General features: G+C 40.4%; 1 protein-coding gene and 1 long non-coding RNA gene across 3 annotated transcripts; one reads left to right on the top strand and one right to left on the bottom strand.

The window, feature by feature from the left end:
* Positions 1-41,649: 41,649 nt before the first annotated feature.
* On the top strand, positions 41,650-48,473 carry LOC123371462. Its single transcript, XR_006579802.1, has 3 exons — positions 41,650-41,749; positions 42,935-43,079; positions 48,424-48,473. It is a non-coding gene; the product is annotated as an uncharacterized LOC123371462 (long non-coding RNA).
* MSR1 (macrophage scavenger receptor 1) lies at positions 45,854-83,090 on the bottom strand. Of its 2 annotated transcripts, XM_045019121.1 has the most exons (9): positions 83,037-83,090; positions 80,413-80,535; positions 78,298-78,408; positions 71,941-72,365; positions 69,520-69,613; positions 64,096-64,176; positions 58,377-58,430; positions 48,410-48,598; positions 45,854-47,180 (listed from the first exon to the last, which is right to left on the bottom strand). In XM_045019121.1, the coding sequence occupies exons 2-9, from the start codon at positions 80,516-80,518 to the stop codon at positions 47,047-47,049; spliced, it is 1,194 nt and encodes a 397-aa protein (XP_044875056.1). In that variant the 5' UTR covers positions 80,519-80,535; positions 83,037-83,090; the 3' UTR covers positions 45,854-47,046. The 2 variants fall into 2 exon arrangements, with proteins under 2 accessions (XP_044875056.1, XP_044875057.1); XM_045019122.1 differs by lacking the exon at positions 58,377-58,430.
* Positions 83,091-112,530: the final 29,440 nt, after the last annotated feature.

Below are 112,530 nucleotides of genomic sequence, written 5' to 3'. Positions count from 1 at the left end.
TGATTACTTTAATGGGCTAATAATGCAGTAATGAATACTCCGTAATGGTATTCTCTAATGTTGTGGGATATGATTTGTAGAGCTGTAAAGCTGTGCAAGCAGCACAGTGCATTAATATATCTTTTACAATCTTTTGTTTTAGTTTTCCCTGAGTTTTTTGTGTAGGCTTGATCTCTCGCTGCCTAGCTAAGATTGCCTTAAAGCAGTATTTTGAATGGAGGTGCAGACCTCTTTGGAAATCTTCAACTTAGTCTGAGGCCCCCAGGGCTCTGCGGACTACAGGTTGAAAACCACTGCCTTAGAGTGTTGTACTTCTGGATAATATGGCAATTTGCATATTTTGCTGGCTATTTGCACTATGAACATTTTGGACATGAGCAATAACTTTGTTTTACTGTTTGTTTTAGGTAATGATCCTGAGACAAATAAATGTGAGAGGAGGTAGGGGCGGCATATGACTTAAGTGAAAACAGTGTTAAATTTAGCAAGTTTATAATAAAGGACACTCCCTACACTAACACAGGAACAAATCAACATACCCTTAGAGCCCCGACTGGGGTTATTCTATCTACTACGCAAGGTCCACAAACCTGGAAATCCTGGACCCCTCCAGATCTCTGGAATTGGTACCCTCACTGAAGGACTGTCCAGATATGTGAACTCTCTACGCAGACCCTATGCCACCAGCACTCCCAGCTATCTCCGTGACACCACTGATTTCTTGAGAAAAATACAATGCATTGGTGATCTTCCAGAAAACACCATCCTAGTCACCGGGGATGTGGAGGCTCTCTACACAAACATCCCACACACAGATGGAATACAAGCTGTCAGGAACAGTATCCCTGATGATGCCACAGCACAACTGGTTGCTGAGCTCTGTGACTTTATCCTCACGCACAATTATTTCAAATTTGGTGACTATACCACCAGACCAGTGGCACCGCTATGGGCACCAGCATGGCTCCGCCAACATTTTTATGGCTGACCTGGAACAATGCTTCCTCAGCTCTCGTCCACTCACGCCCCTTCTCTACCTATGCTACATTGACGACCTCTTCATAATTTGGACCCACGGGAAGGAGACTCTGTAAGAATTCCGCCATGATTTCAACAGCTTCCACCCCACCATCAACCTCAGCCTGGACCAAGCCACCCGGGAGGTCCACTTCCTAGACACCACGGTACAAATAAGTGATGGTCACGTTAACACCACCCTATACCGAAAACCTACCGACTGCTATGCCTACCATCATGCCTCCAGCTTCCATCCTGGAAACACCACACGATCCATCGTCTACAGCCAAGCGCTGAGGTACAACCACATTTGCCCCAACCCCTCAAACAGAGACCAACACCTACAAGATCTTCACCAAGCATTCGCAAAACTACAATACCCGCACGAGGAAATAAGGAAACAAATCAACAGAGACAGACGTGTACCCAGAAGCCTCCTGCTGCAAGACAAGCCCAAGAAAGAAACCAACAGAACTCCACTGGCCATCACCTACAGTCCTCAGCTAAAACCTCTCCAATGCATCATCAGTGATCTACAACCCATCCTGGACAACCATCCCACACTTTCACAGGCCTTGGGAGACAGGTCAGTCCTCACCCACAGACAACCCGCCAACCTTAAGCATATTCTCACCAGCAACCACACCATAGTAACTCTAACTTAGGAATCAATCCATGCAACAAACCTCGATGCCAACTCTGCCCACATATTTACACCAGTGACAACATCACAGGACCTAACCAGATCAGCCACAACATCACCGGTTCATTCACCTGCACATCCACCAATATAATATATGCCATCATGTGCCAGCAATGCCTCTCTGCTATGTACATTGGCCAAACTGGACAATCCCTACGTAAAAGGATAAATGGGCACAAATCAGATATTAGGAATGGCAATATACAAAAACCTGTAGGAGAACATTTCAGCCTCCCTGGACACACAATAGTAGACTTAAAGGTAGCCATCCTACCGCAAAAAAACTCCAGGACCAGACTCCAAAGAGAAACTGCTGAACTTCAGTTCATTTGCAAATTTGACACCATCAGCTCAGGATTAATCAAAGACTGTGAATGGCTAGCCAACTATAAAAGCAGTTTCTCCTCCCTTGGTGTTCACACCTCAACTGCTAGAAGAGGGCCTCATCCACCTTGATTGAACTAACCTCGTTATCGCTAGAATGATTCTTGCCTGCATATTTATACCTGCCTCTGGAAATTTCCACCACATGCGTCTGACAAAGTGGGTATTCACCCACAAAAGCTTATGCTCCAATACGTCTGTTAGTCTATAAGGTGCCACAGGACTCTTTATCACTTTTTACAGATCCAGACTAACACGGCTACCCCTCTGATAAATAAACAAAGTTTGATGTTCCTGGTATCTACATGAAAATATTAAATACAATTGAGTTTAACTTTTCCTTGTCTTGAACCTGGGGCAAAGGGAGGGATGTTATATGAGCATGAAGCTTGTAATGACACATTACTTTATCAATCTGGGGGAACCACCTTTAGAAAAGTAAGTAAATATTCCTGTCTCCACAACCATCCAGTGCTGGGAGTCTTCTGAGTCTTCCACCAGAGGAGTCTGGAGTTGTCTAATTTTTAATAAATAGGTGTTCACATAACAAAAAATCCAGGACTACAAACTCACTAAACACAGGCCACTGGAAGTTGATGAATTTGATCAATTTGCATCCTTGAAGGTACTAGAACCAGCAACCGAAAAGTGAAAATGCTTCAAATCTCAGGGTTTCTCTCAGGGTTTCCTAATCTCTTTTCATTGGAGCCCAACTGGGGATTAATTAGTGTCTAGGTGTGACTTACTTGCCAAATACTCCAGCATATCTCTCCCTTTTCCCTTTTTCTCAATTTTTTTGCTACTTCCTCTCCATTTCAGTCCCTCACTTCCACTTTATTTAATCTGGCTTTTAACTTTAAATTGTATTTTATCTTTGTAAAGTTTATTTTTATTCTCAGTTCTGGTTTCTTTGTGTTTTTGTTCCCCTTCTCCCCATTATCTTTCTACACTCTCCCCTCATTCTGTAGCTCTCCTCCCTATTCTGCACTTCATAAGAAAGTACATGGTTTTTGGGGTGTTCTGTGATACCAAACAATGAGTGCTGCAGGAGCAGAGGAGAAATTTGGACTAGTATGCTGCTTCTGAAGACTGAGTAGGCATGCATACAGAGAGATGTTTTTCCACTGGCTATGTTAGAGACCACCACAAGAAAGCATCTTGTCTTCCCTCTCTTCTCAACGTGTCATCAACTGCTTTTATATGCAGCAGCAGGCTAGAACATAAAAACGGCCACATTAGTCAGACCAATGGTCCATCTAGCCCCGTATTCTGTCTCCAACGGTGGCCAGCACCAGAATTTCAAGGGAAGCATACAGAATGGAAATTTTAGAGAGATCCACCCCATGTTCCCCTCCTGGTTTCTGACAGTAAAAAGTTTTCGTTTGCAACCCTTACCATCTTGGCTAATAGCCATTGATGGATTTCTCCTCCATGAACTTCTCTAATTCTTTTTTGAACCCAGTTATACTTTTGGCCATCATAAGATTCAATGACAATGAGTTTCACAGGAGAATTGTGTTGTGTGGAAAAAGTACTTCCTCTTGTTTTATTAAACCTGCTGCTTATTAATTTCATCGGGTGACCTCTGCCTTTTGCAGTGTGAGAGAGGCTGGTGAGATGTGGAAAAAGTGTTATTTACCCTATTTGTAATGGGAGACAGGTTGACATAGACATGTAGATTTTTCTCACCTCTCTTGCTCCTCTTCTCTTCCTCTGAATGATTTTACTTGTGATTCTACTCCCCAGAGGGTCCTATTCCCCCAACTAAAGGCACAGAGCAATATCCAATTATCTTATTCTGACTGTACTATTAGGTTACCTTGTTACTTTTAGAAATGTCCACTGATAGAAAACTGGAGACCTTCTAATGCCTAAATATAAACCTAAGCTAATTAAAGAGTTACCATTTTATACTCAAACTTTCATTACCCAGCAGATGAGTTTAATCTTGTGCTTTTGTGCCATTAGGCATTGCAAATTTGATACATCTCCTCTTGTGTATATAAGAACTCAGTCATTGTTATTAGGCAGCATGTGGCTCAGGTTTCATTTGCTGCAGTGGACACAATTTCAAAACCTTAATTTAACACTTTCAGGAGTCTAAGATATTGCCTGTATATATGGCCGTCATGATGTTGCCTTAGATAAGCATATTAAAGTCATTTCAGAACCAAACTGACAACTTATGAAACAATTTCAGATTATAAAATACCAGATTGGCAACACTGTGGGAGTAGAGCTGGAGGAATGCTGCAAAAATATTCATGGAAATATTAGTTTGAATAAAAGCTGCACATTTGCCTTGACAGTATTCATGGCCCCTTCCATTTTCATTCCGTGGACATTCATAAAAGCAAAATACAAAAAAGAAGGAGGGACCAGAGAACACCAAAAGCCGATCATCTGTATAGTTATTTTAGGGTTCTCTGGATACTTTTTTGATGTGGCTTTTCTTTTTGTGCCTTACATACAACCTGCCATTGTGTCAGTCATCTACAGTCATATTAGCAAACTGCCTGTGGTCCGTGACAAAACACAGTCTTATTTGCAATGTCTATTTATAAATTGTTTAATGAAAATGCTATGATCTGCTGGCAAAGGATGATTATATTAATCAAATTTACTCATCAGATTATTAGATTTAGAGTTGTGAATATGGATGTGGAAATTGGTGTTTCCTTTAAGTGTCTCTCAATTCCCAGAATCATCATGACCCTACTTATGCAAATCATGGCAAATCAAGAACTGACTGCTAATTAAATGGCTACAAAACTGGAAGGAGAACATATGTAGCTATCTACTAAGCAGGCCATATGTCTATCTTTAAGCTGCATAGTCCTGGTTTTTAAATGGTTTGTCCCCCTGTCTGGTACTGAGACAGAAACAACACATGGTTTTTCTCTGGTGTCACGGATGAAGGATGACATTTTAAAGTGCATTCTGCTCTACCCTTCACATGAACAGAGGACACCTTTTAAAGAGCATTCTGTCTTGCTTCTGCCAGCATGCCCTCCCTCACATATGTGTGCAAGGTCACACTAATGTGGGTGGGGAGAGGTGAGCTTCAAAAGGACATACTGCATGTGAGGTCACAGAATTGGGAGTGGAGTAACACTTTAAGGGGAGGTCTAATACTGATCCCAGAAGTACTGAAATTTCCAGTATATGAGTGGCCACCCTGTGTGTACAGGCTTACTTTTGATGAGTTGGAATTGACCGGAAGGGAATCCAGATTAGATAGCATTTACTGGTACTATGGAGGTAAAGGCTTCTGGCATTGTAACTGCACAACCAATGAGAAGGGATTAAGCTCATCAAGGAATCTAGAGGTGCTGATATGATGGAGTCACTATCACCAACTATCATTAAGATGAATAATGTACACAATTAAACCTGATGAACTTCATTCTTGCTAATTCAAAAAAAACTTGATACTGCATAGTACACTGAGAACTGGGGCAGAGGGTAACTGAAAGATGAGGCAAAGTGATGAGGTCACTGTAAGCAACTTTTATCAATGTAGACGAATGTTTAGGAACAGTTTGTCAAGTTCCTTTCCATGTGACTGAGTGCTTTCTTCTGGAAGAGAAAGTACAAGGGGTTGCCAAGGATCCTAGTGGATTCTAGTCCCTGTGAGAGATTCAACTCTACATTGTCAGTCTGTTTTAGAGAATTTTAAGCCTGTTCCATCTGATTTAGCTCCCACTACAAGACATGTCTCCTTGCCTGCATATAAGACACAATCAGACCATCTGGAAACCTATATAGCATCAGACTGTATGAGTACCTAGAATATGTGAACTTGGATATAGTTATAGAACTAATAAAACAAGAGGAGAAACTGGCTGTAATGATTACAGTAGGGAGAGGTGTACTTTGAAGCATTCCTCTGAGCATATGTTGTTACTTCCTGTAAACCAGCAGTTACAAGGGATTTTTTCCTCTTCTACCTGTGTTTATTTGTACTCTATCAATATTTGTTAACAAAATAAGCAAACATTAAAGAAGGAGTGTTGAATAATTGCTGTGCAGAAACAAACATCCACTGAATAACCAAGCATTTCCTCAGTAAATAGGGAGAGTACAATGGTGCTGCTATTTGATTCATCAGTAATTCCCTTTGAAGTGTCATACAAGACCACACTAACTTGACCTTATGGACCCATAAGGAAATTAATTTATACAAGTCATTTAAGATACCAGTGACTAATCTCCATCACTTCCCTTCTGATGCACAGGAGACATCTTAAAATTGTACTGTATACAATATACATCTAAAAATCAAAGAAAACAGATGCTTTCAAAATGGAGTAGGTGGATGCACAAAATAATTGAATTGACCAATCATTTTCTATATATTTGACATATTTGTGTTCAAGTGAGGTTTTTCTTTGACAACTCAGCTTCTCATTATGCCCGACCTTACAGTGAGGTGATGCTGAAGGATAGTGTTGTAGTGAAGCCACTAGATTGGTACTCAGCTCATTCAATTTCTAGATCTGCCACTATCTTCTTTTATGACCTTGGACAAGCCGCTTAGTCTCCTTGTGCCTCCATTTTGCCATCTGTAAAATTAAGAAAATGTGTTTTGGTTTTTTTTATTTTTTTGGGGGGAGTGTCTCTTGTTTTAAGTTGGAAGCTCCTTGAGGAGGGAGGCCTCTCACAACATGACTTGTCCTGTGCCTAGGGTACAGTTTGAATTTGGGCTCTTAGGGACTACAATAATACAAACAAAATCTTTGATAGTGTTATTTGTTGCTAAGGAAACAAATGTGATACACAAATTCAGTATTATGGGTGACTTTAGGCAGAAAGGAAAAAATGGGCTGGGAAGTTGCCAGTGCTTCTCTACATGCCTTCCTCCCACCCCCAGGTAATAAGCGTGGCAAAATAAAAAATATTAGATGCGATTACTGTATGTATGTAGTCAAATTTATTCTATGGTCTTATCCACTGTGAGTGCTGCACTTTAACGATGAAGAGGCTTTTCTCCCCTCAAGTAGCTTTTGTTTTCCTTTACTTTACTACTCAAACAGGACTGCAGTTATTTTTTTTTTAAATGGATTGTGATCAAAATACTGCTTTTACGCTTTCAGAGACATATTTGATCTTTGTGACTACCCAACAACCTCAGTGAACCAATTGGCACAGTGTGTAGTATAACATACTGGCGATGCTTACTAATACCAGCCTTTATTTAAAAAAAAACAAACTTGCCAATTAATTTAACTCCAAAGCTGCTGTATAAAGGCCTCCATTTACTAAAGTAGATAAGCAACTTTTCCGTGCTTAAGCTGAACATAAATTGTGCTTCTGCTCAGTTGTGCTCCATATTGAACGAAAGTTTTGAATATTATGCAAAGTACACAAACATCATTTGCAGTACCATTACTGAAGGAGGTAAATCCTTGGAAGGCGTGATCTCACTTACGTGCAGCTCGTGCTGATTTGTGCATGCATACATCTAAGTCTTTTACAGCTTCCTTTGATAGCATAGTTTGTTTTTTCTCCTGCTCTTAACAGGAGTGATTGCTGTGTGCAGAATAAAATTGACAGTTTAAAAAGTTTAATTCATCTTTCCTGGTCTATAACAGTGGTTTTCAAAGTATTGGGTCATGAAATGCAAGGCACTGGGTCGCCTTGCTCAGCACCCAGGGACACTGGCAGCTGGCCAGTAAAAACTAGTAGTCCCTACCTGTTCTGACACTGCACTGCACCCCAGAAGTGGCCAGCAGCAGGTCCAGCTCATAGGCAGAGGGGCTATAGTAGCTGGGGAGGGGGTGCTGCCCCAACCCTGCGCCCTGATTCCCCCCACCCAAACCTGGAGCCCCTTCCTGCACCCCAGCCCCCTCATCCCTGGCCCCACTCCAGAGCCTGCACCCGCAGCCCAGAGACCTGACCCCTTCCTGCACCCCAGCCCTGTGCCCCCTCCCACACCACAACCTCCTCATCCCCAGCTCTGTTGAGTCATGGGCATCAGCAATTTTCTTCAACTGGATCGCCAGAAAAAAAAAGTTTGAAAACCAGTTGTCTATAATATCTCCTTTTCCCTTCTCCCCTCTCCCTTGGTCATCTTTTTTTTCCAAGCTGAATAGACCCAGTCAATCTCTCCTCCTATGAGAGCTGTTTCATATCCCTATCCATTTTCATTGCGTTCTCTGTACCTTTACATTTCTCATATATATTTTTTTTTGAGATGAGGTGACCAGAATGGCACATGGTATTCAAGGTATGGTTGTATCCTGGATTTATGTAGGGGCATTATGATATTCTTATTATCTGTCCTTTTCCTAATGGTTCCTAACATTCTGTTAGCCTTTTTTCTCTGCTGCTGCACATTGAGCAGATGTTTTTAGAGAACTATCCATAATGACTCCAAGATCTTTCATGAGTGGTTACAGCTAATTTAGACCCCATCATTTTGCATGTATATTTGGGATTGTTTTCCAATGTGTGTTAATTTGTATTTATCAGTCTTTAATTTCATCTGCTATTTTGTTGCCCAGTCACCCAGTTTTGTGAGATTCCCTTTGTAACTCTTTGCAGTCCGCTTTGGACTTAAAAGAATTAGATAAATCAAGGATGATAAGTCTCTCACCGGCTATTAGTCAAGATGGTCAAGGATGCAACCACATGCTCCAGGTGTCCCTAAACCTTCAACTGCTAAGAGAGTCTGGCACTGGGCACGCTCAGACAGGATACGGGGCTAGACGGACCATTCGTCTGACCCAATGTGGCCATTCTTGTAAGTCTCTACATCAGCCAAAGTCACCTTTTCTTGCATTTCATAATAATTATCAGGCCTTATTCTGGGCCTGATGTCTGAAACTGTGTGTATGGCATAGCCAAACAATCATTAGCAATGATATACCAGTCGTCACCTAATTACTGTGAATGCATGTGCTAGTCCTATAATTATGCATACCTATGACAGGAAACTGGCCGTTTGCATAATAGATTAGCCAGTGTGTGGAGTAAGGGCCTGACTTTTCAGAAGTACTGAGCAACCACAGCTCCCACTTGATGCCAGGAGCCACAACACAAGATATGCAGCCCAGGGAGAGGGGGAACTCTAATGTATCACTGCTGCCTATAGTCTTGTAGATGTACCAGAATGGCATCAGCAAGGTGTTAGTGTGGCCTTCTTTGGCTCCTTCTGCAGCATCTGCAGGGAGGAGGGATAGTTCAGTGGTTTGAGCATTAGCCTGTTAAACCCAGGGTTGTGAGTTGAACCCTTGAGGGTGCCATTTAGGGATCTGGGGCAAAAATCTGTCTGGGGATTGGTCCTGCTTTGAGCAGGGAGGTGGACTAGATTAACTCCTGAGGTCCCTTCCAACCCTAAAAAAAAAAAATCCTAATACAGGGCTCACAGTGAGCCTTGGGACAGGGGATGAGTTAATGTAAGTAAGGGTCAATGCAGCTCCTCTGCTGGTGGAAGTCTCCTGTGCCCCTTGCAGGCTATTGCTGGTGGCGCAGAGGAAGTGGCATTGGGGCAGATTCCTTGTCCATGCTGTTGCACATTGAACACCACCAAGTGCCAGTATGTTGTTCCTCAAACACTGTCCCTGTGGGTCTTTTCTTCTTCCCTTTTTACTCTGAACTTGTCGCCTCTCTCCTTGATGAGTGGGATTTCCTTCCACATCAGTTATTTTTGCACTTCTCTGCTTATACTTGTACTGAGACATATACAGACACAAAAACAATCACCCCAAAAACATTGACTCTCAACACCTAGAGCAGCCTATTTTGGACCTACAAGATTTATGATTAAAATCTAGCAAAACCTAACGCAGTAAGTGGACACTTATTGTATTTGGCTGTTTTGAGTTTTGACAGTGGAGGGATCTGAGGGATCTGCTGAACTTTGGACCCAGCTATCTACACCCTCTCTGTATTTTCATTTTGGCAGGCTGGTAATCATGGTGAAGATGGGTTTTACAGGAGAGGAGGGGAGAGCTGAGCTGTCTGACTCAAGAGTACCAATGAGCCCCAGCATGACTGTCTCTTTTTGTCTGTTTTTACCAAAGTAATAATTAGCCTGTTCCCTCAAAATGGGAATAATGACTGACAGGAAAAGAGAAGTGTTGAAAACAAGTATAGAACTTACAAAAAAATAGCTATCAGAACAGCTTGAGAACAATGGCATTGTATAAAACCCTAGAGTGACATGGACAGGACAACAATGAGACATATACCATATATAATATAAAATATAATATTTTAAAGGAAGAGGCTCCAACTTTATTTAAGACAATTACATAACTGGAATAACCACCCCACCCCTACCACCCAGCTGTGTTACAGAGCAGAGTGTGAAGACCATGCCCCCACTTTACCCTCAGCCCTGCCAAAGGACTCTGATAGGAAGCCAGATCCCAACTTGTTCCCACTTCCATGCTAGGAAGTGTGCAGCGGCAGAAGCTGCACAAGACATAGAGGCAGTGTAAGCGAGTGGTCTCACCCCTGCGGTGCCTCCTGCTGGTCTCTCAGGGAATTAGCTTGATTTCCAGCCTGCAACGCCCTCTGCAGGCCAGTGATCCGCCACAGCTTAGCTCCTATGTCCCTCCCTGGACTCCAGTGCCCCTTTATCTGGGGTGCTGCCCCCTGGTAGTACTCCCCTCAGTCTCAGTATCTCCCCTCCCCAGTGAACCTCCACCCCCTATCCCCACCTCGCCTCAGTTGGAGGCTATTGCCAGTCACCAACTCACCCCCACACCCTGGGGCAGACTGCAGTGTCAGCCACTCATCATAGGCAAGGTTGGGTCTGGACCTGCTGCCTCTCTCTGCAACCCAGTGCCTCTGTGGGGGCTTGGACAAGTCCCTGCAGCCCGAGGAGTTGCCAGCCTGGAGCTCACCAGCCCCTCTGGCCTTTCCCCAGCCCAGCCTCACTCTAGGCACCCCGAGCTTCCCAGCAGCCAGGCCCCTCTCTCTTTCTGAAGGCCCCTCTCTCTCTCTGAAGGCAGAGAGAGAGAGAGAGACTGTTTGGGCTCCTGGCTTGCAGCCTCTTATAGGGACCAGCTGGGCTCTGTTTCGGGCATGGGGGAAGCAGGCAGAGCTGCAACCAATCAGCCCAGTGGCTGCTTTCTCCTGCCACTGCCCAATTTGCCAGTTTTTCCATGAGGGGAAAAACCCTTTCCTACCCCCAAACTGGCAGTGGGTCAAGTCTCCAGTATCAACAGAGATCCAGCAACTAGATGAAGGGGGGTGGAGAGGGCTCATACAGGGAGCCCACAATGTCTACCTTGCCCAGGCAGAAAAACTATATTAATCCCTTACACTCCACCACGAGCAAATGGGCCTCAATAGCCGAGCCCCAGCATAACCCCTAATGGTAACAGCAGTTGCTGGGACAGTCTCTGAAGCCCATGCCCCAGATGCAGCATGTGGTACACCCATCCCCATGCTCTGTCCCAAGGAAGGAAGAGGGAGAGCAGGGGGAAAGAGAAGGATCCCCAACACATTAAGGGAAGGGGGGGTAAGAAAAGGAGAAGGGGTACATGGAATACTGCCTCCGCTGTTCTCAGTTGGGATCTCCATTGCTCCTGGACCTATCACAGTTGTACCTGGCTAGTGGGGTAAGCATTCTACTCATAAGCATATATGATGGATATGTGGGGCACAGGAGGTACATAACACCAAAAACTCCATCCTAATATCACCCGTCTCCATGGAACTCTGCCAGTTCCCTTATTTGGTTGTAGATTCTTGTTATTTACATATGAAATCTGCAATGTCCGCACTTAAAATGTGTCTTCTCTTTTGAAAGATTCCACAGATCGGAGAGAGATTAAGTGGGAATAAACTTAGAACTGATAATGTCTCTCAAATATGTCAAAAAATATTCTAAGTGTGACACTGTTTGACCATTGTCTGACAAATATAATTTTAATTCCTTATTTCAAACTGTCGTCACAAATTCACTTGAAGTTCACAATATTTAGAATTGAAGTTGATTTGAGGCATCTCTGGGATTCACAAGTTTTAGCAAAATCCCATCCACACACAGGCATGATATTATAAACCTAAAATGCACTCAATGTTTTTGTAACTGTTGTGTGTGTCATTTTACAAGAGTCCAGTAGAAAGGCACAACTACTTTTTGTCTTTTTGCAGAAGTCATCAGTCCTCCAGGTTACGTAGAGTTCATTACTATGTTCTTTGGATGTACAAGAACACCACAGTATTTTATCTGATCTGTTTTTTTAACTGAGAATTTCTCTCACACATGTAAATCAGATCTTCATCTTTAGACAGCTTTCAACAAAATCGTCTTTTCCACTTTTGATAAGACATGCTGTGCTCAGTTTTCACACTGTTTTCGGGATTGATTTATTCTGCTTTGAATGATACTGCTGGAGCCCAGAGCCTCATCAAAAATCAATTGCTCTTTAGGCTAACAGAGGTCTAGGGTCCAGTTTCTTTATTAGAAAGTTCACTCCATGATTTAACTATTCTTTCTTCAATCTGGTGCTGCTTGAAATTGATTAAAAGTTTCTCTCTGCTGACAATATATAAAATGATTTGTAAGACATAAAATAAGCACTATTTACAGTATCTCCGAAACACTCCATCGTTCACTAATATAACACAGTATAGTTGATTTTTTTATATTTCTTATTAAGCAAACTTGTCAAAGTGCACAGAATTATTTTAATCCTCCTTATCTAGATTAATTATATTTTGTTGACACATTAGATTATATCGTTTATATGAAATGCAATACATTTATTTACACTTCTGCCCTTTCATTTTTAGTATGTTTGTATATAAACCTGCTTTATCATGTAACATATAAGCAAATATTCTATGAACATCTAAAGCAGTTACAACAATAGACTAATATCACTGGGTCAACATGCAGTGTCAATTGTCTTTGCAGGAATAAAATCTTAAATGGAAAGCTGACGATTAACCTTATTTGTAACTAAATATTGCGTTCATCACTGACAAAGTGCCCGAAGCATTTTTTATGGTTGGTAGGAAGCATAGGTTAGTCATTTATAGCCAGTTCTGAGAATCAGGACAACTGTGTTCCATTCCTAGTCCCTTAATCTCTGTGTCAAAACATTCTCCTTGTGCAAAATGGGTCTAACAATATAGTACCTCCTCAGGGGACTTTTAATACTCCGGGCTTTGAAATACTGATGGAAGATAGATTTCCAAAATATTATTATTACAACATACCCGGTTGACAATTTTTTTTCAATCTGCTGGCGCAGTAAACACAAAGCATACAGAACTTGCAATATATTTTACGGTTTGGAGTTTCATAATATGCTTCAGAAGTTAATGCCTTTCCAAAATTGTAGCTTATATTGGTATAAGGAGCTGGTGATTTAAGTAGCTTGAGAAACGAATCTATTATTCTAAACCCAGAGAATAGTTCCATTTTGAATTATTCTGGTTTTGTTGACCAGAATTTGGGGAGACTCTTGACACTGGGGTTTCTGTTCAGCTCCATGTGAAGTAGATCCAGATCCCTCTTGGTTAGTGAAAACCAGTGAAGAGTCTCTGCCAATTGTGCCTTAGAGGGCCTTAGAGGAAGTCTCCAGGTAGATCATGGTAGGATCCATAGATCCAGGCCCATGGGACCCACAAAACATGTATACAATAATCTATGGAAGGGTCTGTGAAGAGAGCATGGTGTTGTCCTCCACAGAGACTGGGAAGCACAAGGGGTCATTGGCAGGATAGGGGGAAGGAGTTTCATTGCACAGCTTCTTCTTTACTCTGTCCTAGTCTTGCAGCTTCATTCTGCACCTGGCTTGTGCTTCCTAGCAGACACTCTGCTATGACTGCAAGTGCTGCCTGCAAACTGCCAACATACAAAAGGGGAAGCAGCCAGAACCTGAACCAGGGATGTCATATTGGTGAGCACGTCTTTATTGCAAAGTCATTGTTTCAGTTGGTGAATTGGAAGTTGCTCTTCCCATTGAGGAGAGGCAAAATCTTTGGTCTAGAATCTCAGCTTGCCTTTGATGTTCTTCACTAAGCAGTGTGAAAGGAATAGCTTATACGGGAATACAGACTTTATATAAAATTGAAAAAAATATATTTCAAATAGGTTTCATCTTGATCATTTTCTCTAGCAAGATGAAGATTCCAGAAGATAAGTAGTTTGACCTATAAACCCAGTTCCAAGTAGAAAGATTACTGTAGTTGCCTTGTTTGAAGGAACTAAATTTGAATTTGTTAATTCTGCTGATGAATGTTGAGTGACTACTTTTGCGGCTATGGTATTTTTTTTCAACCATTTATTTTATACGTTTTTTATACTGAGCTTTCCATCCAGTAGTGATATAATCCTTTCACCCAGTTAAAGATAATCCCAGCTTCCCTTAATGTGATCTCATGTATCTGTTTTTTTTTAATATATATTTTATTTTTTGGCGGGGGGGTGTGTTCCAATTTGAACCTGAGATTGTACCAAGTTGCATAGCTCCAAGGTAGGCCTCACACCTGAACTTTCTATTGTCCTTGGGCAGAGGTACTGAAAAGATGATTGTGAAGTTTGCCAACCATAAGAATCAAGAGTAAGGTAAAGAATCCTCACCATATAGGTCCACAAGGGATGACTGGTGTTTTGGAATCTCCAAGGCTGTTCACCTTTGGGAGAGCAAGTCACTCACAACATCAAAAATAGGCTACTTCTGCTTTCGTCCAGTCTCTCCCAGTACTCGGAGAAGGCCTGCTAGCAGGAAATGCTGTGCCAGCAGAGCATCACCATGCTGTTTGTTTTCCTTAACTGGGAAATGTCCCAGCCCTTTTGGCCTTTCTGTTTTTAGGCTGTGTAACTGAATGTGTGGTTTGAGATTGTCATCTGTAACTTCTGTTAAATCAGAGTTGTCAAATTTCTATTTACCAAAAGTATGCTCAAAGTTTGTATTATGGTACCACTGTTTGGGAGGTGGGAGTAGAGAGGATAGCATTAGCTACCACATTAGTATGAATTCTAAAAATAAGTCTTTATAATTGGCTCAGAGGTTGTGATACATTTTAGAATTCTTTGCTTTCACTATTAGGGATACTTAATCATTCAGATTATAGATTTCATTCACTTTTATAAAATTCTTTAGCTGGGATTTACATCCAAACACATTGACTTCTGTGACTTTTGAGTCACACCATTGGTGCAGATACTTGGTTTAGAGTTGGGTAAATGATTGACAAACTTTAACTTGACGAGCTTAAGTTAAATCAGATTTAATGTTGCAGTGTTCTCATTTCCATAAACAACGTTGTTATAAAGAAAATGTCTAACTAAAAATTAAGCTTTTCACAGCTTCTAAAAGAAATAGAAACTATTCTCAAGTTGATTGTTGAATTCAGTCTTCATCAACGATGTGCTCTTAAAAAAATGGTTGAGAAGCCCTTATGCAGCTTTATTGTAATCAGATGAATAATCCAAATACTGTACCATTAAAATACAGGGATAATTCCCAGTCATCCTTAGTCACTGCATAAATAGAAAGGGAATACCAAATAGTGTAGGTGGCAGGACAAGGAAGAAGAGAAGAGCAGCTAGTTCTGCAAGAAGAGGGGAAGAGCCAGTGTAGATTCACAGAGTTCAGAGCCCCAGGAAGATACAGGATGACTGGCAGAAGATTGAAAGGCAGAATAAAAGACAAGTGGACTTGCAGCCAGAAAGAACAGGGAGAAGGCCAGAGAATCATACCATCACTAGGAAAAGGCAGGTTTATGAGTGGGGACTCCCTACTAAGAAGTACAAACTATCACCAAGGTTGATCCGGAGAATAGAAAGATGTGCTGTCTGCCAGGAGCGAAGATATGGGATATGGACCTGAGGCTGAAGAGGATCCTAAGGGTAGCAGGAAAGAATCCATTGATTATCCTTCATGTGGGAACAAATAAGACAGCTAGATTCTCACTGGAACATATCAAGGGATACTACACTAGGCTGGAGAAGATGCTTAAGGAAATGGAGGCTCAGGTGATCTTCAGTGGGATTCTTCCTGTCCCTAGAGGAGGAGAATGAAGGTGAGACAAGATTATGATGATCAACAGATGGCTCAGGCAGTGGTGCTATAAGAAGGGCTTTGTGGCATGTGACCACTGGGAGGCATTCATGGACAGAGGACAGTCCTTGTGGGATGGACTCCACCTGAGTAGGGAGGGAAATAGACCTCTAGGATGAAGATTGGCACAACTCATTAAAAGAGCTTTAAACTAGTAGTAGAGCTTAGACGGTTTAGATGAAGGTTACCCAATATCTTAACTAAGACATTTTTAATGCTCAAAAATGAGTGGTTAGTAGTTCTTCCCACACCATTTTTAATTTTCATGCAACCCTGCACTTCTGAGTTCTGGATGGAGTTGGTAGTGTTGAGATACTCTGAGAGGGTGTCTTCTCTTGTCTAACCAAGGTTTGAAATCTAGAAGCCTCTGTTCACCTGACCAGGACAGTGATAGTGATGATGAGATGCTAAGGAAGATAAGAGAGGCTATCAAAATCAAGAACTCGATAATAGTGGGGGATTTCAATTATCCCCATATTGACAGGGTACATGTCACCTCAGGATGAAATGCAGAGACAAAATTTCTCGATATTTTAAATGACTGCTTCTTGAAGCAGCTGGTACAGGAACCCACAAGGGGAGAAGCAATTCTTGATTTAGTCCTGAATGGAGCGCAGGATCTGGTCCAAGAGGTAACTATAACAGGACTGCTTGGAAATAGCGACCATAATATAATAACATTTAAAATTCCTGTGGTGGGAAGAACACCTCAACAGCCCAACACTGTGGCATTTAATTTCAGAAAGGGGAACTCTGCAAAAATGAGGAGGTTAGTTAAACAGAAATTAAAAGGTACAGTGACTAGAGTGAAATCCCTGCAAGCTGCATGGACACTTTTCAAAGACACCATAATAGAGGCCCAACTTAAATGTATACCTCAAATAAAAAAACACAGTAAAAGAGCCACCGTGGCTTAACAACCATGTAAAAGAAGCAGTGAGAGATAAAAAGGCATCTTTTAAAAAGTGAAAGTCAAATCCTAGTGAGGTACATAGAAAGGAGCATAAACACTGCAAAATTAAGTGTAAAAATGTAATAAGAAATACCAAAAAGGAGTTTGAAGAAAAGCTAGCCAAAAAATTAACAGGTAATAACAAAATGTTTTTTAAGTACATCAGAAGCAGGAAGCCTGGATGATCGAGATACAAAAGGAGCACTTAAAGACAATAAAGTAATTGTGGAGAAACTAAATGAATTTTTTTCTTCAGTCTTCATGGCTGAGGATGTTAGGGAGATTCCCAAACCTGAGCCATCCTTTGTAGGTGACAAATCTGAGGAATTGTCACAGATTGAAGTGTCATTAGAGGAGGTTTTGGAAGTAATTGATAAAATTAACAGTAACAAGTCTCCAGGGCCAGATGGCATTCAGCCTAGAGTTCAGAAAGAACTCAAATGTGAAATTGTGGAACTATTAACTATGGTTTGTAACCTGTCCTTTAAATCAGCTTCTGTACTCAATGACTGGAAGATAGCTAATGTAACATCAATATTTAAAAAGGGCTCTAGAGGTGATCCTGGCAGTTACAAACCGGTAAGTCTAACGTCAGTACCAGGCAAATTAGTTGAAACAATCATAAGAATAAAATTGTCAGACCCATAGAAGAACATAACTTGTTGGGCAAAAGTCAACATGGTTTCTGTAAAGGGAAATCATGTTTTACTAATATATTAGAGTTCTTTGAAGGGGTCAACAAACATGTGGACAAGGGGGATCCAGTGGACATAGTGTACTTAGATTTCCAGAAAGCCTTTGACAAGATCCCTCACCAAAGGCTCTTATGTAAATTAAGTTGTCACGGGATAAGAAGGAAGATCCTTCAATGGATTGAGAACTGGTTAAAAGACAGGGAACAAAGGGTAGGAATAAATGGTAAATTTTCTGAATGGAGAGGGCTAACTAGTGGTGTTCCCCAACGGTCAGTCCTAGGACCAATCCTATTCAACTTATTCATAAATGATCTGGAGAAAGGGGTAAACAGTGAGGTGGCAAAGTTTGCAGATGATACTAAACTGCTCAAGATACTTAAGACCAAAGCAGACTGTGAAGAACTTCAAAAAGATCTCACAAAACTAAGTGATTGGGCAACAAAATGCAAATGAAATTTAATGTGGATAAATGTAAAGTAATGCACATTGGAAAAAATAACCACAACTATACATACAATATGCTGGGGGCTAATTTAGCCACAATTAATCAGGAAAGAGATCTTGGAGTCATCATGGATAGTTCTCTGAAGACATCCATGCAGTGTGCAGCAGCAGTAAAAAAAAGTAAACAGGATGTTAGGAATAATTGAAAAAGGGAAAGAGAATAAGATGGAGAATATCTTATTGCCCTTATATAAATCCATTGTACACCCACATCTTGAATACTGTGAACAGATGTGGCATTAGAAAAGGTTCAGAGAAGGGCAACTAAAATGATTAGGGGTTTGGAACGGGTCCCATATGAGGAGAGATTAAAGAGGCTAGGACTTTTCAGCTTGGAAAAGAGGAGACTAAGGGGGGATATGATAGACGTATATAAAATCATGGGTGGTGTGGAGAAAGTGAATAAGGAAAAGTTATTTACTTGTTCCCATACTATAAGAACTAGGGGCCACCAAATGAAATTAATGGGCAGCAGGTTTAAAACAAATAAAAGGAAGTTCTTCTTCACACAACAGACAGTCAACCTGTGGAACTCCTTGCCTGAGGAGATTGTGGAGGCTAGAACTATAACAGGGTTTAAAAGAGAACCAGATAAATTCATGGAGGTTAAGTCCATTAATGGCTATTAGCCAGGATGGGTAAGGATTGGTGTCCCTCGCCTCTGTTTGTCAGAAGGTGGAGATAGATGGCAGGAGAGAGATCACTTGATCATTACCTGTTAGGTTCACTTCCTCTGGGGCACCTGGCATTGGCCACTGTCGGTAGACAGGATACTGGGCTGGATGGACCTTTGATCTGACCCAGCATGGCCGTTTTATGTTCTTATGTTGTAGTGCAGTCAAAAAAAAGAATGAGGATGACAGAGAATAGGTTTTGTGGACTTGTCACATAGGCCCTCAGATACTATGGTGATAAGCATGATATTAGAACCTGAATAGAATAGACTTTTGTACTAAGAAGGAGTAGAAATAAACTGAGTCAAGGGAGCTAGGAGAAGGAGCTGGTAGGGCTGGCTGATCTAAGGGATATGAAATGAGACAGTGTGTTGGGATATTTCGGTCCTTTTCCCAACTCTGTAACTAATTTGTGGCCTATGGTGGTCACTTCCTTTCCATCATTTATATTTCTTGTATATTTAGATGACACACTCTTTGAGAAAGGGACTGTCTCTCACTATGCCTTTGTATAGCAGCTAGCGTAATGGGGCCATAATCACTGTTGGAGCTTGAAAGTCCTATTGTAATGCAATTAGTAATAGGCCAATTTAAAGAGGGAAATAATAACTTAGAATGAAAACAAAATAAGAATGGGAGATTGGTGCTAATGTAGGAGGGAGATATTGAAAATACCTCAGAAGTTGACCCCAGAAGAGAGCAGTGGAGGTGAGGCTTCCAAGTGGCCTAGAGTGGCTGCGCAGGCTGCAACCAAAGTGGGCTGAATAGGGCTCATATAAAATGAACTGTGGGGCCACAGTCAAACAGTCACTGCCTGGGGCTTCAGGGATAAGGACTGGATTCCTAGCAAGTGAAAAAGGTAGCACCATGGACAGAGCAGTTGCTGGCAAGGAGTGAGGGAACCAGAGGGAGCTCCTAACTGTCTTGCTGGGACTGAGTAGCAGGGGCCCTGGAGTAATGGTTCTGGGGCAGCTGGGAAATGGCCCAGGAAAATGTATTGAACAGTTGGAGGGGATGCTGCATGTGGCTGCTAACTATGGGATCCCTGGGTTGGGACCCAGATTAGTGGGTGGGCCTGGGTCCCTCCATTCACTATTGAGGGAAGTGGCTGAACAAATGAACTGTAATGTACTGACCTCAGAAGGGGGAAAAAATGGATGGTGACATAGATGGAGGGCTGAGTCATGAAGATGATGTGGCAGTTCCTGGAGAGACTACCAGCAGAAGCAGAGACAGAGTGACGGGGTGCAAACCACGTATGGGAGGGCGTCATCCTTGAGCTAATGCCCAGAGCAGCGAGGAGGAGGCACCAATCCAGTGGTGAGTGCTGCGCCCTGTCAGAACCTGCCTTAGGGATCTATGTTGATGTTTTCGTTTGAAAGCAGCTCTGGTGTTTTTGAAAACTATTGTCCTTTACTAGCCTTTCTGTGAGGAGGAGTCACACTGTCATTCTTTTATGCATCATGAAAGTTTTCAACTTGCAAATACAGCCTCTCTCACTTACATATGAGCTGATTTATGTACTCTGAAAAATAATAAAAGGCAGTAACATTTCCTTTTTAATTATATACAGAACAAATACTTCAGACTCAATCATGCATGAAGGAAACATACAAGAATTGACTTCAAATACTAACTAGCGACAGATCATAAATGAAAAATGGCTTTTATGTATCTTGAAGAGAGAACTTTGTAATCACCTGTGGTATCAGTAGTGACAATCTATTCACTGAAATCAATATACCAAAGTGCTAGAAGATTTGGGATTATCTGGGGGTGGGGAATGTTAGTTTATTTATGCAGTAAAATGAAAAGGTTTACTGATAGCAATATCCTGGCCCTCGTTTAATTAGAGATGCAGCTAATGAAGCAGTTCGTTAACATTTTCCTGAATTCTAAGATAATAGTTTAAAATAGGATAGTTCATCTACAGGGATTAAAGTATCTTTCTAAGCAAAACAAAAAGGAATAAACAAACCAGATCGACCTAACTAGTTGTGAGATGTCATTGTGCTTAATTCAAATGCCACCAATTAGGCATTTATCTACCAGAGAAAATTTTGAATGATGTAAAGTTAACTACAGTTGTTAGAATATATTGAATCATAGACTCATTGAAACGTAGGGCTCAGAGGGACCTTAAGAAGTCATCAAGCCCCGCCTCCTGGACTATTGCAGGACCAAGTAAACCTAGACCATCCTTGACAAGTGTTTTTCCAACCTGCTTTTAAAAATCTTCAGTGATGGGAGATTTCACAACCTCCCTTGGAAGCCTATTGTAGAGCTTAACTTTTGTGTTAATCTCTTGTAAATAGAAAGTTTGTCCTAATATTTAACCTAAATCTCTGTTCCCACAGAGTAAGCCCATTACTTCTTTTTCTACCTTCGGTGGACATGAAGAATAATTCATCACAATACTCTTAACATAGCTGAAGACTGTTATCGGCTCCCACCACAGTCTTCTTTTTTCAAAACTAAACACACCCATTTTTTAACCTTTCCTTACAGGACAGGTTTTCTAACACTTTTATCATTTTTGTTGCTCTCCTCTGGACTCTAGGAAAGATGGGGAGAAATTTGATAAAGTATGGCAAACGGAATTGGACACAGTGCTCCAGGTGAAACAAAAGACTAATTGAATTTTGGGCTCTTGGAAGATATCAAATTGACAGTCATGGAAAATGAAGTCCTTTTATACAGAACAAATGAAATACAAGAAGTGGCAGCACAAGCTTCCCTATATTCCCTAGCTAATGAGTCTTCTGTGCATCCTGGCCTGGAAAGACTGACTCTAGAGGTGAGAGGGGTAGTTTGTCATTAATTCCTTGGCTTCTATACTGTATCTATTTTTAAGGCTGCTAGCTATGGTTTAAAAAACATGAAAAAATATCTGAAATTGGCATCTGTTCACTAAGAACAGGACTGAGACCTCCGATTCATTTCACACACACTACCAAACAGCCTTCAAATTGATATGACTTTTTGAATCACTGTTGACCAGAGCCAGGTTTAAACTGGTAACCTAGAACAAGGTTAAAAATTTTGTATCCAAATCCTGAGTCACTCAATAACTCCTAATCCATTTTAAAACACTTCTGATTTTAACACATTTTAAAAAATAAAATATTAAATAACAAAAATGGTTTTCTAATTATTTCAGGACAAAAATAAATATTTACCAGATTAATTGTCATAAAGGCTGGGATCCCAAAATGCAGTAAGAATAAAGAACAGACCTTCTGAGCAAAGTCTGCATCCCCATTGCTTCTGCACAGTCCTCACCATTACTGACTGTGTTTGCTTGGCTTTCTGTGCTAACATTTATTTATCAACTACTGATGCCTGGAAGACCCTGTGGCTGATGTTAATTTGTGATGGTTCTTTGAGTATAAAGTTTTAAGGATTACAGGGTGCAAATGTCAGTGTAGTGGTTTTTCTTACTTGTCCAATGACTAAGCCCCAATTTCCATGATTTTCCAGATGTTATGGCTAATCTATTTTACCAAAATTACCCAAGTTTGTGCATGCAAAAGTGGTTTCTTATGAGTGCTCTCTTCCCCCACCCCCATATCTTTGATTTGCTTTTTTACTCTGAAGTCACCACTCCCTGGAGCAAGATGGGATTTAAAAACTTTTGATGCAAGTAGGCTTTGTGCAGAGAAATTGTAAGTGACCTAAGAAAGATGTGTATTTCTGGAAATATGTGGACACCTCCAGGGTAGGTATTTTGTCCTTTCTCCAACCATGTTGCTCTGCAGTGGAATGCAAACATATTTTGATGCAACTCTAGGAGAAAAAAATACTTCTGGAAACTCTTACAACAGTTACAAAGTGGTGGTTCAGAGTAAACTTGGATGTTACTAAAATACTTGTATTTGTCATAAATGTGAGAAAAGAAATGAGGGGAAAACCCTTCAGTCAGAACATTGCTGATTTCTAACCAGCATGTTTATAAGAACACTCTCTCTGCTCGGCTCAGTTTAGTAACTTCACATTCAAGGTAGCACCCAGCTCATCTCAGCACAACAAAAATGTTGTAAAAACTTACCTTTTAGTTTTCCTGATCTTAGACAGTGGTTGCTTATTAACTCTCATGTATATTGTAATACAGTGAATGGGTATAGATATATCAAATTAGTTCAACTCTAAGTAAAGTAGTTTAGGTTACAGCTCTTTAAAAAGACCACTGACGGGGGTTTCAGAAGTCTGAGTATAATCTCCATCAGCATCCAGAATCTTATGAGGCACTCAATCCATATGGACTACAAGGGACTGAGACCATAATAAAGATAGGTGCTGATTGCTAATCAGGAAGTAGTTACCAAATCAGTGTTGAACTATTAACTGCCAATCACTCCAAATAGCTTTTGTGTTCTGGCTTCCACCTGTTTGGCTGTGTAAAGAAAAGAAAGAGACACTTTTGGGTATAATGTGGTGAAGGAATTTGTTGTCTTAAGAAAAACCCAATATGCTGTTACATTGGAAAAGCAAGATTTGATCTTAGAAACTAGGTGATGCTGATTAAAATTCCTCAAGAATCTTGAAGTGATTCTAAAATACTGTTGACAGTTAACTGTAGAGCTCATGTCAACATTTAATCCATATTGAGTGAACATCCAACGGAGCTGTCCAGAATGCTTTAGAATAACTTTGTCATTTAGATTACTGTTAGCATCCTTCACAAATAAAAGACATATCTGTAGGACACTTTTTAAAAAGGGAAATATTTAAGAAAAAAAACAACTTGTACAATTTCACACTCAAAACTCCTTTTTGGCTGTTGTAACAGGAGTTTTGACTTGGGGCCTGAACCTGCTCCCAGTGAAGGGCATAAAACCTCATTATTGTCTGTATTGCAGTATGCCCAGAGGCTCTAGTCAGGAGCAGGGCCTCATTCTGATGTGCATTGTATAAAAACGTAGGGCTACACTGTGATTTTAGGGTTAAATTTTCAAAAGCACCTAAGTGACTTAAGAGGCTACATCCCATTTTCAAAAGTGACTTTGGCACTTAGGAACCTTGGCCCAGATCCTCAAAAGAATTTAGATGCCTAGTTCCCATTGGGAGTTCCCTAGTTCCATTCAATGGGAGTTAGGACCCAGATCAGCAAAAGTATTTAGGCACCTAAGTCTCAATGGCAGTCACTGACACTTGGGTGCAAGAATGCCTTAGTCACGTTTTGAAAAGGGAACTTTGGCTAGTCCATTATTAAGGTGTTTTTGAAAATATTACCCTTAGCAAATACACATGCTCAGAGGGATAAGATGACCCCTCTCTCTCTCACACACACACACCCTTCCAGTTAGTTCCCTGGAGTCTGCACATGCAGAAGTAAGAGGGTGATGAGTGTCAGCTTACTCCCTCCCTTCAGTAGGTGGCCTTGTCTATACCCAGGTTCACTGGTGACCATAGCAAATGGTGGTGTGATTGGCTGCTTGGTATAATCTAACAGCAAATTAGAGAATTGCAACTCTCTGGTGTCATAGAATCATAGAATATCAGGGTTAGAAGGGACCTCAGGAGGCCATCTAGTCCAACCCCTGATCAAAGCAGGACCAATCCGCAACTAAATCACCCCAGCCAGGGCTTTGTCAAGCCTGACCTTAACAACGTCTAAGGTAGGAGATTCCACCACCTCCCTAGGTAACCCATTCCAGTGCTTCACCACCCTCCTAGTGAAAAGTTTTTCCTAATATGCAACCTAAACTTCCCCCACTGCAACTTGAGACCATTACTCCTAGTTCTGTCATCTGGTACCACTGAGAACAGTCTAAATCCATTCTCTTTGGAACCCTCTTTCAGGTAGTTGAAAGCAGCTACCAAATCCCTCCCTCGTTCCTCTCTTCTGCAGACTAAATAATCCCAGTGCCCTCTGCCTCTCCTCATAAGTCATGTGCTCCAGCCCCCTAATCATTTTTCTTGCCCTCCGCTGGACTCTTTCCAATTTTTCCACATCCTTCTTGTAGAGTGGGGCCCAAAACTGGACACAGTACTCCAAATGATGCCTCACCAGTGCCGAATAGAAGGGAATGATCACATCCCTCAATCTGCTGGCAATGCTCCTACTTATGCAGCCCAAAATGCTTTAGCCTTCTTGGTAACAAGGGCACACTGTTGGCTCATATCCAGCTTCTCGTTCACTGTAACCCCTAGGTCCTTTTCTGCAGAACTGCTTCCTAGCCATTCGGTCCCTAGTCTGTAACAGTGCATGGGATTCTTCCATTCTAAGTGCAGGACTCTGCACTTGTCCTTGTTGAACCTCATCAGATTTATTTTGGCCCAATACTCTAAGTCCCTCTGTATCCTATCCCTACCCTCCAGCATATCTACCACTCTTCCCAGTTTAGTGTCATCTGCAAACTTGCTGAGGGTACAATCCATGCCATCCTCCAGATCATTAATGAAGATATTGAACAAAACCCTGTCTTCAGGTCACAATACTTCCTATGGCTGCAAGTGGCTGACCTAAATCAAAATCTGCCATACTGGCAGACAGTCTGTGTCTAAGTTGTTTAGGATGACATAAGACACACAAGATGGATGTGGCAGACAATGGAGGGGGTGGTCAAAGAGATGACAGCAGCAATAGGGGGAACATAGATTATACTGGCCAGCTATGTGTGATTTGCAAGTTGTTGCTTTTTAAATAAACAAACACGCAAATATATATTAATAAATGGACTGAGCCCTGAATGAAGATTGAGTAAGAACTGCAGGATTTAACCCTCTATGCCTAAATGATACATCTCTAAAATGTGTGTGTTTGGTATTTAAAGCATATGCATTTATGGCAATTGATACATTCATTACTAACATGGCCTCCATCGTAAAGAAGATGCATATTCAAACCCAGACTTTGGAGCATTGTCAGAGAAACCTGTTCACCTCTTGGGGGAATGTAAGCCTTAAGGTCGTCAGTAGTGACTCTCAAGTGAGATTTTACAGGGAAACCCATTTAGGCTGTAGATATACTTCAGACAGAGAGAAACATTTGATAAACAAAAATATATTTGTCAGCACTGCTTCATTCTTGCCATAATATCTCTGTGGAATAAGATGTCATTACTGAGATGTGTATTGTTCTAATACGACCATCTATTACAGTAAGGCAGTAACAGACCACTCCATTAATCACAAACAGAAGGTTACATAAAACTGCAACCATATTGGGAAAGCAAGTCTTAAAGTGTACGTCGCCTTGATGTAGTGGGCAAATACCTGAAAAGGGGTTACAGACCTGAGAGATTAATAGAACCTTTATTAAGGAGAGCTGTATTATGTATACTAAACTCATGCTAATCCTGTACAGAAACTGATTAGTTGAATGATCTGCCTCAAATACAGAAAGCAACATATGGCACATAACATTTGAAATCAAAGGGAATTTAATAAAAAAGCTGGGGCCTCAAATTGGTTCAATCTGTTTTGACTAGATAAATATTTTTTCAAGTCTAATTCTCTTTTGCGCACATCACTAACTCCTTCCTTCTATTGCACAGCAATTAAGGCGCACCAGGTCATTAGTCAATCCATTCCCATGTCAATGGTTCCCATAGCACAGTATGCTGTGGGATGTAAATAGCCCCCAAATGGGCTGCAGAGATTTCTTGGGATGGCAACTATAGAAGCAGAGGTCATTTGGATGAAGGCACTTTTCTGCTCCTCCCCGTTTTTTCCACATTTGCTCTCTTTCCTTTCTCCCCTCTATTTTCCATCCATCTCTACCGTTCCTCCAGTCTTCACCTCATTTCTTTATCTCTGATACATGAATTACAAACTATTATTTTATAGCACAATAGATGTACACACTGCTACACCATAGATTAAAATATACCCAATAAATAACTAAATTCCTGCCAAAAAGATCTTGCAGGTCATTACAATCCAGGACAGGGGAAACACAATAGGGTGTATTGTCTTTGTAACTGGAAAGCTATGGAAAGTTGCATTTTTCAGAAATTTTCTGAAGAAGGGTGATTGATACAGAATAATTAGGAAACTGTTCCAAGTACTGGGACAAGTAGTGGAAGTCACCAATTTTAGGAATGGGGACAAAGGACACAGTCAGTAGAAAAGGTGATGGAAGAGGAGCATGTAGAATGTTATATAGGTGTTATCCAGTGCAGCAAGTTCTTTGTCTCTCTCCCTCACTGCACTCTGTTTCAGCCTTCATGTGAAAGAGAACATCTTCAGGCCATCGTACTCTTGTTAATTTTCTACCACAGGAGGAATCCTGTTTCACTAGTGGAGAGTCTTTGCATATGCTTTAGGGCTTCCCTAAAAACTTAATGTTTGGCTGCCATAAAATAATAATCAGCACTAACATAGCACATCACAAGTTTAAAGCACTGTGCTAACATTAAGGACTAGATTATGACTTGGAGTACATGCTCTTGCATCCACAGATGGGGGAGTAAAAGTCTCTATTATGCTCCTGCATGAGATGCACAGACTTTGAGTTCAGGTGCACAGGGATAAGCAGATGTAAGGCATATACTACCACTACCCATTTGACCAGGAAGAAAGGTGCACCAGCCAGCACAGATGGCACATGGGTGTGGAATAATTTGCTAGGAGTAAAGGCCAGCAGCAAATTATTCTAAACTACGGAGAAGCAGGAAAGGAACTGCCTCAGTGGACAGTGTCTGAAACACAAGCCCATTGTAAGGCACAAGTATTTTAGATTGCTAAATCCCATGCTCAAAAGAGACTTATGTTATGTACCCATTACAGCTTAAGTCAGTATAAGTTATGTTGCTCAGGGGTATGAACAAGCAACATAAGTTACGCTGACCTAAGCACTAATGTGGACAGTGCTATGTCAGCTGGAGACTTTCTCCTGCCGACATAGCTACTGCTGCTTGCGGGGGCTGGAGTAATTAAGTCAACAGGAGAACTCTCTCATGGTGGCTTACAGTGGCCACTCAAGCAGTGCTATAGCAGCCCAGCAGCATCTGTGCAGCTGCACCACTGTATGCTCTGTAGTGTAGCCATAGCCTTAGAAACTTTGGAGCCCAAGTCCCATTAATTTTCAATGACACTTCAGAGCTTAAGTATGTCAGTCAGTTTTGAAAATGAGCTGAAATAACTTAGGCCAGGCAATGTTGAGAACAGCAATACCTAACCATATTTTAAAAATCTGGGCCATTTTGCCTTCTGGGGCCACTCCTGCAGCTTGTAATCCTTGCTCAGCACTGTGCAAACTGGCCCAGTGAGAATACTCTTAGTGTAATAAAATACCATTCAAATAATTTAACTTTAAAAGCAACAGCAACAACAAGAAATAGAGAAGGGAAAACTTCAAAAATGAAAGTGTAAAACACGTAATTTAGAAAATGACCTGGATATCAGTCAGTGTTGCCAAAGGAGCAATGGCTGTTCTTAAAGCCAACATTTTATTTGAAAGAATTAAACCATAAACTTCAAAATAACACCACAAGCTTTGTTTAAAATGCTCTTGCCCAAAGCTTGGGTCAGTGGAAAATTCAAGTTGTATATTCATATCCAGGATAGTTCCCGCAAATGACAATAAAGCATATTCTTTCAAGCATTTTAGCCTATTAATGCTTTTAAAAACACATTAAATATAGATGCCTTCAGGAATGTACTAGTTGTTTCCAGTGTAACAATCCTAAATTCTCTAACAGAACTTCTAGCCATTCATGGGTCTGGAGTTCACTGCAGACATTACTTATCTAGTTAGAAGGGTGGGAAAAAACACTTAAGGCATGAAGATAAACAGCAATGTTTCTAATATTTACGGCTTCTCTGAAGACACATCACATATACTTTTTAAATACCTGTGACTTGTAAAATTATATAGTCACTCATCCCAGCTCAGAATTAGTAATGGTGTTGTGATGTAAAAAGAGACTGTCACTTGAGAGTTTAGTATAGTGTCTAGTGGCTGTTAGGGGATACATCTTTTTACCATAGTCAGATGAGGTTATTTTTTTCAAAATACAGATGCCTACAACTGCATTTGAAATTTACTCTGTTGTATTTGCAAATTGCATCAAGGCAGATCACATTGAGTAGATGGATCATTAGTTCACAATTTATACATGCACTTACTGTACCCTCTCTACTCTAACAATTGTGGGTACAATTTGGGTGCATTCCATCCTATAAAATTCAAATGCCCATTTTTTAAAATCACTCCTGAGGTGATAGATCCATCTAATTGATTGCTTCATCTGTGTGTCTGGAAACTGGATCAGGAAAATAATCAATTTTTCACTCTCTTGGCCAGAGACTTTCATACTTACTCATGTTAAGTAGTGGGACTGCTCAAGGAGTAAAGTACTACTCAGTTCACAGAATTGGGCCACTTGTAATTATAAATAAATAAACTTCAGTAGACATGGTAATAATATTCATCATAGAATGTATTCAGCAATTTTCACTTTTTTAAACATATTCAGTGTTTTTCCCCTTAGAAGCAGCAAAGAATCCCGTGGCACCTTATAGACTAACAGACGTTTTGCAGCATGAGCTTTCGTGGGTGAATACCCACTTCTTCGGATGCAAGTATTCACCCACGAAAGCTCATGCTGCAAAACGTCTGTTAGTCTATAAGGTGCCACAGGATTCTTTGCTGCTTCTACAGAACCAGACTAACACGGCTACCCCTCTGATACTTTCCCCTTAGAGTTGGTGTCAGGGTTCCCTCCACACTCTGAACTCTGGGTTATAGATGTGGGGACCTGCATGAAAGACACCCTAAGCTTATATCCTACTAGCTTAGGTTAAAACTTCCTCAAGGCACAAATTCCTTTCCCTTTCCTTGGATGGTATTGCTGCCACCACCAAGTGATTTAAACAAAAATTCAGGGAAGGTTCACTTGGAGCCCTATCCCTCCAAAATATCCCCCAAACCTCTTCACCCCCTTTCCTGGGGAGGCTTAAGAAAAATATACCACCAATTGGTTAGCAGTGTGAGCACAGCCCAAACCCTTTATAGGACACTAAGGTCAATCAGGTTCTTAAAAGAAGAATTTTATTATAAAGAAAAAAGTAAAAGAATCACACCTGCAAAATCAGGTAATAAAAAGATTTAAAACACAGAGGATTCCCCTCTGAACTCAGCTTCACAGTTACAAAAAAGGGAATAAAACTACCTCTTAGCATACGGAAAATTCACAAGCTAAAACAAAAGAATCTAATGCATTTCCTTGCCTTACTTAAAATTTTTGTAATCTGAGATGAATCATTTCAGGTATGTTTTCAGGAGATGTTGTCCCTGCCTGGTCTCTCTCTCCATCTGGAGAGGGAACAACAAAGAGAGCACAAACAACCCCCATCCCCCCAGATTTGAAAGTATCTTCTTTCCTCACTGGCCCTTCTGGTCAGGTGCCAACTAGGTTATTTGAGCTTCTTAACCCCTTACTGGTAAAGCGAATTAGTACAGCTTCCCAGGAGGGATTTTATGTTACCCTTATCTCTATGTTTATGACAGTTGGGTTTTTAATTTATGAACATTCAATAACAAATACAAATGCTGTGAATGTTCTCAAATAAAATCATCACACTGAATTGTTTCATTATTCACGTAGTTCTAGATATTAGGTAATTTCTTAGAACTTAGAAATGGAAAGTGTTTCTGGGAAGCACCATTATGCAGAGTCCAAAAAATCTAAAAAGGTGAGAATAATGTCATGACTTTTCTCCTACTGCTCCAGTCCTGCTGCTTAGTGCTGAGAGCTGGGAAAGAATGATAATTCCCATTGAATACAATGGGGCAAGGATTTCACTCTGGGTTTAGAATTGCCGTACCATATTCTTTTATTCCTGGGAAGCAACAGTAGGCTGGTCTGTTCATTGCCAGATCTGTCAAGGCCCCAAAAAGTGAATTGTCTTGCTTGTGATAAATGAGAGATTTAATTGCACAACTTTCAAATGCAGTCAGTATTGGCCTATCTCTGCTTCCATTGATATCAATGGGAGTTTTCCATTGACTTGAATGATAATACTTGCCAACTGTGATAAGTGTTTTTGAAATTCCCTTCCTAAAATGTTCCTAAATTCCCTTCCTAAAAAGCTGGCTTTAGAGCAATTATACTCTCTCTGAAGTCATTGGGAGTTTTGCCATGGATTTTAGTGGGGCAAGATTTTGTCCATATCCCCTATGCTTAAAACAGGGAATACCTTTAGAACAGGTAAAATGTCTAGAACTAGAATGAACTGTGTGTGTCCTGTATGTAAGACCAGCTCTGCTCATGGGCATCTGTTGTTCAATCCTCTATTCAAGGGCAGAAGTTTCTCCATCTTAGTTATGTTAAATCCACTCCTGTTTTGACTACATTTCATGGTACTTTCCTCTGTAATCTCTAGGATTGTTAGAAATGGGGGCTGGGAAACTGGGGAATGCAAGATTCACAAAATTTGAAGTAGAATTCAGTGGGATTTTTTTCTTTTCCCTCAAATAGTATTTACGCTAGCATGCTTTTGTTTTCTAATGGATTATATTTATTTGTTGTGATGCAGCTATGTATTATGATTCAAGTGTCCTGTATCCAGTCATCGGCTTTTAATAAGGGGCCTGAGAAAATGGTTCAATATACCCCCGCCTCTTACAGAAAATATATAAAATTATGGAAAATTGCAGAAAATGTACCAAAAAATGTTGCAGTTACAAACCTTTCTTCTAATCTAAGAACATCACTATATTGTTTCTAGACAGGCAGCCACACTGGACTTCTCTGCAATTTTTCTATAGTTCATTTAATAACTATAGATTAAAGTTCCTCTATTTTTTTCCTGAATTGATTTGACAGTTTTTTAGTATAGCCTCAGGTATTCTGATATAGCTTGATATCAGAAGCAGACAAATTCAGATATCAACATATAGTCCATTAGATGTATACCTATGGAATAATCTGCATTGTTTTTTTCAATTCATTCCATTCTTTTCTTTTATTATTCTCTGTCCTACTTCATCATCTGTACTCCCACCTCTCAACTTCCCTCTCTTCTTCTAGTTAACTCTGTCCCCAGTTCAGCAAAACATTTATGTGTGTGTTTGAGTCCATCTCTGCTTTGCAAAACATTTCTACAGAAGTAATTCGGACATAACATGTACTTTACATTAAGCGTGTGCTTAATTGCATTACTGAATATTGTGTCATTCCTTACTCTAACAGCTTTTTTTCCCCTTTATAAATGTAAGTTAGGTGTGATGTTCTATGTTCTCTCTTTGCTTCAGAGCCCATAAGGATAAGCTTTCTAAAGTACCAGGTCAATAATGGGGAAAAGGAAAATGCTTTGTCTAGCATCCATGAAACTCACTCAATTTAAACAGTGATATAAACATTTGTCTTCCACTCTAATGATTCTTCAATGCAATTTTTTTCTAAAACTCAATAATAGGAATGAATGAAAAAGAACAAGCTCAACATCGTCATAATTAACTACATAATTAAGTTGCACTAACATAGCATTAAACCACAGTGCTCATTCATTATCTCTTAGAGAGTTACACCTAAGCCCCAATGCTAAAAAAGCAAGCACAGTCCAAAGCTAGGAGATGCCATCATCTGAGGTCAATGCACAGTAAGGCCAAGATTGTATATGCAGTCAAACCATGTCCAGCCATTGCTTGGTAAAAGAGAGGACAAGCAGATGGGGTCCTCTGTTCCACTCCTAGAGTGGTTTTGGCCTGTGGGCTTGCAATGCATGAGCGTGGACCCATAGACTTTTTATAGGCTCACACACTTTAAGGTCAGAAGGAATATCATCTAGTCTGACCTCCTGCACATTGAAGGTACATTGAAGGCCACAGATCCTCACTGACCCCCTCTTGTAATAGACCCATAACCTCTGGCTGAGTGACCAAAGTCCTCAAATCATGATTTAAAGACTTGCAAGTTACAGAGAATCCACCATTTACACTAATTTAAACCTTCACGAGACCTGTGCCCCATGCCGCAGAGGAAGGTGAAAACTCTCCAGGCTCTTTGCCAATCTGATCTGGAGGAAAATTCCATCCAAACTCCAAATATGGTGATCAGTTAGCCCAGTAGTTATGTCTCCAATTTCTGTGAATTTATTGGAACACTTAATTATGTGGAAGGAACAGTGCACCATTAGAAAACCCAACCCTAAATAATAGTTTAGTTTCATGTTGGGTCATAACGTTAGTCCAAAACATGCAAAATCCCTTGCTCAGTTAATAGGGTACTGTTGCTACATTAATTCTATTTTTATTTAATATAATAATTTATAAATTTTATAACAGCTGCCATATGAAATATATAGAATTAAACATCATTGTATCATGAATACTTAAAATATATTTTGTTTAATAAGGTGCCACATTATGAATAAATGGGTCATTACTTGGATTGTGGGGGAAATTTTGAATTTGGTACACTCTTGTGTAAGAAAAGGTATTGGACTTCACACTTCCATAGAACCCCCAGAGCTGATTTAATTTAGGAATGTCTCCAGAAACCCAAACTCCAGACCTGTATTGAGCATGTACAGTGCTTTAGCTAGTGGGAAGACAGCAAAATTAAGATAAGGAGGATTCTGTTCAAAGTTTATCTCCAATACAAGATTAATGAAAAAGAGGAAGTGCCAGAATCAGATCTTATGTAAGTGGGTAACTCCAATAAAATAAATGGAGCAGTGTCTCCTTACACCAGATATGAACTAGATTAAAGAGTTTTATTACTGATAAACAAGTACATTATCATAGGTAGGGCCACCAGCCCCATCTATTATTAAGGAGGCTTGACACTCCTGTAAAACTCTTTTGATTCAGTTGTTTATAATTTTGCTAAACTTTAATTACTTAGGCTGAAATTTTCCATGCTGGGTGTCCGCCTCAGGCTGATTTTTGTGGAGAGTTTCACCCAAAATAGTTCAGCCATTTCTGAAAATGAAGCTAAAGAAAAATACATCGTTTTGCACTGTTAAAATAATTCTGGCAATCTTTGCATAGAGAAGCTCTTGGAGCAAGGATTTGAGATGTGGCAGGTGGTGGCCTTTGTGTCTGGGATGTGCCTTTTGCTATTCCTGTGAAAAACCAACAACATTTGGCCCAGCTTTTGAAAAATCTGTTTGCACATGCTCAGTAAAGACTTGATAGATTTTAGCAGCTAAAATCTTCAAAGGTTCCATCTCCACATACCTTACTCCATCCCCTGACAGTTCCTACATATGCCATCCCCACAGACTGAGTGTTATTCATGCCAGGGCTAGAGAGAGAAATGGTGTCCAGTTAGTGGTGGGTGAATAACACTGAGAACAGATGAGGGGATAAGGTAGTCTGGGATATGCTGAACAACAAAAATGATACTGGGAACTACTGGGGGAAATGGAGGAGAGAAGACATATCTGATGAGGAGCAGAGTATATGAGGAGAACTGCAACAAGAAAGTGGGAGAAAGGTGATGGGTTCATGGGTGGGATGGCTGGAGGAGAAAGAGAGAGTGGATGAGAAACTGGGAAATGGGACTGGCTGGGCAAGGAGACTAGGATTGGGAAGGAGAAGAGTAAGACTTGGAGTGGGGGGATGAGAGTGGGCCATGGATGGTGAGTCCAAAGGGAGACAGGATAGGCTGGGCAAGGAGATTGGGACTGAGATAAGCAGTCTGGGAAGTGGAGACTGGGACTGGGTATGAAAGGAGAATGGGCCTGGGATGAGGTGCCAGGGATGGGGCTGAGACAGGACTAGTACAGGTTGGAGGGGAGGGTGCAAAAAAGCTTGGCGGGGGACAGACATAAGAATCTGTGCACACTAGTGCACACTCCCAAGATTCCTGAGTCTCAGCCGTCCTCTACTGTCGTCAGCAAATATCTATAAAGTGTGTTTCTCAAATCCCCTCTAAAGCTGGTCCCCATAGAGGATGACGAGCTACTATTGCTATCAGTTACCCCATTAGCTAGACTTGCAGAGGTCTGTGTGGTGAATCTAAACATTCTAACCCTGTTGATTAAACCATGTGAATGTCAAAGAGATGGAATTTGTTTTTTTCAGTTTGCTTTTTTAAAAAGTTAGGAAATTACACACACACAAACTATATTAAAAGAATATTAAGGTTTCCAAAGTCAAGCTCAGAAGTTAGGAAATGTCAGAATTAAGCTTGTCGGTGTTTATGCATGTGCATAGTTATGCATTTATGATATAGTCTTTAAATACATGATCATATGTTTTTCCACCTGACCACTTCCTTATTTAGTGCACATGATGGATTTGCTATGGGGACGAATCACGGTAGTGTAGTAAAGGAGACTGTTAGCTGTAGGACTGCCTGCCTCGTTTGTTGCAGAAGCTGGAAGGTGTTGGATTGAGGCAGAAGATTACAGGAAAGGACAGTCTAATGTTTTAAGGCAGTTGAATGTTGCCCTGGAGAGCTGATTGCTATCCCTGCCTGTGCCATAGAATTCATATGTGATGCTAGGCAAGTTACTTAAACCAAACTCTTCACAGTCAGTCACAAATCATGTGTTCCTCATTTTCTGAATTCCCAACTAGAGACCCTTTGGCCTGATTTTCAGAGGGGCTGAGCACTCTCCGCTACAACTGAAGTCAACAGAATCTGTGCTCTGAACAAAGAAAATGCTATATAATGCTCAGTACATTGAAAATGTGGAATGAGCATTGTGCAGAAGGAATTATCACTGTAAACGGGAAAGAAATCAAGGAGGTCGACATATTTACCTGGGTCAGCAGCTGAGCAGAGACAACTCATTCAAAGGAGACTGCAGTGGGAGGCAAAAGGTGGGGTGGGCAAGTTTCAATAAAATAAAGCCATCTCTAATGGATGATGAACTGCCCATGAAGAAAAGGAAAGAATTGTTTAACAACACTGTTCTGCCAGCAATGATATATGGAGCAGAAAGCTGGTCAACAATGAAAGTTGAGGAAGAAAAACTCGCTGTCACCCAGAGAGCAATGGAAAGGCAAATGTGTAAGATATTGCTCTGTGCTCACATACCGAATGAGGAGATCAGCAGGCATACAGAGGTGACCAATGTAGTGCAGGCAATGTATGACACAAAGTGAAGATTGGTGGGTCATTTAGTCTGCAGGCAAGAGAATAGGTGGACAACTCACATCAGTGACTGGATCCCCAGAGACCACATATGACCGCTGGGCAGACCATAAACACGCTGGGCCGATCCCATGACAAAACTCTTTGGCCAGAAATGGAAAGAACGTGCTAGCAACAAAATAGAATGGTGTGACCTCAACTTGTGTTTGTGGAGGGATGGATGAGGACAAGCTGCACAAAGGTTACACTGAAAATATCAGGCCAAAACTATCTTACATTGAGCACCTAAAATTAGTGACTATTTGGACTTTAATCACTCAGTCCCTCGACTCCCAAGTTGTAAAATGGAGATGATGATAATACCCCCACCATGAGTTTTATAAAGATATATTAAAGTTTGTGAAGGACAGAGATAATATATTTATGAGCCCCACAGAAAAGCTTGTGAGGAAATAAATAATTCTGTGGTCAGATCAGGAATTGAACAGTATACAGTAAACAAGACCTGGAGTCACACATTAAAAAATGAGGAGAAAACAAAATATTGAATAGCTGGGCGGGGATCTTGTGGCAAAAAATAATATGGGATCATGTAACTAAAAGTTGTATCATAATTCATATGCATAAGAAGGGCAAATTAAATTTGCCCAGGAAAACTTAATTATGGAATTTTCTAACTTATAAGGGCTTGATTTTACAATCTTAAAGTTTTCTTAACTCTAGGTAGGATGGGATATGTGGGGGGTGAGGTTAGCCGGGGCACTCCTCTCCCAGTTCCAAAACCTGCAGCCACTCCTCCAACACTGAAGTCTCATCTCCTGCTGATTGCAATGGAAGACAACGTATGAAATAGGGTCCACTGTGCTTAGCATCTCCTAACCCCACTCTCCTAGCCACTAAAGAGGAAGATCACATTCTGATCCTGACAGAACAAGAATACATACTCCAAGGATTCCCTTCAGAAGTTGACTTACCTCCCCAGAGAGAAAACACAAATCTCAGGGATGGAGAAAAAGAAAAATCACATAATACAATTGTTTCTTTTCCACAATATTGTGCACAAAATAGTTTTAAATGGAAATCTTTCTTTGGCCTTTTGGCTGTTGTGTAATGACTCACACTGGGAACCTTTGGTATTTTATTTCACTCGTGAAATGTCTAGCAAATGTCTTCTCATATTGAGCCTCAGTTCCATCCTGAAGTGAATATTTTAGGCCCAGTTATAAACTGTGAAGAAGAGAGGCTATAAAAGAAACATAGAGACAAACTTAAAGGGCCAGATCCTCAATTTGTGTAAATTGGTGCAGCTGCATTGATTACAATGGAACTATGGCACTAAGCGGTTCAGGCAGTATGCTCCAGGAAACCAAACATTCACTGGGATTCAGGAGAGCTGCATTTTAGTCCATGCTTTCTCATCAGCCTTCTATGTGATTTTGGGCAAGTCACTTCACTTCCCGCAGCCTCTGTTTCCCTTTCCATCCTATGTCTGTTTATACTGCATTCCCTCTGGAGCAAGAACTTTCTCTTTACATGTGTTGTTTAAGTGTCTAGCACTGCTGGATAGTGGTTTCATTTGGGGCCTCAAAGATCTATTGAAATACAAACAACAATTTTGTGATTGATAGTTGCTGATGATACGGCCCAAAGAGCTCTCTTTGGGCTAGACAGGGCTAGGTACAGAGATATTTAAGTGTCTCAAAAAAAGACAGGTACATACCTAGTGAGATTTTTAAAAGTGCAGACACACCTCACTCTCTCCATTTTTCCTTTGGGCAGGGTACTTGAAGCTTAGGTTAGCATTCCTATGGGTATGACTCCTTGTCCAAGGCTTAAGGTTCCTAAGGAGAAGGGTACTTGCCACTAGAGTTAGAGTTCCTAGGGGTTGAAGTCACTGCCCTAGGGTTAGGGTACCTAAGGGTAAGGCAATGGAGCTATGGTTAGGGTACATAGATGTAGACTATTTGGAACTAGTGTTAGGGTTCCTATGGGTAGATTCTCCGCACAAGGTTTAGGGTTTGTATGTGTTGGGTACTTGAAGACAGGCTTAGAGTTCCAATGTGTAGGGTACTTAGAGCTAAGTTTAAGGTTCCTTTGGGTATGGCACTTGAAGAAAGAGTTAGGGATCCAATGAATAGGGCTCTCCCCCCGACCCAGGGGTTAGGGCTCTTATGGGTACAGTAATTAAAACCACGGATAGGTTCCCTTGGGTCAGCTACTTTGAGCTAAGGTTAGATTTCCTATGAGTAAGCCTCCCTGCCCTAATGTTAGGGTTCCTCTGGATATGGTACTAATGCTACTAGGATCACCTCTAGAGTATTAGCTGTCTTCCAGTCATTGGGTGCAGAAGCTGATTTAAATGATAGGTTACAAACTACACTTAGTAGTTTTGCAATTTCACATTTGAGTTCCTTCAGAACTCTTGGGTGAATGCCATCTGGTCCTGGTGATTCATACCTGTTTAGTTTATCAATTTGTTCCAAAACCTCCTCTAATGACATCTCATGGTTCTTGGTGCTAGGGTTAGGATTCCTAATGGTAAGGGTTCCCACCCTAGCATTAGGTTCCTTATGAGTAGGATACTTGGAGCTAGGTTTAATGTTCCTATTCTTAGGGTACTTGGAATTAGGGTAAGGGTTCCATTGATTTTGCTTGTGAAAAATCCCACTAGGTTTCTTTCTGCATCTTTAATACCTTTAAAACTCTGTCACTTAGTCTAATAAATTTGTATTCTTTTTCCATTTTATCCATTTGCCGCTAAAGAGTTAATAATATGCAAGTATTGTAGTCCCTAGGGACAAAAGCCACTGCAGATGGCCAGGTGATATTCTATGATCCTCCAGAGTTTGGCCATGAAGCCTATTTCAGAAGGGGCAAAATCTTCCTACCAACAGAACAATGTGGGCGGAATGTTCCCATTCTTCAGCTGTGGAGCCTATCACAGGAAAGATTGATTTGGCCCATTGCTAGACTACAAGGATGTGATTCTAAAATAGTTTTAAAAGGTATTATAAATGTAACCTAAAGAGTTCCCATTTTTGTCCATTATAAACTAAATAGATTCTGAATTATGTTTAATACAACATTGCTACATAAATAACTATAAAGAGGCTGTTATCGCTTAAGGAAAACTATCAGTTTCAGTAGGGAGATAGCACTGAGTTCCTTCCAATAATCAGAAACCCAAACCTTTTATTTATTTACTGTGAAAGATGCATAGCAGTAAAATGAATACTCATCCTTCATTTATGGTGCATAATGTTCGCAACTGGTATTAGAAGATGAAACCAATATTAGATTCAGAGGAACGATTTCCTTAACTGAATATCTTGAATGTATTCTGTGCCCTGCATCACTAAGAATGGTGGATAAAATTGGTATAGAGTTTCATACAAGTCAGATATGCTTTTTAAGATGATACCTTACTAATGTATTCTAACCTCTTTGTTTCATAACAAATTTCATATCCCATGAATTATTTGGCTCTGTCAATACGAAGAGAAGATATTTCATGCTTCTTCAGTAAAAGAAGCTTATGGGCACATCTGCACCATCAGTCTCTTTTCTAAGTTTATTGAACACACAAACATCAAAGTCATTAAAGGACAGAGTCTGGTTTTCATCCTGAAATGAATTCAGATAAGGAGTATCGTAACTTATAGACATCAATCTTGGAGATACAACAAATGTGGGAAGAGAACAGATAATCAGAAGATTTGTTTTGAAGGGTAAATATTCAGAAATCAATAGAAACTTTTATAGGCAAAGATAAATTGTATTCAGTTTGTATGTGTGAGGGAGAGCTCTAATATGACTCGCTTTGTTCTCTACATTCTTGTTCCCTAAATTCTTTTTTAGTGAAGTCTCTCATTTATATATTTTGTACCATACGTATTTGCAGCTCTCATGTTTTTCCCCCTATGATACTGTCTGTGCAAAACTTTTTTTTAAAGTATGGAATTTAATTTTTAGTGTTCTGTGTTTTCAAAAAAGAAATGGACTATCGTATTTTCTGCAACAATGTCCATAGAATCATAGAAGTGTAGGACTGGAAGGGACCTCAATAGGCCATATAGGTCAGCCCCCTGCACTAAAGGCAGGACTAACGAATAACTAGACCATTCCTGACAGGTGTTTGTCTAACCTGTTCTTTAAAACCTTCAATGATGGAGACTCCACAACCTCCTTAGGCAATTTGTTCCAGTGCTTAACTGCTCTGGAAGTTTTTCATAACTGTTAGGAAGTTTTTCATAACGTCCAGTCCTTTGCTGCTATTTAAGCCTATTGCTTCTTGTCCTCGCCTCAAAGATTAAGGTGAATAATTCTTCACTTTCTTTCTTGTAACATGAGATCATATAGTTTAAAAACATATTGAGAGCCTATTTTGACTTTGGAAGTGAGAAGTTCAAAGTGCTGATTTTGCATCTGGTATATTCCGGGAGGGATTCCTGTCAATATAACATTCATCCTGATTTACAACAACCACTCCTATTGCCATTCTGGATCTCTCAGAAACTGCGTTTGCCATCAGGCCAAATTGTGGAGTGATTCTTTGACATGCATAAATGGGGACAAGAATCACACTATTCACTTTATGATTACTTCTGACCTCAGCTAAGGAGTTTTAGGTGGTCTTACGAACCAAAGTTGTGCCAGTTTTATAGATCCTTGGGCTATGTCTACACTTACACTGCTACAATGGCACAGTTGCAGAATTGCAGCTGTGCTGCTGTAACATTTCAATATAAACACTCACTACAGTAATAGGGGGATGCACATATGGCTGACGGGTGACTTTGATCATATGAGTCCCCAATTTGAGATGTAGTCTTCAATGTGTTTTAGTGAGACTTTACGATCTGCTGAAGTTTAAGCCCATTGACAAGAGGAGAAAGGTGGAAAAAAATAAAGGACTCAGTGTGATGCATTGTACCTCAAAGTACCACCCTATAGCCCTCAGATTCATCATTGATATATTGTTGTGATATTTCAAAGCATTTCTTGCAAGGTATCATATGAAAGGTCATGATTTGCTGAAACTCATTGTTCTGTCAAAGCTCTCCTGGAGGTACTCTGAAAGCCTTTTCAGAAGGTTTCTGGGGAGGGCTGACTTATTTCATCCTCCACGGTAGGACACTTTACCATGCCAAGCCAGTAGCAAGTAGCACTTGCAGCACAAAGCATGACAGCACAAAGCATGGCAGCAAATGGTCCTGGGTTTTGGTCGCATTCATGCAACATTCAGTCTCTATCTTTCTGTGTCAGCCACCCCCATTAGCCTCAGCATTTCCTCATGAGTGTTCTGATCACGCTCACTGTGTGCTTTCCTGGCCTTTGCCACCAAATACCTGCATACATTCAGCTGTGCCCTATCAGTGCAGGAGGACTGCATGAGCTCTGAAAACATGTCATCGCAAGTGCAGTTTTTTTGCCTTCTAGTCTGCAATAACTTTGGGGACAGAGTTGATGCAGGGAGCACTTTTAAAGCTGTAACAGCATTCCTTCCCTCGCCCTGTAATGACAAAGCAGTGCATGCACCATTGCTTACCATGGGTGTTCTCCTGCCCCTTTGTAGTTTCCTCTGACTTTGTAATTGCGTAAAGAGAGACAACAGCTGGGCTAATAAATCTGAAATCAGCAGCACCTGCAGAAGCTGTATAAAATATCTTTGCATACTTAGTGTGATCAAGTTCTTCAAGAACTTGGAGTCTTCAGGGAGAAAAAAAACCCCATGCAGCAACAGCAGGGCTAATGCTCTTGGCAGTGAAGCAGATACACTGGATTGTGAGTTTGACATGGTATTTTACAACAGGATCAAAATGTCTCATTTATCAAATACAGACTATGCAAGACACCCACGTCACCCTGACCTGTACCAAATATGAATATGACAGTATGTCTGTACAGTAGCATACTCAGAACAGTGACAAACAATGGAAATATTATAGCTATATATGCTACAGCTAATAGACTATCAGTCTTATCAATACCATTTTTCCCCATTGATAACTGAGGGTGTAATTTTATTATTCTGTATTTTCTTTATTTAAATAATAATTAAAAGTAGAAGCAAAAAGCTGTCTCAAAGGTTTTAAGAAAAGGGTAATGAGTGTTCTGAGTTGTGGGTAATGGTGTATAAAGTATTTTAGGGACTGTGAACATCCTTTCTACTATCAGCAGCTTTGCTCCCAACAGCTGTAAATTAGGCTGGAATCCCCCACAGGAATATATGCTGTTCTCAAGGTAGTCAATGCAGTTGGACAGGGCAGATCATTTCATGAGAGCTTGAGTGATGTGTTGGGGGCATAAGTGAAATGTCCCTAGTGAAGTGGAAGGTAATGTAATTTAAAGCTGAATGAGTCTGGAAGAAGGTGTCAATTTCACCAGCGTATTCTCCCTTAGATTCATTTTAGTTTGGTTCTGAATTTGGCCCAGAAAGATGCTGTGATTATGGAGTATGCTCATTCTCTGAGAACCAATAGGTCTTGCTTCCTTACATGAACCAGTATTATTCTGAATAATAGATAATGATAGCTATGCTTTAGCCTTTGTTACCAAATCTTTTACTAATAGTGATTTTTGCACCCTCACAATAAAATGGGAATCAGTAATTTATCTGATTAAATTTAAATAGTTTTAAAACAGGATACTATTTAAATGTAAGCCACCAAAGATATCTCTTTTGAGGCAAAAAAAAGTGTTTCTGAAAAGGTTTGACTTAATTGATGTCAGGGAGGTTATTAATGGATGATTAAAAAATGGATTTGGAACAACTTTATACTAACAGCACAGAAAAGAGATTAAAAATGTATAATATGATGAAACCTTAGTGTTCCATTCAGGCTTGGTAGCTTGCAAAGTATAAGGAAAAGAGACAGATAAAAGATTGCTGAAGGGAATTTCCTCTTCCATCGAAATACAACCTGGTATGTCAATTTTCTCTCTATTTGTTGTTTTTCCTATACATAGAAAGTAAACCCAGGAGCCAAGAAGTTATACTGCGTATAGAGACCACATGTAATTGCTTTTTTGGACACCTAGAATATTCTTATTTATCCTGCTCTTTGTAATTGCCTCATCGCCCCCTTACCACTGCTAGTGGATGATTATTACAGTAAGCAGAAACATTTTCCTCCATCCCAGATTTTAATCCTGATCTTTATGTCATTGTCCTTGAAAGAGTTTTTATATTGTGCTGCCTTCTATGCTGCCCCTAATTGAAAAACCTACTTCTTTAAAGGTCCAATCCATTGTCCGCTACAGTCAATTGGTGTTGGATGAGGTTACTGCTGTCTACCATGCCTCTTCTTCTCTGCACATTTTCTAATTCACCAATCTCATTCTCCTTCAAATCCTTCCTTAAAATACATTTTTTTCTATAAAGCCTTTCAAGTTTAACCTCTGTAAAGATTCCAAGATTTTTTTCCCCTACATTGTACTGTCACTCAGTTTTTTTCTGTGTCTGAGCAGCTTTGCTTGTGTCTGACCTTGGGTAAGCTCCTTGGGTAAGCGCTGTATATAACACCAAGGACATATTCAGTGGTCAGTCAATGCTGTACATAATAAAACACTATGATCATACATCGCCATAGCTTTGGCTTTATGTTTCAGGCTATTTGGAGGGGGAATAAGAAGTCAGTTTAATGGCTGTGAAATTGCTTAACTGCCAGCCCAGGGGACTGAAATCCAGCATGGGTTATAATATAGTATCCTGCTTATTTTAACTACTTGCATTTCAAGCACACTATTTGTCTGTGTAACTCCTTTGGCCAAAGCCTCTAATTCCTGCAGCAGTTGAGGAAAATACTTTCCAAATTCTTTCAAATGAATTCCTATTTGCAACAGGAGAGTATTTGGCTCTGCGACTGGGCCCACTAATCTCTCATGAGTGCCCCTGCTGGCTGCGTGCATGCCTACACTCTTTGCTTTTGCTTGCAGTGGTCCCCGTTGACAGTTAATGTCTTGAACAGGTTTTCAGTGACTCCGCCCTCTGGCCAAGTCACACACAGTCTGTATGTGCGAAACAAAACAGACCCCTTCCGGGGTACAAGTCCAGTAGGGCCTATCTCAGTGCACTCAGTATTGCTTTTGTCTGAAGCCCTATCCCTGGGCTCAGTTCTAGTCCATAGGGCCTATCACAGTATGCTGGTTCAACCCACCTTCCAGCCCCTTCTCTCTCAAATGGTCCCTGCTCTGGAATGGAGCAGTGCCCCCAGGGCTTCCTTCCTGGAGACTCTTCGCTTGGTAGCAAGTTTTACTGGCCCCAGCTGTCGGGTTCATTCCCTTTCTGGGGAGGATATCAAAGTCTACAAATGCTGACCCTCTTTGGGGTCTTCAGCCCGCTCACTGGAGCCTGTGGAAACTCCCCTTCTTCGGGGCTTTGGCCACTTCCCTAATGGTTGGTGGGAGGGGGGACTCAGGCCTGCCCACCACTCTGAGTCCCAACCCAGGGACCCTATAAATAGCAGCCACATGCTGTGTCCCTTTTAACTCTATGCTACTGTTCCCTGGGCAACTTCCCTGCAGCTCCTTCACCTTTACCTTCACCCTTATCTCAAGGCTGACGTCTTTCTTGCATTCCGACAGCCCGCCAGGAGGAGCTTCCTTGCTCTCTCCTCCCACCCCATCCCTGCCAGGAACCGGTCTGTCCGGGTACTACAACCAGCCAGGAGCACTGTCCTTACTCATATGGCTACAGCCAGCAACTGCTCTGTCCAGCCTTGCCAGTAGATTGCTTGCTAGTCCAAGCAGGCGCTTTTATACAAGCCTTCTGGGCCCTGATTGGCTGTTTTCCTGCAGGCTCTTTCTGATCGGCTGTTTCCCATGCAGCTGCTCTAGGCAATTTGGAGGACCTAATATATCCCATCATAGGCACATTAGCATTAACGTTGTGCAAAAACTTTATAATTAATCTTGAAATGAGATGAATGGATTTTGTTTTATTATGAACTCTAAACTCAGGCCCTAGTCACTCACCTCTTATTTTGCCATCCTCAGTCCTTAGGAATCCAAAACCCTCCCCTACCCCACAACCCAAGATTCTTAGGAACAATCTTATGCTAAGTGGGGGACTTGTCCACCCCACTTTCAAAGTAAAATGACCCAGAACATGTCACTGGTTCCAACAGCTACTGACTTCTTCACTTTAACCTTATTCTGGGGTCTAGGTTTCACTCAGTGCATTGCTGTTAACTGAGAATCTCCACAATAGTTTACCTTCCCAACACTAAAATGATTCAACATGAAAATAGATCGTTATGTGAGCCCTGATTCTGATCTCACTTCAGTGTAAATCAGACATAATTCCACAGAAATCAGTGGAGATACTGCACTGTAAAAAGGCAGTGGAAATCTAGAATGTCAGAATGGAGATTTACTCTTACAGTAGGGTACAACGAGAGCATCCCAAGCTCCAGAATAACGTAAAGTGGCAGTTCAGCAGCAGCAGCAGATCAAAACTTTTGGGTCACTGGTGCAAAACTGGGAATAGGAAAGGAGATGATCATCTGAATATATGGGAAGGGTAAAGTCCCCTCAAGGCATAAATTACACCCTTTTAGACTTACTTATGCATCAGTAGAGCAGATAAGGAAATATAAGGGAGGCTAAATAAGTGAAAGGACATTCTAATGTACATCACCTTACTTCCCACTTCTGAATGTGGTCTGTTCACTACAAATGTCTGTACCCAGGTTGAATTAGCACCCATTAGTCTGGCCCCAGAGCATGCTTCCAATTGTTTAATTCATCCTGATTTCTTTCAGTTTAATTCTCCTTTGTGTCTTCCAGTTGTTTGCATCTCCTGCATTTATTTCTGTACCAGAGATTTCTCTTTAAATATATTAATTTCACTGAGGGGAAAAAACATGCATATTCCATAGTGTTGTAAAAAGACTTCAGGTTAATTTTATTAGTCAAATACATACAAATAGAATAATACGTAAGGCTTCAATTAAGGAAAGCATCTCTATTTAGGTCATTACATAAGCATGTTCTTATCTCATTAAAGACAGTGGAACTTATATGCTTAAAGTTAAGTATCTGTACTTCCGTGAATCAAGGCCTTAATTCAGTGACGTGTCCTTGTCATTTAGTTATGCTTTTATTTATATAAATATTAAATGCCTGCTTAACATCTCATCATGGTCCTGATCCACTAGTATGTATTCTTTGGGCCTATACTACTGTAAATTATGCCCTGATCCTGCAAACACACATATATGTGCTTAACTTTAAGCATGTGAGGAATCCTAAATACTTCAGCAGGATTACTTTCAAGCTTAACATTAAACCTCTGTGCCTACAAAATCAGAACCTTAGTTTCTTCAAAATCCTTTTAGATTCATACCTCTCTAACTCTGAGAGCTTGCGGTAGGTGACTATCGACATTTAAGATCTGTTATTATCCTTACATACCTGTTACATATGCATATTACTCTCATTAACTTCAGTGGGAGTATTGCATCTCTGAAGGTAAAATTTGATATTTACAGATTGGAATGAAACTATGGAGCCAGGTGGATCAGCTTTTTTCTCTTTTTTTCAATAGAGAAGGCATGAGTGAACTAGATTTTTTATTTAATTGTGTAAGGATCATATTTTTTGTATATACTTGAACTCTATCATCAAAACTCATCCCAGGTGAAAATCTCCAGAAATCAATGGAATTGCATTGAGAGCATATTTGCCCCAATCTGTTTTTGAGTGACACATTTCTGACTTTAGCCAGTCACCTCAATCAACTGAATTATAGAATTTTTAAGCCGAGACTGTCAACAAGGACATCAATTCTGATGGTGATTTTTGTAATATGGATGCTTCCATGTCTGGACAGTCAGAAATACACCGAGACCACCAGCTCACTACTCAATACTGAACAGCTGTTATATGATATTGGTTTACATTCATTGTACCAACTTGGTGTATTAAAGTGATTAGAATGCTGATTATTTCCCCCAAAATGCTCAGCTCTCCTGATAATATTCAATATATTTCTATCTGAAAATTTCTTGCCAAATAAAAAAATCAAAACTATTTATGAAACTGTTTACGAATAACTTTCAGTTTAAATCCAGACCGAATTAAACTTTACAAGTGACACCAGCATCTTCATTATGTTTACAATCTGTCACACCCCAGCCTTTAAACATACAATTTTCAACAGAGGTTTCATAGCCAAAACAAAGAACCTCATCCATCCATATTCGACCAGTACCTGCAATGTTAAGAATAATTTATCTCATATATATTTCAGAAGGATAATTCTCACATTAAAATAAATATTTGAACATCTTATATATAATAACCAGGACGGTGGGATATAACATAGTTTAATGTAACACTTGACTTAATTTAAAATGCCACAGATTAAATAAATATCCCAGTAAAATTGGTGAAATGTGGTGTGTTAAAGTATTTAAAGGCACCTATTGTTCCATATAACCAAACTAAGTTGACATCCAAAATCCAGAAACTTGAAAAATATTCTTTGATTGGGAGATAGTTCTAAAATTTTGGGTACCATTGCAATTAATTTAGGTTTCCTTATACAGAACACACTACCTTGGTTGTGAAATGACTGACCCATCTGGTACCCACTATGAAGCTTGACTTCACTATTGGAAATATACATTTTTCCTTTCACCAGTGATGTCAGGATTTGAGAGAATCTGTCATAGACCCTATACTATGGAAAATTTTCTTCATTTTAAGTGGTGGTGTGCTTGGGTTTTGGAGCTTGAGGATTTGAACTCTCTCTGTGGCTATCATGAGTGATGATCATGAAGAGCACAGAAAAAAAAACAGATTTCTAGGCATACAAGGATTTGTTACAAATTATATCTATCACATACATATATGTGTGTCAGTAGTGGGAGAGAGAAATAGTAGTAGTCCTGGGAAGTGGAGGGGACAGTAAAGAGGAAATGAATTTAATATCTGGTCCATTTTGGCTGTGATTTCTTTGGAAGGCTCTCAGAAACTGTGACAATAATTACATTATAACTTTATCTATATAACTGATCAAATCAATATACATAAATATAAATAGACTTTATAATTATAACTTATATTTAAAGTTTTTATTATAATTATATAGTCAAAATATTGAGTAAAATGCCATATTTTGGAGAATACTCCTTGTGGGTTGGACTGACTACTCAGCCTACAGTAGATAAAATCGATGGTTAATTTCTATTTGTCTGTCCTTTTTTCTTAGTAAAACAATTATTTTATAATTATTTTTTAAATATGCCCTTTAACTTACTTTGCTAAAAATCAGTAGCATGGCTTTGAAAATCCAATTAATTGTATGCATCTTATCTTGCTACTGTTCCATAAACAGTTATTTAGCCACCACTGTGATTCGGGGAGAGGGGGTGTGTTGGGGGGTTGGGAGATATGAAGGACACCTAAAAAATGAATTTTTAAATTCATATAGCATACCTTGTCCAAAATAGGCACCACTGTGAATTCCAGATGCTGCTGCATACCCCAGACTCTTACAGACCACTGCTCCATCATGAATATCCCAGTGGTCATCACAGATAGTACCCCATTCTCCAGCATGAAAAATCTCCACTCTACCCTCATTAGGAACCTGTCCTCCTACAAGTTGAATCCTGGAAGCTGGAGCTGAGAAAATAAAGGTAGGTCTGATTAGATACAAACGTGATACCGTGATTCATACAGGGAATAGTTCAGTGGGTTTCAATCATATGTAATAAAGAGTGATAGTTGTTAGAATGCAGGCATGGAAGTCAGGAGTTGGGGGTTCTGTCACTGCTTCTGAAATTCACTGTGTGACTCTGGGGAATCACTTAGCCACTCACCTCAGTCCCTGGAAAAATCATGGAACAGGTCCTCAAGGAATCAATTCTGAACCACTTAAAGGAGGGGAAAGTGATCAGGAACAGTCAGCATGGATTCACCAAGAGCAAGTCATGCCTGACTAACCTAATTGCCTTCTATGATGAGATAACCGGCTCTGTGGATGAGGGGAAAGCAGTGGATGTGCTATTTCTGGACTTTAGCAAAGCCTTTGATACAGTCTCCCACAGTATTCTTGCCAGCAAGTTAAAGAAGTATGGGCTGGATGAATGGACGGTAAGGTGGATAGAAAACTGGCTAGATGGTCGGGCTCAACGGGTAGTGATCAATGGTTCCATGTCTAGTTGGCAGCCAGTATCAAGTGGAGTGCCCCAAGGGTCGGTGCTGGGGCCAGTTTTGTTCAATATCTTCATTAACGATCTGGAGGATGGTGTGGACTGCACCCTTAGCAAGTTTGCAGATGACACTAAACTGGGAGGAGTGGTTGATACGCTGGAGGGTAGGGATAGGATACAGAGGGACCTAGACAAATTAGAGGATTGGGCCAAAAGAAATATGATGAGGTTCAACAAGGACAAGTGCAGAGTCCTGCACTTAGGACGGAAGAATCCCATGCACTGCTACAGACTAGAGACCGAATGGCTGGGCAGCAGTTCTGCAGAAAAGGACCTAGGGGTTACGGTGGACGAAAAGCTGAATATGAGTCAACAGTGTGCCCTTGTTGCCAAGAAGGCTAATGGCATTTTGGGTTGTATAAGTAGGGGCATTTCCAGCAGATCGAGGGATGTGATCATTCCCCTCTATTCAGCACTGGTGAGGTCTCATTTGGAGTACTGTGTCCAGTTTTGGGCCCCACACTACAAGAAGGATGTGGATAAATTGGAGAGAGTCCAGCGGAGGGCAACAAAAATGATTAAGGGGCTGGAGCACATGACTTACGAGGAGAGGCTGAGGGAACTGAGATTGTTTAGCCTGCAGAAGAGAAGACTGAGGGGGGATTTGATAGCTGCTTTCAACTACCTGAAAGGGGGTTCCAAAGAGGATGGATCTAGACTGTTCTCAGTGGTAGAAGATGACAGAACAAGGAGTAATGGTCTCAAGTTGCAGAGGGGGAGGTTTAGGTTGGACATTAAACTTTTTCATTAGTAGGGTGGTGAAGCACTGGAATGGGTTACCTAGGGAGGTGGTGGAATCTCCTTCCTTAGAGGTTTTTAAGGTCAGGCTTGACAAAGCCCTGGCTGGGATGATTTAGTTGGGTTTGGTCCTGCTTTGAGCAGCGGGTTGGACTAGATGACCTCCTGAGGTCCCTTCCAACCCTGAGATTCTATGATTCTATGATTCTATGTCTCAGTTTCCAAATCTGTAAAATGAAGGATAATATTTGCCAAATTCAATGAGTTGCTGGGTAATTTGAGTTACTGATGCCTTTGCAGTCCTTGGATGGAATCTTAGAAGTGTAAAGAATGACATGACCATTTGCTGATGAAAATGTAGAATTGCAAATGATTCTTGCTAATCTTCTTACCATGGATCTCCAGGATCGTTGTTAATTTGGGTACAGTACTACAATATATGTGTGGTTGAGCTACTTGCAATTGGTGTAGTTCAAGTATCCAGGCTATTAAATCTGTCAACTGCCTTTAATGCTGCTGACCTATGAGGCTTCGTCAATTCACCAGTAGACATTGTTGCTCTGTTCCTTCCTGTCTGAGTAGACCCACAGATCAGGCTTGTGCAATGACTTTTTTTCCTCTCAGGGTGCTCTCATGTGGGCTTTCCCCGGGTTCTAATTTGCCACTCATCTTGTGCAATAGGCTGTTAAAAGGGTGTGTGAGGAGAGAAGGACTATGGTATTTTCAGTATGCTGTTGGTACCCAGCTCCTGGTCTCCATTTCATCTATAGGTGCAGCCTAGCCTCTCATCCAGTGTCTTGTAGAGACTGAGGCACAGATGACAATGCTAACTGGTAAAGGCTTAATCCAGATAAGACAGACGTGAAACTGATAGGTCAGAGAAAACACCCAGAAGATTTGCTAAGGATTATTTCTGCCCCACTCATGAAGAGTATGTGTCTGTTGTTTGTGTTCACTATTTGGAGGTTTGATTAGATTCCCAACTGCTGTTAGATCAGGTAACAACAAAGAGTAACACATCTATTTTTTTCCAACATTATTGCAACTCTCTCTTTTGCATGTAGACCTTATTACCATTATCTATGCTTCTTTCTTACAAAGATAGGTTACTGCACTGTATTCTACCCAGACCGACACCTTCAATCCAGCTGGAAACTGAAGCAGGATGCAGCTGTGTTAAGCAGTGCTTCCCACATTTCATGTCACAGATCTGCATTGGCTTCCATCTGGCTTATAGGTGGAATTCACAATGAGCATTAATGCTAGGAGGTTTTTTTTATTGTTTATTTAACATGAAGTGCTTGTTCTTTAATGTTAGGTTTAATATTTTCAGGTAATAGTGAAGAGTACCAGGGACCTTCTATTTACTCTCTGTTCTGTATTTTTCTGAGCCACATTTTTTTTAGAAACACTATAGAAAAAAATGGTTTTGCCTGAGATGACTTCTTTGGAATCTCAACAGCCTCTTCAGGACAATTCATCTGTTTCATGAAACCACCTCATTAACTCAACCAAAATGAATTATTATTTTACTATGAAGCATTGTATGCCTATTCATCCATCTTTAGCATGCCATTAAGGAGGGGTATTTGCAGCATGGTTCATCTCATATTCCAATCTACTCATAAAAGATAGACGCATATGCTCCGTAAATCAGTTCAGCTCATAAAAAGTGAGACTGATAATACTGCTTAAAGGTAGACATACTGTAAACCAGAGGTCTCCAACCTTTTCAAGCCCAAGATCACTTTTTTAATTTAAGGGCAACTAAGGCTCTACCCTGCCCCTTCCTCAAGGCCCCTTCTCTTCCCCAAAGACCCACCCCACTCACTCCACACACATACCCTCCATCACACACTCTCCCCCACCCTCCCTCACTTTCACCAGGCTGGGGTAGGGGTTCAGGAGAGGGTGTGGGCTCTGGGTTGGAGCCGAGGGGTTCACAGTGTGGCAGGGGTCTCTGGGCTGAGCCTGGGGAAGGGAGTTGGGATGCAGGAGGGGGTGAGGGGTGCAAGCTCTGGGAGGGAGTTTGGGGGGTTGGGGTGCAGGAGGGGGCTCCAGGCTGGGGAAGAGTTTGGGGGTGTAGGAAGGGGTTCAGGGTGCTGGCTCCGGGAAGGGGGATCAGGGTGCTGGGATGCAGGAGGGGGTATAAGGTGCTGGCTCTGGGAGGGTGCTCAGGGCTGGGGTGCAGGCTCCCACCAGGTAGCACTTACCTCCTGCAGCTCCCAATAGGCAGTGCAGCGTGGCTTCCGTTAAGACAGGTTCCCTACGTACCCTTTCCCCACACTGCTCCTGGAAGGGGCCAACGTGCCCCTGCGGGGGGCAGGGGGAGAGGTGGCGGCACCTGGCTCTGTGGGCTGTCCCTCTCTGGAAGCACCACCACTGCAGCTCCCATTGGTGACAGCTCCCCTTTCCTGGTCACTGGGAGCTGCAGGGACGGTGCTTGCAGGCAGGAGCAGCATGCAGAGGGCAACCCCTGCCCCCTGGGACCACGCTGGCTATATCTGGGAACAGTGTGGGGCTGGGGCAGGCAGGGAGCCTGTCTTAGCAGCAGCCCTGCTATGTGTGGTATCCCATGTAAATGTTATAAAAGGAATCTCATGCAATGCTTCTCAAATACAACTGTTTTATTTAACCCCAAATGTGCAACCTATCAGCTCCCAGAGTTCAGTCACAGAGCCTGATTCTCCACTCACTTACACTGTTAAATCTCCAGTAACAGTTGTTCCCTTTGTACCCAATGCTTTATAAGACAGGAGAATCAGGCCCACTGAGTTGTTGCCTGTGATCAGTTCCTATGTCAATCTTAAAGTGACACAGTCTCTTTAAAATGCTGGCTGCTGAACTCAACCCTATGTCCCCATTCTTACAAACATGCTTAGCAAGCCATTGCATATCTAATTCTCTTACACTTGCTCCAGTTTCTCTTTTTAGATATTATCTAGTACAGTTGAATTGTAACTAACTGATGACTTGGCTCAAGGCTTTTGCTTGCATTCATGTAACTGGATCCTTCTTAGTAAGGCTTTTCCTGGCTATTGCATCACATTGGATTGTTTTGAACTTGAATATAAATGCCAACACAAGGTGCAAGGCAGTGGAGAATCTGTCTTGTGGCCACTATATTTGTATATAGCAGGCATCTTTTTTTTGATTGTAGTCTTCATGCAAGACTGCAAACCATCCAGAATGCTGTGAGACATCAAATGTATGTCCAGCTGAGCATGGGGGTCAGAGATAGTCCAGGTGAAACCCATGGTTTCCATGTGGTCAGAAGAGATTGGATACTGAGCAATTCCAGAATTATGCAGACCTGAAGGTCCATTAGAACTTCCAACAAATAAGCAAGTTATTTATTTGGACATCTGTAAATCACTAGAAGTCTTAGGTTTTATTTTTGGTTCCACAAATCATATGGATTTTTGTTTCTAGAGTGAGGCACATGAAGTTGGAGGGGAACAGGGCTGCTACTCCACTTCCTTTAGGCTCATTCTGGAATCTGTCCAGGATTATGTCGTACTAAGTGGACTAGATGAACTAGAATAAAGTTACAAGGAGTCCTGTGGCACCTTATAGACTAACAGACGTATTGGAGCATAAGCTTTTGTGGGTGAATACCCACTTCGGACATGCATCTGATGAAGTGGGTATTCACCCATGAAAGCTTATGCTCCAATACATCTGTTAGTCTATAAGGTGCCACAGGACTCCTTGTAATTTTTTACAGACCCAGACTAACATGGCTACCCCTCTGATGCTAGAAATAAGTTGAAGGTGACATTAAAACTGGTCTCAGAAAAATTGGGTGGCTCATCCAAAATTGGTTCCCCTCTGCAGGCAGGATCTACTCCTCTTACCCCATTAAAACTTAAAAGAAACTCTGGGATTTGGTATCTGTCACAGCACAGACCTTTCTGTTCACTTTTGTAAAAACATAAGCTTTAGTCATTCAGTCAGTCAACAACTTTTTCCAAGTATTTGAATCTCTCTCTACTAGTTCATGGCATCACTAAATATAGAATTAGCCCACACTGTATGCCAAGCTATTACTATGTGATGACTTAACTCCATAGATAAATGTCACAGCATGGAAGAAACGAAAGGATGCTGATTTAAGCTTTCCCTAAACCCTTTTTCTTTTGAAGATTTCTTTACGCAGCAAGTCGAGACATTTGTATATGGATCACAAAACACTGAACAAGGCAGGTGCTATAATTAGATACTTTGAGATTTTCTAATTGCATGTTCCAGAGAGGTGACACAAGTCAGACATTAAACTGCAGGATATGAATTAGTCACTTTTCCCACTATCATATTGTGAAAGAAAATCATCCAATTACTATACCCTTAAAGATTTTAATAAAAAGGTTACTAGTGACTTGTAAACAGAGTTGAAATTACATTTTTCATGATAACGTATTTCACATTGCAAACAAATTGATTTAAACTCTTTTAGACCATATTTTAATTACATACTTTCATTTATTTGATTATTAATATTTTAGTATTGAACTACAAATAAAAAATATAGGAAATACACACAGCCAAATCTGAAATCAGATTTTGCACAGAACTTCCAGAGCAGTCTATGGGAGGTTTGAATTTGGATCAATTCTAGGATCAGGTGCTTAAATAAGTTTAACAAAAATGCTGTGACTTGATGATCCACACCTTGTGCCTCCCCCAGTGTGTGTGTAAATCCAGAGATTAAAAAACAAACGTGGATTGTGTTTTTTGAAGTGTGAGCTGTTTGTTGCTAACTAAGGCCCCAGTCCTGCAATCAGTTTTGTGCAGCTAGCTAATAAAAAAAAACACTCTTGTAAACAAAGGATAAAACATGATACCCCAAAACTGCCAATGAGAAGTCTTATAGATCATGGGATCAGAATAAGCGCCTAAAGAGAATAGAAAAAGAAAACACATATTGAAGATGTCACACTACAAGGAGATTGGAGGTCCCTAAATCTCCTTGTAGTGTTTTTTTTTATTAGTCTGACATTTTTGTCCTGTTCTCTGTTGATGGTTTCCGCCCTCTGCTATGAAGTCTCTTTTGCTCACACAACATTCCCCCACCCCTTTATTTATAAGGTCTACTTTAATGCTCAACTCACATTGTGACACTGGATTTGTGATCTGGTAAGAGGTGTACTGTTAATGTCACCTCTCTCTTGGATTTTTTTTCTCAAATGACCTTGGTTAGACACCTACATATTCAGTGTTCTTGCTTCCCAGTTCTGGTTTATTGTTTAAAGGTCCATGTCATATTGAACAGTCACCTCTTAGCCTTATGACACATTAGCCTGGATTAAGGATGGGCAAACAAAACTGGCTAAAGGACTTTCCTGTCTCTTCCCCAGGAACCTTTCCTCCAAATCTGAATTAAACTTTTTTTGGAAGTTCCAGATATGTTGGTTAACTTTTTTATATTTATTTTAGCTTTGTACTTATGGGTTTTGGCTGAGATCAGAATGGAAGCAACAAAATACCATGGGCAAAGGCTGATCTCTCTCAGTCTCCAGATCAACTTTGGCTGGATTTGCATAAGAACAGGCTCCCTCCCCCCGAGATTTCCAGTCTTTATGGATTGTTTCTGATTGGTCTATGACAAAAGCTGCTCACATGAGATTGCCAGCCCAGTTTTGCAGATCCAAGAATCTCATATAGTTCTGAGTGCAGAACTTTATGCATGCCAAAACCAAACTGAGGACAAGATCATGCACCACATTATGTGAACTTTGTGAGATGGATTTAGAGCTGCTCTGTAATAATTTGAGTACTGTATATTGGCCTGGTTATTGGGTTAAGTATGAATATATTGGGGGGCTATCTGGAAAAAAAAACCAAGTAGGAGGGAACAGGAGAAACAAGATAAGCCACTTCACTGCAAACACTTGAGAGCTGTAAAGAGAAAGTGCCCAGATAGGAAATGGCCCAGGAATACCATGGGGGAGTTTAAAAAGGAACTCTGAAGAAAGAGCGGGGTAGTTGTTCAGGGGAGCCAGAGAGACACCAGAACCCACTGGGAGTGTCTGAAGAAGTTAGGCCTGCCTAGATTACCGAGAGAGGATGGTAAGCCATTGGGTAAGACTGTAGACTGTTTTTAAAACCCTCAATACTTTGTTCCTACTGTGAAAACAAACAATAGTTTGTTTTAAGAAGGCTGTTTTGTCACTGGATGCTACTGCTCACTGGTTCTTAAAGAAAGAACTGCAGGTGTCCGAACTCAGTTGGACCTGTAGGGTAAGAACTGTGGATACACAAGGAACTGTAGCCCAGGGCCTGATCTCAGAGTAGAATTGTGTGATTCCACCCTAGGACAGGTAAAGGCCTGAGGCCTGTCGCGTGAAGGATGTACTCAGAGAGACCAGGAAGGGGACAGGTTACTCTGTAACCATGACATTTTGTACCATCGGAGTGGCACAAACAGGATCCCAGCAGTAGAATCCCTGTCTACAATGGAGCTAGTGTAACTATTTGTTGCCCCCTGCTCCTGACCCCTGTCAGTATAGATGACATGTGGGGGGGAGGAGCTGGGTTCTGGTGATCCCTGGCTGACACAATCGCCCCTGCTGATGTTAGAGTAAGCAGTCAATTAAAACAGTATTAAGTACTAAGATTCCTCTAATTTTGCCAACAGACAATCTAACTTCCTGCAAACACAAGGATTCGAGGAGCACAAAACTGACATACTTTTGTCCTGCCCCCAACCTCATCCTGCACAGCTTGGCTGGACACATGGATTGGTTCAACTAGCTGTAAAGGGGTTCATTTCTAGTTGGGTAAGAGGTTCCAGACTTCTTGTGCAGAAGCGTACTTGTCACTCAGCCCAAGGAGAAACAAAGGCTATCGTTGCTGAATCTACATCATGAAAATACTGACCCTAAAAATAAATTGAGCAAGACCCATTACTGAGACAGTAGGTTAGAGGTTCCAGCTAGATGGCATATGGGAATTATCCTTTGTACAGTAAATCAGTCAAAGGAGCTAGTTGTGGAGGTTTGTTATTAACTGAGTGGGTATATTCTTTACAAAGGTAATCAATCTGAGTAAACAAAGCAAGGTTTAAAATTGCCTTTCTGCTTGAAATGAAATCCTTGTAGAAACAGTTGGGGGTGAGAGAGGTATTTTGCAATATTACAAGCTTATATCTGATGTTTGCACTACAGTGGAAGAGTGCAGTTATATTTCAAAACAGATTGTATTCCAACACTTGATTCTCAGTTGCTGAAATGGGAACAGAAGTACAGATTGCTCTTAATCACTTTAACTTTATGCTTATGAGTGGAATGTGTGGTCTTATTTGACTAACCACAATGTATATTCTGTATTTCTCTTATTCTCTTGTTATTTTAAACTGTTTTGCAGGTTTTTTTTAAAAAAAATATCCTACCACTGAATCTCCTTTTATCTTTGTTTAAAAAGGCAAGGAAAGTGCCTGTAGTTCTGCTTGCTTTCTACAAGGACACAGAAATTGGTGTTTGATTTTAAGGGTAAAACAAGCTTCTGCATTTAAATAAAATTCTATTTGAGTAATTTCATTTCAGTATTTCATAGTATCATTTCAATAACCCCTTATAACCATGTGCTCCTAATCTTCAGATTGCTCTAAAAGGCACTATGGGGCCAACATGGTACAGGGACAGATCACTTTATAAAGGTGATTTAAAAGCATTTCTGTCATGGCCTGGGATGTGGCATATTATTTGTACTTGATATTTGACCAGCTTTATTTAGAGCCAACAGAATACTAGTCTGAGCCTTTGTTCAAAGTAATGTAAGCCTGGTAATAAAATACAATGATTTCCCACACAGAGAAATAGGGTTTCACAAACATCAGGTGAAAAAAAATTGCAGGTTTTCAGTTTGGATAATGTGTGAATATTACAGAAATAGATCAATGATTTTAGTATGAAACAATATCATCAGTCCTCACTCTTACCTACTCTTTAGCAGCAGTTGCCAAACCAGCTAATGACTAAAATTCTATGCTTTTCTGTTACTGTAACTTAATAACATTTTATTTTTTTTGGTTATTTGTGTTTGACCTTTCTGTCAACACTCAAAGGTGTTTTTCATACAGAACACTAAATTACTAAACTATTCTGTTCGGCTTCATTGAGATCTGCCACGTTGGCTCCAACTGAATGGAGTTCAGTGTTCTGAGTGTGGATATTGGTGGATATCCACGTGACTAAATCCACAACACAGTTTGACACACTTCTTGATATTTTTTTGTTCCAGAAAGGGTCAGTACTGGGTTAATGGAGTCACTGTAGGTCACGACTAAGATACACAGCCATAGCTTTGCATGTAGAAGTCTGCATATTTCCTGCCACATTAAGCCCAGCTGCACATTTTTCTTACAAGAATGCTTACCAAGTTAAGTAAATAGAAAAACCAGAAAAAAAATCATGCTCTTTAAATCAAATAACTGTTTAATTGTTACTTACATATTGCAATAGTGCTGCTACTTCCTCCTTTATTTCCTTTCTCCCCTTTTGGCCCTAAATCAGTTGTGTGTGTGTGTAGAAGATAAAAAGACCTTTATTAGTAATAATATTTATGTGCAAAATCCATTGAGAAGGTCAAACAAGGGACGCTTCTGAAAGGAACATTTTTACTAGCTCTCAGGGCTTGAGTAAGGCAATCTAGTGCCCAAGGTACACCCCCACATAGCACTCACTGTCGTCCTGTCCCTATGGCCCTCATCCCACCAGGAAAAGCTGTCTGCACAGCTATCAGGATGGTACCACCAATCCTCTTAGAGGAGACTGGAGCTCCCTCCCTTCCCAGAACACCATTCCTTCTTTTTAGACAGGTTTCAGTCACTCCCAGAGAAGGACGACTTAGCTGTCACCCATCTATGCAAAAGACTCTGGGGGTGAGGACCAAGACAATACCACCACAACAGAGTCACACTGTTTGGTGGCATCAAAAGCTCTCCCACAGCTCCCCACAATTGATTCTTCTGCTCACATGGTGGAGGAGGAGCTTGGCATGGCAGTAAGGGTGTGAAAAAACACCCCCCTCAGCACAGCAAGTTGCAGCGCTGTAAAGCACCAGTGTAAACAGTGCCCTAGTGCTGGGAGCTATGCCCCCTTATGGAGGTGGTTTCTTTAGAGTGCTGAGAGACCACACAAGGCACATTAAAGCCTGCCACAGCAGCATTGACTAGCCCTTAGTTTCTATGCTAACACCTCATTAGGCTGAATGGATGGTTCATACCTCACAGATATTTTTTTCTGGGTGTTTGTAGACTCAGACTTTTCTAGACCAGTGAAAAAGTAGACACGATGTACTGATGTAAAATAGTGATTTACACTGATGGAGATAACTTTGGTTTGCAACCCAAGTAAAGTCACATTGGAGTAAATCTATATTAGTATGAACCATTGTAATAGTCTGTACCTCTAGGTTCACCTCCTTTCCAGGACTATGATAAATGTAGTACAAAGTATGCCTTGTGAGAAATCATTTGAAAATTCATAATTTGCTGATCATTATTGTCCTGCTAAAATATTTATGGTAACATTGACTGTAAAGTTATAAGATTCCTCTGCATGGTATTACTAAGACATGTTCCTCATCTGGGAAAGCAGCCACAAACCAGTTCCCCAAAGACAAAAGGCCAACCAATGCTTCAGCCAGGTGTCAACAAAATCAAATGGACCATCACCTGGCAAACTGGCCATTCTTTGGCAGGAAAGAGGAGGTGAGCAAAAATCTACATCTTGACAAAGAAACAGCTGGGAGTTCCCATCCACAAAGAGTTTCTGTCTCCTGAACTTCAGCTGGGATGATTCTCAAAGAAGACAAAGAACTATAAGAAGGGAGAAGAGACACACCAGATGATCTCTCCTTTTCTCTCTACCTTTGGCATCCACAATATCTAAAGGGGAAAAAGAACTGGGGGAGGGATCCTGTCTGAAAGAAATTCAGCTAGTAAAACTGCTGAAACATGTGGCGAGAGAGAGTCCTTTGCTTTGAATTCACTTAGCTTGTTAAGTTAGCCATTAGTTGTGTTTCACGTTTTTTGTAACTAAACTTTACCAGTAATGAGGCATAAAAGTCAATCACTTAAAACCTATCTTTCTGTAGTTAATACATTTGTTTTACTGATTTATTTAAATCGGTGTTTGGACTGAAATGTTTGAGAAACTCCATTTGGGATAATAGGATCTGTGCATATCATTTTCTATTAATAAAGTAACAGACTCTACATGAACATGTATTGTCCAGGAGTGAAAGGGCAGTACAAGACATACATTTCTGTGGAAAGTCTGACTGGAAATTTACTGGTATTGCTCTGAAGTGTAATTCAAGAGTGGCTGGCTATAGCATTCATAGGATACAACTAGGAGTAACTTACATGCTGCAGGTTGTGTGTGAGCAGATCAGAAGTGGTAGCTCTGTAAAAGCAGGGTAAATGTCCCCATGATGGAGAATTGAGGGGACACTGCTGTTCATCAGTCGAGATTACACCCTGGGTAATGTCACAACCATATTTTACACCAGTGCAGCATGTCTACATTAGGGGGTTGGACTACACAGCTGCAAGCCTTCCCTGACCCCCCTGGGGGTGCAATGCAGTGATGTCTCCCTGAAGGCTTGTCAGTACTGGGGTTGGGGAGTGTTTGCAGCAGTGGAGTTACACCACTAGATAAGGGTTAGAAGTATAACATTTTTAAAAGAAAGTTTAGATACTGATGTCATCACATGACTCCAGAAGCCCCAAGGACATGCTTGTAGTGCCTGTGCTGTAATCCAGCCCTCTCAGACCTTCTTAGGCCTTGGGTAATTTCTACATGGTGTTTAGAAGGGGGTTTTAAGAGGAAAGGAGATAGTTTTTGCATGCAAAAACTGCTTTTTTTTTGCTAGATTTGATTTTTTAGCAATTTGCAGCAACATGAAGACAAGGATTAGCAAAGCTTTATGAACCATTAGCATTTTCACATAAATTGCATAGGTGCCAGAAGATGTCTACTTGTACCACAGCTCTGTTCTGAAAAAACAACTTGCAGTGGTTTCAGGTAATGCCTTTGTTTCATCATTCAGTTAGAATACATACATATTAGAGCTCTCATTGAGCTGGTGCAAGCATAAATAGCAGTGTAGTCACAGTAACACAGGTAGCAGCAGGGGATGGTTAGGGTTAGCCATGCTGAGTACGTACCCACTGGTTTGTATTCAACATGGCTAAGCCGTGCCTCTGCTGCCCATGCTACTGTGGCTACGCTACTAATTATACTCAATGAGATGTGTACCCAAGCAGGGGAAATCACATCCCAACTCATTGTGTAGATGTAGCCTAAAATAAAAAAAATAAGCTGACCCCCAAAATTAGCTGAAATATGTCAGAAATCCAAGAATACAATCATGTAGCACATACTACACTACACTTGCTATCTATTTTCCTCTATTTGGAGGTAAAGGGCCATCATTAAAATATGATTACAAATTCTTCTTTCACTAAATGAAGCTAGACTCTGGCTGGTTCTAAGCAGGAGTGTAAGGGATTGGTAACAGAGTGCAAGAAGCCCTCTTCCTCTTGTGTCCACATACAGGAAATGCACAATCTCAACCCTTGTGTTCCCTGAGCCTCCAAAAGGGGGAAAAGCAAGTTGAAGGCAGAGCTGTGGTCCTGGTCCACATTAAGCACCGTCTAATGGAGATAGGCCCATGTAGAGGTGGGGAGTGCATGCCACCTATTTTCTAAGGATGTAGCAGACACTGCTCTGGTGCATTCTTTTGAGGACATTGGGCCTGCCTCAGGCGCAATACCTTTGGGAGCACCCACTGAGAGGTATGCCTTTTTAACCAGCCCCATCCATGTTGGCTTAACAGCAACAATCTACCTCCTAGACTTGTCCTGAGATTCAAGATATCACATTTGTGTTCCCTTCCCTACCAGGGACTAGTGTAGCTCATATTTCCAGGGAGGCTGCTCCTGTTTGCTATGTATCTTATTTTCATCCAACAAAAACATATTTCAGGTACAAGAAGAGTGCATTACTGTAAATATATTGGTACAATGCTGCTGTCAAGTAGTTGTATCATTAAACTGCATCAAATTGTTGGAATGACATCGTAAATAAAAATGAGGGAAAGTTACATATCTAGAAAATGCAACAACAGAGACTGACAGTGGCTATCTTGAAGAAAAAAATAGAGATATAGGGAACAAGAGCAACGAAACTCAAGTACATATTCAAAGCTCTCAGGCTGAGCACCCAAACCGTACCACAGATGTTAATTAAACCGTACCATATAATGTTAATTATATGTTTTAGTTAAAAAAGAAACATTTTCCCAGCTTTAAAATGTCATTTTAAGCCATGTTGTAGAATGGCAAATTTAGCTCAGAAACAAAACTATAGCTAAAATACATAATAGCAGAATGTATTGACAGTACTGCTGAGATGTGCTGAATTTGCTTTGTTCTTTCACTCAATGTTAGTATAAAGAAAGTCTCTGCTTTCTTCATTCCATATTTGGACTCTCTTTCCAAAATGACCTATGCAGTCACTTTTTAAAGCTGTGTTTCACAGCTCTCTAAAAGCCTTTTTATCAAGTTAAAGGCACCAGTCCAGATTTGGCTGTCAATTTTCAAATTTTAAAATGCTGCCTTTAAGCTGGGAGTGAGTTAAAAAAAGCTCAGAAATCCCCTAGAAATATTTTTTTTTAAAAACATATGGGACTAAATTCAGAAGTGCTGAATAAGATGGTGTAACAGAGACTTCTTGGCTCTCGCTCAGACTACCATGTACTGCTAGACTCCCTTAGCTCTAGCTACACACTCTTGTTTCACATGTCAGAGAGTTTATGTTGGTGAAATCGGCAGGAAGTCAAAAGAAAGTGTAAATTAAAGGAGAGTGTGGGCTCCTTTAACATATATATGCTTCGCCTAAGAAGAAGCTGAGGTATCAGGGGGTGTCTGTTAGGAGTCAAAAGTGATCAAATTAAGAGTCAGTAGAATGCATCACTAGAGAGAAATAATGCAGAATGCTTTGATTGGACAAAAGGGTAAAAGATGTTGAATGTGGAAAGAGAGAAAAATTAGACTTCAGAAACTTTGGGTAAGCATCTGAACTACTCAAAACAGAAAGGAAACAAGCAAGATCTTTGGAGGTCCACCTGTCATGTCTGCATTTTAGAAGGAGATAAAATGTAAATGTGTTCAAGGTCTGAAGCAATACCTATAACTCAAAATGTTGCATCTACAACAGTCTTCAGCTGCATCTGAGCGCTGTATGTGTGGAAAGGAGCAGAGTGGGGACATTAATGGATATATTCCACTCTATAACTACGGCTAGTTGAGAGCTGGTTCTGACCTTAGTACAATTTAGAGTGGTCTCAGGGATGCTCTAAGGGCTTGTCTACATGATGTGTTAATCTGCACCAGTGGGGTATAAATTCTAGTACACACCAATGTGTAGCATACTCACTGCCCTAGGTGGACCCTTCTGACACACACTAAAAGTTCCCTAGTGCAGGTTAACACAGTACTGTTTGTAAAAAACGGCTACTTTAATGTGTACATGGGAACTTTTAGTGCGTGCCAGCAGGGTCCACATGGGTCAAATAGTGCATGACATGATTGCATGGACTAGAATTTACACATCACTGGTGAGGACTAACACACTGTATTGACAAGCCCTAAGTGGCATCTAGCTCTAGTGCACTCCAAGGAATGTTCCAGCAGTTTGGAACGACTGAAACACACAGTAGTTATAGCCACAACTGTTTTCCATAGTCACATCGCTGATATGCCCCTTACACAAAAGTCAAGAAGGGGTCAGTTGTCGTACAGGGGTCCTACATTGAGGAAATCCCCAAATAGCTGTTTAAGTTAGCCTTCTACCCACTTTGTGCTTCCAGAGTGGTGTAAATCAGATGGCTCAGGGCTGGAGTATGCCCCCTGATCTTTCTTTTTATAGTACTTTATAGTTTATAGTTGACTAGAGGAGGGGAAAACATTGTGCAATTAAGGGCCTTAGTTATTTGAGCATTGCCATCCATCCTGAGAAGAGAAAGATTTTTGAGATTAATGATTAGGTCTGATCTTATCAAACAGTTCTGCTGGGATCATTTCAAAATCAGGCAGGACAAATTTCTCAACTTGAATGTCTTGTCTATAGTGTTATTAATTGCTTGCTATGGTCACTATACCTGGAATTCCCTTTGATCCTTTTTGTTCAGGATTTCCAGGCTGACCTTGTTGTCCAGCCTCCTCTTTGGCTCTAGGAAAACCTAGCAAAACCAGAGAAATGAATTAGTGCAAGTCTGAATATTACAGGCCAAATTCACTGTTGTGTACTCTCTATTATCTAAATCACTGATGAAGATATTGAGTGGAACCAGACCCAGAACTGATCCCTATGGGACCCCACTGGATATGCCCTTCCAACTCAACTGTGAATCACTGATAACTATTCTCTGGGAAAGGTTTTCCATCGAGTTATGCACCCACCTTATAGTAGCTCCATCTAGGTTGTATTTCCCTAGTTTGTTTATGAAAAGGTCATGCAAGACAGTATCAGAAGCCTTACTAAAGTCAAGATATACCACATCTACCGCTTCCTCCCCCCTCAATCCACAAGGCTTGTTACACTGTCAGAGAAAGCTATCAGGCTGGTTTGACATGATTTCTTTTTGACAAATCCATGCTGACTGTTACTTATCACCTTATAATCTTCTCGGTGTTTGTATCAGACTTGCCTGCTGTTTCAGACTGCAGTATAGCCATTTCTGGTCATTAGTTTACAACCATGCTTGTTTCTATAATTTCCTTCTTCTTTAATGTTTTTTACCTGTGCAAACCACCAGATAACTCTGCGCCTCCCTCCCCATTTAAGAGGCTTAAAAAGTTCATTTTCACTCTTCATTTACAAGAATCTCTTTTCTCTTGCCCCTCATCTTCCAAAAAAACAAACAAAAACAAGAGGTAAAATGTTGGTGCTTTTCATTTTGCAAATTTATAGTTTAGGAACAGCTGAAGAAGATGCTCCCAAGATAAAACCACTTGCAAGTTGTAACACACACTGAGCTTTTATGGTTGAGTTATAAAGCTTTGATGATAGTAGTTTATAATGGAAATGCTGATCCTTCATAATAGCAAAGGTTGTGGACTTTGATATAATACTGGTTACTTCCCTGGCTTATGACATTAATGCACTATAGTCAAGATCCACAGAGGTGCAGTCAAGTAGACTGACTCTTCAGGATAAAGCTCATCTGGCAGAATATTCAAGGACAAGGCATCCCCATAGATAGGCTTTCTAATTTAAAACTCAGCTGATGCATTGGTTTCTTAAGCAAAATGATCAGAAGGACAGTCAGGAACCAAACTCCTGCTTTTCATTGAAAACAAATTGTTTTTCTAATTAAACTTGTACTGGTCAATACATTGATCAAGGATGGATAGAGGTTTACGTAATCAAAGATGATGAAAATAATTTAGTGCTACATATTTGGGCTTTTTCTAGCTTCATGAGACAATATGCAAGGTAAAAATCACATCATCCTGTATACAGTCCTTGCTTTGAAACACTACCCAGGGTTTTTGTGATACTTATGCAGGGCCGCCCAGAGGGAGGGGCAAGAGGGGCAATTTGCCCCAGGCCCCGAGCCCCACAGGGGCCCCCACGAGAGTTTTTCGGGGCCCCTGGAGCGGGGTCCCTCACTCGCTCTGGGGGGCCCGGAAAATTCTTGCGGGGCCGGGCGCAGGAGCTTCTTCACTCCCGGTCTTCGCCGGCGGGAGGGTCCTTCCGCTCCAGGGCGGAAGGACCCCCCGATGGCGAATTACCACCGAAGACGGAGCGGGACCCGCCGTCGAAGTTCAGCTCGGTCTTTGACGGCGGGGGGCCCTTCCGTTCCGGGACCCACCGCCGAAGTGCCCCAAAGACCCGCGGCAGGGGGGCCCCCGCCGCCGAATTACCACCGAAGACCGGGCTGCACTGGGCAGAATCCTCTGGGCGGCCCTGTACTTATGAGGAATTAATAGTCAATTATTTTATTCACTGTCCTCTCTTATTCTTTTAGAAGGGAATAATCTTTCCCTTTATCTTCTTTAATTTCTAAAGTGTATTAATTATGCTATAGATTTTAGCAAATAAAGCATATAGAAAAATGGTAAAAACCAAGACAACATACAAATAAACTACATAGAGTTGCTGACAGCAAAGGTTAAAGTGAATTTGTATTCTACTCAGCATTTAAATTCACATTCAGTGAGCTGAAACAGATCTATTCCAGTACACCATATTACTAGAGAAATAGAATCCAACTAGAGTCTATCTGATATTTATTTAGTATATTTCTCAGAATCTGTTGGGTTTTCTTTTAAACACACACACACACACACACACACACACACACACACACCCCGTAGCCTATTGGCAATTTTTGGTTTTTTTTGTGTTTTTAAAATGAAATGATTTGTCTTCATCTAAAACAAAAAAATAAGCAAAGTCAAGTGTTCAGTATGCCATCGATACCACCAACATACAGTTATCAGCCTGGGTGCACCAGTTATTAGGCAGCTGGGAAGATTGTTCAGCAAGCTAATATGAACTAGATCCATATAGAATGGTTCATATTTTCTGAATTTAAAGCAAATCTTTTCTGTACAGTAGGGTTTAGATTCGATCAAATAACCTTTTACCTGGCTCTGCACATGATTGTAAACGTGACTTTCTGAGTATCCATTACGTGTACCTTGTTCCCAGTATTATTCATTATATGACAGCCAACGTACCTCTTAGCCCATGAGCTCCTTCTACACCAGGGGTTAGCAACTTTTCAGAAGTGGTGTGCCGAGTCTTCATTTATTCATTCTAATTTAAGGTTTCATGTGCCAGTAATACATTTTAATGTTTTCAGAAGGTCTCTTTCTATGTCTATAATATATAACTAAACTATTGTTGTATGTAAAGTAAATAAGGTTTTTAAAATGTTTAAGAAGCTTAATTTAAAATTAAATTAAAATGCAGAGCCCCCCAGACAAGTGGCCAGGACCCAGGCAGTGTGAGTGCCACTGAAAATCAGCTCGCATGCCACCTTTAAAAGAATTGGACATGATACACTGTTACTGTAAATCATGAATTTCTTACATATGTGAAAGGATAGGCTTATCATTTTTCATTAGCAGTATTCAGAAAAAGATCAATCTGTCATTGTGGTGGTTCAAACACCATAATATTGATAGGGATACTACTGCATGCAAGTGAACTAAGTATAGCCCCCATTTAGGACGCTTAACCAAAGACCTAGAGGTTGGAGTTTTTAAACCTTAATTCCTGAAACACAGGTGGTCATGTTTGGGTGGAATGCACAGGAAAGGAACTAAAGGTGAGGGAAGAGGATGAAAATGAAACAGCATAGCTACTTTATGCAATTGAGTGAAAAAGTGCACTTTCATAGCAATATTCAAAGCAACATATAAGAATGTATTTATTAGAATAATGCCTAAAGAATTCAACAGAAAGGATATAATAAAAAGGAGGAAAACAACTACACGATCTTTGAAACACATTTTACTCCACTGTAAATGGTCAGGTTTCTTTCTAAAAGTATAAACTGCTCAGCTGTCAAAGAATGGGGAAGATAATTATTTTTTTATCATATGTTTTCAGTGTAAAATCTGATACTTTGTGTAAATCAACTGCAATAATATATATATGTTGCTCCATAATATACACATACCTTTACTTCTGTTTAGGTTTATTTTCTCTGTTTTTGAAGACTAAATCAACCCTGCAGTTTGCTATTGTGAACCTGCAGCTTGCAATGTCAAACGCACATTCTCACACTGGTTCCAATAAGAACCAGTCTAATTTCTTTAATTCTCTAACAGTGTCAACATCATTGCAGGACCTTGTTATGTCATTTGACATAACCAACCAGAGCAATGCAAAACATCTGCAATTCTAAACATTACCATTAGATGGGTACATTGTATATTATTCATGTGAGTGTTACACCATAATAGGTGGTTTTGTTACAACAAGAAACATGAAATAGAGATTTGGATTTTTTTTTAAACTGAAAAATTTAAAGTATTTTCCTTTTGTTTCAGTGAGAATTTGAAAATAAAGTTTCATCTCATCAGGGGCAGCTCTAGGAATTCCGCTGCCCCAAGCAGGGCGGCGCGCCACGGGGTGAGTTCTGGCGGTCGCCGCTCCCGCGGCTCCGGGGGACCTCCTGCAGACGTGTCTGCGGAGGGTCCGCTGGTCCTGCGGCTCTGGTGGACCTCCTGCAGGCATGCCTGCGGATGCTCCACCAGAGCCGCGGGACCAGCGGACCCCCTGCAGGCATTTCTGCGGGAGGTCCGCTGGAGCCGCCTGCTGCCCTCCCGGCAAAATGCCGCCCCAAGCGCGCGCTTGGTGCGCTGGGGTCTGGAGCTGGCCCTGCATCTCATGAGAAAATAGTCTCGAAAAATGTTTATTTTTTCTGCTTGTTGTCTGATCATGCTTTCATTTACTTCTTGATAATTTTCTAGCTTTTTCACATTAATTGTCTCTCTCAAGAACAATCAGCCTATAGACCTGATGTGACAATTATCCTCACCATCTTCATTTGGAGTTATGGGAAGTAAAGTTAAAGGAATGTGCAGTCCAATGTGTGCCTATAATTGCATTTTTAATCTACCAATTTAATTGTATAACTTTCCATTTTTTTCAAGACTAATGCTCTCTGAAAGATAATTAAGTATAAAATTGAGAAAAAAATCCAGACAGTCCTGGACATTTAATTCCTTTGGCAAATAGTCAGAAAGAATGACATTTAGGTCATTATCCTGCATTGAAGATCATGTGGGTGGATCTCCATTGAAGTCAAAGGGTTTCTGCCAAGTTTCAGGAGTTAGTACATGAAGTTCTCAGTGCAGAATCTGTCCTTCAGCAATCTATGAGCCTAACTCATCAAAGTGATGTTCCAGCTTTTTCTTGTTGTAACACCATTGAAATCAAAGGACTTGCACATATGTAAAACTGGAGTAACACAATGGCAAATCAGTGAGCTTCTCAAAAAGAATAGACATTTATATAAATAATAGCATCTCATGAATCAGCTTAAGGCTTAGCAATGCTCATGCTTCAGGGTTCATCAGCAAGGGTGAGGAATGAATTTACCCCTATAAAGTAGTATTGCCTCATTCGGCAAATATGAAGCCACTGCTGGAATCAGGAGACTGGATTAGATGGACCATTGTTCTGTTTTGCTACAGTAATTCTAATCTTGCTAATAATTATTACCTACTTGAGCCTGTAAACACAAATGAGCATAACCCTAAATTCATGAATAAGTGTTTGCAGGATTGGAATCTATGGGAATTGACATTGCTTGAGAAATATGTCCTCTATTTACCACCACAGCACGTACAGGATCAGCAGTTACAGTGACAGCTTCCCTTATCTGTTTAAACCCTGTCCTTTCTTGCCGCTTATGATAACTTTTAAATATTTTTAACCTAGTCTCATTACAAGAACCACCAGAAATTACCTTGCACTAATGTAATATTCCTTAATGCTACTGAGTGCTCCCAGTCTTTTAATCTGTGGTCATTTGTGATATTATTCAAAAGTTTCACTTCACCTTTAATGTCCTGCTCCAGATTGCTTTGTTGTTGTTTTATGGTAACAATGGTTGCTGATGTGTTGTACCAATGATCCCACAGGTTTGTGATAGCCTGTAAAAATATATTAGCATCGTTAGGTATTTCATTCTAACACTGATGGTCCAAGACTTTACTCATTTGAGTAATCCCTTTTAATTTTTTTTATATTGTTTGGGATAGACTTGGCAAATAAAGAAAAGTGAGAAAAGAATCTGACTGGGAGTAAATCAATTATGCCAGTGAGAAAAGACCACTCCCCTGAGCAAGGTTTCACAAGTTTGTGCCCCTTATTGATATTAAGATATTAAAATGCATTAAAACTCAAATAATACTTTCTGGCAGTTCAGGATTTCTTGTGTGAATACAGTGTTGTTCAGTTACTAGAAATCAGGTTAGTCTTCCCTAGAACATTACCAAATTATTACAAACTCTTAGTAGACTATGTCAGATTCTTTCCAACTTGACGGAGGTGGCCAAGATACACAATGCAAGGTGGATGGGATTCAGAAGTGCTCAGTATTGGCCTTACTCTGCTCCCATTGAGGTCTGTCTAGCTCGCAAAATGCCATATAAAACTAGGGCTCAGTTCTTCCAGCCTCACTCATGTAGAGTAGTACTTTTTTTTTTTTAAGCAGAGCAGCTCTATGCCATCCCTACTCTTTTGGGGAAAAGGGAGTCTTTGAGTATGTCTACACTGCAATTAAACACTTGCGGCTGGCCTGAGCCAGCTGACTCAGGTTAAGGGGCTCAGGCTAAGGGACTATTTAATTGTGGTGTAGATGTTTGGGCTCCAAGCTTTGGGACCCTCCCACCTCATAAGGTCCTAGAGATTCATCTCAAGCGCGAATCTGAATGTCTACACCACAGTTAAACAGCCCCTTAGCCCAAGTCTCATGAACCTAAGTCAGCTGGCACAGGCCAGCTGTGTTTTTTAAAGGCAGCATAGACATACCCTCTATGTCCTTGTGATCCTCAGCTGCTTTAAGTTATGCTAGGGATCAGCTCATTCTCCTGGGAGGCTCTTGAACAGAAGGAATGAAAAGCTGCCTTAAAGCCCCACCCACTGTTTAGTTGCACTGAATGTATCTTGGCCAGCTGAGGTTTTTGCCCAGGAAGCGGAAAGTGATTGTGAAGTGTTACCATTATAATTTTGCATTCATTTTGCACATGTGTGAATGACTAGTTTAGAATGTGGTCCTTGGTTTTTAACATTTAGTTAAGTACAGTACGTGCATGGTTATGCTTGAAAACTTGCTGCAGAAAGAAGGGTACATTATATTTGTCTAAAAGAAATAGTCAATGTCTGATTGTTTATTATATTGACTAGTGTACAGGACTATAGTCACTAGTAAGAGTCTCTGGGTACATTTTTTCCAAACTGCCTAAGTAACTTGGAAGTAGAATTGGATGAAATTTTTTGGCCAATACTTTTTTTCCTCTGAAACATGCAGATTTGGATTGACTGAAACATTTAGTGAATTCAAGTCCATTTCACTGAATTATCTCAGCTGAAAAAACAAACAAAAGTTCTGAAAAAAAAATCTTGTTCTGACATTTTTTAAACAAAATGTTTATTTTTTTTATTTGAAATGACTTTTCACTTTGAAATTTAATTCACTTTTATTTTAAAAAACTTTTTAAAAGCTTGAAAATGAAGCAAGATTCTTCCTTTCAGGTCAAATAATATGTTTTGTTTGCCCCCAAATATATATTATTTCAAATTTTCAGTTTGCCAAAAATTTTAAAACAGTTTCATTTTGGTTGAACCTGAAATGTATTTTTTTTTAAATTTTCCATCAGTTATTTGCAAAGCTCTACTTCACAACCTACGTCTCATTTACAAAAGTGATTTAGGCATTTAGAAAGCTATGTCCCATTGACTTTCAATGAGACTTACTCTCCTAAGGGACAGATTTTCAAAGGTATTTATTTATGCACCTAAAGATGCAGATAGATGCCTAGCAGGATTTTTAAAGCCTAAATCCCATTGGGATGTAAGTAAATGAACAAAATGTTAACCCACCAACATGATCTTTTTGGGACAGGGCGATTTTTCAAAAGGGCATCCTTCCTTTTGTGGATGAAAATTAGGATAATTTCACTAATTATCTCATGGTCAGGTGCAAATCAGGTAAGTAGAAAGAGGTCTAGGTTGTCTGATTTGCATATGTAGTTCATTTTCCTGTTGCAAAAATATGAGAACGAATTTTGTAGGTATAAATTGCACTTGCAGAAAGAAAAGCTGTTCCCTCTGCCCTTCTGAAAATGTATTTCAAAATAAGTCATAAGAACAACAATCTGACCATCTACAAGGCAAAGCTAATACCTTTTCTTTGCCGGTGGATGGGGGATCCTATCAATGCCTTAAATCTTGTGACAAAATCAGTGTAGCTTCCTACCTCTTGCTGTTTAAGGAACACTCCTGTGTATTTATTGTTCCTGTCTTCTGCAGCAGACTGAACATCAGCTAATGTCAAATTCAGAAACCTAAATGAGTTCTGAATATCTTCTATCAGCCTCCGAAAAACTTGCATTGCTAAGGCTGAGGTGTTAATCTGAAGGCCAGCCTCCCAGAGCTTTTGTTCAGTTGCTGTGCTTAGATTTCGGAAATGCTCTGACTTTTGGTGAAGGTTAGTTTTCAGCTCTGAAATCTCTTTGGCAATTTGATGTAAAGCTTCAGTGTGAGCGATGATGATTTTTCTCTGCTCTTCTCTTCCTTCTCTTGCTTTGCCAGGAGAATCTCCATTGAAGCACCGTTGTATGTTATTCTCACTAACTAGGTTAGTGTCATTCTTCAGGTTCTTTTCCATCTCGGATACATGAACTGAATAAAGTTCCAAGTGAAAATACAACTGTTATTGCTAAGTTCTTCAATTATTTAATCACACAGGGTTCTGAGATAATGAAATCAATAGATTAAGTATCAAGACTGTATAATTTGTTCTTAAAGAAGTTATCCAGGACCTTAGCATTCCATGTATTATGGGTTAAAATTACTTTGTTCCCACAGAATTGGCATGGCATGTGAGATGATAAAAAATTTAAATAAACTGTATTGTAAGAAAACCACACGGACCTTTCTGAGTGTGATCTTATTGTTACCCTGGTCCTTTCCCTCTATCTATTTTTGCCCATCAGTGACCTAATTTATAGTTTTGTACTTGTTCTTAAACCTCTATCCTGCAAGGACCTCCACACAGGGCCATGGTAATAACCCACCAGGGAGCTCAGGCCACCCTGCCCTGGGTAGTGTGCCCTGGGGGCAGGGACATGGGCCAGGGGCTGCTCTCAGACCCACCGGCTGCTCTCAGGCCCACCAACCCCCCGCCCAGGAGAGGTGGAGGGTCCAGGGCTCCCCATAGAGGCCTAGGCTCCCTGTGCAGCTCTTATCATGGTCCAGCTCCAGCTTCCAGCCTGGCCAGGGGGCAGAGGATCGGGGCAAAGAGGAGGAGCAGGACCGGGGCCATTAAGAGGGACCATGCCTCATTATAAGGGGCGACTAAGACCCACCTCAGTTCCCCCACTGTGAAGAGGTTGGTACTGTGATCATCAGCTCCCCTGCTGTGAAGCGCAGTCTTTGGCTACACTACACTGCACTTGCCTCAGGCTTGCAGTTTTGAGGGGCAACATGGCCACCTGCCCCCCAAATTATGCCCATATTAAAAAATGAGCCGGCATGGACCCTTTAGTCCCCCTGGTTTTGACACCCCTGCCAGAGTGTTTCTCTCTTTCTCTGGTCCAATTAATATTTAATCATTATACAAAATGGAACAGCTTCAACAGGAGGGACTGAGAGAGAGAAAGATTTTACAGTCTGATAGGACACTCACTTGCGATGTCCAAATTCATAAGGCACAATATTTTTCAAAGTGATTAACCACTGAAAGAAACTACCAAGGAAAGTGGTGATTTGAACACATCAAACAATGGAGAAACCAAGACTGGATGCTTTTCTGGAAGATATGCTTTAGTCAAACACAACTTATTGGATTCAATACAAGAGTAACTGTATGAAATTCAATGACATGCACACAGGGGTCAGCCTTGATGATCTAACGATCCCTTCTGGTCTTAAAATCTATGAAATTATGAGAACTGCTCACTGGAAACAGGGCTGGTTCTAACTTTTTTGCCACCCCAAGCAAAAAAGAAGAGCGCCGCCCTGCCGTACCCCCTCCGCGAGCGTCAAGTCCCCACCCTCCCGCTGCGCCCCCCGTCCCGCCTCCGAGTGCCGCGCCAGCCCCCGCCCCCTGAGTGCCATGCCACCCTAAGTCCTGCCCCCCTCAGAGCCCCGTGCTGTGCCAAGCCCCCGCCCCCACTATGGAGCACCGTGCTGCCCCAAGCCCCCACCCCCCTCTGAGCGCCACACCAGTTCCCGCCCCCTCAAGTGCCACACCGCCAAACCAAAAAAAAAATCTGCAGCGCTGGCCTGACGAACCAAAAAAAACCAAAAAACTGAGCGCCGCCCTGCCCCAAGGTGCAGCCCCAAGCACGTGCTTGGTCGGCTGGTGCTTGGAGCTGGCCCTGACTGGAAAAAAAATCAGTGAAATTTATTTAAGTGGCTAACGTTAACCACCTACATTTTAAAAGTTTGTCCTTGAGCCTTGGGGTAGAGACCATGGATAAAAATATGACAAAACCCCCATTGATTTCAATGGGGCCGGGATTTCCTCCACATCTCTACTTGTTTCGGTGAAGTGGCTTGCATAATTTGGATGCTTGAAAAAAACAAGAATAGACGTAATTAACACATAGAGCTTGTCTTAGTCCTTAAATGGAGCTCTTCTCTTCTGAATATAGATTTTGCTTTTCAAATCTGACATATATTTTAAAGCAGCCACTGATAATGACTCTTTTGGTGAAGTTAGTGTTTTTGAAAGGTGCTGGATTAACCGCTAGCGATTTGAAGTCTTTTATTTATTCAAAGAATATATACAGCCTAGGCAGTTGCATACAAATTTGCCAGTACTGCACACCAGTTTTCTCTGTGATGGTCTAGAAAGACCACTTCTATCAAGGAAAGACTACGTTAATCTTTAAATTCATTCAGTCTCTCGATAGGATGGCCAACAGGGGAGCCAATTAATGTTTGTTGTGATGAGATGTTTCTGAGACATTCACAGCTGCTCAGTACTGCACACTTCTAGGATCTTTTTTATTTTTACCCCCACTGGTAAACTTGTGGGAGAGTAAATTAATGGCCACAAGTGTTAAGTGCCTTATGTGATACATGATGGGGCAGAGTTAAATCCTCTATGTATTGTGTCATCTCTCTACTTCTCAGAACAATTCTGAAGAGATATAAAGGGGCAGGCTGATTTTTCAGCATCTATTTCATTGGAGACAAGTTCCACAACTTAATTCTAGATGCAGATAAACTGACACATGCTTATTATTCATGCCATGCAGACACAGTGGGTTCTGTATTGTTGGTGAAATGGGTGCTAATGCAAACTGAAAAAAATACTCCCATTTTTAGAAATTTTGTCTGCATAATAATCAGTGATTGTAGTTTACATGAAATGAAACATTTTCCGATCAATCAATGTCAACATTAAAAGTAGCTTGTTTGTAACTATTTCCTTTGTGTTTCCTTTAAAAGCTTTTTACTGGAAATGTAGCTTTGATTTCGTTGAATAGGACTGCAGAGAGATTCCAGATTTTCAGTGGTTGGTTCAAGGCCCTGCATCCAAGCACTGTAAACATGTTCAGCCAAATGTATCCCTGATGTAACTTCATTGACCTTAGTGGAGTTACACCAGTGGTTAATCTAGTCTAATGGCTCTGTGTGACCATACATGAATCAGGAAATAACAGCCTCATTGGAGAGAAAGTAAATAGCGCCTACACTAACTGACTGTGGGGGGATTTAAATATTTTTTGTGAACTATATCTTCTCAGTTCCACTCTTGTGACTCTCTCCCCAGGCACATTTGCCCAACTGAGAAAGAAACTTGACTGTAAACATATGTATGAAAACTGTTATTGCAGGTTGTAGCAGTTGCTAAAGTGATTTCTCCCAAATCTGTATGGAAACATGTATTGTACATTTCCAAGCAATATGAGACAAGTGCCCCGGGTAAGTGGTTAGTGCCTGTGCTGCCATCCAGCAAACTGGGTTTGATTCTTTCTCTCTCATGCTTCAGGCTATTGGGGAGGGGAGGGCAGGTGTTGCAGTGAAGATATTCAGCTTGCAGTCCTAGACCAGCACTTATAATACCAAATGTGATACTTGTGGAGAGCAAGAGCCTGACCAGGGCTCCCCTCTCTCTTCATGGTCCCAGACAGAAAGGCTAAAGCTCTTCCCATGATACACGTGAGGTTTCAGAAGGATACTGAGTAACTGGTCTGATGTTAGTGGGATATTGCTGTATTTCTCTCAGTATCTGGGGTGATGGGAGAAGTGGGGGAGGGAGAAAAAAGAGAGGAGATATTGCATAAAATGGAGTTCCAGAGAGCCTCAAAGTAAACATAGTGCAGCATCCTGACCTGATTTGGCAATAGTTTCATTGTGGATTGCATTACTACATGACTACAGCTGTTTGACATTTTTCAAATTTTGATTTTTTAACAAGTTTTTCTGGAGAAAATTCAAGACACCAGTTCTTCCTTCTGGTCCCCTAATTTTTGGATTTTTAAATGATTTTTCAGTCATCTCTTGGTGACACTGAATCATAATGTTTCATCATGACAATTGGGGCTTGTTGAAAAATTTAGAACTAACTATTTTCCCATTGGAAAAAATAGATTTCGTCCACATTTAAATTTTCTGTGGGAAAAGACTGATTTTGGCAAAATATTCCACTGGGAAAATCATTTTTTCTTTTTTAGAGTCAGGTTGACATTTACTTCTGTATCCACCTGAGCCACTGTGGTGCCTCATGGTAGCTGTTGTTCTGGGTCCCTCCATCTCGCATGCTCCGCTTTGGGGCACACTTCCTGATGGGACTACATTACTCCTGATACAGGCCAGTCTATCTGTGGCTGATCTGCCAATATGCTTCTTTGGACTCCTCATGGGACAGGGAGAGCAAAGCACTTTGATATGAACGTTCCCACTGTCTCTGTGTTGCATCATGATATACTGTATATGGGGAACAAAATGCAATGCAGATCTGGATGCTAGATAATTTTTATTTTCTTGTCAGTTCTTAGAAAGTCCCATTTTAATTGGTAAAAAGAAAATTACAATAGTCATAATGGTAAAAATCTATTAAGTGTATCATAAAAAGAAATGAGTATAATAAAAGAGTATTTCTTGTAGCAAAGAACATTTGAATGCCTTTCTGTACTCAGGATTTAATTAAGATGTACTGTAGGCTATTTTATTTAATCTGTCAATATCGATTAAAGATTTGCACAGATTTTTTGCCACAAAACTCAATAAATGACAATTTTGGTGTTCCATTTATATTGTCTTGTGCTTTTCACAGTTCTGTCCAACCCACACACTTTTAATCTTTCAGTATCTTTATTTGTGATTCCTAAAGGATATATTTACTTTGACTGTTTCTTTTCAGGGCTTTATCCAAAGTCAATGGTTTATTTCCATTAACTTCAATGGTCTTCGGATCAGGCCCCAATCATTACACAAAGGAGTTCAGTTATTTACATATTAATGGAATGTTTTCAGGAAGATGTAGCTTTGCCTTATTAGCGATACAAAAAGCCAGTTACTTGAAACATATACAAGGGATATGTTTATTCAGCAGTAAAGAACCTTTCTGAAAGAGAGAGAGTAAAATATCACTGTAAAATTTGGGAAGCATGTACTACGAAACAGACATTATTTTAACATAAGACAGCTCCAGCAAGGAAAGAATTTTAATGATCTTTAACCTTACACGGGGGAGTGGTTTTTATGTACAGAAAAAATGCCCCAGTCCTGTAAGGAGCTCTATGTTGGTGGATTCTTCACTCATGTGGTGCCTCCATGGAAGTCAATGGCTCTGTGTCAGCACAAATGACCACCCGTAAGCAGCATGGAACTCCATGCAACAGCAGAGTGTTACTATTGTACTTTGAAACAATGTTCATGAACAATCAGAGGGCTCATAACTGACAGCTTTCTGTTAGATGTGATTAGTACATTTTAAGGCCTGAAGAGCCACATTGATCATCTAGTCAGACTTGCTACATAGGACAGATCATAGAATTTACTGCCCAACAATTTCTTCAGTGGAGGGAATTTATTTATTTATTTAGCTACATATGTGAAAACTATCAAGCCCAATAATTTGTGATGGAACTAGAGCATGTCTTTTAGACAGACATCCAGACTCCATTTCAAATCTCCAAGTTATGATGAATTTACAGCTTCCTTCATTAGGCAGTGTCAATGGTTAACTTTGTGTCTTATTTCCAGTTTGAATTAGCTTTGGATTTTCACCTGAAGGAATTACTCAATGGTGCTCCCAGAGGAAATGAAGGTTGGTTCTCAAGGGAGGCAGAGAAAGGCAAACATGACAACCAGTATATCTAGTCTAGTGCACAAAGAAGGCAGCATTGTTTTTCTGGAGCAGTGACAAATATGGGTGGATGGACACAACTGCTGGGGCTTAGTTGATCCAGGAGCATTAACCATCACTGCATTAAATTTGACCCTAGTATACCCTGCGCATTCAAATCCTAAGTCATACTTTAGCTCTTCACTGATGTAAAAATCATTCCAGGCATAATCATGCTTTACTAAATCTCTTGTTTAAGATGACCCATTCCTGTTTGTTTCCTTTGGTATAATAAATAGAAATGTTTACCTGCTAGTCTGATGATTACGAAGACAATGGCAAACAGAAGGAGATAGAGAACACTGAGGGCAAACATAAAACATTTCTGTTTTCCTTGAATATCTGGGACCTTTTTTGGACCTGCAAAGAATTAGACATAGAGGGTTCAACCACATAGCCCCTACTCAGGCAAGATTCCCATTGAAAATAATGGGAATTTTGCCTGAATAGACTACAGAAGGAGCCTGAATATATAGTATTACACTGTAATTTTTCTTGATATTAAGAAATGTTGAACCCCCTAAAAAAAACTTTAAAATAATCATGGGCTATTAATTAAATAATAAAAATACTTCAGGAAACATGTTTTACAGTTGATAAGCACCAGTGATTTGAATAATAAAAAATAATGCCAATTCTCACAGTAGGACTAGTGGTCACCAAGATCACTAAGAAAGGTAGATTTGTCCTCTGGTTCTCGCTACTAGATCAAGCACTCTTCTGACTCCAGTTTTCTTCTGAGATTTCTCCTTCCCGTACTCACCTTCCTCCTCCCCCACCCTCAGTTCTTGATGTTAAAGTGCCATCATTGTTCCCCCCTTAATTGACCTAAGGAAGAACATATAATACATCCTGGTGCTGTATTATCTTTCCTCTCTGGGGGAAAAAGGGCCGAGAAAGAAGCTACATCCGGGGCACACTCTGGTAGGAGGAACAAGGGATGGCACTAGAGGCCTGTCCAGTACAGAGGCAAATGGCCCCCAGGTGGATAAGCCGGGACTCGTGCAGATATCCACCCTCCAGATCTGCCTGGTTTGAGGGGCTGATGTATTCCACAGAGAAATAAACTCCAGGCCCTAATGGAAGAATTGAGAGGAAGTTAGTGAGGAGATCATTAGATACTTTCCTCAGAAAAAGCTCCTCTTTATGAGTTTTTCTTGGGGGCGTAGGCAAAATCTGGGATGCTGAAATTACCCTATGAAAGCTGGTAACATTGTGTGACACTGTTAGCTGAAACAGGATTTCTTTTTAAACAGAAGTATATAAAGGAAAGATAAGTGAATAGCCCTCACTTATTTCTCAATTTTAAACTACACTAACTATTGAATGCTATTGCAATGGATTCAAGAAATATGGCAGTATGAGAGGTAAGAGAGAGACTAAAAGTAAATGTATGTCTGGTTATCAAGTTTAAACTTTGCTTTCATTTTTTTCAACTCTCCCATATCAAATATCTGGTGTTATAGTTCTCTTCATGAAATCCCTCAAGGATATTTGTATTTATAATTTATATTACAATGACTAAATTACAAGAGGCAAGTTAACAGGGTTTTGGTTTCAGTTTTTTGTTATTTTACAGTTGGATATTGCATTGAAAAAGCCTTTTGGAATAATTGTTGCTTTTTGAAAGAAAATAATATGTTTCTCTAATTTTAGGAATTGGGGTAGCAGACACATACCAAACTAGATTGCAGGAATTTCAGGTACCTCCAATGTTTTAGTATCTAAATATAATTGCCTTTTTTAAAGGGCAAATATTTTGATACACAGGACCAGATTTCAGATTCTGGCTTTGCTGACTGTCCAAACAGGCCATAAAGTCTTGTTAAGTGAGCAACTGAGAATTCCCCCAGCATGGAAAATTACATGGCTGTCTTAGAGCTGAGTCATCTATTCCTGGCTCCAATAGAGCGAGAATGATGAGGGGAGGAGGCGTGGCCAATACATTCCCAGGGTATGGAACAGACCCTGTGGGGCCATTGAGAAGGGGCATTATATAGAATACCCTCAAGGAAAGGGCTGATCTAAGTTGTGCCATGAGCCAGATTGACTCCTGGAAGCTTTGGGGCTGAAATAAAGATTTCAATCCCTCCATACCATTTGGCCATTGGATATGTAAGAGCATCTCCACACAGCCACAATAGGCAGATGACTAAATGTTCATATAGGACTTAAAAGGTGAAGATGAATTTCATCCTAAGTGAGTAACATAGTCAATATAAAATAAGTAATGTGTCGTTTCAAAAGGAAAATCATCTAGGAAGAAGTGTATCATTTTCTATTGAAATCTTTTAAATAATAAGTGTAATTCTCTGATGATGTAGGAATTAGCAGGGAATCATTCTATTCATGCGAAGTACTTACGTAGTGGAAGCAATGCTTTCTCAGACAGGGTTTCAAATTTGACGCAATCAAAATGCCGGTCTGTGCAGAAAATTCCAGCTGAATGATCTTCCTCACAACTTGCCATATTTTGAATGTCAAAGGCTAAAATAGTCCATAAATATTTTAAATCTCTTTTACGTAAATATTTTTTCACAAATAACAGCTTAATCAAACATTAAGGCCCCAACTCAGGAAAGTATTTATGCATGTACTTGAGTTCACTGAATTCTTACGCTCTAACTGAATGAGAACATACCCCCAAAATGGTAGTTCTCTTCTTCTAATAGAATGTTATGGGTTATTCACCTCTGCTAGATCAAAGCTTTAGATCTCAAAGTATTTTACAAAGGAGGACACTACCATTATCCCTAGTGGCCTGAGGCAACTGTGAAATTTTGTATAATGAGGGAAGGTTCCCCCCTGACAGTTGCAAGCAAATGTCATACACCCTGAAACAGGATATTTGATCACACACATAGCTACCTTCTCCTTATACAGCTAATATCATTAGTGATTGTTAAGTTATAGAAACCCCTTAAAATCTATCCAAAGTATGTCTCTTTAAAAAAAAAAAAGATTAGTATTTATGCCCATTTGTATAGTGATGATTCTGCAATTTGGACATGAATCAGTTAGGAACTCTGATGAGACCAAAAATCATTTTTAATTTTGATCTACAGTAAATAGAACGTTAATCAAAGTTTTCATAGGACATTAGTATATTAACATAATATCTTCTAACACCCAGACATGCCAGTGCCCAGAGAGCTGTTATGGGGACCAGAAAATGTCATTTCTTCTTTTGTGGCAGTGAAATTTCATTGTATTGATGAGTCTTGGGGAACTAAATATAGGGTTAAAGAACTTGCATGTGATGGACCCAGGTAATTGTATTTTAATATGTACTAAACTTCTTTATTTCTAAGAGAAATATTCCTGATATCTTAAAACTGTAGTGCATTATTCAGAAGTCAGTGCTGAAATGATAACCTGCTCAGAAATATTCAAATGAAACCACACATGAGTTTACTTTCTTAGCTCCTGCAGTAATTCAACTGCATTAAATTATCCCTTTCTAAATTTAATCCTGAATTGATATAATTAAATACTACAACTGGATACAAGATAGATCTAATAAAAAAGGTTTCAACTGAGATTACTTATCTTTTCTGCTACCACAACTGACTGGGTGAGGAATTTCCAATTACAGGTAAAGAACTTAAATGTCTGCTGAGCACGTATAATCTATAACGAAGCCCACTCCCAGCAAAAGTGAAGCATATCAACAATACAATCAGTATATGAACAGGAGCCCAAAAGTAAATGAGATGAAAAGTATTAAACAACTCTGAAAAATATTGCAGAAGTCAGAGCTTAACTTGTTTTAGATTAAGCTAATCCTTTTGAAAGGCTTTCCAAGTTTCTTCAAAAAGAAAAGAAAAGAAAAAAAATCACTGACATCTAACTTCACTGTAAAAGTTCACTTGAAACATTGATGATACCTATATTTATTGGAAGTGAGAAGAGTAGACTCAATCTTTTATTTATTTCTATTTGTGAGGTGAGGGAGATTATCAGTGAGAACACTAATGAGAGAACAGATGGAAGGGAAAGTTTTGAGGAACTAAGAGTATTGTAAACTTTGGGCTTGGGTTACTAAAAATCCAGATTACAATATTTAATAGTTTGCATGTTGATTATCCACAACAATTTTGATTTTTTTAAAGCAGTTTGATGATGTTTTAGTGCAGGAAACCATAAGAAATTTCATTTATGATTTACTATGCTAGTTACATGTATACAAGTCAGAAATTACTTGATAGTGTGCTTTGTGAACTAGATAAAAATTATATATCCCATTTGCATGGATGGAAGAAAATGCCATTTTTGTTTTGCTATCCTACATTGAAAGTAGACATTTCATTTCATATCCTATAAAGCTGTATGTGCATTTCCTACATTCACTCTGCCTTTCACATTTCTTTCCCCGCACTAACAATGTAACACCAAGCACAGAGGTTACTATTAAAAGCCAACATTGTCCAACATCTAGCACAAAATTATTTCCTATTCTATGTTTAGGAGGAAACTATGGTATTTGAGATGGCACTCTGTGGTAACTGGATGGTGCTTAACAAATAAGAATAAATAACAGTTAGTAATGCTGATTTTTAAAGGGGGACTATTGTATACAGTTAGAAATGTCTAGAAATGTTTGATCTGCAGTCCAGCAATTTGATACATTACAATAACTATGTTTGACAATCTACCCAGCATGACACAATTTATTAATTTTAAAATATTACTAAAAGTACAAAGTAAGATATTCTGTTTAGGAAGAAAATGCTTTCACAAAAATAATGGAGATTTCCAAAATTTATTCAAAGATAGAATACTATGCCTTTCTTTGCTGATCTCACTGGATATTTAACTTCCCTTGAATCCTACATTATATATAACATTTTTCTATTAGCTGAAGAAGAAGCTGAGCTGTAATAGAGATGCCTTTTTAACACTGAGGGGAGAAATGTATTTTTAGGACTTTCCCCTTTCTCATTAAAAAAGGATGAAAATGTGAGCAATAATTAAAAGATGTTTTTTACCTTTAGTCTCAATGGAAGGAGAATTGACTTATGCAGCCTCTTTCTTTTCCGTAAAACCTGAAAACTGTAGTTATATAATACCTTTGCTTCCTCTTATTAAGAAAAGGAAATGAAATTTCCTCTTATGACTAGAGTTTTAAAAGCTGATGCAGCATCAATACTTATGTAGATACTTGAAGATAATATTAATAAGTTTATCCTTATGTGGATATCTCCCTGTGTATCAACATGAGAACACCTTGGGATCTTCAAGTCTGAGAATACAATGTTTAATAAGTAATTTGCAATAAGTTATTTGTACAACTGTTTAATTATAGTTCTCTCATATATTATTTACCCCCAATTATTGTGAAGATTATGGCTATGATCCTGCACAGACTTAGGCGTGTAATTAACTTGAATAGAATTTGTTTTCAGTGGTAGTATTTACATTTCAAAGATATGCATGTGCCTAAATCTTTGCAGTATCAGAGCAATAGTGCCCAAGTCTGTGCTCATAAGTGTAGTGTATGGTTATTATTAATCATGGTGTCATATCCATGTGCTAGATCAGTGATCACCAACTGGTCAATTGCGATCGACTGGTCAAGCCTAGAGGATATCCCAGTCAATTGCGATCTTCATTGGCACAGTGGGGCTGCCGCTAAGACAGGCTCCCTGCCTTCCCCAGCCCCATGCTGCTCCTGGAAGCAGCCAGCGTAGCCCCAGAGGGCAGGGGTCTCCCTCCGTGTGTTGCTCCTGCCTGCAAGCACCACCCCCACAACTCCCATTGCCTGGGAACAGGGAGCTGTGGCCAATGGGGGTGGTGCTTGCAGAAAGGGGCAGTGCATGGAGCCATGTGCAGCACCCCACCCCCCCAAAGGCCACAGGGGAGCGTTGGCCAAGGTAGGCAAGGAGCACTCTGAACCCCTTCCTGTATCCCAAGCCTCAGCCCTGACAACCCCCTCCCAGGGCCAGCACCCCCAGAGCCAGTACCCTGTACCATCTCCTGCACCCCAACACTCTGCTCCAGCCCTGAACTCCTCCCAGAGCCTGCACCCCCTCCTGCACCCCAGCACTCTGCTCCAGCCCAGAGCCCCCCCTGCACCCAAACTCCCTCCCAGGGTTTACACCCCTCACCCCCTCCTGTACCCAACCCGCTTCCCCAGGCTCAGCCCAGAGCCTCCTCCCACACTGCAAACCCCTCAGCTCCAGCCCAGAGTCCACACCTCCTCCCAAATCCCAACCCCCTACCCCAGCCCAGTGAAAGTGAGTGAGGGTGGGGGAGAGCGAGTGATGGAGAGACGGGGTGGGAGGATGGAGTGAGTGGGGCAGGGCTTTGGGAAAGGGGCGGGGCAGATCCCGGGTTGCCTTTAAATTCAAAAAGTGAGCCTTTAAATTCAAAACGATTGGAGACCACTATGCTAGGTAGTGTCACAGTAACTGACTAGTAACTAGATAGATTGTGGAATCCGGCACGGTTGTTCTTCAGTATTCATACACATCACTCTGAATGAAATTCACTGAAAATAAGAGTCAGCCAATTAATAAAAACAAAAACAAAAACACCCACACACTAAGGCCATAATTAGTGTGTTAATTATAGTTTTATAGGCTCAGACTTGAAGTTCAGAAGTGATTGCTATGATTATTTAGCGTGGGGCAAACTATGGCATACAGGCAATTTTAAGCCAGCCCATGAGTTCCTGCTGGGGAGCGGGATCTGGGGCTTGCCCCGCTCCGGCACTCCAGCTGGGACGCTGGGTCGGGGGCCACAGCACGCGGCTCCCGGAAGCAGCCGCATGACCCCGCTCTGGCTCCTACGCGCTTGAATGGGAGCTGCCGGGGTGGTGCCTGCCGATGGGGCAGCATGCAGAGCATCTGCATAGGAGCCAGAGAAGGGACATGCCACTGCTTCCGGAAGCTGCTTGAGGTAAGTACAGTTCAGAGCCTGCACCCCTGAGCCTCTCCCCACGCCCCAACCCCTGCCCCAGCCCTGATCCCCCTCCTGCTCTCCAAACCCCTTGATCGCAGCCTGGAGCACCCTCTTGCACTCCAAACCTCTCATCCCTAGTCCTACCCCAGAGCCCGCAGCCCCAACCAGGGCTCTCACTCCATCCTGCACCCCCCAACCCCAATTTTGTGAGCATTCATGGCCCGCCATGCAATTTCTGTTCCCTGATGTGGCCCTCAGACTAAAAAGTTTCCCCACCACTGATTGCCCATCAACATAGCTGAATATCTGGGTGTTATCTTTTCCCAAAAGCAATCATTATTTGTGTTTTAGGAGGTTTTGTTATTAATTTATTTTATTGTATTATTTTCCTCCATGTGAATGGACAAAACTGTTTGTGATGGTTAGATCACAGAACCCCACCCCCCTTGGATTCCAGTTCAGGTGAGAGGATCACATGTCACTGTAAGACTTCATTACCCACTTGCCAGAAAACACATATACAGGAAGACTTGCAGGTAAAACAGATGGGCGTGTCCGGCTCAGCAAGACAGGGTGCTGGAGTCCTGAGCTGGTGGGGAAAGCGGGGGCAGAAGTAGTCTTGACATATCAGGTGGCAGCTCCCAAGTGGGGGTTATGTGATCTAACCCATCACACTGTTTATGAGCAGAAGCCCACAAATTTAGGAAATACACAGTTATGTAGTAGTAAAAAAAAGTGAGTAATCTAACCTAAAGTAAATACCATATACCCCAAGAAAGAAGTGGGTAAACTCAGTTCAGCGAAATTTACCCTTGACTACATTACTTGAAATGTGATACTTTCCTTGTCAGAATTGAGACCATACACAGACAAGGAGACAAAGTTTGTATAACCGCAGTGGGAAACAGCTAGCGGTAATGGTCACTGTTAAGAGTCACCATAACCAATAGTAACCATATAATGGCATTCAAGATACCATTATACTTTCCTATATTTAAAATACCAATCTAGTAAGATAATTTCCATTGTCTACTTCCTTTTGACTTTTCCTGCTGTTAATTGTGTAATCAGTAACATCCAGAAAAGGAAACTATAGGTGGTAGTTTTGGTATCCCTGTACATTATAGCATTTCAAAGTCTTGCATCTAACGTGCATTTTGGATGATACCAAGTTGTTTCCTCCTCCGTTGAAATAATTTTTATTTTAAAATCTCATGATTTTGAAATGACTTTACCAAAAAGCAGGTCACAAATTGGGAGACTTCAGCTTAGGGTGACTACCCATCCGCAATTGGGTTGGAACAGTCCCAAAATGTACATTTCAAGTGCTGGCCCCGGGCTGAATGACTCCAGGACAGCATTTGTCCCAGATTCCCTGTGGCACCACTCCGTGCCTGCCTGAGGCTTACGGGTGGCACCAGCCTCTTCCTGGTGCGGGGGAGGCCTGAGGGAAGCCTTAGCCCCCTTCACCATGAGCCCCACCCCCCCTGCCCCTCCTATTCTCTAGAGGCCCTGCCCCCGGCCAGGCCAGAAGCCAGAGCCAGGCAATAGTAAGAGACACCCAGGGAACCCATGATACTGTGGGGAGCCCTGGAGTCCCAGACCCTCCACCTGCTGCTCTTGGGCAATCCAGCCTCCTGCCCAGGGCAGGTGGAGGGTCTGGGTCTGCCCAGAGTGGCTCAGGCTCCCTGGGTGACTCTTACTACTTCCTGGTTCCAGCTACAACCCTGGCCAGGGGGTGGGGCCTGGAGGGGGGAAGAGGAGGAGCAGAGGGGGGCACAGAGAAAAAGTGGGGCTCCTCATGTGTCCCATTTTTGCATTTTGAAAAGTTGGTCACCCTAGGCGTGTGAAAAACTGGCATAAAGTTTCTCTGTGCTTCCCCAAACTTTGCAGTGCTTTGCATGGGGCCAGTCCCTACACATAAATTACTGTAGCCTAAATAATGCTCTAATACTCAGAGAATGGCCATAAATAGTTTAAATCATGGAACTGCAGCAGAACAGAGGACATACTCCTTACCCCTGCAGCAGAGGTAGTGGGTTGCACAGGAATCTCTACTCTGGTTCTTTGTCAATGGAGGATACTCCTTGCACTGGGGTTATTCTCCTGTTATGCCCACCCATTCTCCTGTTATGCCCACCCATGCCAGATTTCACTGTCAGTGCAATGCAAAATTATAGTCTTCACGGTAAATAAAATATTTAGCATTTCAGCACTCTCTCTCTCACACACACACATACACACACACTTTCTTAATGATCTTTCATCAATATATTAAGAAGGAAGAGAAAAAGGGTTATTTAAAAATGTTAAATGCTGATGTAGTTCCCGAAAGTACTGTATGTTTTATAATGGAATAAGGGTCTATGTGAGGTCAAAATAGATTGTGCAATAAATGACATTTTTCACCAATAGCAGTATTTTATGCTTACTAGGTTGGTGCCAATCAGTCTTCTCTAAGATGACTTTATGGGAAATTGTTAGAGATTTTGTTGCATTCTAACAATAATAGATGAGCTCACAAAATGGCCTAAGATATATCATGGTGCAAAAAATAAAAAATTATTAGTAGAAAATAAAAGAAAAAATCATTAAAGCACATGAAAACTGCATGTCTTTCATCAAAAATATAACATGAGACTCATCAGCTAATTACCAACAGTATAAATTCTAATATGCTGGTTTAAAGGGAATGCTTGCTATATAGCTGATTGTGGATTTTCTGCTCAGTTTCTGTGTGCAGCATCATATCCTGTATCTGATAGATACCAGAACTGTGACTGTATGTTCCAAAATGTTTTCTGTCACAAAATCAGATGCCTACCAAGTGCGGCTTTCTTAGCCCAAGAGATTTGTATAGGTACTGTAAGGTGTTTTGACAAGCCTAAGCCCAGGCTCTTTGCCCTCAGCTCCCCAGTTCTGTAATATTTTTAATACAGAGGAATGGGATACAGAAACTGAAAGCAGGAGTCCATCCAGTGGTAAGAAAATGCTAGGCTGCTAAACAGCAAATGGAAGGAAAAATTGTATATATTTTTACACAACTTTTCTATTGTCTATCAAATCTATTCCAATATGGAATGTAGTTGAGTCACTTGATAAAGGAGAGTTAGAACATTTCTAGGGGAAAAAAAGGAAGATAAGTAGTCATTTGGGCAGCAAAATTAAAACCCGGGGTACTAGTAGATCAAAATAACTGTATTTACTTATGTTAGCATTTGAATGCAAAAGTTGTGTAAAGAATATTAAATACTGTCTCTAAAATCTAAGGTATGAAAACGTAAACCCCTCTATACCAGTTATTCCTGCCTTTTTCCATTCTGTGACTCCATGTTACAAAGTTTGGGAACCTCTTCTTATTTACTTATAAAGAAAGGCAGTGTGGTCACCACTCCTTGGATGTGTGCGTGCACAGCACATAATTTACCTGACTAAACACATAGACTCAGATTTTTGAAGCTTATTTTTAGAGTCACAAATTCCATTCATTTCAATAGTGGTTGCACAGCTAATTCCCTTGGCTGTCTTTGGAAATCTCAGCTATGATTTTTTACTGAAATGACTATTGGCAATTACATACACTCCAAAATCATAAGTAAAATGCACAAAGTCACAAAATAGGCTTAAAATCATTATATTAAAAATAATAAGGTTGTATGTCTTTTTAGTGACCATATGATCCTTTTTGTGCCTTTAGAACTCACATTTTCAAGATGGTCTCCACAATCATAATATGTAGAAACTTTCTTTTTTTTAAAAAGGTAGACATTCCCAGCTCAGTCACTTGGCTCCAGGAGTTGTGACTTGGAAAAAAAATCCAACATTAATATCACAAGACTCATGGGGGGGAAATGACAAATGTTACTGCATTGTCTTTGTTGTATCTGTTTCTCTCAATTGTTCAACTCACTTGTGTAATTTGCAAATTAGGTTTGTAAGCTGTTCAGGGAATGGACCAGGTCTTTCTATATGTTTGTACAACACCTAGCACACATGGGGCCCCACTGATCCTAACTGAGACCTTCAGGGTCTACTGTACTACAAATAAAATAATAAATGTGTTCAGATTACAAGAAATAAAATCCTGTAAATAGAATTAAATGCTGCATATTATCCTGTAGCACAAAAAAAAATCACTGATTATTTTTTTAGAGCAATTAAAAGGAGAAATTTTGGAAAGCATAGACAAAAACACTCAGGTCAAGATCACATATGGGACTACCCACCTATGACAAGAAAATCTAGGAAGACTTTTGCGATATAATTACAAATTAGAAAAATCTGTCCTTCAGAGGGCATGTTGTACATGGCTCTATTAGCTTGTTCGAATTCTTCCTCTAACATATATCTATGGAAATCATAAGCAATAGAATGCATTTATCTATCTTCCAAACATAAAGCTATAAAAATGATAGAAGTTTAGAAGCAGAAAAAATTATGCAAAGAAATGTTTATCTGGCTAATGTTAATGCATAACCAATCTTCACTTTATATACATAATGCAGTGAGAAATAAATTAAATGACAGATGGCTTTTCCCTTCCCTCTTGCATGTTGAAGCATGACTATACAAACAACCTCAGTCACTGGCAGACACGTGCTATGGAAGCACCCTGAAAAGGGTAGCTAATTACTTCTGTGTGGGAACAAAAATGCAATTGCTTTGTTTATTTTGAAATTACACACACAGTGACCTGTGAAACAATTATTTGTAATGTAGAACCAAATCTGAGTTCATCTTTAGGAGTATCCAGTATAGCAATATATGTGTAACCCACATACTTAACAGGATTATCTCTTTAAGAGATCTAGAGAGAAGAAGGGGCAGAGGAATGAGTTGTGTCTGGCTCATTTTGATAGGCAGATACATGTGCCCAGAAGTTTCTGGAATTTGGTGCAGTAATTTTGTGTATGCTCAATAGGCTCCCTGTAGCTGGACTCAGACTTTCTTGAGGGCAAATAGTCAGGGTAGCTGCTTTACAAAAAGACGTGTGACATGAGTGGGTTGGAAGAAGCTTAGCCACAGGAGGAGAAAACAGGCTGATTTCCCCTAACTCTGAAGCATTTGGCAGCGTTCGTTACAGAAAGGTGGAATTGGGAGGAAAGCTACCTTCTTTTGTTTGAATTGTGTACCTTGAATGTTACTTGATTTTTGTCAAATTGTCTTAACCAGTCTGGTTCACCAATGCTCTTCTTATTTAAAAGTGATGATAGGGAAAAAGTCATCTATATTTTGCTATTCTTAGTTCTCTGTTTTTCTTGTGACAGGATTTTTTATTTATGTACTTAATGTACTTATTTATGTACTTAATACTGATTGGTTGGTTAATTAGCTGAGTGGTTCCACAGTCCAGCAGAAGAGGAAAGAGAATCTGTGTGGGTTCCAGTTGGAGATTTCTGTAAGCAAAAGGAGGGATGATATTACTATGGTGTTTTTGACTCAGCAGATTGTATAGTGTTGAGGAACAAAGATAATAATAGTAATAAATGGAGATATACCTATCTTATAGAACTGGAAGGGATCCTGAAAGGTCATTGAGTCCAAGCCCCCTGCCTTCACTAGCAGGACCAAGTGAAGATTTTGCCCCAGATGGCTCCTTCAAGGATTGTACTCACAACCCTGGGTTTAGCAAGCCAGTGCTCAAACCACTGAACTACTCCTCCCCCTCAAACTCAGCTGAACTCAACCTAAATTTTTGGTACTTAGAGTTAATTCTCTACATTTCTGGGGGACTGAGCTACTTATATTTAAATGTTTTATCTATATTTATGTATATCTGTGAAGATAATATATGTGGATTATGATGTAGTCTTATTATTGTAGTAGATAGTAAGCTATTATGTTTCTTTATCATTATAAGATTTTATCAAGTTGGTACTTAAGAATTAAGTTCAATCTTTTTGTTCTTTTTGGACCTAAGTGTGGGGAGTTTGACCCTGTGCAATTCTTGCTGAAAGTCCTCAGTGATTGAATTCTGGGTCTGCGTGTGCTTTTCTGTATGAATTGTGTTGAAGCACTAGAAGAGAGGTGATGAAGTAAACTCTAGCCCACCCAAAGGTTACATAAGCAGTAATTGACACCCCTTTAATGACTGCATGTGTAAGTGAAGGATATTTATATTGAGTTTATGAATAATGTTGACATGGACTCAATAATATAATTAAAAGGGTCACTTTCTCTAGATCTAGGCCCAAACTATCCCAATACCCTATGAAAAAAATATGGGAAGGGGTAAATTGCCCTACCACTGAGGGAACAGCACAAAGATCCACAGAGGTATTGAGTTCCAATCTCATAGGTCCCAGGCCATCTTCATGGACAAGACTGCCTTTATTCACTGCTACTCATGTTCTACCTGTCAGTATTCCTCACTCAGGAGCTGGGCTGTCAGGTCCAGATCTCAAAAGGTATTTAGGCTCCTAACTACCAGTGAAATACCTTTGAGGATCTGTACTGTCAGTGATATATCTATTCCCTCTCCCTGTGATACATCTATTTTCCTCTCCCTTCCATGGCAGCTAAAAGACACAGAATCGAAGATAATGCTGCTCCCACTATTGTTTCTGGTTGATTTTCTTGTAGAAATTCTTCTCACTTCCCAGGAATAGGAGTGGTTGCTCTTCAGTCCACCCCCACTTCAAGCCAACAATCTCTGCAATGTACAGAACCCCACTATGTGATATTCACACACAAGGACTTTCCGAGAAAAGGGGCATAGGCACCTGTTCACTTTGCACTGTGTTTGGGCTTCTCTACTCCTTTTCACTACACAGCAGAGGAGCTCTTTGCCCATATTCTAATTCCATTCAATATATCTGCTTTATAGTTTGGGATATTCATCATTGTCATAACTCTGGCCAAATTGCATGTGATAAATAACAATAGATGAGAAGCTGATCAGTCATTTTTGTGTAAAAACAACATTGCCATATGGATAAAGGCAGATGCTGTATTAACATCCACAGAAAGGAAAATAGTAAAGAGAGGTTAAGTATTACTTGTTTAGTCCTGGTCCCCTAGCATCTACCCATAAGTATATCCATAGGTTTTGTTGAAGAGTGATTTAATGTGTTTCCACAATACCTTTCATGGTGATGGCAACAAGAGCTTTCAAACAGGCAAGAATAATACATTAAAGGCAGATGGGGTGTATTCACCTCTGTTAGTGCTTAATGCAAATTGTATTTTTGTTAGTAAACTGTATGTTTTAAATGCCAAGTGAGTATAAGCAGAGTTGTTGAATCAGCACATCCATTGGCCTGGTCACCATTTTTAGACTTCACTGGCTGCAGGTTAGTGATTGTATGCATTTTGTGCTGCTGTTGCCCCCACAGGACTTTCTGCTACCAGAGGCATTGCTCTCTGGGTTACACCAGCAGAAACTGGTGTAGCCCAAGACAGAATTCAGCCACTGTAAGTCTACATTCTGGATAGCTAAGTAACATTATGTCATTTACTAATGCTGAGGAATGGTGGAGGGTGAAGATGGGAATCACAGTTCTGTCTTCTGCCTGCTAGACCATTCCTGAAAGATATTTAGTATCTCAGCACAGTCAGGCAGCTATCTCCATATATCTAGATTCTTGATCCATATGCTGAAAGCTAGCATATACCTTAAACTATCTTTCACTCCAAGATATCTAGGAATAAAGCCACTCTCCTTGAGAAAAAAACGTCAACAGGGACAAAACACAGTAGTCCATCTGCTACACAGCAAAGGTCACAGTTAATACATCACATAGATTATCTGCTTTATGTGTTGGCTTCTCATTTAATAGAGGCCAATTGAAGCTCTCTGTCCTGATATTCAAAGCCTTACATTGGACTGGCCCAAGATACCAAAGCAATTGCCTCTGCCTTAGTGACCATGACATCTACCATCATCTCAATTGATTAGACTTTTCCTGTTGTTATGCATACTTCCACCTTTTCGTGTTCTCTGTATGTATAAATATCTCCTGTCTGTGTGTTCCATTCTATGCATCCGAAGAAGTGAGCTGTAGCTCACGAAAGCTCATGCTAAAATAAATTTGTTAATCTTTAAGGTGCCACAAGTACTCCTGTTCTTTTTACATGACATCTACGTTCCACTGGAGCAGGGAAATTGTTGGTCAGTAGAGGGAGGTTCATGACTATGAGAGACAGAAGAGTGCCAGATCATTAACTGATGTAAACAGCCATAGCTCCATTGAAGTAAATGGAAATCTGACTATTTTACACAAGCTGAGAATCTGCCCATGTATGTTCATTGGACTTGGATAATGGAATCTGCAAAAGATAAGACTCACGGATTTCACCATTTGCCAAACTAAATGCATAGTTCCTTTCTTTGATTTAGGTCAATATTCATACCATTAGATAGGTTCTTCACACCTGAGCATATGATTCATACATATACATAGAGAAATTTAAACAAAAAGGAAAAAAACCCTTTCTTTAAAGCTAATGCCCACTATTTCAACTGCAGACTGGGATGGAAGCAAGAAAGAGAAAGGGAAAAATTGTTACTGAGAATATTTCTGTCTAATAGCTTGTGGATATGAATTGGGTATTGAGTGTTTCTCAGATTTTTTCCTATTATTAATTTATGATTTTACACTATGTGTATTTGTGGATGTTTTCACAGATATATTTTATGGTGGTTCTTCTCATCAAGTTTACTTAGCAACTTTATCTCTAGCCTAATAACATTGTTTGTTTTGGAGTGCTATTTGTCCTACCATGCCATCCAGAATCCATGATACTTTCCAATTCCTTCATGCAAGTCTTTTGAAATAGGTACTGGTCAGGACCATACCTGTTTAAAGTGTTGTTCAAACATTGCTATTAACCTTTCTGGGAAGTGATGCTGATGCTTTCATGATCTATCGATGGTCAATGCCAGCTTTTCCAAAGTAGTTGCACTTTGAATAGTAGGTATTTTTCATGTTGTATGCATGCAATGTACAGATAATTTATTAGAAAAATTGGAACGTGGTTTCTCTCTTTATATTTTCAAATAATGGCACAACCCAACAGTTCTTGTGAAACTCAGTAATGAGCCATTTTAGATTACCCTATTAACCTAGAGATAAATTCAATCTGCCACATTTGTGATGTAACCAATAGTTAGAACTGAGCTAGAGATGAAGGAATGAGTCTCTGTACAGACCTTATGGAGTCCTGCAGCTTTCTTTAGGGTAAGTATGTCATCCAAATGCACCCCTCTAAGGCAGAAAATGAATGTGATAATGAGCAGGAAAGAAATAATTTTTCATCAGAAATCAAAGAGTTATCCTTAATCTCTAAATCTAGCGATGTATTGAGAATGTCATTATAGTCCGAAAGATTATTTAAAAAATTAAAGTATGGGGGAATTCAGACATGCTTAAGGGAATTACCACCCAATCTTTGAAATTCAATGGAAGCTGGTTCATAACTTCTGTATGCACCTTATGTCTCACTCTAAAGTAGCCATATACTATTAATTGTGCTTTGTGGGACAAAAATTACAAATACAATTAAATATTGTGCGATTTGTATACATTTTATACAATAATACTTCATATTTTCACCCAATAAACTAACGTTTTTGGGCCTGATCATACTATGAGACATTTCTTTGGGATTGGCCTTATCTTCAGCACGAGTCATCTGCTGTTAAACCACAGCTTTCCGATGTCTATGGAAAATTTTAACTTTCCCTTAATGTTTTTTGTTGCTGTCAACAAAACCTTACCAAGAGGTGCTGTTTAAAGATTAGTTCGAATGTATCTGGGGAGACACTCTGGCATCCCGAACTTAGGAAGAAAATGAACAGTGAACTTGCTTCATGAAAGTGGGATCTCAATCAGGCTTAATTGAAAACAGTGGAGAGAACTTCAGGTGAGATAAGCTCTTTTAGACAGGAGGTTAACCTCTAGTCAGTTTTAGTCTCTAGAAAGTGTATAGTGATTTTGTTTTATATGTAACCATTTTTTTCCAATATTCTTACTCACTATCATTTGAATGTCTGGTCTTTGATAATAAACTTATTCTTGTTTTCACTATAAATACATGTAAGTGCTTGTGCTAAGCAAAGTGCTCAGTGGTTTGAGCATTGGCCTGCTAAACCCGGGCTTATGAGCTCAATGCTTGAGGGAGCCATTTAGGGAGTTGGGGCAAAAATCTGTCTGGGGATTGGGCCTGCTTTAAGCAGGGGGTTAGACTAGATGACCTCCTGAGGTCCCTTCCAACCCTGATAGTCTATGAATCTGGTGTGTTCTGTTCCTTTGGAAACAGCAGCCTGGTATCTAAGCATAAAATGGATAAGGGGCTGAATACTGCAGGGAATGCTTGTACAGCTCAGCGACACATGGACTTTAGCATCTTTGAAAATTATTTTAATTTAAACACTAGGAAGTGATTCAAAAACTACAATATAATCTAAAATAGGAAAGTAAAGATATTTTCAGAAGTAACTGGAGCAGAATCATTCCACAAAGGATAATACAAATATGGAATAAAGTGTCAGAGGCAAAACTGAGGATTTTGCCAAAGGACAAATGAATTTCATATACATAAGCAGTAGAGCCTTGAAGGGAATAGATCAGACAATTGGAAAGGATGGATACAACAATTCAAACTACATACAAAAACAACAGTGAAAGGCTTAAAATCAGAAAAATAACCAAACTGTAATGCTGAGTACTACTGCACTGTGCAGGGAAAACAGGCCCAGGAGATTTACAACACATTCACATTTGAAAATGAGCATGTGAACAAAATCAATGTTTTGATCAAACTGTAGGAAGATTGACATCCTAAGAAAAATATCACACTTGCACCCCATATGTTCAACAAAAAACAGATGAAACTTTTTATCAGTTTATAACAGACCTTCAAATATACTCCAAAATCTATGAGTAGGAACATCTTGTAGCTGTTGTTATTCATGAAAGAATTTTGGAGGGGTTAATAAGTGAGGAGACAAGACACAATTATTACATTACATTATACACAGATTCAAAAACAATAATGTCATAGAAACGTACAGAAGAGTGCAGGAAAAGCACAGCAGCAAATGGACATAGACTGGTGATGATTTACAAAGTTTTATTAAATGAAATAATGTCAGTGAGCTTAATTAAACCGAAACAAGATACATAATGTGTGTAAAAAAATACAAAGGGATAGAACCCTGATATACAGATGCAGATTATTTCCACTCTAGGTCTTGATTCACCTCCAGATCAGATCACTAGGGATGACGTAATATCCTTCCTATTTCTATACCACCTCATATATTCAAAACACTGTGCAGAAGTTAGCCTTCCCAACACTCCATTGTGTAAGGGGGGAAGTCAATACTATCATCCATATTTTACAGATGAAGACAGGTGATGATTTTCCATACAGGGAGTCAGTGTTAGAACCAGATTAGCATTTACGATCTCCTGACTCTCAATCCCCTTGCTCATTTTTGCAGACAGTACTGCCTTTCTAATAACTCAAAGTTGTTAACATCTGACATTGTTGGCCTACATGGAATGAGTTTTTAGTATCATTTCCAAATGGTCAGTGTAGTCATCAGAACAACTCACTACAGTTAACATGTCAATATAAAGCTGCTGGGAGATCTGGCAAGACAGCCCAAGTGCCCAAGTGCCCAAGTGCCAGCAGTGCAGAAATGATGCCCAATTCTAAATCTCCTTTATATCAAATATAAACAGCACCTTGCTTTCTCAACACCTAGGCAAAAATCTACAGTGGGCTAAGAGCGGCTGGCTAAAGCCGAACACAGGTGTAGCTAGAAGAAAGAAGGAAGACCACTGAAGAAACAGCACCACCTCTACCATCCATCACTAACGACAGCATCTCCCCACAAACTGATCAGTTGGTCTACAACTTTGGGATCAACTGGATTCTCAAAGTTATTGGATGCCTAATAGCCACTGCAGTAAAAAAAAAAAAAAAAACACAACACAAAATTTAAAAAACCCAAACTATCTGTGACCGACCAAAAGACTGTGCACTATCTTATCCCATTCGTGAACTCCAGGCTTGATTATTGCAACACATATAACAATTAAGCCCTGAAAAAGCTCCAGCTTGTACAAAATGCAGCAGTTTTTGTTTAGCATCACAAATTACCAAGAACACATTATCCTGGTGCTCTGCCCTCTGCACTGGCTCAATATTGAACACAGAGTTAAATTCAAGGTCCCTGTCCAGATACTCAAAGCCTTTCATTGGATGGGCACAACTATCTGAGGCATTGTCTTTCCTTCCATAAGCAAGATTTCCCAAAACAGTTACATTCCACTGAAACAATGCAACTGTCAACCAACTAGATAAGCTTTGTGAATTCAGGAGACCTTGACAATGGAACTCACTCCTTCAAAAGATAAGAATGATGCTGGAGTTCACCATTAAATGCAACATTCTATTGCTAATTACTTGGGAGAAATGAGTTACTGCACTGTTGGGGGTACAAAAATCAATTAGATCAGACAGATGAGAGAGAATCACTAGATGGATTCTCTCCAGTTTAGACGTAAAGTGTATTAGCAGGCAGTGTAAAGCAAGCTTGTGCTTTTGCTGCCTGTGATGTACTTTTTCTGTGGAAAAGTAGGTGTCAGTCTGCATGGAAAATCATAGACAGTAAATTCATTGAAAAAAGTGAATGGATTGGGGACAGAATTCAGTACTGAGATGAGTACTATGAGATACTAAGAAACTGAATTTAAATGTAGATATTACAAAGATTAATGTGATAATGGACAATAAGGCATACAGAGAGATCAGTAAAAAGTGTTACCATAGGGACCATTTTGTGAAAGTATATAGTAGCAAATAAATAAATGAGAGTGAATGATTTAGTGGCAGGGAGAATGAAAATGAGGAACTCTGACAGAGCTGTGAAGCAGTGGAATTTGCATGATTCCTGGCAAACAAATCATGAACCTCTTCCTATATATTAGGTCAGTGATTCTCAACCTATTCCATACCAGGAGTGCCACTGCCTAGCTCCTGGATCCTGGCTTCTATTAGCCAGCATCCTCTTCCCATTTAGCAAACAGCAAGAGGTTGCTATTCAGGTACCGGTGAAAGGACAACTATGCAAAGTGCTTTTACCATCTTTTTTTTTTTAACATAGTAAAACAACATATATAAGACTAGGCCTAAAGTCTCCGGGCTAAATTCTGATCTCAGTTGCACCAGAGTAGCTGGAACATAATCTATGCTTGAATCTGGAGTGAGGCACATTTGTGAGAAACATTAATGACATTGCCAGAGATATTGTGAAAATTCTCCTCTCATTTAGACACTGAACTAACAGGTGGCACAGATGATACCGAGGTGAAAATAACTGGCTTGTAGAAATGACAATTAATGGAAAGATTGGGTGAAATCCTGTGATTGAATTTTAAAAGGAGGCTTGGATAATATTAAGGACACAAGAATTTGTATTCCAGAAAGGAAAGCCCAGAGTACCCCAGCCTTCCCCTTCCCTTGACAAAAGGAAGGCAGTCATCTCCATAGCATTGCACATCCTTACCTTGTGCCCCCGACAGGTCAAAGAGGAAGAGAGTAAGAGAATGGACTGGGCAAGGGTGAGGCTTCTTGGGAGCTCAAAGTATGGAGCTAGGGAAGGCACATCATCCTCCATTAGTCTTATGGAGATTTCTCAGAAAAAAGTTAAGATAATATTTAATAATTTTTACTTTAAAATTGCCTCATTTCATAAACGTTCTTCCATTTACATTCAAACCTTCCATCCATCAGTATTTTCTGGGTCATTAAAATCAATGTCAGTAATCTTATACACCAAAACATACACAGCATTTTATGGAGACTATGTTCAAAAGCTGGAACACAAAGCTTTCTCCAGTACACACAGAAGAATATAAACATAACTTCATGGAAGTACTGTACTATAAAGTAGCATAAACATCTAAAACTAACACTCCCAATTTTCCTTTAGCATGAGAAATTACACCAGAGCAAGGTGTGTGCTACATTGAGGCTCATTTACTCTTCTGAAAGCAAGATCCTAATTTCAAATGTTCTTGCTTGATACAAAAATGGATAATGGAACAATATTGTGCCTAGAGATGTGTTATATTTTCTTTGGCCTCTCTCTGGGCAAGCGAACCTTCTAAAAGAAGGCCCCCATGTTATACTCACCTAGGGGAAGTCCTTATACTGTGACTCCATTTGAGCTGTGTTGTGAGAGTGCCTGCAATGGTGCTGGGGCTCCTGGAGCTGACATGGACACAAAGGACATGTGTGTAGCATGCCCTTGCATTTTGAAAATCTTTCATGTCCTGTACAAAGAACGGATGGATGTCAACAAAACTAAAGAGCTGACATGACTTTCCAGTTCTGTCAACAACTCTTGGGAGAGCTGCTGCCCAGATAGATGCCCAACAAGTAAGAAGAGGAGTGGAGGATGTAAAAACTGGACTGACAGCTAGAGATTAAGCTTGTCTATGTGTTCATATTGAATCTCTCATCTGTGTTTGTCTTTGTGATAACTGCTTTGCACAAAGGAGCGTTTCCACTCTGTGGCCTCAGACAGTGCTCCTTAAAGTCAGTCTGTTTTCAATCTCATTTACCAATTAAAAGAATTGAAACTGAACACAGATTACTTATTGTTAAAGAGTACATTGAAGCCTCCATAGCGGCTATGTCAGACAATGGCCATAGTAGCTTCCGTGATTTCACCTGGTCCTGCTTCAGTGCTCAGAAAGAGAATAAGACAGTCAGTGCAGCAGCAACTCCTCTGCTCCCACCTATCTCCCAGCCTATTCTGTACTCTGCCAACAGAGAGGCCCCATCGACACATGCTGCCCTCTGTATAGGTACTTCATAACCACTGGGTAACCCCTGAAATAGAACTCCCCACTTCCACTGTCAGGGATGTAGGGAGACTGAAAGTGGGGGCTGTATTATTCAAATATCTTCTCAACTTTTGCTTGTTTTCTTATGTATTTCCTAAATGCCTCCCACTGTTAACTGAAGGAGCATAAGAATATCATGCTGAAACCAATCTCTGTGCAAAAAATTGAGAACATATTCACCTCATCCCTCCATCACTGTCACTACATTTCTATCCATCTCCTGATGTAATTCAAAACTGTCCTCTTCCCAAGTTTCAAAACTCTCCCTAAACAAAATCTAGTCAACTTCCCCCTTCCTTTCTGCTCCTCCATTCTTGATTTCCTCTTCCCATGCTCACTCACAGTGAGTGTCTCTCATTTGTGCAGTCACAATGATCTATAACTCCTTTCCTCTCCCTCTGAGCCACCATGACTTTTTCAAGTGAGTATTTCAAAATATACCTTCTCTCTATAGTTTATGATTGACTCTCCCTGCTAAGTATTTTTTTCTTTTTGCTGCCCCAACTGAAGGAAGCTTCAGTATATAAAATTGCATTGTAATTGCATTTCACATTTATGGAAAATGGTGATGTACCACAAGGTCCCAATTTTAATACATAAGCTTTGTGTCAGATATAAACATCTGAAAATTAGGATGTTGCTTCAGAAAAGTGAGCCAGACTCAGTATGTAAAGTGTCTCTGACTCTGGTGTAATTTCCCATAATAAAAGAAAAAATGAAGGTTTCTTAGAGTTTATTCTTCTTTATATTACTTGCTTGAAAGGAATCTTTATTTTTCTCCTTGTGTAATGGAGAAAGATTCGTGGTACAGCATTTAATTATTTGAAGGTAGTCTGTATAACAAATCTGTGGATGATTTGATGCACAAGATTAATTATATCAGCTAACCAGAAAATACTGGTGGATGGAAGGTTTTGCAAATAAAAGAGAAAACATTTATGATATGAGGTAATTTTAACCCCAGAGATGGCCCTGTAGCATTCATATGTCCTTCATAAAATGATGTCATTCTCAGAAATACTATACCAGCATTTCAAGGCAATGAAGAAGCTCTTGGTTGGAGTTGGACACTTTAGCTAGATGAAGCATTATTTTCTTTATCTTGCTATCGTTATGTCAAGACCATGACTGTTATGAGTCACATAAAGTACAGATATATATGCTAGATCAAATTCATCCCAGTCACCTAAATTAAGTTACACAAGGGATGAAGCCTATTGTCTACCCCTAGTGCGGGCCCATTTGCCATGCTGTGATGTGTTTTCCAGAAATAGTTTTCACAGCATCAGCCAATCGGTTAATCAACACTGCTGCTGTGTTGTTCCCATAAACACTGCTTTCAGAACTCTTTATCCAAAACTGAAAAAAACTTGCTTGTTCATACTTAAATGCTTTTGATCCTAGCAGTGGTTCATCTTTAGCCCTTCATCAACAAATAGTTGACTTTAAAATAATCTGATGTCAATACATTAAATATAACTAATGTTACTTGATAAAAGGTTGGAATATGAGATTCTGCCTGTAAATGAATTTTCATAATTCAAGTAGCTAACAAAGAAATTGCACTAAAATATGAAGATAACAGTAGGTACAGATAAAGGGCAATATACTGAAACAAAAAAAAAACAGGAACAACAGATTAATTTCTCACCAAATTAACAGCCTTCAGATTACTCTTGGAGGGCGTGAGGCAGAGGTGTTTTTGTTGTTTTTAACAAGGTTCTCTCTATATTGCATTCTTGGTTAAGTGATTCACACTGCAGTTGAATGCTAAAAACAAACAAAAGCCAACCAAATATAAATACAATTCAGTCACATACTGTACCACAAATTAGTTTTTGCAGTTGCTCCATCTGAATATATATAATATTACAAATTATTAGATATATTTGCCTTCTTACCATTGCCCTCCAAGTCTTTGTTAAATATCTTCCAGAAATTTAGTACTTTCTTGATCAAAATATGATATGATCCGAAACATAAACATATATTCATTTTAATCCATTGCCTTTAGACTCTACAATTATTCTGCAAGAAGAAATCCAAAAATATATCACTAGAATCCATTAAAGAGAAGAATTTGACTGATGCTGTCCTTAAGCATAAATTTAAAACATACCCAGAAATTTATTTTTTTATATATATATTAAAAATATATATATACACACACATACACTTTTCATTTATTTATTTATTTTATATATTATATATTTATATCTATCTATATCTATATAAATATATAAATATAGATATATATATAGATAAACTTTTCATTTTATTGGAGATAACATATAGAGGAAAGGCACAAGTAACTCATAGTCAAAGAAAGAGCACTAAAAGAACTTTGAGTTCTAAAAGTTATTCAAAAAACATTTTTACCAACAGTCAACCTGTGGGAGTTCACCTAAGGGTGTCTCAATATACCAACTGATGTGGGTTCATAGTCCTCTTGAGTCATTAAAAGTCAGCAGATAATGTCTTTGAGACAGCAATTTTCTTTTTCCTTGTAGCTAATATGTTGGAATCTGTAAAACAGTTAGTGAGGAGTATGGACTAATCCTGAATGTGACAAAAATGAAAAAACACATTGACATGACTAACAAAAAGAGGATGCAAGTGGCCAGCACAATTAATGGACAAGCTATAGATTAAACAAGAAGCAGATTAATTTAATTATCTGAGATCATATTTATCCAACTAACAAGACTGTTCCAAAGAAACTGGAGGAAGACTAGGGATGGCTCGTTCAGCTAAAGCCTGCATTTAAAAAAGGTGGAAAAAAGCATGGTATCTCAAAATGTATAAAGGTGCAACTAGTAAAAAGCCTAATTTTTCCATAGTGATTCATAGATATGAATCAGTGGAAGTTAATGTTGCTCACGAGAGGAAAATTGAAGCTTTTGAAATTGGTGCTGACAAAGACTCTTGCATATCTTCTGGATGGGAAAAAAAGATGTATCCCTATGTTCAAAATATTATTGGAGAAAAGCAGACCTTGATGTTGGAAACTTATGTACTTTGGTGACTTTAGGCATAGAGATGGAAATAATCTTGAAAAACTTATGGAAGGAACGCTAGAAAGTTATCTTAGTAGGGGATGACCAGTGAGGAGATAGATGAATGATGTGTGGCAGAGCACTGGAAGGTCAGCTACTGAGTGCTCAAAGTTAGCAATGGATCATGAAGACTTCCCGAAATTCTGCTATAGTGTCACTGATATTCAGAGAAAAAATTGATTTATTTACTTAATATTTTGGTTAACAGACTTCTCATAGGCTTAAAGTTCAACACACGCTTCAATGTGTTGCTGGACTGTCACCCTTATTTAGTGAAAGGAAGTACTCGTTATCATCCTTAACTCTGCTGGCCATAGAGTTTTCCTTGTACCTTGGCTTTCCTTATCAATTTTCTGCGATTCATAGCTTCTGATTTATATTAATTACTATCAGTTTCTCCTGTCTTATTATTTATAGCTGACTTTACTTCCCCGGGTCGGTTTTGTAACCAATATGATTTTCTTCCTTGAATGTGGGATTGTGGCTTTTGGGGCATCTAGTTAAGTGTTCTTAAACAATTCCTTTTTTCTGATTTAATTCTTCCTCCCAGCTGATTTGGTTCATATGCTTTTAGGTTTGTAATATTGGCACTTTTAAAGCATCAACTATATATTTGTCTGGACTTTATTCTGTTTGCACATTAAAAATAGGATCAAATCATGATCATTTGTATCTAAGTTACCATTAATTTGTAGTTCTATGATCAGTCTCTCTTTATTTGTCAAGATGAGATTTACTTATTCCTCCATAGTGATGCAACACTTTTTGTGTTAGGAAATTGTCATCTATAATATTTAGAAAGTCCAAGGACTGACAGCATGAGACCTTCGGCATAGGTCACTCAAACTTAAGTCCTCCTTGATCATACAGCTTCTTTTCCCCTACACATTTTAGCTAGGTATTTAAGGAGATGGTCATCCTGTTCTCTGGTGAGATTTGGTGGTTTATAGCAGATACCAACTAATACCTTATCTTGTGCTTTGTCTGTTAGGACATTTATCCATAAGCGTTCAAGATTTTCTTCTGAGTTATCAGTGACTTAGAAACAGTAAATACCATTTTTGACATAAACTGCCACGAGGTTTCAGTAATACCAACTAGATTGAATGTGTGCTCATGAATGAGCAATTCAGTTCCTCTTGTTTGTTATTCAGGCTCCCAGCATTGGTGCATAGGCAATTACAGAATTTCTTCTCTTCATGTTCTTTGGTTAATTTTGTTCTCGACATCTGGTTTTGTGCTAAATGAGTGCTAATATTTACCATCTCTTTATCCTGTCTTTTTGCTAATAGTTGAACACCGTCCTGTGATTGATGGAATAATCTATCATTGGATGCCAGTGAAATGGGAACACTCGGCGTTGTGAATTGTTGAGTGGGATGGGGGAAAATGTCTTTATTAGTTAGGATTTAGAAGCTTCTGGAAGGTGTGTGAGGCATCTAATAATATGATTCTATTTAAGGTTGGCTAGCTCCACTCTACAATTACCAGTGACTTCATTCATTCTCTTTTTTTCCTAGGGTTCTAAGCATATCTGTGGTTTTATTATTATTTTCTAATCAGTGTAACAGGCATAAGAAGACTCCACTTTTAAGAAGGCTATGTCTTCACTGCCAAAAAGTTTTATTTTTACATCAAGATAGCCAATTGGAGGTAGCTAACAATGTAAAATCCTAGTTGAGACAAAGCACTGTAGTTTTTACCTCAATGGAGCTAATCGAAGTCAACCCTACACCCCCTCCCACTCACACCCTGTTGGGACAGACAGAAAAGAACTAAAAGGAAAAAAGAGAGGGGAGACTTTGATTTTGGCTATGTTGCAATTTTGCTGTATATGTTTTAATATTATGCTGCCCATAGAGTAATAAATTACACATTTTAGCTGCCTGCCAGCAACAGAAGATGAACAACAGAATCAGAAACATCTTTATTATAATTTTACTGCCCGTCTGTGCCATTTTTCTCATCATTTTATTGCTCTCCACTTCTGTCCAGGCTAGTAAAAGAATAGGATACCTTCTCTCTTATCCAACTATTCAGCCGATATTTAGAGGATAATAAAACAATGAATTACTGTCCATTTGGACAATCCATTTTCACAGGCCTACTAATAAAGTGAAAAAATTATATAAATACAAATTCATATTCCCTTACAGTAATATGAACATTAAAATTACCAGCGGCCAACAGTTTAGAGCACCTGGGGCCAGATTTATAAAGGAATTTAAGCCCTTACAGACACAGATAGACTCCAGTAGGAGTCTGGGGTCTAGATGCTTTTGAAAATCCCTCTGGGAGCCTATCTGTATCTGTTGGGGGCCTAAATACTTGTAAAAATCTGGCTCACAATCACCAACTCTTAATAAATCATGCAACTGCATAAGACATTCAAGCGGAGCTAGGTGATTGATACACATTTATTTCAGGAAATTGGGTGTGGGAGGGAATAGAAAGAGAAGAACAACGTAAGTAACTCAAATGAAATTGATTGTGACTGAATGATGGGTCATTTCATACTCAGTGTGGATTCTCTACATGGTGTCAGCAAAGAAAGACAACAATTATAGCTCCTACAATCACAGAAGGAAACATTATATAACCCATATTCTTAAAGGTCACAGGATTCAGTCCAAATTTGGCTACAGGCTTATATCACAAATAGTAATAATAATAATAAATCAGTAAATATCATAACTTCTATTTTGCAACCAGGTTTACCTTAAAGCAGAGGGAGCACAAAGAGCATTCTGCTTAATTTGACTCAGTAGCTTGCAATAACTTAGGGCTACAACAATTTAGGATTTGAGCATCTGCACTATGAATTAGAAGAAGAAATAGGTTTTGAATTTGTGATTTCATTTACATGTACTATATCTGTATGCTATATTTTTCAAGAACATATTTGTTTCATTATGCTTTTCTTTGGTAATAAGCTTTATCCCTCCTCACAACCTGAGAAATTGCTTTGCAAAGAATGCAATTGGCTGTGTTTAAGCTCTTTCATTCTTAAGGTTTTTAAATTTATTCTTCATATAGGTTTCTTTTTAAAATGATAGGTACCTGTAAATTCCATGTGTTTGCAAAAAGGAAATTGCATTCTGTCACTGAAGCACGCAGAAGACTCATGTGCTGGAAAGAAATAGAGCTGTTTCTAGGTCAATTTTTTTAATTTATTCTCTTGAATTTGTGCTGTATGTAGCTATGAAATTTGATGCCTTGTCTTCTAGTGCCTTTTTACATCTGTAAGAACTCTCTAAGGGCTTGTCTACACTACGCAGCTTTTAGTGGCAAGGCTGTGTTGACACAGCCTTGTTGCTAAAAGTCAGCCTGTGTGATATTTTGTCAGCAGTTTTGAGTGCTCCTGCTGACAAAGCCACGTTCACACTGCCATGAAAGACAAAAGTTTTGTCGACAATGTCACCGTGTAGACAAGTCCTAACACCCTCCTTTTTGTTTCCAGAGTTGCTGCAGCCTGTAACAGAGGCTTAAACACTGTGCTCTCTCCTGGTCCCTTTACCTTTGCTCTTTTTTCTTGTTTTCTGAGAGTCAATTCAGACTAAAAGGATGGGCCTGCAGCCCCAGTACAGCCACATGCAGGCAAATATTAAGTTTTCCCAATAGACGGGCTGCACATTATAGGAGTCTCTGCACCCCTATGCTCTAAGCAGAAGAAAGATTGCTAGGTCATTTACCAGTTACCACTCTGTTTCTAATGATTGGAGCAGATTGTTCAGCCCCTGCCCCCAAGGAGCTTCAGTTACATCTCATTATTTTTTTTCTCATTTCCCAACAATTAAGTAGTGAGTAAAGCAAATGTGTGTTTGGTAAAAACAGCTCCTTAGCTCACTTGTTGGACAAAACCAGGTATAATTTCTGGTTGCAAGTCCATTTCAGACAACTTTTTGCCAGTCCCATTTTGTAAAGAGACCATTTAAAATCATATTTTTCAGAAAGATTAACAAGAAATTGTGTGAAAATGTGAAAAGCCACTTTTGAAAAGAAGTGATTCCATTTTGGTTTTGTTCTTATTTTAACTGGCATTCCTGAAAAGTTTACAATATGTGCAGGGTACATATAAAAACAACCCCATCGTGTGTCACAGGATTGCATGGAAGGCATCTCATAGATGGCATCAGTCTTATTGACCCCAACAGATATAGAAACAATGCTTGATAGCGTCCCCAGGTCAGCAATTTAGGCCATGTTGACATTTTTAAGGTACTGATGTAGTGACTTCATTAATATAACTACAGCCGTGCAAGTCCCTCAGGTAGATGCAGTGCACCAGAGTACAAAACGTGAATTACAGGTGAAGCTTACCCAGTTTAAAACTGAAGTAAGCCACACTTGTGCAATTCACTTCGGACATTCGTGCAACATGTCCACATTAGTGATTAGCACTGATGCAGCGTTCTGTATATCATCCTTAACTAAGGACAGATTTTCTGGTTTTATAAATGACAAGCACACTACAGGCATGGCTCGGTGTATCCCACAATTCCACTGTATTTGCCACAGAATCCATCCACTCCCCACCCATGACCACCTAACTGTGATCCATAAAAAAATATTTCTAACACATTCTGTAACTCTTGTTCTTGGACATGTGTGGCACTTACCTTCCTAAGTGGAGATGTTTTTCCATCTGGTTGCACCATTCTGGAGCATTGCCATCCCATTTTTCAATTCAACACACAATTACTTATTGTACCTGAAACATCAAGGATTGGCTGTTAGTTCTATGAAGGTACATCTAGTAGTTACTGCCAGGGAATCAGGCATCTTTTAAGTCGAGGGTGGCATACTAGTCCAGAGAAGGGATAATAAAATCATGGGAAACTATCATTTTTAAGAATTTGTGCAGTTGACACAGGTCTAAAATTGATCTGAGACTGCCCTTCACTTTCAGGATTAATGGTGGGAATATAACCACTTCCCACTGTGATACTGTGGAACCTCCTCTATGGGACTCATCCACAGGAGAAACTGCATATCCTGGAGGAGGAGCTCCTCATAAGAGTGGCTCCTGAAGAGGGATGGGTGGGAGGGGTAGAAATGAATTGGAAGGTATATTCCACCTCCACAGTGCTCAAGACCCAATGGTCTGAGGTAATATGGGACCAAGCACTGGGAAAGTAGGAAAGATGGTTGGCAAGTTGTGATAAATGAAGGGAGGAAGGGTAACTCCCTTTTAGGACAACCAGCCAGCCAGTTAGCTATAAAATCCCTGTTAGTAGCTGTTCTCTACTTGCTTTACCTGTAAAGGGTTAAAAAATCCATAGGTTAAAAAGAAGGGAGTGGGCACCTGACCAAAAGAGCCAATGGAAAAGCTAGAACTTTTTAAAATTGGGAAAAAAACTTTCCCTTTGTCTGTTTGTGTTGTTCTCCTGAGAAGAGAGACAGGGCTGGAACTAAGCTTGTGCCAGGTATGAAAAAATCATCAAATCATACCTAGAAACTACTAATTTGAAACCCCAGATATATAAGTAGATCAGGAGCTATCTGTCTGCTCTGAAAACAGAAGGACTCCCAAAAGGCACATCCTGACTAGCATTCTGGACTGCATACAGTAGACCAGAAAACTGCAGCAATGAGGCTCTCTGCATGGAGACTGCAGAAGCCATAGTCCTAGCAACTAAGTCTGTTGTGTCCAGCCCAGCCCACAGCAAAGCTCTCACTACTAATTTAGCCTCATTCATTAGGGCAGAGAACTCAGACAGCAGATCTTTGAATTTATCTCTGGAACCCCACACATTAAAATCATAATGTCCCCAGAGAGCCTACAGGCTGGCAATTATAAGCTACAACTCCCGAGTCCTATAAACTTGTCTGATTAACAAGTCCAGCTTTTTTGGCTCTTTTGATGTTGAGATGGCAGATTGATGCCTCTGGCAGTCCCACTTATTAACCACTGCAACCACTAGCAACCCTGAAGGAGGATAGGAGTACAGATAGCATATCTACACCAGCGACACCATCACAGGACCTAACCAGATCAGCCACACCATCACCGGTTCATTCACCTGCACGTCCACCAATGTAATATACGCCATCATATGCCAGCAATGCCCCTCTGCTATGTACATCGGCCAAACTGAACAGTCTCTAAAGGAGATGGAAAAGGATAAATGGACACAAATCAGATATTAGGAATGGCAATATACAAAAACCTGTAGGAGAACACTTCAACCTCCCTGGCCACACAATAGCAGATCTTAAGGTGAAGCAGCAAAGAATCCTGTGGCACCTTATAGACTAACAGATGTTTTTGCAGCATGAGCTTTCGTGGGTGAATACCCACTTCTTGCATCCGAATTCATGGGTGAATACCCACTTCTTGCATCCGAATTTTCGTATTCACCCACGAAAGCTCATGCTGCAAAAACATCTGTTAGTCTATAAGGTGCCACAGGATTCTTTGCTGCTTCTACAGAACCAGACTAACACGGCTACCCCTCTGATACTTGATCTTAAGGTGGCCATCCTGCAGCAAAAAAACTTCAGGACCAGACTTCAAAGAGAAACTGCTGAGCTTCAGTTCATCTGCAAATTTGACACCATTAGCTCAGGATTAAACAAAGACTGTGAATGGCTTGCCAACTACAAAACCAGTTTCTCCTCCCTTGGTTTTCACACCTCAGCTGCTAGAAGAGGGCTTCATCCTCCCTGATTGAACTAACCTCATTAGCTCTAGCCTGCTTCTTGCTTGCATATATATTCCTGCCCCTGGAAATTTCCACTACATGCATCCGACGAAGTGGGTATTCACCCACAAAAGCTCATGCTCCAAAACGTCTGTTTGTTAGTCTATAAGGTGCCACAGGACTCTTTGCTGCTCTTACAGATAGTACTTGTGCTCCACACAATTTGAGGTGGGAAGCAATGAAGATGGGGTCTGCTACATATCTTTGTAGGCTCAAAAAAACCCACCTTATTGACTGGGAGCACCACCCCAAATGGACCTATTATAGATATTATATCAACCAGGTTTGAGAGGACCATAACACCTCCTTGATCTGAATGTCCAATTCTGAAGCCACCCTCTTTAACAATTCCTGATAAATCTTGGAGTTATCAGGACAGGGTGATGTTGCCTCCAAGGAAACCACCTTGTCAGGAGATGAGGAGGAGGAAGCCAAGACTGGAAGTGGCTGAAGTTCTTCCACAGGATGCCCTGATGGCTCTTCTACAGCCTCTTCCTGATGCTCAGCACTGGGCCCAGTACCTGATACTGGAAGTGGGGTCATGTAGCGGGGTGGCTACCCACTCCTGCCTTTTGGGGCTTTAAAACAGCCCTGGGAAGGGGCTTTTTGGCTGGGCTGATTGGGGAAGTGGCTGCAGCTGGAGGCCACGCCCCAAACTGAACAGGGCTTATAAGAAGGCAGGGAAGCCAGGAGCAGTCAGTCTCTCTGCTTCCAGAGGGAGATGGGCCTGGCTGCTTAGAGGTTGAAAAGGTACCCATGGTGAAGCAAGGCTGGGGAAGGGCTGAGGAGCTAGGGAAGCTCCAGCCTGGAAAGCCCCAGGCTGTGGCCTAGGAAAGGGCAAGAGGTACCGGGGGTTGCAAGGGACAACCCAGGAGTAGGTAAAGCAGCAGGTCCAAACCCCTTTGGCCTGTGATGAGTGGGCCGATGCTGCAGTCTGCCCCCCAGGGTGTGGGGCTAGACCATGACTGTCAGTGGCCACTACTGAGGCAAAGTGGGGATAGTAGGGTGGGAGTTCCCCTGGGAGGAGGAGACCCAGTTATAGTTAAAAGGGCACCAGGTCCAGGGAGGGACACGGGGCCGAGAGCAAAACAGGTGGATCACCAGCCTGCAGAGGGCGCTCCGGACTGGAAGAAGAGCTAAGTCCCGGAGTAACCAGTAGGAGGCGCCGCAGGGGTGAGTACCGCCCTGTTACAGGTCAGCATACCTGTCTGGATGAGGGCACTGAATAGGCGATATGAGGGGAGAATCTAGAAGCTTGGGGAAAACCCCATGGGTTTCAAAAAGGCAACTGATAAAGGGCTGGATCCCAGTAACATTCTGGCCACAATCCCATTACAGCTTCTCTTCTGGAGTTGCGAAGGGACCCAGAGAGAAAGGACCTAGATGGGGAGTGGCATGCTTCTATGTCTCTCGGTCTCATAGCAGGACCTACCTCAGAGTCCAAAGAAGATTATTCTTCTGCCGATTATGCAGCCACTGTCCCACTCTGTACTGGGACCAGAGAACCTGGCAATGGCTGGAGAAATGACATCTTTTCTGGCTTCCCCTCAGACAGTACCAATGGGTAGACTGTCCAGGAAGTAGACAGCTGGTGCGGGGGCCCTGATTCCTATACCACCAGCGATACTAGCACCAAGAGGCAGAGTAAATTCCTTGCTGCTGCAATTGTCTCCATAAGAGTCAGCACCAAGATCAACAGAGACGATTGTGGTGCCACTGAGACTGACAGTGCCATTTGTGGCATCAGACTCAACAGTGCCTGTTCCACTGCAGCAATACAGTGCTGATTTAGGCACTGATTTGGAGGAGGGATGCTTAGCTTCTGGTTGCCCCCTACTCAACTCCCTTCCCCCTGCTTTACATGCTTTGGGGTTGGAGGTCTTCATTTGACTGGATCCTCTCTGGGAGATTTATACGTCTTCCTAGTAACAGGTGAGGGAGATCAATGCTGGGACCCTGACAGTCTAGGAGGCATGCTTGCTTCTGACTGAAGCAGCAGCACTCAGCACCAAGTCAGACCAGGACAGCTCCTTGGGTGTTCTCAGGCCTGCCTCCATTAGTGGGAACTTCAGCCTAGCCTCCCCATTATTTTTTCATCCTAGGCTTGAAATCCTGGCAAATTGGCACCAGTCCTTCATGTGAACCTCTCCCAGCCACTTGAGACAACTACCATGCAGATTGCCTACAGGCATAGGCTTTGAGCCCATGGCCTAGGATAAGCCTTGGTGCTGGCAACAGAACACTGAAATCAGGAAAAAAGCAATACTTTCCCCCCCATACAACTAGATCTACTAAAACATACTAAATAGCTACAGCTAAATGTGTACACAAAGGCTGAGAGAAAACTGTTCTGGCAACAAACTGGGGTTCCAATGAGCATTGTGGGTGGTAAGAAGGAATGAAGGGAGCTGTGGGTGGCTTTGTCCTTTATACCTTCATGCAGTGACACACAGCAGCAGAGGGTGCTCAAGCTGCCTGATGGGTATCACTGACAGGAAAAGTTCCCAACAGCCATGTGCTAGGTGCACAAATACCAGGAATGGAATGCAAGTATGCAACCTCTTGAAGAAGAATCTGAGCTTTCATTTACAAAAATGTACTTCCATTTTTCATGATTGTGAAGTGAAAATTGATAGTGTGTGTAGTAAGATGAGGCCCTGAGACATAAACCCTTGGTATCAGAGGCCCGAGGCCTGAACTGAAGTAATGGGCAAGACATTGCTAACATAAAGCAAAGTTAGGCTGTGAGCCAGAGGCAGGCCCTGCTCACAGAAGTTGGCAAGAGCATATACACATGTAAGTACTAATAAGATGAACGTATGCCAGGGTGGCACCCACACAGATAACAAGGAACAGGCAGACCCATTCTAAAGACAGTATAAAAGGACAAGATGATGGATAGACAATATGATGGATAGACAATATGAAGGGACAATACGATGAATAGACAGTATG

This window comes from Mauremys mutica, chromosome 5 (assembly GCF_020497125.1).
Source record: "Mauremys mutica isolate MM-2020 ecotype Southern chromosome 5, ASM2049712v1, whole genome shotgun sequence".
In the NCBI taxonomy this organism is placed as follows: domain Eukaryota; kingdom Metazoa; phylum Chordata; order Testudines; family Geoemydidae; genus Mauremys; species Mauremys mutica.
This window is presented reverse-complemented; position numbering and strand designations above follow the sequence as displayed.

Excerpts from the sequence above, each read along its gene's own strand:
- MSR1 (XM_045019121.1), bottom strand. The coding sequence starts at position 80,518 with ATGGCAAGTTGTGAGGAAGATCATTCAGCTGGAATTTTCTGCACAGAC. Across the intron at positions 64,177-69,519 it reads TCTGGAGCAGGACATTAAAG|GTTTTCCTAGAGCCAAAGAG; the intron begins GTGAAGTGAAAC and ends TGGTTTTGCTAG. Across the intron at positions 48,599-58,376 it reads TAGCAGCACTATTGCAATAT|CTCCAGCTTCCAGGATTCAA; the intron begins GTAAGTAACAAT and ends TTATTTTCTCAG.